Raw genomic sequence first — 111,113 nt, 5'->3', positions numbered from 1 at the left:
GTTAGTCAACACATTCTTCACCGTACCCCACATAATTATCTTTTGTTATTATTGTTTTTATGGTGAGAAGATTAAAGCTTTACTCTCATAGCAACTTTCTAATGTATAATATAGTATTGTTAACTAGTCACCATGCTGTACATAAGATCCCTGATACTCATAACTGAAATTTGTATCATTTGACCAAAATCTTCCCATTTCTTCTACCCTCAGCCTCTGACAACCACCTTTATGCTCTGTTTCTATTAATTTGATGTTTTTTATTCTACCTGTAAGTGCGATTATACATTATTTGTCTTTCTCTGACTTACTTCACTTAGCATAGTGCCCTCAAAGTCCATCCATGTTGTTACAAATGGTAAGGTTTCATTCTTTTTTTATGGCTGAATAATACTTCATTACGCATGTACAAAACACAGTTATCCCAAGACTTCTCTTGGAATATACACACACACCACATATATATTATTCATATATTTATGCCATGTATATGTGTGTGTATACATATATCTCATGTTTTCCCATTTTCTTTATTCATCTATCATTGCTTTCATGCCTTGGCTTTTGTGAACAATGCTGTAATGAACATGGGAAGGCAGATACTTCTTTGACACCGTAATTTTGTCTCCTTCAGATATATATATATTCCTTCAGATATATATAAGTGGGATTGCCTAGCTCAGCTGGTAGTTCTATTTTTAATTTTTTGAGGAGTGTCCATGCCATTTTCCACAGTGATTATACCAGTCTGCATTCTTACCAAGGTTCCCTTTTCTCTACATCTTCACTAGCATTTGTTGTATCTTATCTTGTTATACTAGTCTTTCTAACAGGTGTGAGGTGATATCTCATTGTGGTTTTGATTTGCAGTTCCTTGATGATTACTGATATTGAGCACCTTGTTGGCATTTGTATGTCTTTTTTTGGGAAAATGTCTATTCAGATCCTTTGCCCATTTTTCAATCAAATTGGGTTTTTTTGTTTGTTTTTTTGCTATTGAGTTGTAGGAGTTCTTATATATTCCGGATATTAACCCCTTATAAGATATAAATTTGGTTTGCAAATATTTTCTCTCATTTGGTAGGTTGCCTTTTCATTTTGTTCATTGTTTCTTTTGCTATTCGTAAGCTTTTTAGTTTGATGTAGTCCCGCTTACAGATTTTTGTATTTGTTGCTTGTACTTTGCTCTTTTCAATGCATATGTCTCACAATCAGTTTTTCATGTTATTGGGGGTTTTCATGATAACCACATTTTATGCAAAGGGGGCCTTTTCAGAAGATACTTAAATCCTCAAGTTAACAAGACTAATTTTTCTACTCTGAACACTTTTGATCCAAAATCATTCCAAAGAGATTTGTCTTTGCCTTTTATAAAGATCCACAAAGAGAGTCCACGAGTTTCTCAGTAAGCAATTCTAGAGTCTAAGTTCAGTCTAGGATGCTCATCCCCAACCATATTCAAACTTCATCTCTAGGCAGAAAAAATATGGGTCATGTTTCAATAATTTATGCCACAGAACTCTATGATTTGACATTGTTGGCAAGTCATGATATTTTTTAATGTCACTTATCCTAAAACTAGATAACATTCACTGAAAACTTAGCCACTTACTGGCATTGTGTCCTTGGGCCAGGAGGAGTAATGATAGTACACACCCAAACTGTTGTGACCCTAAATAAGCTATTATTTGTCAAGCATGAAGAACAGTGCCTGGCTTATCAACTGTCTTATGTTTCTTAGGTAGATTAATATATTTTAAAAAGCCATGTTATGTGGGTGCCTTATAAACTCTAAATTTTGAATTTAGAATTAGATGAACATATCTGATATGGCAAATGGCCAGCTGTTTGCCCAGTCACCACAGAAAATAGTCTAAATAAGATTATCTATTGGAGAGTTTCATTAATAGCATGACATAAAATAAAAATGCCTAGAAGGAAGATATGAAGCTCCCTCTTTTTAAAACTAGTTTCTGGAAAGGGGAGTTAGGTTATTGTTGCAGAATTTACAAGAAGCATATATGTCGGAATTGTGGATAGTGTCCTGAACCCGACTGAGAACCCCACAGTCCATGCAAACACAGAGTGAACTCTTAGAAAAACATCCTTTAAAAAAGACTTAAAAGTAATACAGGCAGATTCCTGAGGGTGATGGGCAACTTATTTTGTATTACTAATGGTAGGGCTTTATTTAACACTACCATTCAACAATAGCATTATGAACAAATTTTAACATGGAAAATATTGTCTTGTGTTCTTAATTCTCAATCGTCTATACAAATGGACAAAAATAATTGTACCTGTAATTTGAAACTGCTAACAATCTTAAAAAGTTCTTAATTGGAACATATCAAATTGCACTTCTTATTTTATGCAACTGAGATGATCTTGAAAAGTTAAAATACGAATGACTGTTTAATAATTTGATCAGAGTTTAAAGATATCAGAAAAGTCCACCCTACATAACATAATGGTATTCTTTTCAATATATACCCACCATTTGCTTCAATGTGGATGGAACTGGAGGGTATTATGCTGAGTGAAGTAAGTCAGTCGGAGAAGGACAAACATTATATGTTCTCATTCATTTGGGGAATAAATATAATAAAGTACTTCTTAAAAGTACAGATAGCTACTGTCTAATTATCTGCTTTAAATCCATTTAGACTCTTATAGGTAGGTTTCTAAAAGCATAGCATAAGGGCACCTGGGTGGCTCATTCAGTTAAGTATCTGCCTTAGGCTCAGGTCATGATTTGGCTCAGTGTCCTGGGATGGAGCCCCGCCTCAGGATCCGTGCTGAGAGGGCAGGCTCCTCTGCTTCTCCCTGTTCCTCTGCCTCTCCCTCTACTTGTGCTCTCTCTCTCTCTTTGTGTCAAATAAATAAGTAAAATCTTTAAAATAAATAAAAGCAGAGCATAATCATGAGAAAACTTTAAATATTTCTCCCCAAATAGATAGAGGTTTTAGACAGTACATTTAATTAAAAAGAAAATATATGTTCATTGAAATTATGCAATTAAGAAAAATATAAAGAAGAAACTGAATATTATCTCCAATTACTCTTAGATTTTGTTACATAATGTTTTAGGTAATTTTTAGGCATAAACATATATAGACATGCACACTACGGAGATCCCTGGGTGGCTCAGCAATTTGGCACCTGCCTTCTGCCTAGAGTGAGATCCTGGGGTCTGGGGATTGAGTCCCATGTCGGGTTCCTTGCATGGAGCCTGCTTCTCCCTCTGCCTGTGTCTCTGCCTCTCTCTCTCTGGGTCTCTCATGAATAAATGAATAAAATCTTTAAAAAAAAAGACATGCATAATACATTTTTCCTCACAAAATAGTTGAATATTTTACAGTTTATTTGCAATTTAAATATATGGCAATAAATATAAGTGTGTCATGTTTCCTGGTAGGTTTACAATCTTCAACTATTTTAAAGTATTTGTGGCATATCTTCTATATTTATATTGCTTACATTATGTACTATTTGACTTTTTTTTTTACTTTTTTCTTATTTATACCTCATCTCCCTAAATACATTATAACCTTTTTGAAGAAGAAGCCCTCTTTGCTCTTTCATATTCCCTCAGGATGGTCAACTCAGTGTCTTAATCATAGTAGATGCTCAACAAACATGTGTATGTTGACAGTGATTAATTCATTTTTAAAAAAACATTTTATTTGAGAGAGAGAGCACAAGGAGGGGAGGGGCAGAGGGAGAGGAAGAAGCAGGCTCTGGCTGAGCATGGAACCTAATGCGGACCTCCATCCCAGGACCTTGAACCCAAGGCAGATGCTTAACTGACTGAGCCACCCAGGTGCCCTGTAATTGATTAATTTGCTTGGAAAATGTCATCATTGCCCAGTTCCTGGGCACAAAAGTAAGCACCCTTGAGAGCCAGTGTGGAGTCAGTACCCTCAAGAGTTAACACTCAAAATAACATTCAAAATAACTACCAGATCTGTAACATATAGAAGAGAATTATGTGAAGCCACAGTTATCCTTGGCCACAAAAGATCCAAGAATTTCTCTGGGCAGAAAAACGTGTCTCTTACCATACTAAGAAGAAGTGTTTGACTTAAAGGCTTAATGTCAGGGGGCTAATGTTCTCCTGGGTCTTTTCTGAACATCAGTGATTATAATCATATTATAGGAAACTTACTTAATCTTTCATTACTCATTGCTCTGCAACTTCATAAACTTGTTTTGCCAGATGTTGCCTAAGGGTCTTACCACCTCTAACATACTAGGTTTTCTAAGCTGTACTAACAGGTATCATTCAGTGAATGAAACTTGAACCCAGGGATGTAATATTAGTCTAGATGCAGCCTCCTTACCGAGTGTTGTTAAAGGACATCTCTCAGATGTTTGGCATGTCTGGATTGTGAGCACATGTGACTCTATATATGTGGTGAAGATACAGCTATGCCTGCCTTTCTCACTTGGATATTGTGCCTTACAAATGCTCTTTACAAGAACAATGAGATTACCCAGACCTAAGTTATTTCAGTGAACAATTTGAGAGAATTATTCTGCATCCTGCTTTGAATATGCCTGAACAAAAAAAAAGAGAGAGACAAAACCTACTTAAAGGAAGTATCACAAAGACCACGATTTCTATGCTGGAAATACTAAGTTTATTAGAAAACAGAAGACATGATTGAGTAGTTAGACAGGGGTCCTGAGAGGACAGAGTACTCTCCCATCAGTAGTCGGTCTGAAAAGGGGGCCCCAATGCGTACTCTGAGTTAGCTTGAAGAAACGGGAAATGGACTTCTCAGGAAAAGTCATGCTTTTCTGTCGTGAAGGGCAGGATGGATGGACTCCACCATCTACTAGCGACCCTCAATGATGATATACTTCTCAGCAGCAGGGGGAGGTCCTGCAGGTGGTGCGGCAGGGGGCAGGCTGGCAGCAGGAGGGGCGGCAGCAGGGCGCCTGCACAGAGATGGGCTGGCAGCAGGTGGAGGCCCAGCAGCAGGGGCGGCAGACCACGGCAGTGCAGGACGTGGGGCAGCAGCTGATGGGGCGGCAGCAGCCCTCCTGCAGGGAGCAGGGGTCACAGCACACAGGGCGGCGGCAGGGCTCACAGATGGGGCGCGTGCAGCGGCAGGTGCAGGTCACGGGGCGGCACACAGTGGTCTGGCAGCTCACGGGGCGGCAGCAGCAGGGGTCGCGGCAGCAGCAGGGCTGGCAGCAGGAGGGCTGGCAGCAGGAGGGCTGGCAGCATTCTGTGCCACAGCCCTGGGAGGAGCAGATGGAACCACAGCAGGAGCCGGACATGGTGATATGTGGGGCTGTTTAGGTCTGGACTGGTGAGAGGATTTGGGTGTTGTCAGGTGTGAATGTCTTTGTCCTGCTTTGGGCCCTTTATATACCCTGCCCAGGTGCTGATGACCCCCCAGGACACATGATCACTTCCTTGTTTATTGTTTATTCTTTCTGAAATGGCACTAGATAGGCTACCAATTTCCTCGACATTTTTTTAGGTGCTCACCTACTCATGAAACACCATTTGCTTTCCTTATTTAATAGAGACCCATTATATTTTGCTATTTATGGTTCAAATATGAATTTAATGACCCTAACTTCAAAGTTTCCAATTATCTTCATAATTCAGTGATGTTTTTGCCAATTGATGTTTTGATAGCACAGAGTAGCTGTCATGCTCTTAGGGTTACTTACTAATAGTGGAAGTAAATTCCCCAAGTTGTGAGTATCTGTTTCCACTGCTAAGGTTCCCTCCTAAGCTTAAGTTTAGGAAAAAAAAAAATAAAGGACTACTTTAAAAGTCATGGTCTCTCAGGAAAATAAGTTTTGCTGTGTACTTTTTGGAGCTACAGGAATGCACCTTATCATCTTCTCATTAGTGGGATTTTTTTCCCCAGTTTTTTTTATTATTATTTTGGCAAAATACACATAACATAAAACTTACTATCTGAGCCATTTTTAAGTGTACAGTTTAGTGGTATGAAGTACATTTGTATTATTGTGAACCATCAGCACCATCCATCACTAGAACTCTTTGGGGGAAAAATCAGAGATGGTGACAGTACATGAGAGACTCCTAACTCTGGGAAACAAACAATGGGTAGTGGAAGGGGAGGTGGACGGGGAGACAGGGTGACTGGGTGACGGGCACTGAGGGGAGCATTTGACAGGATGAGCACTGGGTGTTTTATATTGGCAAATCGAACTCCAAATAAAAAATATACAAAAAATTTAAAATGAAAAGGTTTTATTTGTTTGTTTATTTAGAGTGGCAGGGGGAGGGCTGAGGGAGAGAAACCCAAGTGAACTCATACTGAGCATGAGTCTGATGTGGGGCCTGATCTCAGGACCCTGAGATCATGACCAGAGATAAAATCAAGAGTCAGATGCTCAACCAACTTAGCCACCCAGATACCCCTAGAACTCTTCATCTTGCAACATTGAAATTCTGTGCCCATTAAACTCTAACCCCCAATTGAACCCCTCTCCCCAGCCCCTGGCAATGACCACTGCAGTTTTTTTTTCTTATTTGTCTCCTTTCCCCCCATATCCCATAAATATTGCCTCCAACACTACTCGGTATAAGACTTTAGGCAAGTCATATCTGGTTCTTTATGTTCAGAATGTAGAATATAAACCCAGCCTCTGGTAACCACTGTTCTACTCTCTGTTACTGTGAGTTTGGCTGGGTTTTTTTTTTTTTTTTTGGTCTTAAATATGTGCTCATTATTTTCCAAAGTTGTGGTTTTCCAAACCATGGTGAATTTCATTTTTTAATCTTCATGATAGCTAGTATCATTGACTTCTAATAACTGTATTCTAAATATTGTGCTAAAGGAAATAAATGTATTAATTTATTCTTCATAATCATCCTATGAGGTAAGTATTGGATTCCTCATTTTACACATGTATGACTTTGTCTAAGGTCATATGCTTACTAGTGTTGGAGCCAGGACTTATTGCAAAAACATCTGTGGGAACATAATTCATAAGGCCAAGTTGCTGAAGAATGGAATGTGGTTACCATATTCCCTGGCATTAAGGAATGTCTTTTATGTAGGAATTTTAACAGTGAATATATTTTTAAAATAGTTGGTATTCATAAAATGTCTAATTTTTAGATCTATCTGAAAGGACTCTGTCTTCCCAATATTCTCAACAATTCAAATAATTATCTCCCACAAAGCTTTCTAAAATTCCAAACATATCCTAAGGAGATAGCATCAAAGTTGGACATCACTAAATGGTTACAGGGCACTATGAACAAAGCCACTGATGAGAAGGAAGAATTTCCTCTACCTCCAAGGTCCTTCTAGCTGGACTAAGATGCAAATTGATATGAGACAGATCAATAGGAGAAAATAAAATTTAATAGCATACTTATGGGGAATCCACAAAGCCATGGAAATTCCAAAGACAGTGAAAGCAACTTGATATTTATATGAGCTCAGGTAGGTGTCTGAGGATACAGAGGGGAGAGAGACCATCAGCAGAAAGATAAGAAGAGATGTTTGGAAAACAAGTTGCCCTATTATGCAGGTAAGTGTCTTAGATTAAAAGGAATCTTGTTAATAGCTTTCTTCCAAAAAAAAAAAAAAAAAGCTTTCTTCCTGGTAAAAGCAGGTAGTTGAAGGAGAGGTAAAGAGCATTTCCTGAATCTGATGAGTTTTGAATGCTTTTAACTCAAAAAAATGTTCACGTCTAGGTGGCCCATTTGGGGACAGCCTGCCCTTTGCCCCTACACTGCCATCTAGATGAAGGCTGCAGTCTGCCAGCACAACAGAGCTCCCAGGTAGTGATCCCCACCAAAGGTGGTCTCCAGGCCTGCTTTGCCCATACCTCTGTCTTGCTCCAGCGTCTCCCCATGCATTATGCTTGAGCGTATTCCTGCTTATAGAGCCAATTGTGATTCTCAATTGTTTGGGACTGTAGGAAAATCATTTCACACAGCCATTTTGTAGACTCTGAATTTGCTGGTTCTGACCTTTTGCTTTATAACTAAGTCTGTTCTAGATCTGTGGCTGAAGACTGTGGTGTCAGCCTCCTTTCTGATCATTCTGCTTGCATAGCCTCTGGCAGGTTTACTCAGATCCACACCAACCACTGTTGCTCACCATGGCATGGAGTTACTGTGGAAACAAACACAATCCAATAATAACAATGAGCTTGGGAGTACACAAAGAATTCTACATCTGAGAAAATATTGTAAGACAAGGAATTCCCTAGAAGGCTAACAAGGAAAAATCCTGAGAGGAGAAAACTGTAGTTAGAGAACTTTTAAAATGGTGTTCAAAATATGTAGAAAGAAACTGGACTTGTCATCCTGTCTACAGTAAACCATTAAACTCTTACTAAAGAGAAAATTCCATTGTGTATGTAAATGTTTTGATTCTAATGGACTTCCTGTTGAGAAGTTTTTACCATATTTCAAGAAAAATGCTTTCCATCATGAGGTGGCTAATTTATTTTATTGTAAGAATGCACATATCCAGCATGAGGAGAGAATCAGTGAGGGATGGAGATGTTTCTCTCTCCTCCAATGCTGTAGAACTTACTCACTCCCTCATTCACCAAATTCTGATTATATCCTATGGGCCAAATATGGTGCAGGTCAGTAGGAGTCCAGCAGTGAACAAAGTCAATCAAGTTCCAACCCTTCACAAAGCTTTCCTGGCCTGCCTCCTCTCTCTGGGTAGGTAGATGCCCAAGCAGACAAGCAGCACATTCCAAAAAACTCTTTTAGATCATATGCTGGGAACTCAATGCATATTTCTCAGGAAAATAATAGTAGTTAGTTTCCTAGTCAGCTTAAAAATGTTTAACAACCACAAAATCATATCCAGTGTGGATTAGTGTTTTACTATTTCAACATATTGGCATTGTTTTAATGGTAAAATAATCATTTGGGGTTCTAAATTAGAATGGTTCCAGCCAAACTACAAATCTCCTTTTCCCAGCAGCAGTGACTCCATTAGAATCAGCCACAGTGGTGGGGGAGGAAAGTCATGGAAAAGATATGATAGTGGTTCTTCCAGCCTAGGCCTTCAGTGGTTCGGGATTCCCAGGTACCAATTATATTAATTGCAGCACAGTTTTCTAAATCAGGATATAAACGCAGGTCTAACTTAGGCTTCTTCCTCTTCTCACATGTGTGGGGATGGTTCATGGGTCAGGTGCATGCTCAGAGAAACCTGCTGTAGTCTCTCCATTTCCTCAGCTTTACCATAACACCTATGGCTTGAACTATGAGGTGCCTCACATGAGATGTTTTGCATTATTTGACTGCCATTAAAATTATAGACCTTGAACCTGATTTGTTCCTAAAGCTTAAAATGGCCTTTGAAAAATCCTTTTTTCTCTGGTTTTTCTGATTCTGCCTACCATACCATAAGCTAAAAATAAGCTTTTGAAGATTAATAAACAATAAAGAGAAACATTTTTGATAACCAGAAATAAAATTTTTATTATTTTACCATATAAAAACCTAGCATAAATATAATGATATCCTCAAAAAATGTCCCGTCATGTAACAGTAGAGATGTGATGATGAGTCAGCAGGATAGAGCTCCATTCAAGAGGAATTTTGATCTTTGTTCACTCATTTTTTCAAGCCAGGAATTAAAATGATGAAAGTTGGGATGTTTCTAAAGGTTATAGAAGAGGCCGATATTAACTGGGTAATTATGTGGGAAAGTGGATAGACAGATGCTGTTGAGTTAGTTACTGAAGAGCAAGTAAGTTGCAAAGGAGGTATCTCTCATAGGATCCTCTGGGGTGGGAAGAGATTTTGCATGTTTCTGAACACTGGGAATATTTCTCAATAGGCGGTTCAGCAGCAGGGGGAGGTCCTGCAGGTGGTGCGGCAGGGGGCAGGCTGGCAGCAGGAGGGGCGGCAGCAGGGCGCCTGCACAGAGATGGGCTGGCAGCAGGTGGAGGCCCAGCAGCAGGGGCGGCAGACCACGGCAGTGCAGGACGTGGGGCAGCAGCTGATGGGGCGGCAGCAGCCCTCCTGCAGGGAGCAGGGGTCACAGCACACAGGGCGGCGGCAGGGCTCACAGATGGGGCGCGTGCAGCGGCAGGTGCAGGTCACGGGGCGGCACACAGTGGTCTGGCAGCTCACGGGGCGGCAGCAGCAGGGGTCGCGGCAGCAGCAGGGCTGGCAGCAGGAGGGCTGGCAGCAGGAGGGCTGGCAGCTTTCTGTGCCACAGCCCTGGGAGGAGCAGATGGAACCACAGCAGGAGCCGGACATGGTGATATGTGGGGCTGTTTAGGTCTGGACTGGTGAGAGGATTTGGGTGTTGTCAGGTGTGAATGTCTTTGTCCTGCTTTGGGCCCTTTATATACCCTGCCCAGGTGCTGATGACCCCCCCAGAACACATGATCACTTCCTGGAGTTGTGGTTGCCCATTGACCTCTAGATTGGTGGATTCAATTGCTGAAGCAGCAACTCCAACATCATGGAAGGATGCTTTCCTTTCTGCCTGTCTGCTTTCTTCCTCCTTGAAATGAATACTTGATGATTTATATCATCCAAAAAATTACTCGTGGAATAACCAGTCCTTCCAGACCATGTCACATGACAAGTTGAAAGTTTGACGATCCCAGTGTGGCTACCATCATACTTTCCTCTTGTTCGTCTTGTTCACATCCATGACTAAGTGTGAGATTGTAAGTTCATGAGGCCATAGGCCTGGTTTCTGAATGGCATTGAAATGAAGCAAGAATTTCTAAAAAAAAAAAAAAAAGCCAAAATTACTCATAGAAGGAGACGTGTACTGATACTGCTAAGGGAAGAATTGCCCAGTGCTTCTGGAAAACAACATAGTGCTTCACCTTGTTTATAAGGAAATAATTACCAGAGCCGCTGGAGTGATATTTTTTAGTAACCATAGTTGGCCTATAAATCACAGTCACTTCTGAGACTCTTACTGTATAAACAGCACCACATTATTTGGGAGTGAAGAGGGAAAGGAAGAAAATTAAGTTCTAAGAAGTTTCTTATCACACGGTAATTACAAATGTTAGGGTGGCAAGACAAGGGTAAATAAAGTGATTGAAGGAGAAGGCTTTTCATGGAACAATAAAGTCAAACTAAGTGAGAACTTTATTCATATTATGCATTTTGAATGCCCCTCCCTGAGTATGGTCTTAGAAATATAATTGAAATTGAGGTTGCTCTTTATTTACAGGTGTGACCATAAACACTTGTACTGAGTTCTTCAAAACATATTGAAAATATTTATAAAGAAATCAATTATCTTTCTCTAGTAGATGCTTCAGTCTGTTGGCTAAGGGTTTGGTTGCTTATGAAGTGTGAAATTGGCTTCAGAGAAAACAAGGGTAACCAGGTGTACTGATGACTGATAAAATAGCTTTTGTCTGTCTCAAACACAGCTAAGGAAAGTGGAAGTATAGAAAATAAATGTATAGTTAGAAGGTAGATTAAGGATGACATTGTCCAAGCCTTGCTGATTGACTCTCAGACCAAATTTGCCTCCACAAAATGTTTTATTTGATATGACCACACATATATATATATATATATATATATATATATATACATTCATTGGTCTGCCACAGGCCAGGTCCTTGAAGGTCTTTGAGTTTGTGACCCATCATAGTCCTTCACAGGTTCTGAGGGGCTTGATTTGTGAAATGATTTCTCTAAAGTCATGCAGATAAAAGCATGGCAAATAGTTGACAACAGTGTGGTCTTCTCTTGACTATAAACACCGATGAATGACCTCTAGACTTTTCCAACTCTCAGTTACTTCAGACTAGTGATCAGGTAATCATAGTTATCAAATCAAGTTTCTCATCTATTGAAATAAAATGGAAACTTGCTTGATTTACAGTTTAGTGTACTGTTTTTTTATTAGAATATATACAGCAATTCAAATATTAGGAATAGATAGATGTCTATAAACTAACTGCATTTGTTAACTAACAGAAAAGACTGAATACTAAGAAATTCTGGGTTCTGAAATCATAGACTGTCAGAAACTTTGCTCTTTCAAGCCATATCAGTAAGAATGGAAGAGCCCACTATTTCTAGGAAAAGATCTTAGTCGCCTTAACACAGAATGGTAGCCTCAATATTCCAACCCAAAGGCAGAGTTTCAGAAAAGAGATTTTCAGATACAGCATTGCTCATTTATCTTAACTATGTAGTTTTCAAAGAAAGGAGACCTAAGTCCTATCACAGCCCAGTCCTGATGTTAATTCTTTTGCGCAAACCCCTGTTTTGCTTTGAACCCATTAAAACACCATTTTGTGTAATTTTAGATAAATCTACCATTCTTCAAAATCCTATAAAAAAAAACTTTTCCTTTTTTGGGTGGGATGCCCCTGGTCCTTTCCTGTACAGTCTTCTTTGCTGTAGCACATGAATAAGCCTAAGCTTGTTGGACAAGAGATTGTCCCCATTCTTTACCATTTGGCTTTTTTTAGTCCTATTATTTGAATTCCAGATGTTCTGCAAGAGCATAATCACCAGAGTGGGAAGGGGAACGAGTAAATGTTAACCATGATGGCAATATATTGTGGAATTTTTGTGGTTGGATTGAAAAAGTATGCAATGTTGGTGACCTTCTGATGGTGAACCATGCCCCCTTCTTCATAGTTTCATGACTTGTGTTTTGTTAGGAACTAGTTTGAAAACCACTAGATGTTAGGAAGATTTTTAAATTCAGATAACAGAATATGCATTCCCTGTTCTCCAAAATGATCTTTGAAATATTCTCCAATCATAGGAGGCAGAGATGGATATGGGGAAGAATGAGGGAGAAAGGACAGAAGAAAGATTGGGAAGACAAGGAGGGCTTCAGATCCTTCCTCTCTTACCTCGAAGTTGTGTGTGGCTTACAGCTGATCCCTGTCTCCTGCCAGCATGTGTCCTCAGTTGTGTAAAAGGGGAAGAGTCTTCTGTCCCTGATGTTGTTCACAGGGCCAGGTTTATCATGAAATCTGTACAATGCGGAAGACAAAAGAAATGGATATCATTCATTTAAAAGACAATGTTTTAGATAGAAAAATTCTAGATGATTCGGGAGTGGGTGGGATTTTTTTCCCCCTGGAATTTAACAAATCAATATCCATTCTGCTTAGGGTCACCTGGGTGGCTCAGTCAGTCAAGTGTCTGAGTCTTGATCTCAGAGTCATGAATTCAAGCCCCATGTCGGGCTCCACACTGGGTGTGGAGCTTACTTAAAAAAAAAGATCTTTTCTGCCTAATAAGTACCATTTGCCTGAAGCCCAGGGAAGACTAACCCAAGTAATCTTTCAGAGTTTCTTATAGTTTGAGTTGTTTAATTCCTTTGGGTGGTTCAGAGTGGAAAGAAAAGTCCATCAGATGCATGTATTATTTCCCAGATCTCTTTGTTCCCGACACTAAACCCTTATTCATAAATCTTGTAACCTAGGGCTCTTTCCTATGGATTAGCATAGCAACTTTTATTTTATTTATTTTATTTTTTTAAAAGGTTTTATTTATTTATTCATGAGACACACACACACACAGAGAGAGAGAGAGAGAGAGAGAGAGAGAGAGAGAGGCAGAGACACAGGCAGAGGGAGAAGCAGGCTTCATGCAGGGAGCCCGACGTGGGACTTGATCCTGGGACTCCAGGATCACACCCTGGGCCAGAGGCAGGTGCTCAACAGCTGAGCCACCCAGGGATCCCACCTAGCAACATTTAAAGGGCACTTTCAGTCTGAGTTGGCCTCAATATGATGATGAATTTTTTTCCTCCTTTCTTATACTTAGGAAATCTTAGGAATATGCTTTGTTATATTAGGAAATCTGTTTCTGCCAGTGGATGTGGACTATCTTGAAAAAACAAAAAGCCTTCCCCTCAGCCTTCTCCCATTCTCGGTGACATAATATGTAATGAATAGAACATCTTTTAAGCCCCTTTGATACAGTGATGTTCAAATGTGGAGCAAGGAATATCAGTGAATGGTACTGGGTGAATACTGTGTGCCAGGCACTTTACATACATAAGGTCATTTAACTTTCCCAGCAATCTACATTGGTAAGTATTAACTTTCCCATTTGGCAAATGAGGAAACCTGAATGTCAAAGAAGTTAAGTTATGCTGATGATGCTGAAGATTCTGTTTTAAGTAAAATATTTACCTTTTATAATTCTTGTAAAGAAGATAATTACTTTCTTGTTTTGTTTGACATAACAAATAGAAATCAGGTACCAACCATATTCTAAACATTGAGCTCAATACTGAAAGTCAGAATAAATAAATTGTGACCCCTTCATTGGAGACAGAGAAATAGATCATCTCAAGATAATGCCTTATGGGGAGGGAGGTAAACATAGGATGCTATTGGCACATATTAGGGCCACCTAACCTCTGTGTGTGTGCACATGCATGTACACATGCACACACATGTTCATGTGTTTATGTGATACAGGGGTTAGGATAGGACAATTACAGAAGGCTGAGCTGAATCTTTGAAATGACTCAGTGTTAGTGGAGGGAAGTGGTAGGTGAAAAAAATACTCCAGATAAATGAAAGAACATGATAAGAGCAAGGACATATGGGACTGCAGGGCATGTGCCAGTTACTGTGAGCTGTGTTATTTGCAGTGAAACTTAGTGGGGCATGCTGAGATATGAACCTGGACATGTGGATGAAGGGAAGAGACCGAAGAACCCTATATGACAGATTTTCTACCCATGTAAGCAGTCAGAGGACTAGTCTGGCCATCCTGTACCACCTTCCAAGACTCGTACCACGATTCTTAGCACCTCTCCTTTTTCTCTCCTGTTTTCCTCATCTTCTCTGTCATGTCATCCTTCTTCCTATTCCTTGTCTGCTCAGCTATGTACACTAATAAACATGCACTGCTGAATGAATCAGAGAGCAGGGAAGTTTACAGGAAAAATTAATTTATTGAAAACAAGCAAGCAGCACATTGCAAAAGGTGGCAGGGAGGGTTTGAGCCGCCTTCGGAGTTCAGGGTGGGTTTGCAAAGTCCACTCTGAGGACTTCTGAAGAAAGATTTACCATCCATGGTGTTATCTGCTTATGGAGGCACTTGGTAATTTGGCTGAGGATGGCAATGGATATCTGCTTGTGTATCCAAATGGTGGGATGTAAAAATGACTATTGTTGCTTTATGAAAAATATCTATTTTTCTTTCCACTTTCTTAAAATGCAGAATAGGTGCTTAGGCTCCAGTGAGTTGCTCTTTGGAGATGGTGGGGGTTTCAGCAGCAGGGGGAGGTCCTGCAGGTGGTGCGGCAGGGGGCAGGCTGGCAGCAGGAGGGGCGGCAGCAGGGCGCCTGCACAGAGATGGGCTGGCAGCAGGTGGAGGCCCAGCAGCAGGGGCGGCAGACCACGGCAGTGCAGGACGTGGGGCAGCAGCTGATGGGGCGGCAGCAGCCCTCCTGCAGGGAGCAGGGGTCACAGCACACAGGGCGGCGGCAGGGCTCACAGATGGGGCGCGTGCAGCGGCAGGTGCAGGTCACGGGGCGGCACACAGTGGTCTGGCAGCTCACGGGGCGGCAGCAGCAGGGGTCGCGGCAGCAGCAGGGCTGGCAGCAGGAGGGCTGGCAGCATTCTGTGCCACAGCCCTGGGAGGAGCAGATGGAACCACAGCAGGAGCCGGACATGGTGATATGTGGGGCTGTTTAGGTCTGGACTGGTGAGAGGATTTGGGTGTTGTCAGGTGTGAATGTCTTTGTCCTGCTTTGGGCCCTTTATATACCCTGCCCAGGTGCTGATGACCCCTTCTGGACACATGATCATTTCTTAATCTTCTATCCAATTAAGTGAGGAGTTAGCATTGAGCAAATGATATTTTTTAACTCTTTACCTTGTACACATCCATGCATACAACCACAAACATTCCTTTGTCTTCTATATTGTTTATTCTAACCAAATCTACACATTAGATTCAGTTCTGATGAATTTTTATTGAAGTATTCCTAACTCATACAAGAGAGAAGAATGTGTTTCTAAACCAGAATAGTATCTAATCACTCTGACCTTTGGCCTTGAAGTCAGCATTTTACTCCTGGACTTCAAAGACTCACATAATTACCACCCAAACAGTGACTTGCCTTATTTACACCCATGCCCCTAATAGTAATAGGTTAATAGCAACACTCTCATGCAGGCCAGTAGACTTCTGCTTCCCAGATGTCTCCTTCCACGACTCACTAAGAGGCAGATTTGTGGTTTTCAGATGAGGCGGGACCACATGATATCCTAGACTCCTGCCACCTTGGTTTAGTCACTTTTCCCCAGTGGGGCCTGGTTGTTGTCTCCCCATTCATCTGGAATGCCCTCCTCTTCCTTCCAAACCAAACTCATCCTCTACCTTGACTGTAAAGTTTTCATTAAGGATCTGTTGCAATTTTTATCTTTGTAATTTATTCAGGATTAATATCACATGTGTAGATTTTAGGAAAGGACTATAGAGAATATATAGGCTTATCCCCTCATCTTACAAGAGACGTCATGTGGGTTCACCACAGTTACACAAAGGGGTCTAGGTCTCTTCACTTCTTAGTAAGCAGCCTCTACTATGAGCTTTATGTTTATCAGGTTCAGTAGACCATACTCTTCAGGCAGGAAAGAGAAGATCTCAAGTATTCCCCCCATTTTTATCTCAAGTCTTTAAGTAAGCATCATTAAAAGTGATAGTGGGAAAGTCAGAGAAATGTCGTCTACCAATGAGAGATAATCTGAAAGGGCCTCAGGACTTGTCTGCTGGGTCAGATCTATGCACCAGTGCAGAGGTTTCTTTCTGAGGCGTGATCAACAGAGCTTGGTTTATTAGTGGATGGAGGTGTGGGGTTGCCTGTTATGGAATGTTCAAAGTGTAGTCCAGTTCAGGTTGACAACACTTTGTGGCACTGTGAGATAATGTGCTTGTCTAATTCCTTTAATTGTTTTTATTTATACTTCACCCCATACCTTGCCCTTTGTGATGAGTTCCATAAATTTACTTTTTACTTATAAAATAGAGCTATATTTTTCCTTTGGATTTGAAGGGAAAAAGTTTCATCAACCCCACTTACTTTCTGTAATGAAAGAAAGGACCTGGAGCTTACAAACCATCAATCAAATGTCCTAAAATTATTACCTTGAGTTTAAATGGAGACACTTTTTATTGTTTTCATGGAGGAATTAATTTTATTTCTGCTTCAGTGATATCATGGAAGATATTATAGATGTGAATTATATCAAATTCATTCTCTAATCTCTTCATCCCACAATTCTCTCTTTTCTTCTTCTACAAAATTAGTTGATTTTTAGTGTGTAGACTAAGTAATTGTCTGAGATAATATGGCTAGAAATACATGCAGGCTAGTTTCTCTTTGCCGCCATGGTTGACTTAGTCAGCTGTAATGCATAACAAGCAACCACAAACTCTCAGAATATACAATAACAGATATTTTTTCTTGGTCATGTGTCTGCAAGTCATTTGGGTTTTGGCTGATTAAGTGTGGTCTGGCTTCTGGTAGTGGGTTGGTTTGGGACTTACTTCTGAATTAGAGTTACCAGGTTTAGCAAATAAAAATACAGGTGCCCAGTTAAAATTGGATTTCAGATAAACAAATAAATCTTTAGTATAAGTTTGAATATGCAAGGGTCATACTTTTATCACAATTTTATTTGTTATTTATCTGAAATTAGAATTTAGTGAGGTGTCCTGTATTTTAATTGACAGAGCCTTGGTTCTGATGGCATAGCATGAGGCAACAATGCAGTCATGCAGACATATTTCAAGTCTTTGATGGATCATGTCCTCTAACATCCCATTGGCCAAAGCAAATCACATGGTGAAGTCAAAGTCACAGGGTGGGAGAGTGGGTGAGGATACTTCTAGAGGGGTGAGAAGGGGAAGAGAGTAACCATTAATGAAGAATAATCTAATCTACCAGAGCAATGCATCAATTATTTTAGGAATCTTTGTTGTGAAGCTTGGACGAAGACTTCTAAAAAGTCAAATTAGATGTTCACTGCATTTCCATTCATTTGCATAACTTTTATTTCTCTTCTTCCTTCTCTTCCTGGTCAACCAGGGAATGTCATTGATTTAAAAAGGGACTTCCTGATCTACACATTTAAAGCAATCCCTATCAAAATACTGACAGCATTTTTTACAGAACTAGAACAAACAATCCCAAAATTTGTTTGGAACCACAAGAGACCTCAAATAGCCAAAAGCAGTCTTAAAAAAGAAAAGCAAATCTGGAGACAACACAATTCCAGACTTCAAGTTATATCACAAAGCTACAGTAATTAATACACTATGGTACTGGTGTACAATAGACACATCAGTCAATGGAACAGAAAGGAAAATCCAGAAATATATCCACACCTATATGGTCAATTAATCTTCAAAAAAAACAGGAAGGAATAACCAATGGGGAAAAGACAGTCTCTTCAACAAATGCTGTTGTAAAAACTGGACAGCAACATGCAAAACAATGAAACTAGGCCACTTTCTTATACCAAACACAAAAATAAATTCAAAATGGATATAAGACCTAAATGTGAGACTTGAAACCATAAAAATCCTAGAAGACAGCACAGGGAGTAATATCTCTCACATTTGCTATAGCAAATTTTTTTCTAGATAGGTCTCTTGAGGTAGGTGCAATAAAGCAAAAATAATCTATCAGGACTACATCAAAATAAAAAGTGTCTGCATAGCCAAGGAAACAAAAAATTAAAAGGTAACCTACAGGATAGGAGAAGATATTTGCAAGTTACATATCCTCTAAAGGTTAGTATCCAAAATATAGGAAGAACTTATGAAGTTCAACACTCCAAAAACAAATAACCCAATTAATAAATGGGTAGAAGAACCAAACAGGTAGCCAACAGACATATAAAAACATACAGGTAGCCAACAGACATATAAAAAAATGTTCATCAGCACTTATCACCAAGGAAATGCAAATTAAAACTATAATGAGATCACCTCACACCTATCAGAAAGGCTACAATCAACAGTAGAAAAAACAACAGGTGTTGGTGAGGATACGGAGAAAAAGGAACACTTTGCAAACTTGTGCAACCACTATGGAAAACATTATGGAAGTTCCTCAGAAAGTTAAAAATAAAGGTATCTTATGATCCAGGATTTGGACTATTGAGTATTTACCCAAGAAATACAAGAACAATAATTCAAAGGGGTACATACTATAATATTAGATGTAGAAGCAGCCCAAGTGTCCATGGATTGATGATTGGATAAAGATGTGGTATATATCTCCAATGGAAAAGTATTCAGCTACAAAAAAGAATGAAACCTTGCCATTGGCAATGACATGGATGGAGTTACAGAGTATAATGCTAAGTGAAATAAGTCAGTCAGAGAAAGACAAATGCCATATGTGGAATTTAAAAACAAAACAAATGAGCAAAAGGCAAAAATAGTGAGAGAGAGATAAATCAAGAAATAAACCCTTAATTATAGAGAACAAACTGATGGTTATCAGAGGGTGTGGGGATGGAGGGATAGGTGAACTAGGTAATGGAGGTTAAGGAATGAACTTGTCACAATGTGCACTGGGTGATGTATGGAAGTGTTGAATCCCTATATCATACACCTGAAACTAGTATAACACTGTATGTTAACTAACTAGAATTAAAATAAAAAGTTAAAAAATAAAATGAGACTGCCTGATTTCTCTATTATAAATTTATGTTGATATCTTATTAGATATCCAAAAGCAAAAGAAAATATTCAAAAGAATCTAGGAATAGCACTGATTTTATGAAAGTAGCTATTGATTTAATCAAACATTCCATTAGATATTACATTTCATCGCCTACTATAATTATTCCAATGCCTAATAGATGAAATTTTATCTTTGAAAAAATTAAAGTAAGAGGCTTCAGCAACACAGATACTAAGCTAATATGAATTCTTCCTCTTATTACATATATATAGGGATTCTGAATACAATTTTTAAAGTAATAAATTTCTGAGCTTGAAAGAAAGACAGTAAAAACCTGAAGGTATAGAATGAAGAAGAAACTCAAGATCCGATTGTTCGGGGTGCCTGGGTGGCTCAGTGGTTGAGTGCCTGCCTTTGGCTTAGGTGGTGATCCCGGGGTCCTGGGATCAAGTCCCATATCAGGCTTCCCGTGGTGAGCCTGCTTCTCCCTCTACCTATGTCTCTGCCTCTCTCTGTCTCTCATGAATAAATAAATAAAATACTTTAAAAAGAGCAGATTTTTCCATTTGTGAGCTAATGCTGCAGTTTCTTGTGTGCATGCCTATCTCCAAATTTCCCCTTATTATGACACCACTCATATTGGATTAAGGCCCATACTAATGACCTCATTTTAACTTGATTACCTCTGTAAAGACCTTATCTCCGAATACGGTCACGTTTTGAGACCTTGGAATTTAGACTTTCAACAGCAAGAATTTTGAGAGACACAATTCAACCTGTAACAACAGTTATACCAACTTAAACATTCATACAAGCCATAAATGAGATATCTTTTTTCTTTGCATGTTCACCAATATTTGGTTTTATTAATATTACATTTTTATCAGCCTAATAGGTGTGAATTTGTTTCATTATTGTTTTAAATAGAATTTCCCTGTTCATTAATGAGGTTAAGTACATTTCATAAACTTTTTGGCCTTTTGTGTTTCCTTCTTTGTGAATTGTCTTATGCATGCTTTGCCCATATATTATTTTTTTATCTTTTCTTATTGAATTTTAGGATTTTTATGTTTATTATGGGTAATATTAATTTATCTGTTTTATATGCCATATAAGCTCTCCAATTTAGCACAGGGTATTACAGACATTTTTTATTTTATTGAAATCCAATCTATAGATCTTTTCTTTATGGTTTTCTTTTTCATGTGTCTTTTTTTTTCATGTGTCTTAAAGTACCCTTAATACTGAAGTTAATAGATTTTGTTCATATGTATTTTTAATAGCTTTAAGTTCTTATTTAACAACTAAATATTTGACCCATTTGGATTTTTTAAACATGATAAGAGGGGACAGATTTTTTTCCATATTGAATACCATACCCAGTGCTATTTGTTCAATTTTCTATAATCTTTCCACTGATTTTTAATGCCTCCTATCACAAATTCTAAGGTTCCATATAACTTTGGGTCTGTTTCAGATCTCTTTGTCATATTGCACTGATCTATTTGTGCATTACTGCACCAATATAACTGCCTCAAATGTTATAGCTCTGTAAGTTTTAATGTCTGATAGAGAAAAATCCCTTCTACTTATTCAGCATTCCTTTGGCTAATTTTGGACTTTTTCTTTCCTATATGCATTTTAGAAACAGTTAATCATATTCTTAAGAAATCTCAATGGAATTTTGATGAGAATGCATTAAATTTATTGATTCAACTAGGAAGAATTGACATATTTGTGATAGTAAATCTTCCCAGTAATAAACCTGACATTAACTCTTCATTTAAATACAGATTTCCAAATAATATTTGGAGCTTTTCTTAATAAATATTGCAGTTATTTTGAAGCAGTTTATAATATTTGTACCTACTGTGAATGAAACCTTCCTTTCTAGTAAATTAGAATTGCTAATTGACTCTTACAGTTTATAAGGATGGTTACTGGGTTTTTTGTTTGTCAGTACTCTATATAGTGACTTCTCTAAACCCCCTTTTCAGCACAAGTTTGCGGGTTTTCTTGGATTTCCTGTGTTGACAACTATATTGTCTACAAATATCAGCAATTTTGGGGTTTTTTTCTGTAACGCTTTTTTTCTTATCAGATTACATTGGCTAGGATCTCAAATATAACAATGAACAACAGGGAGTGATATCAGTTATTCTTGTCTTAGTCTAAAGTTTAGTAAGCATACTTCTAAAGTTTGTTAAGTATTATGTTTGCTATGAAGTTTTGATAAATAGCATTCATTAGGATAAAAATGTCCTCTTTTAGCCCTATTTTGCTTAGAATGTTTTATTTTTTATTTTTTTAATTTTTTTAATAATACATTTATTTTTTACTGGTGTTCAATTTGCCAACATACAGAATAACATCCAGTGCTCATCCCGTCAAGTGCCCCCCTCAGTGCCCATCACCCATTCACCCCCACCCCCGCCCTCCTCCCCTTCCACCACCCCTAGTTCGTTTCCCAGAGTTAGGAGTCTTTATGTTCTGTCTCCCTTTCTGATATTTCCTACCCATTTCTTCTCCCTTCCCTTCTATTCCCTTTCACTATTATTTATATTTCCCAAATGAATGAGAACATATAATGTTTGTCCTTCTCCAATTGACTTATTTCACTCAGCATAATACCCTCCAGGTCCATCCACGTCGAAGCAAATAGCGGGTATTTTTCATTTCTAATGGCTGAGTAATATTCCATTGTATACATAAACCACATCTTCTTTATCCATTCATCTTTCGATGGACACCGAGGCTCCTTCCACAGTTTGGCTATTGTGGACATTGCTGCTATAAACATTGGGATGCAGATGTTCCGGCGTTTCATTGCATCTGAATCTTTGGGGTAAATCCCCAGCAGTGCAATTGCTGAGTCGTAGGGCAGGTCTATTTTTAACTCTTTGAGGAACCTCAGTTTTCCAGAGTGGCTGTACCAGTTCACATTCCCACCGACAGTGTAAGAGGTTTCCCTTTTCTCTGCATCCTCTCCAACATTTGTGGTTTCCTGCCTTGTTAATTTTTCCCATTCTCACTGGTGTCAGGTGGTATCTCATTGTGGTTTTGATTGGTATTTCCCTGATGGCAAGTGATGCAGAGCATTTTCTCATGTGCATGTTGGCCATGTCTATGTCTTCCTCTGTGAGATTTCTGTTCATGTCTTTTGCCCATTTCATGATTGGATTGTTTCTTTGGTGTTGAGTTTAATAAGTTCTTTATAAATATTGGATACTAGCCCTTTATCTGATATGTTATTTGCAAATATCTTCTCCCATTCTGTAGGTTGTCTTTTAGTTTTGTTGACTGTATCCTTTGCTGTGCAAAAGCTTCTTATCTTGATGGAGTCCCAATAGTTCATTTTTGCTTTTGTTTCTTTGCTTTTGTGGATGTATCTTGCAAGAAGTTACTGTGGCCGAGTTCAAAAAGTGTGTTGCCTGTGTTCTCCTCTAGGATTTTGATGGAATCTTGTCTCACATTTAGGTCTTTCATCCATTTTGAGTTTATCTTTGTGTATGGTGAAAGAGAGTGGTCTAGGTTCATTCTTCTGCATGTGGATGTCCAATTTTCCCAGCACCATTTATTGAAGAGGCTGTCTTTCTTCCAGTGGATAGTCTTTCCTCCTTTATTGAATATTAGTTGACCATAAAGTTGGGGGTCCACTTCTGGATTCTCTATTCTGTTCCATTGATGTATGTGTCTGTTTTTGTGCCAGTACCACACTGTCTTATGACCACAGCTTTGTAGTACAACCTGAAATCTGGCATTGTGATGCCCCCAGCTATGGTTTTCTTTTTTAAAATTCCCCTGGCTATTCGGGGTCTTTTCTGATTCCACACAAATCTTAATAGTAAATGGCTGTTATGATAGGCAATTTTATGTGTCAATTAGACTGGTCCATAGAATGCCCAGGTATTTGGACAAACGTTATTCTGGGCATGCCTGTGAAAGTGTTTCTGGGTAAGATTAACATTCAAATCGGTAGGCTGAATAAAGCAGATTGCTGTCTCCAATGTGGGTAGGCCTCATCTAATCAATCAAAAGTCTGAACAGAACAAAAAAGGCTGGTGTCCCTCACCTTGCTTAAAAAGGAACTCCTGTCTGACTCTCTTAACATCAGTCTTCTCCTGAAACATTGGGTCTTCTTGGGTCCTGAGCCTGCTGGCTTTTGAACTGGAATTTAGACTGTCAACTCTTCCGGATCTTTAGCTTATTGAGTGCAGATCTTGGGACTTCTCAAATTCTGTAATCACATAAACCAATTCCTTAAAATAAATGTGTCTCCCTCTCTCTCTCTTTATGTATATGAATGTGTGTTTATATCTATATCTATTTCCTGTTCTGTTTCTCTGGAGAACCCTGACTAATATATATTATTGAATTATGTTCCCACAGCTATTGATATAATCCTGTAGTTATTCACCTTTAATGTGCTAGTACCAACAAGCTTATTTAAATATTTTCTAATTTTGAAGCATTCCTGAATATCTGGGACAAACTCTAGTTGGTTGTGATGTGTTATTCCTTTTATATATTGCTGAATTTCACTTACTAGTATTTATGGGAATTTTGTATCTATGACCTTCAATAATATAGGCTTATAGTTTTCTTTTATCACACTGTTCTTCTATATTTTTAATATTATTGTTTTACTAAAAATGAACTGGAAAGATTTTCCTTTCTTCTGTTCTTTTCCCAGTTGGAATGGGAGAGAGCTTTAAAGTTTAGTAAACTTACTTATAAATCAACATGGGTCTGGCTTTTTTGGGGGGGGTCTGGCTTTTTAATATCAGTATATATAAAGGATGGATTTTGTGTCATAGGTATAGTTTCTTTAATGGTTATTGGCTTATTTATGTTTTGTATATCCTCTGGAATTCATTTATTAATTTATATCTTACAGTCAATTCAATCATAATTTTCATACATATTGGAATAAACTTATACATAATGTTCTAATATGTTCTTTAAAAGTTTCTACTCTTTTAGGAGCTGATTATTTCCCTTTCAAATATAATGTTATTTGTCATTCTTTAAGTTCATTCTTCTTTTTCTCTCTCTCTCTTTGATTAGTTTTATGAGACTTTCTATTTCATTAGTTTTTAAATCTTTGTTTATATAATTGCTTTTATTAAACTTCTTGTTTTTATTGTATTTATGTAATTTTGTTAAGATTTTCACTTAAAAATATGTTATTAATGTTTAAATTTGTCATTATAACTTTTCTACATAGGGTTTATGGGAATGTAATAGAAGGAGGGATTTCCCAAAAGTGTGATTCCAAAGCATAGCTTCAAGAAGAACCCTGTGCATTGTTGATGGGGATGTAAATTGGTGCAGTCATTCAGGAAGAGAATATGGAGATTCTTCAAAAAATTAAAAATAGTACTGCTATATTATATTATCCAGCAATTCTACTTCTGGGTATTCATCCAAATAAAATGAAAACATTAATTTAAAAAGATATATGCATATGCATCCCTATGTTCATTGCAGGATTATTTACAATAGTCAAGATGCAGAAACAACCTAAATATCCATCACTGGATGAATAGATAAAAAAGATGTGATATATATATAATATATTTATATATTTATTTATATATAAATATAAATATATATAATAAAATTTTACTCGGCCATAAAAAAGAATGAAATCTTGCCATTTGCAACAACATGGATGGATCTTGAGGACATTATGCTAAGTGAAATAAGTCAGAGAAAAATACTATATCATTTCACATGTGGAATCTAAGCAAACAAACAAATGAACAAAACAAAACTTATAGATACAGAGAACAGATTGGCAGTTGCCAGAGGGGAGTGGGGTTAGAGGGTGGGATGGGTGAAGATGGCCAAGAGATGTATACTTCCAGTTATAAAATAAATAAGTAATGGGTTGCAATGTTAGCATGATGACTATAGTCAATACTATTGTATCACATGCTTGAAAGTTGCTAAAAGAGTAAATCTTAAAAGTTTTCATTACAAGAAAAAGAATTTTTGTAACTTTCTATGGTGACAGTAACTAGACTTAGTGTGGTCATTCATTCAAATGTAAAAATATCAAATTATTATGGTGTACACTTGAAACTAATATAATGTTATATGTCAATTATATCTCAGTAAAAATTAAAATTGAATAATAAATAGAGCTAAAGACATGAATTAAGTCTGTCCCAGTTTAGAATATTAAGACATATTCATGTACACATACACATATACATGTGCTGCTTTGTTCCAATATCCTAAATTATCTATATTTGATAAAGCACTTAGTCTCGAAGTGATTTCTTTTTTTGTTTTTTAAAAATATGTTATTATTTATTTATTCATGAGAGACACACAGAGAGAGGCAGAGACATAGGCAGAGGGAGAGCAGGCTCCCTGCAGGGAGCCTAATGTGGGACTCAATCCCAGGATCCTGGGATCACGACTTGAGCCAAAGGTAGATGCTCAATCACTGAGCCACCCAGGTGCCCCTTGAAGTGGTTTCAGCATGAGTTGTATCATCATGTAAATATAGTTGTCTAGTTACTGAGAAAAATGATCATGAAAACAATAGAGAATAAGGCCAATGAATTTTTATCTGTAGAAAAGTTTATTAAAAGCAGAGAAGCAACAAGACATAAGAAATTCACTCCTTCAGAAAATACATAATTGGACCCCCAGGTCTTAGGGTATAACTGAACCTCAGATCAGAGAGTGTCAAATCAGTATGGCACAGGAGTTGCAGATAATCATTTTGTTAGGAAGGATAATCTAGAGCCCCAAAGTGATAAGGAAGAATGACAAATTTAGAGGAATGGGATAATTTTTTAGCTGATAGGTTACAAATTAATATCCATATTTGGTGCCAATACTGAAAGGAAAAGATAATAATGGAAGGAGCTTAACATAAACCAGAATGTACTGAGTCAATGGGATGGTGGTGGGATCCCTGGAATTATGAGGCTCAACTGTTGAATGATGTTAACCAGACTCCATGTGTCCTAACACTCAGCACAAAAGAAGGGTCTTTATCTGTGAGGCAGAGGTAAATGGAAATAGTGGTCACAGGACAGGGGGCTCAGCAGCAAGAGGAGGCACAGCACATGGGGCGGGGGCAGGTGGAGATGACACAGGTGGGGCGATAGCAGGTAGTGTGGCAGGAGACCTGGCCACAGACTGGGCGCAGGCAGCAGGACGGGCAGCAGCAGGAGGGGCGGCAGCAGCTGGAGCCACAGGAGCTGGAGCCACAGCAGGAGGGGCGGCAGCAGCTAGAGATGCAGCAGCTGGGCCTGCAGCAGCTGGAGCCACAGCAGCTGGAACTGGAGCAGGAGGGGCAGCAGCAGCTGGACACACAGCAGCTGGGGCGGCAGCAGGTGGTCCTGCAGCAGGTGGTCTGGCAGCAGGTGGGGCGGCAGCAGCTAGAGATGCAGCAGCTGGGCCTGCAGCAGCTGGAGCCACAGCAGCTGGAACTAGAGCAGGAGGGGCGGCAGCAGCTGGACACACAGCAGCTGGGGCGGCAGCAGGTGGTCCTGCAGCAGGTGGTCTGGCAGCAGGAGGGGCGGCAGCAGCTAGACACACAGCAGCTGGGGCGGCAGCAGGTGGTCTGGCAGCAGGTGGGGTGGCAGCAGGTCTCCTGGCCACAGCCCTGGTCAGAGCAGACCGATCCACAACAGGAGTTGACCATGGTGTCAGAGGGTGGAGGCTCTGGGTGGGTTTCCAGAAGAATGAAGTTCTCAAGTGTGATCTCCCCTGCCATCTGTCACTTTTATACCCTGCTGAGGGCCACTAGGACCATGTGCAGGACAACTCTTCTTGTTGTTTATCCTAATAGAAAATCATGTAGTTTTAGTAAATTAGATAATTATGTTTATCTGGTAAATATACCTATATATAGAAAAGGCTCCATTTCCTTCTCCTGTTGTATTGTAAGCTATATGATTTGGTTAAAACCAAGTGAATCAGCTTCCATATTTCTTTCCTTGTCTGATGTGTCTTCCAAAGTATACTCATCCTATGACATTATTTCTTTGGATTTTACAAGTGCTAAATCTTCATTTATGTATTTAACTCCAGGATAATATGTTGAGAATGGATTTTATGTCAACTAAATCTTCTATCCAAGAGGTTAACAAGTCATATGAAATGCTGGTAGGAAAATAGGGTGAAAGAGCCATCTTGGGGGGCGGGGGTGGACAATCACTTGTGTTCAGTAGGGAATACTGTGATTCCTTTGGATTTTATGATGGTCAGTGAGGTACAAAAGATCCTAGCAAAGTACCTATCTCTTTTGTCTTATTGGATCTATTCGATTTGAAAGTTATAATGCAATGATTCACTAATTTTACACAGTAAAAAAACTCATTGGCATGGATAGGTTCTTTTAAAAATTATTAAATTATTATGAACATGTTCTTCAGAGAGGGTATAATAAAGGAGTGTTTTTTCTCTTATTTTGGTAGATGAATATACCCAGTTGAATATGTGTGTTGAATATTTATATTCTGAGCTTTTGTCTCTCAAAAAGTTATGTTTGAGGTATTTTGTTTGATATAAATGAGATCTAAGGAGTTAAGCTTTAATTTGTGTCCTATAGGCACTTCAATAAGACAAAGGACACATATGTAGCGGTTTGGAAAGCATGTAGAACATTGTGTGATAAATAACAATTATCTATTTAAGTGTATACACTTATGAAATATGAGATAATGCTAAAAATTACTATTCTTGAGTGCCTGTTGTGTGTCAGGAATTTTCTGAGTCTTCTGTAATTGTTACCTTATTTATACTTCACAGGGGCTTCTAAGAGGTGGTCAGGATTGTTCCTAATTCTTCAGACATTGGGTAATTGAGGCTTAGATAAATTGAAATAATATAGTCAATAAGGAAGATGGTTCTTTCCTAGAATATTCAAAGAGTTATGAGGAGTAATAATCCCATGTCCTCCCTCATACCTATATATAGAGGTTTCATTTGTGTTAATGTGCTTTCTCCCTTGTCAATTTAACAAACTCTTGCTCATATATAAATATCCAGTCTGGATATCAACTCATTTCTAATGTCTTTCTTGACATCTACCCCATTCCAAATGAAAAATAAGATGCACATCTTTCTTCATCATATAAAGATGTCCAGTCTCCCACATAGGAATAGAAATGAAGTTATACAGGATACCACTTCTCAAAAGCTGTTCTGATCCTCACACAGCTTATAAGCAAGTTTTGAAAGGCTCAAACTGTTAAATCAACTTAATTGCATCCCAGAACAATCAATTAATTGGATTCCATCAAAATAAAAAAAATTCTTTTCAGAAGATAATGTTTAGGCAGTAACCTCTCTGATATTGGTTATAACAGCTTTTTTCCCCATAGATTTGTCTCCTGAGGCAAGGGAAACAAAAGCAAATATGGAACTATTGAGATTACATCAAAATAAAAAGCTTGTGCACAGTGAAGGAAATAATCAACAAAACTAAAAAGCAATTTCCAAGATAGGAGAAGATATTTGCAAATGATAATGTCTGATATAGAATTGGTATCCAAAATATATGAAGAGCTTATAAAACTCAACACCCAAAAAGCAAATAAACTAATTAAAATGGGCAGAGGACATGAGCAGACATTTCTCCAAAGAAGACAGCCAACAGACACATGAAAAGGTGTTCATTATTACTTACCATCAGGGAAATGCAAGTCAAAATTATAATGAGAGAGCACCTCACTCACATCTGTCAGAATGGCTACCATCAACAACAGAAGAAACAACAGGTGTTGGTGAGGAAGGGGAGAAAGGGGAAGGCTCCCATGTTATTGATGGGAATGCAAACTGGTGTATCCATTGTAGAAAACTCTATGGAGTTTCCTTAAAAAGTTAAAAATAGAATTACTCTACCATCAAATAATCGCATTAATCCCCAAAAATACTAAAACATTAATTCAAAGTGATACATGCACCCCTATGTTTATAGCAGTGCTATTGACAGTAGCCAAAATATGGTAGCAGCCCAAGTGTACATTGATAGATGAATGGATAAAGCAGATGTGGTATATATCTCCAATGGAAAAGTATTCAGCCACAAAAAAGAATGAAACCTTGCCACTGGCAATGACACATGGATGGAGCTCAAGAGTTTAATGCTAAGTGAAATAAGTCATCAGAGAAAAACAAATACCATGTGATTTCACTCATAACTGGAATTTAAGAAGCAAAACAAATAAGCAAAGGGAAGAAAAAGAGGGAGAGAGAAACCAATAAAAAAAGTAGACTCTTAATTATAGAGAACAAACTGATGGTTACCAGAGGGTAGAGGATGGATGAAACCGGTGAAGAGGATTAAGGAATGCACTTGTTGTGATGAGCACAGGATGGTGTATGGAATTTTAAATCACTATTGTATACCTGAAGCTAATATAACACTATGTTAACCACCTGGAATTAAAATAATAACTTTAAAAAAGATACAGTTTAGGAAATTAAAGGTAAGCCACGCACTGGAGAAAATGCTTAACAGAACATATATCCCACAAGGGATTTGTATACAGAACATATAAAGAACTGTTACCACTCAGAAATAAGAAGTAAAACAACTCGACAAAAAATGAGCAAAAGGTTTGAATAGACCCTTACCAGAGAAAATATGTAGATGGAAAGTCAACCAATGAAAAGATGTTTAACATCATTAATCTGTAGGAAAATTCCCCTTAAAACCATAAAAAGATTAACACCATATATACTCTAGAGTGGTTAACATTAACAAGACTGACCTTATGGAGTATTGGTGATGATATGAAGCCATTGGAACTTTCATACAATGAAGGAACATAAAATGTCACACTTTGTAAAAACAGTTTGATGTTTTTTAAAAGAGTTAAAGATATATCTACTATATGACTTAGCCATTCCACCCCAAAGTATTTAGCTGAGATAAAAAAAAATCATAAGAACAAAGAGGGAGGCAGAGAAACAAACAAACAAACAAACAAACAAACAAACAAAAAAGACTTAACTATAGAGAACAGATAGTTACCAGAGAAGAGGTGGTAGGTGGATGTGTGAAATAAGTGAAGGGGATTAAGAGTACACTTATCTTGATGAGCACTGAGTAATATATGGAATTGCTGAGTTACATATTATATACCTGATGCTGATACAATACTGTATGTTAACTACACTGGAATTAAAATTTTAAAAATAAAGATAAAACGTTACGTCACTATAAAGATTTGTTCACAAATGTTCGTGGAGACCTTATTTGAATCCAAAAAGTCTGAGAACAACCCACATGTTCACCAAAAGGTCAGTAGATAAACAAATGGCATGTCTCTATACTATGAAAAACTTCTCAGTCATAAAAAGAAATGAACTAGTGCTCACTTGGGTAGCACATATACTAAAATTGGAACAGCACAGAGAAGATTAGTGTGGTTCTTGTGCAAGGATGACATGCAAATTCATGAAGCGTTTCATATTTTTGAAAGAGCACACACTCACGTTCATGGGAGAGAGATGGACACAGAGGAATGGACTAAAGTAAAATATGAACTTGGAAAATACAAAAAAAAAAGAAACTGAAAAAAAAATACATGAACTAGTGATACACACAACATGAATTTCAATATTATTATACTGAATGAAAAACCAGGCAAGATAGAGTACACAATGGTAGTATTCCATAAAATTCTAGAAAATGAAAACAAATTTATGGTGACAGTGGATTGGTGGTTGCCTGGGAACAGGGGATGGGAAGGAATTACAATGTGGGTGATAGATGTTCATTACTTTGATGGTGGTATTGATTTAATCAGTAGAAACTCATGACATGGTTTACCATATAAATATATATTTTCTAGTTGTGAATGTTAAAAAAGCTAACAGAAAGTGATTTAGTAGTAATGAACATCCACATATTTCAATTCATGGTCTCACATACTGTATCCTCCGGAAAGGAACTGGAGCTCCTTGGAGAAATGGTTGATTAGAAGTCTGGGGAAGGAAATGTACAGACAAGTCTGCAATATCTGGTTATATGAAAAACCAAGGAATTTTCAAAGATTACTAGATTCATGTTGAAAGGACTTGGAGGCCAACTTGAAATTCCTTATTTGAGCATCAATGGAGGGATATGAGCTTCAATGGATTGTTTCACAATCAAGTGTATTGAAATCCATGAGTTCATATTAATGCAAATTAAAAAAAACTCATCACCCTTGGAGGATGCAAACTGGTAAATAAAAGGAAAGAATCAAACATTATTTTGCTTTTTCTGTATATACTATTCCTCTGGATTACTAAATGTTGATGAGGAGAAGTTTTGACTTATGGAATTATCCCAGCTAATAAGTGGCAGGCAGAGGAATAATAGAATTGCAATATCATGATTTTGCTATGCCTAAATGAAATAATGGTTCTAGGCAATGATCATCAATAGCTGATAACATCAAAAAAGGGGAAACAACTGGACAGTATGAGCCTCTTGATGGAAAAGCACACCACAATCTATGAAGCAGTCTTTGGGTCCTACAGATCTTTTGGGATATAGTCTCCCATTGAGCTCAGTTCAGGGCCAGATGGATTCCCAGGGGGAATTCTATCAAACGTTTATAAAAGAAACCATACCTATTCTACTAAAGCATGTTCCAAACTCATTCTATGAGTCCAGCATCACCTGAATTCCAAAACCAGACAAAGTCCCCACCAAAATGGAGAATTATAGACCAATATCCCTGATGAACACAGAGGCAAACATTCTCAACAAGATACTAGCCAATAGGATCCAACAATACATTAAGAAGATTATTCAAAAAAAAAAAAAAAGAAGATTATTCACCATGACCAAGTGGGATTTATCCCCGGGATGCAAGGCTATGTCAACACTTATAAAACAATCAATGTGATTCATCATATCAGCAAGAGAAAAAACAAGATTCATATGATCCTCTCAACAGATGCAGAGAAAGCATTGGACAAAATACAGCATCCATTCCTGATTAAAACTCTTCAGAGTGTCGGGATAGAAAGAACATTCCTCAGCATCTTAAAAGCCATCTACGAAAAGCCCACAGCAGATATCATTCTCAATGGGGAAACACTAGGAGCCTTTTACCTAAGATCAGGAACACGAAAGGGATGTCCACTCTCACCACTGCTAATCAATATAGTACTAGAAGTCTTAGCTCAGCAATCAGGCAACAAAAAGAAATAAAAGGCATTCAAATTGGCAAAGAAGAAGTCAAACTCTTCCTCTTTGCAGATGACATGATACTCTATATAGAAAACCCAAAAGACTCCACCCCAAGATTGCTAGAACTCATACAGCGATTTGGCAGTGTGGCAGGATACAAAATCAATGCCCAGATTTCAGTGGCATTCCTATACACTAACAATGAAACTGAGAAGAAAGAGAAATTAAGGAGTCAATCCCATTTACAATTGCACCCAAAAGCATAAGATACCTAGGAATAAACCTAACCAAAGAGGTAAAGGATCTCTACCCTAAAAACTACAGAACACTTCTGAAAGAAATTGAGGAAGACACAAAGAGATGGAAAAATATTCCATGCTCATGGATTGGAAGAACTAATATTGTGAAAATGTCAATGCTACCCAGGGCAATTTACACATTTAATGCAGTCCCTATCAAAATACCATGGACTTTCTTCAGAGAGTTGGAACAAATTATTTTAAGATTTGTGTGGAATCAGAAAAGACCCCGAATAGCCAGGGGAATCTTAAAAAAGAAAACCATAGCTTGGAGCATCACAATGCCGGATTTCAGGTTGTACTACAAAGCTGTGGTCATAAGACAGTGTGGTACTGGCGCAAAAACAGACACATACATCAATGGAACAGAATAGAGAATCCAGAAGTGTCAACTTTATGGTCAACTAATATTTGACAAAGCAGGAAAGACTATCCACTGGAAGAAAGACAGTCTCTTCAGTAAATGGTGCTGGGAAAATTGGACATCCACATGCAGAAGAATGAAACTAGCCCACTCTCTTTCACCGTACACAAAGATAAACTCAAAATGGATGAAAGATCTATATGTGAGACAAGATTCCATCAAAATCCTAAAGGAGAACACAGACAACACCCTTTTTGAACTTGGCCACAGTAACTTCTTGCAAGATACATCCATGAAGGCAAGAGAAACAAAAGCAAAAATGAATTATTGGGACTTCATCAAGATAAGAAGATTCTGCACAGCAAAAGAAACAGCAAAACTAAAAGACAACTTACAGAATGGGAGAAGATATTTGCAAATGACATATCAGATAAAGGGCTAGTTTCCAAGATCTATAAAGAACTTATTAAACTCAACACCAAAGAGGGGGATCCCTGGGTGGCGCAGTGGTTTGGCGCCTGCCTTTGGCCCAGGGCGCGATCCTGGAGACCCGGGATCGAATCCCACGTCGGGCTCCCAGTTAATGGAGCCTGCTTCTCCCTCTGCCTGTGTCTCTGCCTCTCTCTCTCTCTCATTCTATGTGACTATCATAAATAAATAAAAATTAAAAAAAAATTTAAACTCAACACCAAAGAAACAAACAATCCAATCCTGAAATGGGCAAAAGACATGAACAGAAATCTCACAGAGGAAGACATAGACATGGCCAACAAGCACATGAGAAAATGCTCCGCATCACTTGCCATCAGGGAAATACCAATCAAAACCACAATGAGATACCACCTGACACCAGTGAGAATGGGAAAAATTAACAAAGCAGGAAACCACAAATGTTGGAGAGGATGTGGAGAAAGGGGAACCCTCTTGCACTGTTGATGGGAATGTGAACTGGTGCAGCCACTCTGGAAAACTGAGGAACTGAGGTTCCTCAAAGTGTTAAAAATAGACCTGCCCTACGACCCAGCAATTGCACTGCTGGGGATTTACCCCAAAGATTCAGATGCAATGAAACGCCGGGACACCTGCACCCCTGATGTTTATAACAGCAATGTCCACAATAGCCAAACTTTGGAAGGAGCCTCGGTGTCCATTGAAAGATGAATGGATAAAGAAAATGTGGTTTATGTATAAAATGGAATATTACTCAGCCATTAGAAACGAGGAATACCCACCATTTGCTTCGACATGAGTGGAACTGGGGGGTATTATGCTGAGTGAAATAAGTCAATCGGAGAAGGACAAACATTATATGTTCTCATTCATTTGGGGAATATAAAAAATAGTGAAAGAGAATAAAGGGGAAAGGAGAGAAAATGAGTGGGAAATATCAGAGAGGGAGACAGAACATGAGAGACTCCTAACTCTGGGAAACGAACAAGGAGTGGTGGAAAGGGAGGTGGGTGGGGGGTGGGGGTGACTGGGTGACGGGCACTGAGGGGGCACTTGATGGGATGAGCACTGGGTGTTATGCTATATGTTGGCAAATTGAACTCCAATAAAAAATAAAATAAAATAAAATATTTAAAAAAACAAGCTCAGCCATTCTCTGGGTGAGTTGTGTAACTTAATTGTAGTTATTGGTCTATGACAAAGAGAGGTGGGAGAAGGTAGTGAGGGGAGCTTGTGTTATTTGTCTTTCAAGACTGAAGCTTCTGCATCATCTTCAAGAATGGAGGTGGCGCTATATGACATGAAAGAAATTGGATCACTTCTGCAAGCACAGAGTGTTCAAGGGAATTTAGGGGACTCAAGATCTACAAATGCACCACTTCAGATGTCGCCATCTCATATCTCAGGGTCCCTGTCTCTCCAGTTAGGGCCCAGACCTTGGCATGGCAAAACTACCTAGGTTGAATGATCAATCACCTCTGGAGCTCTGCTCCTCCCCTGATGAAGTCCTAGCCTTGGTCCTCAGCTCTATTTGCCCTCTATGAGAGTCAATTTATATGTTGCCAGTGAAACCTTTGGCTTTTAGAGCTGTCCTTTAAACTCTGATTTATGACCCTTAGCTTTTCATTATGTTTTCCCAAATCATCAGTTGTTCCCAGCTACATTCAATTTTATTTTCCTTATAACTACTATTAGCTGCTTTCACAGATACATAATATGGAAAAAATGCCCAGGGAGCGTTAATTGCTTGCGGGTTTTCCAAAAGAGATTTTTTTTCTGATTTTTATATGTGGATTCCCAAGAATATCTATTTTATCTAAGAACTCAAGAGACTGCCAGTGAAACTGAAGCTATGACTAAGGTGGGCTCTCCCTCTATTGTAAAATTGACAAAACCATTTTGTCTGTCCATGTGTAGGTAAAATATAGTTGTCCAGACTGTATTGAAAATCTTAAAGAAGAGTACTGTCACACTGAATTTTCATACAGGAAAGTGGTAGTTTATTTTGACATAGAGTTATAACATAGGACAATTTGGAGAATAAGAATTATAAAAAAGAATCCATTGGACAATTAAGAGAGAGGCTATAAATATCTGTAATGTAGAAATACTGAAATTAAACTTTAGCTCCTTGAACTTGATGAGTTGGTGCCCCACAGTTAAGGAGAGTTTAGGAAGAATTAGTCAATACAACAGTTGGTATATTGTAAGGAAATTCATACTTGAATGAAAGGGAAAGATCCAGAAGTAGAATTTGGACTGAGGCCAGAATATGCTTACAGAGTCAGTGGGACAGTGATGGGCTCATTGGAATCGTGGGACCCAACTCAGTGGAGCATTACTAACCCCACTTCATGTGTCCTAATGGTGAGCACCAAAAAGAGTCTACGTCTGTGGGGCAGAGGTAAACAGAGGTGGTGGTCACAGGGCAGGGGGCTCAGCAGCAAGAGGAGGCACAGCACATGGGGCGGGGGCAGGTGGAGATGACACAGGTGGGGCGATAGCAGGTAGTGTGGCAGGAGACCCGGCCACAGACTGGGCGCAGGCAGCAGGAGGGGCAGCAGGAAGGGCGGCAGCAGCTAGAGCCACAGGAGCTGGAGCCACAGCAGGAGGGGTGGCAGCAGCTAGAGATGCAGCAGCTGGGCCTGCAGCAGCTGGAGCCACAGCAGCTGGAACTGGAGCAGGAGGGGCGGCAGCAGCTAGAGATGCAGCAGCTGGGCCTGCAGCAGCTGGAGCCACAGCAGCTGGAACTAGAGCAGGAGGGGCGGCAGCAGCTGGACACACAGCAGCTGGGGCGGCAGCAGGTGGTCCTGCAGCAGGTGGTCTGGCAGCAGGTGGGGCGGCAGCAGCTAGAGATGCAGCAGCTGGGCCTGCAGCAGCTGGAACTAGAGCAGGAGGGGCGGCAGCAGCTGGACACACAGCAGCTGGGGCGGCAGCAGGTGGTCCTGCAGCAGGTGGTCTGGCAGCAGGAGGGGCGGCAGCAGCTAGAGATGCAGCAGCTGGGCCTGCAGCAGCTGGAGCCACAGCAGCTGGAACTGGAGCAGGAGGGGCGGCAGCAGCTGGACACACAGCAGCTGGGGCGGCAGCAGGTGGTCCTGCAGCAGCTGGTCTGGCAGCAGGAGGGGCGGCAGCAGCTAGAGATGCAGCAGCTGGGCCTGCAGCAGCTGGAGCCACAGCCGCTGGAACCACAGCATGTGGGACGGCAGCAGGTCTCTTGGCCACAGCTCTGGTCAGAGCAGACAGAGCCACAACAGGAGTTGACCATGGTGTCAGTGAAAGGAGTTGGGTTCCACAGGTGGATTTGAGTGGGTTTCCAGTAGGGTGGTTTCTTGACTTTGAATGTTTCCTTACCTCTGTCCCCTTTTATACTCTGCTGAGTAGCTGATGTTACCATGAGCAACATTCTTGTTGTTTTTCCTACCAGGAAACAATTAGTGTTACTAATAATCATGTTTATCAGGTTAAATATGCCAATATCTAAGTAAAGCATAATTTACCCTTTTCTGCAGTGTTATGATTCATTGAACCATTTTCGAATTTTTCTCTAATGTATCTTCTAAGTTGGAGCTGTCACATGATATTCAGTTACTGGGTTTTTCCATGTGTCCCACTTTTGTATACTACTCCATGATCATATTTTATTTTATTTTAATTCCATTATAGTTAATATACAGTGTCATATTAGTTTCAGATGTACAATGTAGCAATTCAACAATTCCATACATCACCCAGTACTCATCAAGGCAGTGTACTCCTTAATCCCCATCACCTATTTCACCCAGTGATGAGTCTTTCCTCCTATTTCCTTTTTTGTAAAAAAAAAAAAAAAGTATTATATTTATTTATTTGACAGGGAGAGAGAGAGAGAGAGAAAGCAGGGGGAGTGGCAGAGGGAGAGGGAGAAGCAGGCTCCCTGCTGAGCAAGGAGCCCGATGTGGGACTCAATCCCAAGACCCTGGGATCATGACCTAAGCCAAAGGCAGATGCATAACTGACTGAGCCACCAAGGCACCCCTCCTATTTCCTTATCAGCACTCCACCTGACAGTAGCATGCATTTTTCTACTTTGACAAAAAAAGAGAAAGAGTTTGACATTGTGATAACCATCCTTGAAATATGATCATGGATTTCATTCTTTTTTTTCCATAATCGTATTTTTAGGATGGCTATCTCAGTGCCAACTCTCTCTCTTTTTTTGTCAAAGTAGGAAAATGAATGCTACTGTCAGGTGAAGTGCTGATAAGGAAATAGAAGGATTCATCACTGGGGTTACTTGTGTACAATGGATGAGGAGGACTGGACTGTGTTTCCTGGATGATTGCAGAGTTAGGGGGCACTAACTCATTGTAATGACTGTACCTCAAGATATAGCTTTGACTCATTCCTTTTCAATGAAAGAACCATTTTCAGAAATGATTTTTTTCCTTCAGGAACCTTCTCCACATATAGTATGCTAAAGATGAATGGGTTTGACCTTTGTTTTGGTTGGCCAACATATGTAATAGATTCTGCATTACAATGGAAGGTTTTATTTAAAGCATCTGTTTCTTGTGCTCTTTCAATAATTCAAATTCAAGTCATTCTGCTTAAGAAGATGTAAACAGATAAGTCTTGCTGTTTGTATAGGCACTTAAATATAGTATATTGAAAGGCAAGATTCTGGAAAATATTCAAAGCATCAAAGAATTGGTGTCCAGGGATCCCTGGGTGGCGCAGCGGTTTGGCGCCTGCCTTTGGCCCAGGGCGCGATCCTGGAGACCCGGGATCGAGTCCCACGTCGGGCTCCCGGTGCATGGAGCCTGCTTCTCCCTCTGCCTGTGTCTCTGCCTCTCTCTCTTTCTCTATGTGTCTCTCATGAATAAATAAATAAAATATTTAAAAAAAAAAGAATTGGTGTCCAAAATAGGCATTATGTATTTAAGATACATGTACTTACAATGAAAAACTAGGTATTGCAGAGGTTCTCTGTTTTGAGTTTGTGAGTGCTTGCCATGTGCCAAATAGTCTGCTGAATGCTTTGTAATTACTGTAATTACTGTGTTGATTTTTTCCCTCAAAAAGCACATGAGGTACTTACTATTCTTGAACAGTTCACATGGAGGTGTATTCGGTTGCTAAATCCCATGAAGTGCATACCTTTGATTGTACTGTTACATCTTAGAAAGTTCATCCTCCCACATCAACTCAGCAATTCTTTATTCTCTCTTTAAGTTCCAGCCCAGATGGCTCCCTCCTCCCTTATGTTTTCCTTGACATTTCTTCTTCTTTTTTTAAAGCCTCATCTCTACTCCTTTAGGTTTGATATCACATTGTGAAACACTCAAACTCTGCACATCTACTGTGACCTGAATGTGATTGTCTCCAGCTGGATGGAGACACCGGAAGTAAACATTTGAAACTTACAGTATTTTCATCATGCATGGGATAGAGCACATCACCAGGGGCTTTTTAAAAAAATAATTTCTGGGAATCACCTTTAAATTTAAATGTAATTTCACAATTATGCAAATTATTTATGGTTCCAAAGTAAATTCTACAAAGTGAGGCATATTTAAGGAAGTCTTGCTATTTCTATTCCTTCTGTCCCCCACAGAGAATCATTTTTATATCTAAGGTTTTCCCTTTCATTGCTTTTTAAAATATATGTGTGTTTGCATTTGCATAGTGTGTCTCCTTTGTTTCTTAGATAATGATTTTACACTAGATATAATTTGCTCCAACTTGCTTTGCTTCACTTAACAATTTATCCCAGAGTTATGTTATTTCACAGTAGTATAGTTCAGATATTCTTCATTTCATTTTCAACCACAAAATGTCCTATTCTGTTGGCATAATATGCTTTATTTAGTCATCCCCCTATTGATTGACATTTGGGTTGTTTTCAGACTTTCACTATTAAAATAATATCGTGCACTTGAAAACAAGAAGTATATTTTTTATCTTGGGGATTGTGAATTTGATGCATATCTATAAGATCTACCTTATGTGTAGTTATTTCATATTTTATTAATTTTTTTCACAGGTTCTGTAAGTACAATGTGTTAGTCTTTGATTTTGGCTTGTGTATTTTTATTCTTGCATCACCTTCTGTTTCTGAAGTTTAGCTTTGTAGCTGTATTTTCACTGTAGCCTTTACCATAATAAAGTGTACCACTTTGTGTCCTGTAATGCTTTTCAGCATAAATCTAATCTGTTTGGTGTAAAAATTGTGACTTCTGCTTTCTTTTACTTACATTTTCTATGATATGTCTTTATTCTTTTTTTATAAATTTATTTTTTATTGGTGTTCAATTTGCCAACATATAGAATAACACCCAGTGCTCATCCCGTCAAGTGCCCACCTCAGTGCCCATCACCCAGTCACCCCCACCCCCCGCCCACCTCCCCTTCCACCACCCCTAGTTCGTTTCCCAGAGTTAGGAGTCTTTCATGTTCTGTCTTCCTTTCTGTCTTTATTCTTTTAATTTTAACCTTCTGGAACATGTTGTTTTATAGTATCTATTGTATACAGCAGTGTTGGGGTTTTTATATTTTAGCCAATCAGAAAATACTTTTCTTTTTATAGGTGGGTTGAGCCTATTACATGTACTGATATGATCAATTGATCAATATGTTTGGCTTTAGGTATGTAGTTTTTATTATATATGTAGTTTGGTTTTTTTAAGATTTATTTATTTATTCATTAGAGACACACACACACAGAGGCAGAGACATAGGCAGAGAGAGAAACAGGCTCCTTGCAGGGAGCCCAATGTAGGACTCAATCCCAGATCCCAGGATCACGCCCTGAGCCAAAGGCAGACACTCAACCGCTAAGCCACCCAGGCATCCCTATATATGTAGTTTGGTGTATGTATGTATATATATATATATATATATATAATATATATATATATATATATATATTTATACATATATATGAGATATATACATATATATATCTCATAGTGAATAGTGATGAATAATATATAATGAAGACTGACATACAACATATAGTGAGTTAGGCATATGTAATATATATGTTACATACCTACATCTTTACCTCTATTTTTCTGTCTTTATGTATAATCCTTCATTGCTTTTATTCTCTCTTTCTCAGTACATCTTTGATATTTAGGAAGGTTTATATTTTGTACTAACAGCTACAAATAAACATAAATGTTTATTGAATGAATGTTAAATAAACATTCATATATGATACTTCACGAGACTGATTTTCTGGCAACTGTCACTTGACTCCCTATTTTATGGAATATTGAAATTCCTTAGTTACTTCTTCATTCCCCACTGCTTCAACATCAGATCTTTTAATACTTGTAGGCAATTAGCAAAATTTTTCTACTTTATTCTCTTTCCTTTTCCTCTGTTTCTTGGAAATTGTACTATATCTACATGGTCAATGTGTAGTCATCACACATTCATTCTTAGTTCTACAGATAATAATAATGTATTTCTTATGTATATTCAGCCCATAATATATTTATATATCTCCTTCTGCTAGTCCTTATGTAGATGTCCCTCCAATATCTTTAGTCATCTTGGTTGTTTGAAGCTCATTCACTAACAAATCCTTTAGGATAGCCCACAAGGAGAATATTCCCTGAGGTCTCTCATGTTCACAGTAATTTATTTGTGGCATGGAGTTTGGTTTGGCTGGATATAAAATTCTGGAATCACATTTTCTTTCCTTGAATGTCTTAAGAATGTTACTTTATTTTTTTCTGACATGAAGTGTCACCATCAAAAAGTGTGAACAGTGTCCTGTTTCCTTTCCTTTTAACTGACATGAATATTTTGCCTAGATATTCAAATGATTTTTTCTTTTTCTTTAAAATTCGGTTGTTTTATATTATCATGATATAATGTAATATAATATTATATATTATACATGTTATTATTTCTCAGTTTTTATTTGTTTTTTTAATAAATTTATATTTTATTGGTGTTCAATTTGTCAACATACAGAATAACACCCAGTGCTCATCCCGTCAAGTGCCCACCTCAGTACCCCCAACACAGTCATCCCCACCCCCCGCCCACCTCCCCTTCCACCACCCCTAGTTCGTTTCCCAGCGTTAGGAGTCTCTCATGTTCTGTCTCCCTTTCTGATATTTCCCACTTATTTTTTCACCTTTCCCCTTTATTCCCTTTCACTATTTTTTATATTCCCCAAATGAATGAGACCATATAATGTTTGTCCTTCTCCGATTGACTTATTTCACTCAGCATAATACCCTCCAGTTCCACCCACATCGAAGCAAATGGTGGGTATTTGTCGTTTCTAATGGCTGAGTAATATTCCATTGTATACATAAACCACATCTTCTTTATCCATTCATCTTTTGATGGACCACCATGGGCTGATTTTTCCAGGTGTTTATAACTGTCCCTTTATTTGAATTATGGTTCTTAGTATGTTTCATTGATTAGTTTTTCCCTTTGGGATATATATTACATATACTCTCTACCTATTTTCTATGTCACTTTTTCCTGCAGAACCCTTTTATATCTTTCTTTGTTTAATTTTTTAAGATTGTTCTAGCAGAGAGGAGGGGCAAGATGGCGGAGGAGTAGGGTCCCCAAATCACCTGTCCCCAACAAATTACCTAGATAACCTTCAAACCATCCTGAAAATCTACGAATTCGGCCTGAGATTTAAAGAGAGACCAGCTGGAATGCTACAGTGAGAAGAGTTCACGCTTCTATCAAGGTAGGAAGACGGGGAAAAAGAAATAAAGGAACAAAAGGCCTCCGAGGGGGAGGGGCCCCGGAGGAGCCGGGCTGAGGCCGGGGCGAGTGTCCCCAGGACAGGAGAGCCCCGTCCCGGAGGAGCAGGAGCTGCACCAACCTTCCCGGGCGGGCGGAAAGGGGCTCGCAGGGAGTTGGAGCAGGACCCAGGAGGGCGGGGATGCCCTCGGGCTCCCGGGGACACTAACAGACACCTGCGAGCGCAGGAGAGTGCGCCGAGCTCCCTAAGGGCTGCAGCACGCACCGGAGCAGTTCGGAGGGGCTCGGGAGCGGCTCCAGGGAGGGAGCTGCGGGGCGGGAGCGCGAATCCAACAACACAGGCCCCGGAGCACAGGGCGCCGGGACACAGCCCAGGATCCGGCCTCCCCCCGGGACAGGCAGAGGCCGGGAGGGCCCAGGACAGCAAGGACGCTCCTGCCCCGAGCTGAGCAGATCAGCGGCCCCGCCCCGGAGCCTCCAGGCCCTGCGGACGGAGAGCCGAGAGCCCCGAGCCCCGTAGTTCCTGCGGAGGCTGAATCCAGGCTTCCAGAGTTGCCATAGCAACTGCGGCTGTTCCTCCTGAGGCCTCACGGGGTAAACAACCCCCGCTGAGCCCTGCAGCAGGCAGGGGCAGAGCAGCTCCCCCAAGTGCTAACACCTGAAAATCAGCGCAACAGGCCCCTCCCCCAGAAGACCAGCTGGACGGACCAGTTCCAGGGGAAGTCAAGGGACTTAAAGTCTACAGAAATACTCCCCCGTGTTTTTTTTTTTCTTTTCTTTTTTCTTTTCTTTTTGATTTCTGATTGCTTCCCCCACCCCCTTTTTTTTTTCACCTTTCTTTCTTTTTCTTTCCCTTTTTCTTCTCTTCTTTCCTTTTTCTTTTCTTTTTCTTTTTTCTTTTTCTCTTTTCTTTCCTTCTCTCTCTTTCTCTCCTTTTCCCAATACAACTTGTTTTTGGCCACTCCGCACTGAGCAAAATGACTAGAAGGAAAACCTCACCTCAAAAGAAAGAATCAGAAACAGCCCTCTCTCCCACAGAGCTACAAAATCTGGATTACAATTCAATGTCAGAAAGCCAATTCAGAAGCACTATTATACAGCTACTGGTGGCTCTAGAAAAAAGCATTAAGGACTCACGAGACTTCATGACTGCAGAATTTAGATCCAATCAGGCAGAAATTAAAAATCAACTGAATGAGATGCAATCCAAACTAGAAGTCCTAACGACGAGGGTTAACGAGGTGGAAGAACGAGTGAGTGACATAGAAGACAAGTTAATGGCAAAGAGGGAAACTGAGGAAAAAAGAGATAAACAATTAAAGAACCATGAAGACAGATTAAGGGAAATAAATGACACTCTAAGGAAGAAAAACCTACGTTTAATTGGGGTTCCCGAGGGCGCCGAAAGGGACAGAGGGCCAGAATATGTATTTGAACAAATCCTAGCTGAAAACTTTCCCAATCTGGGAAGGGAAACAGGCATTCAGATCCAGGAAATAGAGAGATCCCCCCCTAAAATCAATAAAAACCGTTCAACACCTCGACATCTAATAGTGAAGCTTGCAAATTCCAAAGATAAAGAGAAGATCCTTAAAGCAGCAAGAGACAAGAAGTCCCTGACTTTCATGGGGAGGAATATTAGGGTAACAGCAGACCTCTCCACAGAGACCTGGCAGGCCAGAAAGGGCTGGCAGGATATATTCAGGGTCCTAAATGAGAAGAACATGCAACCAAGAATACTTTATCCAGCAAGGCTCTCATTCAAAATGGAAGGAGAGATAAAGAGCTTCCAAGACAGGCAGGAACTGAAAGAATATGTGACCTCCAAACCAGCTCTGCAAGAAATTTTAAGGGGGACTCTTAAAATTCCCCTTTAAGAAGAAGTTCAGTGGAACAATCCACAAAAACAAGGACTAAATAGATATCATGATGACACTAAACTCATATCTGTCAATAGTAACTCTGAACGTGAACGGGCTTAATGACCCCATCAAAAGGCGCAGGGTTTCAGACTGGATAAAAAAGCAGGACCCATCTATTTGCTGTCTACAAGAGACTCATTTTAGACAGAAGGACACCTACAACCTGAAAATAAAAGGTTGGAGAACCATTTACCATTCAAATGGTTCTCAAAAGAAAGCAGGGGTAGCCATCCTTATATCAGATAAACTAAAATTCACTCCGAAGACAGTAGTGAGAGACGAAGAGGGACACTATATCATACTTAAAGGATCTATCCAACAAGAGGACTTAACAATCCTCAATATATATGCCCCGAATGTGGGAGCTGCCAAATACTTAAACGAATTATTAACCAAAGTAAAGAAATACTTAGATAATAATACACTTATACTTGGTGACTTCAATCTAGCTCTCTCTACCCTTGATAGGTCTTCTAAACACAACATCTCCAAAGAAACGAGAGCTTTAAATGATACACTGGACCAGATAGATTTCACAGATATCTACAGAACTTTACATCCAAACTCAACTGAATACACATTCTTCTCAAGTGCACATGGAACTTTCTCCAGAATAGACCACATACTGGGTCACAAATCGGGTCTGAACCGATACCAAAAGATTGGGATCGTCCCCTGCATATTCTCAGACCATAACACCTTGAAATTAGAACTCAATCACAAGAAGAAGTTTGGAAGGACCTCAAACACGTGGAGGTTAAGGACCATCCTGCTAAAAGATAAAAGGGTCAACCAGGAAATTAAGGAAGAATTAAAAAGATTCATGGAAACTAATGAGAATGAAGATACAACTGTTCAAAATCTTTGGGATGCAGCAAAAGCAGTCCTGAGGGGGAAATACATCGCAATACAAGCATCCATTCAAAAACTGGAAAGAACTCAAATACAAAAGCTAACCTTACACATAAAGGAGCTAGAGAAGAAGCAGCAAATCGACCCGACGCCCAGCAGAAGAAGAGAGTTAATTAAAATTCGAGCAGAACTCAACGAAATTGAGACCAGAAGAACTGTGGAACAGATCAATAGAACCAGGAGTTGGTTCTTTGAAAGAATTAATAAGATAGATAAACCATTAGCCAACCTTATTAAAAAGAAGAGAGAGAAGACTCAAATTAATAAAATCATGAATGAGAAAGGAGAGATCACTACCAACACCAAGGAAATACAAACGATTTTAAAAACATATTATGAACAGCTCTACGCCAATAAATTAGGCAATCTAGAAGAAATGGACGCATTCCTGGAAAGCCACAAACTACCAAAACTGGAGCAGGAAGAAATAGAAAACCTGAACAGGCCAATAACCAGGGAGGAAATTGAAGCAGTCATCAAAAACCTCCCAAGACACAAGAGTCCAGGGCCAGATGGCTTCCCAGGGGAATTCTATCAAACGTTTAAAGAAGAAATCATACCTATTCTACTAAAGCTGTTTGGAAAGATAGAAAGAGATGGAGTACTTCCAAACTCATTCTATGAGGCCAGCATCACCTTAATTCCAAAACCAGACAAAGACCCCACCAAAAAGGAGAATTACAGACCAATATCCCTGATGAACATGGATGCAAAAATTCTCAACAAGATACTAGCCAATAGGATCCAACAACACATTAAGAAAATTATTCACCATGACCAAGTAGGATTTATCCCCGGGATGCAAGGCTGGTTCAACACTCGTAAAACAATCAATGTGATTCATCATATCAGCAAGAGAAAAACCAAGAACCATATGATCCTCTCATTAGATGCAGAGAAAGCATTTGACAAAATACAGCATCCATTCCTGATCAAAACTCTTCAGAGTGTAGGGATAGAGGGAACTTTCCTCGATATCTTAAAAGCCATCTACGAAAAGCCCACAGCAAATATCATTCTCAATGGGGAAGCACTGGGAGCCTTTCCCCTAAGATCAGGAACCAGACAGGGATGTCCACTCTCACCACTGCTATTCAACATAGTATTGGAAGTCCTAGCCTCAGCAATCAGACAACAAAAAGACATTAAAGGCATTCAAATTGGCAAAGAAGAAGTCAAACTCTCCCTCTTCGCCGATGACATGATACTCTACATAGAAAACCCAAAAGCCTCCACCCCAAGATTGCTAGAACTCATACAGCAATTTGGTAGCGTGGCAGGATACAAAATCAATGCCCAGAAATCAATGGCATTCCTATACACTAACAATGAGACTGAAGAAAGAGAAATTAAGGAGTCAATCCCATTTACAATTGCACCCAAAAGCATAAGATACCTAGGAATAAACCTAACCAAAGAGGTAAAGGATCTATACCCTAAAAACTATAGAACACTTCTGAAAGAAATTGAGGAAGACACAAAGAGATGGAAAAATATTCCATGCTCATGGATTGGCAGAATTAATATTGTGAAAATGTCAATGCTACCCAGGGCAATTTACACGTTCAATGCAATCCCTATCAAAATACCATGGACTTTTTTCAGAGACTTAGAACAAATTATTTTAAGATTTGTGTGGAATCAGAAAAGACCCCGAATAGCCAGGGGAATTTTAAAAAAGAAAACCATAGCTGGGGGCATCACAATGCCAGATTTCAGGTTGTACTACAAAGCTGTGGTCATCAAGACAGTGTGGTACTGGCACAAAAACAGACACATAGACCAATGGAACAGAATAGAGAATCCAGAAATGGACCCTGAACTTTATGGTCAACTAATATTCGACAAAGGAGGAAAGACGATCCACTGGAAGAAAGACAGTCTCTTCAATAAATGGTGCTGGGAAAATTGGTCATCCACATGCAGAAGAATGAAACTAGACCACTCTCTTGCACCATACACAAAGATAAACTCAAAATGGATGAAAGATTTAAATGTGAGACAAGACTCCATCAAAATCCTAGAGGAGAACACAGGCAACACCCTTTTTGAACTTGGCCACAGTAACTTCTTGCAAGATACATCCACGAAAACAAAAGAAACAAAAGCAAAAATGAACTATTGGGACTTCATCAAGATAAGAAGCTTTTGCACAGCAAAGGATACAGTCAACAAAACTCAAAGACAACCTACAGAATGGGAGAAGATATTTGCAAATAACATATCAGATAAAGGGCTAGTTTCCAAAATCTATAAAGAACTTATTAAACTCAACACCAAAGAAACAAACAATCCAATCATGAAATGGGCAAAAGACATGAAGAGAAATCTCACAGAGGAAGACATAGACATGGCCAACATGCACATGAGAAAATGCTCTGCATCACTTGCCATCAGGGAAATACAAATCAAAACCACAATGAGATACCACCTCACACCAGTGAGAATGGGGAAAATTAATAAGGCAGGAAACAACAAATGTTGGAGAGGATGCGGAGAAAAGGGAACCCTCTTACACTGTTGGTGGGAATGTGAACTGGTGCAGCCACTCTGGAAAACTGTGTGGAGGTTCCTCAAAGAATTAAAAATAGACCTGCCCTACGACCCAGCAATTGCACTGTTAGGGATTTACCCCGAAGATTCAGATGCAATGAAACGCCGGGGCACCTGCACCCCGATGTTTCTAGCAGCCATGTCCACAATAGCCAAACTGTGGAAGGAGCCTCGGTGCCCATCGAAAGATGAATGGATAAAGAAGATGTGGTTTATGTATACAATGGAATATTACTCAGCCATTAGAAACAACAAATACCCACCATTTGCTTCAACGTGGATGGAACTGGAGGGTATTATGCTGAGTGAAGTAAGTCAATCGGAGAAGGACAAACAGTGTATGTTCTCACTCATTTGGGGAATATGAATAATAGTGAAGGGGAATATAAGGGAAGGGAGAAGAAATGTGTGGGAGATATCAGAAAGGGACACAGAACATAAAGACTTCTAACTCTGGGAAATGAACTAGGGGTGGTGGAAGGGGAGGAGGGCGGGGGGTGGGGGTGAATGGGTGACGGGCACGGAGGGGGACACTTGACGGGATGAGCACTGGGTGTTATTCTGTATGTTGGTAAATTGAACACCAATAAAAATTAATTTATAAAAAAAAAAGATTGTTCTAGCAATTCTGGGTTCTTTGCTGCTAAGCATCTACTAAAAAAGTATTCTGAGATTTTTGATTGGGGGGCATTGAATTTTTAGATAGACTGCAGGAGAACTGACATTTTAACCACATTAAACCTCCTTCCAATCCAGAGACATAGCATATATCTCCATTTATCTAGACCTTCTCTAATTTCTCTGTAAAGTTTTGCAGCTGTAGGGGCAGAACTCTTTCACGTTTTTGTTACTTTTTTCTTCAGCATCTTCTGTTTTTGGTGCTTTTGAAAACTGCACTGCTTTTATTTAATTACATAATTTTTGATAGTATAGAAAATACAATTAATAAATAAAATTAATTTATACTGATATAAATCTCAAGTCCTTGTCAAATTCGCTTACTAGTTTTAGGAGTTGTAGTGTAGGAGCCCAGGTTTCTGTTAGTTTTTACCCCAAGTGAGTAACTGATAACTTAGCTCCATTCTGTTCCTCATCAGTGAACATGTCCCTCTACCTCCCTTTCCTAACTCAGCAACTTTAATGTGGCTCTAGGGTTGAAGGGTGGGGTACATCATTAGTAAAACTGAACTTCTGGGAACCATGTCCCTATTTATATCATAGATACTTTAATCTAAAGAAGGGCTTCAAAGCTCAGTCTTACATAAGTTAAAGCACAGAGAAAAAAGTACTGTGTAGAAACCTGAGTGGACAAATGTATAGAAAAATACTTAAAAGTAAATACTTCAACTCTACTAGAATATCTGCTCCATTACTGTAGAGAACTTTCTCTGTGTTGGTCTCTGCCATTTCTTCAGTACCTTTAACAGTGCCTCCCATTTAGTATATGTTCAGTAAATACTATTTGGATGAATGTTTGAAGAAATTGACATTTGGAAGAGTCAATGAAAGAAGACCCACTTTACAGTTAAAACACTGGCTCCCCATTTCCCCATGGAAGCAATTGATAGAAACTTAGGAATACTCTCTTATCTGGTCATGCAGTCTGCAGTTTGCACCAGTTTCCACCAAATGCATCATCTTATCAAGGGCATGCTTTACTTATCCAGGCTACTTGCCTGTCCCTTGAATGCATGAGGATCAGAAACTTCTCTATCAAAAGAAAAAAAAATGAGACATGACTGAGGTCCTATTGCAAATAGAGTCAGAATCAGTGCACATTTGATTTGCTACAAGGATAACACCAGTGTCATTGAGTACAAGTCTGAATACAAACTTGCAGACTGTGCTGAACAATACATTGCATAGATACAGTGGCTGGTGTGATGCATGAAACATATATTGTGTTCTTTATATACCTACAGTCTTCCAAACTTCTAGTTTTCACTTTTTTGTTTCTTTTCCAAGAACAGGTTCATAGTGTTAGGTGATTTGCCCATGAAATAAGAAGGCATGTAGGAAAGAATCAGGCAGTGAATAATAGAACCTGACTTTTATTGAGAAGTGACATGTGTATATCCTGCAGGTGTAAGTTAAATATACTTGCCTACAAGCTGAAGACAAAATCTTAAGGGAGCAACAATCACACTGAATTGTTAATGCAAGGAAGTGTAACTTTATTTTGGTACAAAAATATATCAGGTTACAGAAAAGGCCTAGGAAAGGGAAGTTGGGAGAATGAGTTCACCAATTGTCAGGTTGAAGGGTAAAATCTGTTACTGGATAAGTGCTCTGGACCATATCCATCTTGTTTGACAGCATGACTGGTTCCTTAATGGAATCAGGGCTCAATTCAGTTGAGGAACATCTTTTCTGCTCCATGTGTCCTAATAGCACAAAAGAATGGTCTACATCTGTGGGGCAGAGGTAAACAGAGGTGGTGGTCACAGGGCAGGGGGCTCAGCAGCAAGAGGAGGCACAGCACATGGGGCGGGGGCAGGTGGAGATGACACAGGTGGGGCGATAGCAGGTAGTGTGGCAGGAGACCCGGCCACAGACTGGGCGCAGGCAGCAGGAGGGGCAGCAGGAAGGGCGGCAGCAGCTAGAGCCACAGGAGCTGGAGCCACAGCAGGAGGGGTGGCAGCAGCTAGAGATGCAGCAGCTGGGCCTGCAGCAGCTGGAGCCACAGCAGCTGGAACTGGAGCAGGAGGGGCGGCAGCAGCTAGAGATGCAGCAGCTGGGCCTGCAGCAGCTGGAGCCACAGCAGCTGGAACTGGAGCAGGAGGGGCGGCAGCAGCTGGACACACAGCAGCTGGGGCGGCAGCAGGTGGTCCTGCAGCAGGTGGTCTGGCAGCAGGTGGGGCGGCAGCAGCTAGAGATGCAGCAGCTGGGCCTGCAGCAGCTGGAACTAGAGCAGGAGGGGCGGCAGCAGCTGGACACACAGCAGCTGGGGCGGCAGCAAGTGGTCCTGCAGCAGGTGGTCTGGCAGCAGGTGGGGCGGCAGCAGGTCTCCTGGCCACAGCCCTGGTCAGAGCAGACCGATCCACAACAGGAGTTGACCATGGTGTTAGAGGGTGGAGGTTCTGATACTAGTAAGAGAGTGAGCTTAGTGAATTTGAAAATCCCTCTATGGCTTGTCCTCTTTTATACTCTGTTGAGGCTATTATGTCCTTATCCTGGGCCATTTCCTACTTGTTGTTTTTTCTTTTTCCTAAAGAAATATTAGTCATTAAATTAGATCACTGTGTTTTTCTAGTTAATTATTTTTAAATAAAGAAAAATGAGATTTCCTTTTCCTAGTGTGTTAAGATTTCCAATTTGGCCTTTCTCAGAATTGTCTTTTCTATTTTCTTTATCAAAAGGGCCCATCACATGGGTTCAATCATTGATGTTTTCCTATGATCTGTATATCCCACCATGATGTTGTTTGGACAAATTATTCACATGATATCAAAGTCTCTTTTGATGTCAAAAGAGAGGTATAATTATAGTAGGGAATAGAGAAAAGTTCATTTTTACGAGTTACCTGTGGGCTATGAGGAAGACAGACCCTATGTGTGAGTCACAAATACTCATTAGGGACTAGAATCTGGCTGTCTCAAAGTATGTGCTAAGTATCACTTCCTGTGTTCAGTTTGGAACCGTTACCAATGACTCATTGTTTGTAAATATTAAAAGGGATCTGGTGCCTCTTTGAAGGGATTCTCACTGGCCCCACATGGGACAACTTGAATAGCAAAACAAATAATGGTAGTGATGGATTTTAACCCGTTAAAAAAAAAGAATCCATGAGTCCATATTGAGACTAATTAAAGAAATGAAAAAGAAAGATGAGAAAGTTATCTATGGTAGTAGAATGTCAACCAATTAATGTAGAAGGAAAACTGAGTTTCAAAATCACCATTTACAACCCTCATAATAAAACTTACATTCAAGTAAATATCATCAATGGATGCTACAACTAATAGGTGAAAGTTTGTTGGGGGGCAGGATATTTGCACACTTTTAAAATATTTGTTCATCAGTTATTTATTTCAAAGGGAAAAATGCTAACTTTACTCTGAAGAAACTTGAGAACAAAACCTTAACCATGAGATCAAAGTTAGCATCATTAATAATGGGACCAATGGACATGTATCTCCCTAAGTGACACACTGAAAGGACACATCACTTATGTAGTATTCCTGTCAACATGCATCACCCAAATCAAATTATGAGGGAATTTAGACAAACAAAAACTAAGGAATATACTACGTTATGACTTCTCTTTAAAAATGTCAAAATCAACAAATATAAAGACAAACCAAGGAAGTGTTTCAGATTTAAGGAGACTAAAGAGACATAATATCTAAATACAATTCATGAATATGGATAAAAATTTCTCTATCAGACTGTCTTGATAAGAATGGAAACATGCAGATATTAATTGTATGTTAGAGGATAGTAATGCATCAACTTTTAATTTAATTGGTATGTGTACTTACTCTAGTTATGCAAGAAAATGTCCTTAGTCTAAGTTTATGTATCTATATTTAAATTTTTGTGTCTCTATCTGTATTTATGTCATATCTACCGACCTACCTACCTATACCTGTCTATTGGAGAGAAACAAAATGTGGCAAAATATTGAATCTAGATGAAGGCTATATGGTATAAGTAAGTTATTCATATTACTATTTTGTAAGTTTGACATTTTTTTCAAAAATAAAAGTTAATTCTTTGAGGACGGGCACGGAGGGGGACACTTGACGGGATGAGCACTGGGTGTTATTCTGTATGTTGGTAAATTGAACACCAATAAAAATTAATTTATAAAAAAAAATAAATAAAAGTTAAAAAATACCAGAAAGGATTAGGATTGAAAGAATCTATCAGCAGTAATAGTATATTAAAAGGGAGTCATTCATGTATATTTCTAACTATTGTAGTAAATCTTTCATTTTCTCCGGGACCTGAAAATATGTAACTTTTGGCAACATGGCTGATTGAGTGGTACAAACAAATAGAAATAATTGAAAAATATTTTAATGACCTGGCTGAGCTTGAAAAAAGAAAAGAAAAACTCTCATTTTCTAGAAATGAAGAGAGAACTCAAACTGTAAACAGTAGCTGATGTTCTAGGGCCTTTGGAGTTTGTTGGTGTCTAGTTATAGGCTCTCGGAATTGGACACTGGTAGTTAAAACCCAGACAGGTGCAAGAAATGGGACCTCAAGCTGTCACAATGCAGGATCCAAGAAGGGAGAAGTTTTTAAAAGAGTTTGCATGTCTAAAGTGGCACCCAATAAGGTGGGGACAGGAAAACCTCAGTCTGCCCCCAAGGGATTGTACATGATAATCAAGGCTCCTGGGAGCATATAAGCCACAGCAACACTGGTAAGCTTTCTAAAATTTCTTTCTAAAATTTATGCTATATGCATACTGAAGGAATTTCAAGATGTGAAAGCATTAGAAAATAGCGAATGTCTTTGGAATCATCAGAGACAAAAGCAAAAATCAGAGTATACAGAAATAACTCCTATAAAAGAAAAACTCAAAGAAGCACTAGCAACAAGGAAAATAAACCACACATAGGCTACGGGGGATATCCACAGGGAAAAATGCTATAAAATAAATAGGAGAATAATCTACCATGAGTGGCAGAAAAGAAAATGTAACCTCAAGAACTGAGGTAATAGAAAATTCTGAAGATTATAAATAAGTTGGAGTTCAAAGAGGCTCTTGAATCTGTGGCTTGAAGTTTCCATCACTTTTGTTTAAATTGCCCATCAGCTATCTCTCTCTTTTTTTTTTAAGATTTTATTTATTTAATCATGAGAGGCAGAGAGAGAGGCAAAGACATAGGCAGAAGGAGAAACAGGCTCCTCACAGGGAGCCCAATGCAGGACTCAATCCTGGAACCCCAGGATCATGCCCTGAGCCAAAGGCAGATGCTCAACCCCTGAGCCACCCAGGCATCCCAGGTATCTCTTTGTTTATAGCTCCTGCTCTGCTCTCTTTTCCTGGGACTTAAATTTGTATGTACATTTCATCTTTTTTTTTTAAGATTTATTTATTTGACAGAGAGAGACAGTGTGTGAGCACAAGCAGGGAGAGTGTCAGGCAGTGGGTGAAGCAGGCTCCCTGGATGTGGGGCTTGATCCCAGGACCCTGGGATCATTACCTGAGCTGAAGGCAGAGGCTTATCTGACTGAGCCACCCAAGCGCCCCAACATTTGATCTTTCAGTTTGTTCCATGCGTGTGTCACGCTCTTGTCTATATATATATAGACAAGATATAAAAATATCTTTATATTTTTATATAAATAAAATATATTTTATTTTAAAATATATTTTTAAAATATATTTAAAAATTTATTTTTAAATAAATTAAAATATATTTTAATATTTTAAAAAATATTAAAAAATATTTTTTAATAAATAAAAATTTATTTATTTAATTAATAAATAATTATTATTTATTTTAACTTTGTGGCTATTTTTTTTAACTTTGTGGCTATTTTCTACTTCCAATGTGCTCTTCTATCTTCTGTCCAATCCGCTAAACTCATTTATTGAGTTCTGAATTTCAGGTTTTGAGTTTTTCAGTTCTAGGATCTTCACTAGACTTCTGTTTTCATTTTTGTTTTTACATAATCTGGTTCTCTGATGAAATTTGCCATTTTTCATAGATTACTTTAAACATAATTAATAGTAGTTATTTTAAAGTTAGTTTGGGGGATCCCTGGATGGCTCAGCGGTTTAGCACCTGCCTTCGGCCCAGGGCGTGGTCCTGGAGTCCGGGGATTGAGTCCCACATCGGGCTCCCTGCATGGAGCCTGCCTCTCTCTCTGCCTGTGTCTCTGCCTCTCTCTTCTTTGTATGTCTCATGAATAAATAAATAAAATCTTTAAAAAAATAAAGTTAGTTTCAATACTTTTATATGGAACATCTTGAATCAATTTCTACTGTCTTTTCCTTGTTTTTAGTGATTTGGTCCTTCTTTTTCTTCCGGTGTATCCTGTAATTTTGTAAATTGAATATCATACATTATATATTAAAAAAAAACGAGGGAGGCTCGAGGTGATTTTATCTTCCACCTTAAATGTTTTAATTTTCTTCTTAGACTATGGGACTCTCAATCCTGATTCATAGATCAATTCCCAGTGCTTAAAATAAATTGTTCTCTTAATTTTATCAAGTCCTTACCGTTATCCCCCTTGAGAGGTTGGTCTGATACCAGCTACTTTGTCATAGCTGGATGTGGAATTCTGCCCTTTGATTTTTTTCAAGTTTGTTTCAAGTTGCCACTCTCTTTTGGACACTGCACTCTGTTCCTTGCCTCTTCTCTGACTATTCCTTGCTAGTGCCTGCGCTAGTGCCTGCGCTTGCTCTTGCTCTTCCTTGAAATTTCCCATAGCTCAGGTCATAGATGTCTTCTATGTAGATACTTAACTTTCTATGACTCAGGAAAACACCTACAGGTCCACAGCATTGAAACCCATTTTGGATTTGTAAGCACCTGTTTTACATACTGTAGTTGGGGATCCCTGGGTGGCTCAGTGGTTTAGCATCTGCCTTCAGCTCAGGGCGTGATCCCGGAGTCCCAGGATCAAATCCCATATCAGGCTCCCTGCATGGAGCCTGCTTATCCCTCTGCCTATCTCTCTCTCTCTCTCTCTCTCTCTCTCTCTCTCTCTCTCTCTCTCCCTCTCTCTCTCTCTCATGAACAAATAAATAAAATCTTTAAAAAAAAAAGAATACATACTGGAGTTGGCAGCCTCTATGATGACTGCTGGTGATCTCTGCCTCCTGGCACTCATGTCCTTATGTAATTCCTGTCCCTTGAGTATGAGCCATACATGGTGATTCATTTGGAAAATAATAAAATACAGTAGTACTGAGAATACGTCACTTTCAAGATTAGGTTATTATAAGATATGGCTTCCATCATGTGTTTTCTTTCTACTTCTCTCACCTTCTTAGATTACTTGGTCTGAGGGGAGCCAGATGGTGTGTTGCATGAATAGCCCATATGGTGAGAAACTGAAGCTTCCTGCCAGCAGCCACGTGAGTGAACTTGGAAGTGGCTTTTTCTACCCTCACATGAATGTAGTCTTGTCAACAGACTTACAGGCAATCTCAGGAGAGACCCTGACTTGCCACTTTTGGATTGCTAACCCTCAGAAGGTGTGTGAGATAATAAATGGTTGTTGTTTTAAGCTGCCAAATTTTGGGATAACTTGTTACACAACAAGTGTAGATAACTAATATGCATACCAATTCCATGTGTATGAAATTCTCCTAGATTTTCCTTAAAGACAATCATTTGCAAATAATGACAGGATTGTTTTTTTGTTGTTATTGTTTTCTTTCCAATTCTTCCACTTATATTCTTTTTCTTTAAATTTTTATTATGAAAGAAAAGGTACTGATAGAGCTTCTCCCCCTCAAAAAAAAAAACCCAAAAGTTTTTATACTCAAGCCAACTGAGGGTGCAACTAATTCTTATCTACCATCTTAGATCTATTAGGAGTTGTGTGCTTTAACTGGGGTTGAGAAATAATGTCCCTAGGCAAGTTAAATTAATTGATGGAGTTAAACACAATCATGAGTCAGTCCCACTGTATTACCTATTAGCTCTGCAACTCTCAGAATATGCATTTAGTAAAAAGCTTGCTAAATGTTTCTCCTACTTTCACTAGCATGAATTCATCAGAAATTTATTTGTACTTTTTTACTGGGAGAGAATCCATAGGGACTTGGGAGTATTCTGGGCTTACTACGAACCAAACTAGTGCATTAATTGGTTTCTTGTCAGTCCCACACTCCTCATAGAATTTGTTGACAAAGTGCTCCTAAACATGGCTGTAAGTATACATCGCAGAAAAAATCATTAAGATAGAGAAATATTAAAATTTGAGTACTTTCCATTTTCTTTTTTTAATAATAAATTTATTTTTATTGGTGTCCAATTTGCCAACATACAGAATAACACCCAGTGCTCATCCCGTCAAGTGCCCCCTCAGTGCCCGTCACCCATTCACCCCCACCCCCACCCCGCCCTCCTCACCTTCCACCACCCCTAGTTCGTTTCCCAGAGTTAGGAGTTATCCCCCAGTTACTCAGGGAGATTGATTTTCCCAAAAGATCATTATTTTGTTATTAATGGATGAAGATGAAGTTAGAGAAGCTGAGAAGGCAATAACTTGGATTACATGGCAGATGGATAGACCATAAGGAGGACCCCCTGGTTTTCTATGAAAACCAGACAAGGGAAGAACACTGGAGATGGGGCAAGGAAGGGAGGAAGAGAGAAGAAAGGAACAGAAGGATGAGACATCTCAGAGGAGTGGAATTGTAGGGCAAAGTAGGTTCTCAGAAATATTGAAGAAAGGCTTGCTGTGGCATATAACCCTTCTCCTCCATGGCCCTAAATTTTTTGCATAAAAATCTTTATGATTCTTCAGTCTTTTGGACATCCTAAATATTGTTATTTCTGGGTTGGTTGGTTTGTTTTTAATGTCACACTCCATATTGGGATTTTTCTGAAGGTAAGAACAGGGACTCGAAAGCCTGATTCAGTGGCATTTTGGCTATACTTTCTCAGGAAATGAGGACAATCACTGCAAAGCAGCAGACACAAGAGCATGGTATTTCTAGGCCAGGAAAGTGGAACTTTATTCAGAAGCAGCAACAAGATTCAGAAACATTCCTGTAACAGGAAATACAGACTTTTGGATCTGAGGCTGTAACAGCAGTGTCCCTGTGGGCCCTGCAGGAATTTCTGTGTTTGGGACAGAGTGACTTGGCACCCAGAAATCAAAAGGTCAGATGTAGAATTTGGGCAATTCTAGTAATTTCTTCTATGAATATCATCTAATTTCATACTCTGAGTCCACCTGAGGAAATGGTCAACAAAGGTGAGAGTTTGGCCTGAGGCTGGGGTGTGGACATACAGTTGTTGGGAATGGCCACCCCTAAGGCATCCATATGGTATATAGAGTCTGCTGCTATGATGAACCCAATGAAGGGGAGAGGGTGGGTTCAGGGAAAGGTCTCAGCAGCAGGAAGAAGCACAGCACATGGGGCGGGGGCAGGTGGAGATAACACAGGTGGGGCGATAGCAAGTGGTGTGGCAGGAGACCTGGCCACAGACTGGGCGCAGGCAGCAGGAGGGGCAGCAGCAGGAGGGGCGGCAGCAGCTAGAACCACAGGAACTGGAGCCACAGCAGGAGGGGCGGCAGCAGCTAGAGATGCAGCAGCTGGGCCTGCAGCAGCTGGAGCCACAGCCCCTGGAACCACAGCAGGAGGGGCGGCAGCAGCTGGACACACAGCAACTGGGGCGACAGCAGGTGGTCCTGCAGCAGGTGGTCTGGCAGCAGGTGGGGCGGCAGCAGCTGGACACACAGCAGCTGGGCCTGCAGCAGCTAGAGCCACAGCAGCTGGAACTAGAGCAGGAGGGGCGGCAGCAACTGGAGATGCAGCAGCTGGGACGGCAGCAGGTGGTCTGGCAGCAGCTGGGGCCGCAACAGCTGGAGCCAGAGCAGGAGGGGCAGCAGCAGGTCTCCTGGCAGAGGCCATGGCCGCAGCCCTGGTCAGAGCAGACAGAGTCACAAGAACTAACCATGGTGTCAGAGAGTGGAAGTCGTGGATGGGTTTCCAAGAGAGTGAGGGTCTTGAGTTTGGAAGTCTCCTTGCCACAATGGCCCCTTTATACCCTGCTGAAGGATTTCTGTGATTATGAAAAGACTGTTTCCTTCTTTTTGTTTATATGACTACAAATGCAATTAGTAAATCATTATGTTTTTCTAATAAAAACTCCCAATGTATAGAAAATAGTTATTTCCTCTTTCTCAAGTTCCCCAGGGTTCTCATGTGAATCACTTCTTATTTCTTCCTTTGTTTGCAGTGTCACAAGACTTTAATCTCAGCGTATCATGTGACACAAGTGAATCCCTGTTTCTTCTTTTTCTCACCCTGACATGATTCTGGAAGAGCTTCTGATGGAGTAGGATCTCTCATGGAAAATTCATGTTTCAATAGATGGAATGCTGGTAGGAAAAAAAGGAAGTAAGCTCCTTCTTTTTTGAGTTTAAGAAGTGAGGAGACTTATGATTCATTGTGTGTATTGTGATGGTCATTGGGTTAATGAAATTCCTACAGCATTTCAAGCTGTGCTATTTCTCATCACTCTGCTGTACTTTGAAACAGTTAGTAGCAACTCAGAGTTTTTAAATAGCAAAGAGTCATCTGGGACTGATCGCTATTGATCTTTAGAAATGTCCTCTGGGTTGGGCTAATTGGGCTGATAGTTTTTGATCTGTCTTTTGAAATATCATAATATGCCATGGTTATACTTTATGGCCATTTTATTAAAATTTTTTCAAATATTCTAAGCTAAAATATTTGCCAGGTTTTTTTGTGGTTATGATTTATGTTTAAGATTTTCTTGGAAGCAAAAAAAAAGATTTTCGTGGAAGCATTATGGGGAATATAAATGATATTTATGACCTTATATGTACTTACATATTAATTATATCCACAAGGAGTTTTATAAACAAGGCCACATCTGGTTATGATCCTAAGTAAGGGGTATTCTTCAGAGCCACAGGTGTTCAGAGAAAAAGAATATTCAAGGCAAAAACAAGTTACATTCATGATAGTCTCTCTTCCTGCAAAGTCTCTGGTGAGCTCAAGGTTCTCCTTTTTTTCCCATTGAGTTATCTTGTCCATAGATATTTGGACAAGATATCTTTTCACATTGAGTTCAAATGCTACCTTCCTCCTATATCTTCCTTGGCACAACACCAAGTAAAGTCTTTTCTCCATTACACTTCCATTTATGCTTTGTACATGCATTGGTTCCATCATATCATTTTCTACCAGAAATGCATTTATGTATCTGGTTCCCTCTAGAATATAAACCCCATTAGGGCAAGGACTATGCTTTACTCATCCTTGCATCCCTAGGACCTGCAATTGAATGATTTTTGATAAAGGGGATCTATGTTTAATGAGTGCAGATGTTGCCTCAGCCATCAAAGAAGACACATTGACCTTTTGTTGTTCAAGAGAAAGGACAACGGTTGAGATTGGGCATGACTATGGCTTGTGATGATGAATGGGAAATGTCTGGAAGGTTTACTTTAAGAAGTAGTGAAAGATAGGGATGCCTGGGTGGCTCAGCGGTTGAATGTCTGTCTGCCTTTGGCTCAGGTTGTGATCCTGGGGTCCTGGGATCGAGTTCCACATCAGGCTACCAGCAGGGAGCCTGCTTCTCCCTCTGCCCATGTCTCTCTCTGTGTGTCTCTCACGAATAAATAAGTAAAGTCTTAAAAAAAAAAGGAAGTGAGAGATAAATTGAAATTGCTAGAATGAGAGAGAGGTTGTGTATATCCTTAAACTTCAGAAGAAATGGTGGGATCTATTAAAAGCTATTAGGCAGGAATGTAATATATATGCCATATATAATTTATTTTAATTTGATTTGCCTTTAGAAATGCCAAAATACACTTGGCTTTCTCGAGAGAGACACTGTTTCAATGTTGAAGTGGAGCAAGGTGATAGATGTCTTCATAGCATCACGTGATGGTAATGAGTATAACAGAGTTACTTCAAAGAAAGAATCCGACAAATGCTTGAACCAAATTGAAAAAAGAGGTATAAGGGAGATTTTTCATAAAATCTATAAAACATACTCCTTCCATTTTTATGTATTTTATAATTCTCCTTGTATATAATTTATGCCCTTTCCTCCTAAAAGCCAGTAATTTAAAGTTTTAAGAGATAAGTAAATCAGAAAGGATTTATGTGCTAGATAAAAGAAGAACTGAAGCCATTTAGAAATAAAGAAGAGATATTTGGCATAATTATGCACTAAATATACCTGTTCTTTTCAGCACCCTACACAAAATGAAAACACCATAGATTATGGAATTCCTGTGCTTCCTTACTTCCTCCTCCAAGCTCTGAGTATAGCCTGCTGAGCACTTTGCTGGATACTCCAATAACAACAAGCATGTCATGCAGTTTTTCCGGTGCTTTACATAGATAAGCACATTTGCCAGTCCCAACAACCCAGTGCAATAAGTTTCACTATAATCTCCCCTTTATAGATGAGGAGACTAAGATACAGGGAGAATTAAAACCAATAAATAGGAAGCAGTGATTTGTTTCCAGCCAACCCAGCACTGGAGTCTACATTATACATACTGACTGTCTCTCTGATAAGTCAGATGGGAAAGAAATTGTCTTACCCTCATGTTGCTCTAGGTTATTAATGCACTCTGCATTATAACATATAAATAAGCATGAAACATAGAGTCATTCGAAACCCCATTGTCAGCAGATATCTATGGACATGTATTTTGGGGAATTCCAAATTTCTTTTCATGGTCCTAAGAGCTCTCTGATGTTCACTATTCATATAATATTTTTCTGTTTGTTTTTGGAGTTAGCTATGACCATTGTATATTTTTCTTAAATAATTCAACCTAAAATTTGTAGTTCCTTCCAAGTGATGTTATTTATATTGCAATAAAGGTGAACATATAATACTTAAACAATTCTCTTAGAATTTACCTTTATGCCCCAAACATGCTTGATTATTATTTAATTATTCTTTTAGACAGTAGAAAAGTTCATACCCAGGAAAGCTGCCTCAAACAAGATAGCTGAACTATGATTTGATGCCACTGTGGTACTTACCATTTTCCCCAAGGGGCTGGAAAACTTCCCTATCCCCAGGTCTTCCCACTGTTTGAATCAGTCCTCTAGTCATACCCACTCTCCTGGGCTCTGGGTTGCAGCTCTGCATCCACCCCTCTATCCATATGATCTTTGACAAGACCAGCATTACTAAGACATGAAAAAAAAACCCACATTTCTCCTTTGGAAAGAGTGTAGGAAAAGTTAAATGTTGCCTAGCATTGCCTTGGATATGGAAGAAGTCGAGGGTGAAAACAAAATAAAAGTCTCTGGTGAACATTTTTATATTTTAAAATTTAATTTAAACATTTTGGATATCATTTTTCTTTACATGTATTCCTCCCAACTTTCTTCATAGTCATTAGATTCCCCACTTGAAGGAAGCCAGAGCTTCCAGTTTTTTGTTACTCATTCTGAAAATATTTAACACATAAGAAACAAATAAGAATATTTATTCATTTCTTTCATTTATATAAATGGTAGTGCACCAGTCTTGGTTCTCCTACTTTGCTTTTTCATATGAAGCATTCAGATAGTATATACAGCACGTTGCCATTCTTTTTCTTTTACAGTAGCATTGTATTCCAATTATGAAGGTATCATAATTTATTGAACCAGTCTTCTGCCATTGGATATTTAGTTTGCTTTTTAGTCTTTTGAGATTATGTACAATGCTGCAGTGAATAAGCCTGTTCTTACATAATTTCACATGTGTGGGTGTTTTATGTAGAATAAATTCCTAGGGAAATAGAATAGGCGGATCAAAGAGTATACACTTGTTTATAATATTTGTTAGATAATGCCAACTACACTTTTCAGAGAGATTTACCAATGCACACACCTACCAGCAATGTGTGAATGTTTTGTCTTTACCCATTTTTATTAATACAATGATACATAAGATACACAAATACATAGATACATATATAGAGAGATCTATATTTATGTATGTGGACATCTGACTATCTCTCATCAACTTGGTCAGTATGATAGGTGAAAAAGTTTCTCTAGGTCAATTTTTTTCTTTTTCAAATTTTTATTAAAATTCCAGTTAGCTAATATATAGTGTAATATTGGTTTCAGGAATAGACTTTAGTGATTCATCACTTACATATAAAACTCAGTGCTCATCACAGTAAGTGCCCTCCTAAATACCCATCACCTATTTTAGCCCACCCTGCATCCATCACCTCACTCTTTGTGATTTTAATTTGCACTTCCCTTATTGTAAGTGAGATTGAGCAGCTCTTCAGATGTTTAAGGCTACTGGTATTTCCTTTTCTATAAGTAAAAATTATAGGAATTATATAGAAAAAAATTATAGAAAATTTTCTATATTGTCTATAATTTATGTTTCTCTACTATGTTCAGCCTTTATATGTTGTTTTTTGCAGGAACTCTTTATATAAACATAATAGACTAAAAGTTAGCCTTTTTATGTAATATAAATTTCAGATATTTTTCCTAGTTTCTCTTTCTTCTTTGACTTCACTTATGTGATTTTTTTCTCATACAAATGTTTAATATAGCCAAATTTATTAATCTTTTCTTTTATGACTTCTGGGTTGGTATCATACTTTGAAAGACCTTTCCAGTCCTTTCCAGTTGTGATTTTGCATAAACATTGTTTCAGAATTTCTTCTTCTTTTTTTTTATTTATAAATTAATTTTTATTGGTGTTCAATTTACCAACATACAGAATAACACCCAGTGCTCATCCCGTCAAGTGTCCCCCTCCGTGCCCGTCACCCATTCACCCCCACCCCCCGCCCTCCTCCCCTTCCACTACCCCTAGTTCATTTCCCAGAGTTAGAAGTCTTTATGTTCTGTGTCCCTTTCTGATATCTCCCACACATTTCTTCTCCCTTCCCTTATATTCCCCTTCACTATTATTCATATTCCCAAAATGAATGAGAACATACACTGTTTGTCCTTCTCCGATTGACTTACTTCACTCAGCATAATACCCTCCAGGTCCATCCACGTTGAAGCAAATGGTGGGTATTTGTCGTTTCTAATGGCTGAGGAATATTCCATTGTATACATAAACCACATCTTCTTTATCCATTCATCTTTCGATGGGCACTGAGGCTGTTCAGAGTTTCAAGTTTTATATTTTCAAATTTATATTTTCAATATTTCAAATATTTAATCAATCAGGATTACAAGATGTGAGGTTTAAATGCTTTTGAATCTGATGTGACCCTAACAATACATTCCTCCCTACTGATTTAAGATGCCGCCTTTTCATATATTAAATTTTCTTATGTATTCGAGTCTATTTCTGGACTTGCTTTTTCAAATTCATTGATGATTCACTCTTGAATGCCACGATATCAATGTATAGTATTAACTTGTTTTTAATGGTTATCAAGTCCGAGCCAACCTCACTAGATAATGGCAATATGATAATGAACTCAAATATCCATGTAGCCAAACAGTAAATATATACTTGTTTCCCTGCCATGAGGATATAAATTGCGCCTGAGAGAACCCTGAAGCTGGCATAGAAAAGAACGCGTTAGACAAGTCTGGGATGGCATACCAGTCCTGCTAGGCTTGTTGTGCCTCTTATAAAGTTCTTATATATTAGTTATAACTGAAGCAACCAGAGGAAAAAGCTGTTTAATCATCAGGAGTCTGCTGTTAACCTCCAGGAACTGTCTCCCCACATACCAGCCAGACAGGACTGTTAAAAGTATTTGTGGGGATTACAAGTCTCCCTTCAGCTATCTCCTTCATCAGAACAGTCATTTCTTATTGCTCTTCTGGAATTCTATATTGCTTAGAGTTTACTACCTAGGAAGGCTTGAGCAATTTCAGTGGTACCTATTTAGTAAGGCTAAATAAAACTGGATGAAGGGTAGACTTAATCCATTCTCTATTCACTGAAAATCATCCAAATTCTGTGTTTAGGTATACTCAGTGGGATCACAGAATAATCACTCAGCCATATTTTCCCATTCATAATTGTTTATACCTTGGTTTTCTCTGCCACAATATCTCTGGTATCACTTTTGAATCTTTTGGAGCACTGTAACTTTCCCTGATGGAAATTACTGTACACTGAGTGCTTGTATGTAGTAATCCTAAGAAGTTTGGCATGCTGCCCTTTGACTACTTCACCCAAATCTTTGCATAGATCTTCAGGTTTTGGGTAACTGCTCCTTGCTATTATGAGCCATGGATATGGAGCTATTCCTTGTTGCTTTCCCTAAGCTCTGTCCACACTTTTATAAATAGTCCTTTTAATTCACAGATTCAGAGTTCTATCTTATTCCTACTGTGATTCAGTTCTTGTTATAAACATAGGAAATTACAAGCCTCATATACTTCAATACTGAAAAAAAGCAGTATAAAACCTACATTCTTTGATTCAGCTCCAGCTAATAAAGCATAACGTTGAAACGAGAACCTGCATCCTATAATTAGTAGTTATTAAAGAGGAACATATGAGAGGATAAAAGATATGTTAATTCTAGTGTGTGAATAGGCAGGGTTATATGCAGAACATTTCAGGGTAAGTTGAAAAGGTGAAGCTGGAAATGTCTACCAGACATTTCTCTGATATGCTAAGAATATGGTATCCAACCTGTGTTGAAATGAACCCCCTTTTATATCAAATCCTATCTGGTTTGTCTCTTATACCTTATAACTTTTTTAAAAAATCTTAGAAATAACCCTTAATTACATTTGTTACATTTTTGGGAAATATAACACAGCTAATTGATAAAACTGATGTATGCACAATTTGAATTTAAAATGTTTTTACTATACAGATTATGAATCAAAACATACAGACCTTTATATTTGTATAAGCATGATAATATTATGTATATTGTGACACATTTTCTTAGCTGAGGAAGATTATTCTTACCTCAGTCTGGCTGCTGAGAAAACTGAGTCTCAAAGAAATATCCTGTGCATATTCTCTTAGGTAAAACCAGGCAAGGTGACAAAAGCCCAAAGTGAAAAAAAATCATCAAGAAGATGAAAAACTTCAGTAACATGAGGGTTTTCATGAGATGAAAAAATAAGAAGTTTCAGTCTAGAAATACTAAAATTCTGAGCATCTATTAATGAAAAGTTTTAAATTTTGTATTGAAAAGTTGCCATGGAGTTCATAGATTTCCAGAAATCTGGGTTAGAAGGTATACTTAGTATTCTAAAAGAGAGTTTTTATCCTTAGTAAAGGAAGAAGAAAGAGGGAGGAAGGAAGGAGGAGAAAGTACTTGAGCTACAAAGAATACCTGATATTTGCACAACCAATAATGGAACATACTTGAAGTAGAAATATATCAAGTGAAATTTAGATGACTTTATGGTGTTCAACTCACTAGTGTTTTTAAAAGGGACTTTTGAGACATATACTAAAACTTAATTTTGAGTTATAGAGGACAGTGAAACAATAACGTAAACTTTCTTTGCTGTTCTAGCAAAGACAAAACTATGCTAAGATACTAACTATTCTAGTCCACAGTAGTGTTCCAAGACAAATAACCAAAAAATTAAAAAAAGAAAAGAAAAGAAAGAACGAAAGAAAAAAAGAAAAGATATTTCTTGAGAGCATACATTATGTACCCCATCCTGTGCTAACTATATTACATTATATTACACAGATTATGTCTTTGAACCTTTGAAGAACATGGGGTATTGTCCCCATTTCTCAGAGAAAGCAGACTAAGGCTTGGAGAGGTTAAGCCATCTTGTCCATGTCATACAATGAATGCCTAGTGGAGTCTTGATTCCAATATAAGTGGAACATACTCTTGAACATGTTCACTTGCATTTGAAGCAAGATGGCCTTTGGTGTGAGGTGATAGACACGCGTAAAGACACAGTAAAGACACATGTGCGTACACACACACACATGTTCATGCAAATCATTAACAAATCAGATTTTAATATCAGGGGGAATGGCTCTTTATTGAGAACATATGAAAACAATGTCACGTAAGATCATCACAGTCAGTGTTTACATAGTATGAAGATATTGCTGGCCTGAAAATAGATACATTTGGGCCTGGGTTAAAAATCATTTGACAGTTGTTTTATTTAATCTGTCATTTCCTAGAACTCAACACCAACTCTGAATGCCAAATCAGAAGATGAGGAGTTGGCAGCTAAGAGTCCATTCCACAGTCACTGGCTGGCTTTAACGCATTTTATGTGACTTGTGAAGACATCCATATGTCAAAAAGATTATAGTCAGAGATACTCAGCAGCAGGAGGAGGCACAACACATGGGGCGGGGGCAGGTGGAGATGACACAGGTGGGGCGATAGCAAGTGGTGTGGCAGGAGACCCGGCCACAGACTGGGCGCAGGCAGCAGGAGGGGCAGCAGGAGGGGCGGCAGCAGCTAGAGCCACAGGAGTTGGAGCCACAGCAGGAGGGGCGGCAGCAGCTAGAGATGCAGCAGCTGGGCCTGCAGCAGCTGGAGCCACAGCAGCTGGAACCACAGCAGGAGGGGCGGCAGCAGCTGGACACACAGCAACTGGGGCGGCAGCAGGTGGTCCTGCAGCAGGTGGTCTGGCAGCAGGTGGGTTGGCAGCAGGTGGGGCGGCAGCAGCTGGACACACAGCAGCTGGGCCTGCAGCAGCTGGAGCCACAGCAGCTGGAACTAGAGCAGGAGGGGCGGCAGCAGCTAGAGATGCAGCAGGAGGGGCGGCAGCAGCTGGAGCCACAGCAGCTGGAACTAGAGCAGGAGGGGCGGCAGCAGCTAGAGATGCAGCAGCTGGGCCTGCAGCAGCTGGAGCCACAGCAGCTGGAACTGGAGCAGGAAGGGCGGCAGCAGCTGGACACACAGCAGCTGGGCCGGCAGCAGGTAGTCCTGCAGCAGGTGGTCTGGCAGCAGGTGGGGCGGCAGCAGGTCTCCTGGCCACAGCCCTGCTCAGAGCAGATGGAGCCACAACAGGAGTTGACCATGGTGTCAGAGGGTGGAGGTTCTGGTGCGTTTCCAGGAGATTGAAGGTCTTGAGTTTGGAAGTCTCATCATGCCATGGCTTCTTATATACCGCCCGAACATGGTAACTTGCCAACACGTCTTCCTTATTTTTGTTTTACTAATGGTTAAGTAATTGCCAGATTATACAATAATATTTGTTTATGTAATGGTTTAAACTCATGGAACTAATTTTCTTTTCTAGATGTAATTTTATCTGGTCTGCTTTTCCTCCTGACTCACACCCCCTGGCATCTTCTGGACCAGTCTCTCCTCATCTTCCTCCACAGAGTGCTGTCATGTGATAGGTGGCATTTGCAATTGCATTTTTTTTCCTGTCCCCTCCTACATCTCCTAGCAGGATGGGATGGGATAAGGGCAGTTATATTTCTGGTCATGCATTTCTTCCAATGATCAGTGGAGAAGAAATTCCATCTGCATAGTGTGGCATGTGGCATGAGACAAGAAGAAAAGGCCCTCTTTGTGGGTCATTATTGAGCAATGAGGAAGGAGACAGCTCTATATGATATGACATTGCTGATTTCTATGGCACTGGAATGGGTTTTCTTGGATGTTTCAAACTTTGGATCATGTTCTCTACTCTAAAAGCAAGTCAGGCAATTATCTGTATAGTTCCTGTCACTACCATGTTCAATTGTTCATTAAGTTGTTGCTTTAATATCATATATATTTATGTTGTTTTCTCCAGCTTGTCATTACATCCTGGAAGGCATAGCTTCATTTTTATCCCTCATCTGATTCTTAATTTAAAATATTCTTCAACAGAGCAAAAAAAAATGTTGAATAATCAGAATATACCTCTCCTCAGAACTTACCGCCATAGCTGGGAAATCTGTAGCACATGTTTTTTGGATCCATTTGAAATGTGAATGGATTTTAGTCAATTTAACTTCATTTAGTTACTATTTTTACTTATCCTTTATTTAGTGATAATCTAATGTGAGCAGGCATTAAATCATCCAAAGGGCTTATTAAATATGATTGGGACAATCCTCAGAGGTTTTGACTGCAGAGTGGAGTCTGAGATTTGGCTTTAAAAAAATAATTTTGTTTATCTTCTCCAATTAACTTACTTCACTCAGCACAATACCCTCCAGTTCTATCGACGTCGAAGCAAATGGTGGGTATTTGTCCTTTCTAATGGCTGAGTAATATTCCATTGTATATATAGACCACCTCTTCTTTATCATCATATGGTTTCATTCATATGGAGAATATAAGAAATAGTGGAAAGAATTATAAGGGAAAGGAGGGAAAATGAGTTGAAAAAATTAGAGAGGGTGACAAAACATGAGAGACTCCTAACTCTGGGAAACAAACAAGGAGTAGTGGAAGGGGAGGTGGGCGGGAGGGACACTGGGTGACGGGCACTGAGGAGGGCACTTGATGGGATGAGCACTGGGTGTTATACTATATGTTGGTAAATCGAACTTCAATTAAAAATATGTATATAAAAAATAAAGATTCTATTTATTTATTCAGGAGAGACAGAAAGAAAGAGGCAGAGACATAGGCAGAGGGAGAAGCAGGCTCCCTGTGTGGAGCCTGATGTGGGACTTGATCCCAGGACCCCTGGGATAACAACCTGAACCAAAGGCAAAGAATTTCAACCACTGAGCTACCTTGGGATGCCCCAAGGTTTGGCATTTCTGACACGTATCCAGATGATGTTGATGCTGAAGGCCCAAGGACCACACTTACAGACCTGCTCCTTAAATTTCTGTTCATTCAAGCTTTGAAGAAGTACCTCTATCAGGTTCCTGCCTGTTTATAAAGCAGATTGTTGAGTGGATAATCTGAGATACACATGTTGCCAGTTATTGAGCAGTTATAGAGTTTCCTCCCCAGGAATTTACAGATTACTGTGAGGATCACATACACGCATGTGTGTGTGCATATGCTAACACACACTCACACGCACAATTGTGCAACGTCAAAGGAGCTCATAGTAGTACAATTTAACTAAAAGAATGGTGTCTAAGACAAATTAGCCAAGATTACAATTTGGTAAAGACATAGATTTATTTTTAAATAAATAATTCTAGTTACTGTTTCTTATTTACTTTTTACGATTTGTTTTACGTTTTAGGTAAATTTTACATACTGTGAAATGTACATATCTTAAGCATACTATTTGATGAATTTTGATTAACAGATGCACATCAATATAACCACCATACCTATCCAGATAGGGAATATTTTTCATTATACCAGAAAATTCCCACATGGAACTTCAGTAAAACTCCCCACCATTATAGGGGCAGCCATTGTTTTAATATTTTTTTCACTGTAGATTTGTTTTGATCTAGAGCTTCAAAAAGATGATATATAGTATAATTTCTTTTCTGTCTTTGGGACCATTAGCTTGGCATATGCCTGTGAGAATTGCTAATGTTGATCCATGTATCACTAGTTCTGAATGAAGAAGCTATAGTAACAAAGTACAAAGGCTTATTGTAACTACTGTCAGCCATTCCTGTTTGCCTGGGATTGAGGGGGTCCCAGAACTCAAGACTGGGTGTTAAACAGGAAAACAGAGAGGCATTGATTACCATTGGATGAGATTCTTAAATACCTTAATTAGGACCATTTGAAGACCAAGCCCCTTGCCATATTTTTGTCACAATAACTTTCTTAGCAAACACTTGATTTTCAGAGCTAGAGAACCCGAGGCATTAAACAATTTTATTGTGAGGCAACATGTCCCAAGGGGAGAGATTTTCACTTGATTTGCTGTATAGGAGATGCTGAGGGAAGAAAAATCATTAAAAAAATGTTCTTATTACCAGGGGAGAGTTTTCCATGTAAATAGAGGGAGACTAAGAAAGCCTGTTTTGCAATAGTTGCAAAGGCAGAGTACATTCTCATTATAGAGAAATATGCAGAGAATCCGTCCCTAGGCCAGTGGTTCACAAAGTTGCCTGCGAGGAGAGACGAAAAGTCTTGATGCCTGACTTCTGCCCTGAAAAATTCTGATTTTTAACTGATCTGGTGTATGGCCTGGGCATGTGAATTTTTTTTTTCACTCCTGAGGTAATCTTAATGCATGGCCAAGTTTTAGATCCAGCTCCTTAAACCGTCTATATGACATTAATTTGTGTAATATTACATTGGGAACAGAAGTAGATGCAATATTAAAATTGGTAACATCTAATTAATAGAAAAAATAATACTGATTTTGAACCACTAAACTTTGAGCAATTTCAGACTGAAACCTTGATAATTCTCTTTACTCTTTTAGATCTCTCATTCCAAACAAAAGTTTTACATGGATAAGAATAGGACAATGGGGCGCGGGAAATTGCTAGTGATAGCACACTGGATTTTTAAAAAATGAAAAACAAAACCAAGAGAGACAACACCCTATGTACTCCTTGCTAAAATTTTTACCCATTGTCTGGAGAAGTAGAATTGATAATAATTAATTACAGGACCATACCCATAAATTATGTATGGTCTACCTAAACTGTAACTCTTTTATTACAATAGATTAGATGGAGTGCAATTTTTTTCTTTTGTGTACTTTAAAAAATGTTAATATATGATATATAATATATTATATATGTTAAATGTTATATAATATATGTGGCCATACAGAATATAAAAAAATACTTAAAAATTTTTTTGTTTTCTTTTTAGAATTTGACAATAATATACATTAGTTAGGTAAACATCAAGGAAAGTTGAACAAAGTGGACCCAACTGATGTTTGCAACGCCATTGAGGAACCTGTGTTGTGTCTCTCGGGGAAACTGAACATACCATGTTAATATAACCTTTATAGAATGGCATGCAAAAAAATTTTTTCCCTTATCAGATAAGACATATGTTATGTTAGTACTCATTATTTTAAAAAATATCTGGGATATATTTAGTCTGTAGCTAAAATGTACTACTATTAGGTAACTATAGAGACTAAATTTGTAGAATTATTATCTAAATAGAGACCCCCTACAATAGGCATTGCTAAATGATACGGAAATTAATGTATTTCAAGTCAATTAAGTTATTTTATAATAAAAATTGAGCTCTATTAAAATGTTTATTTATTTATTTTTGGTATTTTTTTAATTGGAGTTCCATTTGCAAACATATACTGAACAACCAATGCTCATCCCGTCAAGTGCCCTCCTCAGTGCCCTTCACCAAGTCACCCCATCCCCCCGCCCACCTCCTCTTCCACTACCCCTTGTTCGTTTCCCAGAGTTAGGAGTCTCTCATGTTCTGTCACCCTCACTGATACCTCCCACTCATTTTCTCTCCTTTCTCCTTTAATCCCTTTCACTATTTTTAATATTCCCCGAATGAATGAAACCATATAATGTTTGTCTTCTCTGATTGACTTACTTCACTCAGCATAATACCCTCCAGTTCTATCTATGCAGAAGCAAATGGTGGGTATTCCTCGTTTCTAATGGCTGAGTAATATTCCTTTACATATATAGACCACATCTTCTTTATCCATTCATCTTTCGATAGACACTGAAGCTCCTTCCACAGTTTGGCTATTGTGGACATTGCTGCTACTATAAACATTGGGGTGCAGGTGCCTCGGCTTTTCACTGCATCTGTACTTTTGGGGTAAATCCCCAGTAGTGCAATTGCTGGGTCATAGGGTAGCTCTATTTTTAACTGTTTGAGGAACCTCCACACAGATTTCCAGAGTGGCTTTACCAGTTCATATTCCCACCAACAGTGCAGGAGGGTTCCCCTTTCTTTACATCCTCTCCAACATTTGTTGTTTCCTGTCTTGTTAATTTTCACCATTCTCACTGGTGTGAGATAGTATCTCATTATGGTTTTGATTGGTATTTCCCTGAGGGCAAGTGATGAGGAGCATTTTCTCATGTGCTTGTTGGCCATGTGTATGTCTCCTTTGGTGAAATTTCTGTTCATATCTTTTGCCCATTTCATGATTGGATTGTTTGTTTCTTGGGTGTTGAGTTTAATAAGTTCTTTACAGATCTTGGATACTGGCCCTTTATCTGATATGTCATTTGCAAATATCTTCTCCCATTCTGTAGGTTGTCTTTCAGTTTTGTTGACTGTTTCTTTAGCTGTGCAGAAGCTTTTTAACCTGATTAAGCCCAATAGTTCATTTTTGTTTTTGTTTCCCTTGCCTTCATAGGTGATATCTTGCAAGAAGTTGGTGTGGCCAAGTTCAAAAAAGGATGTTGCCCGTGTTCTCCTCTAGGATTTTGATGGAATCTTGTCTCACATTTAGATCATTCATCCATTTTGAGTTTATCTTTGTGTATGGTGTAAGAGAATGGTCTAGTTTCATTCCTCTGCACATTGTTGTTCAATTTTCCCAGCACCATTTATTGAAAAGACTATCCTTTTTCCAGTGGATAGTCTTTCCTCCTTTGTCAAATATTAGTTGACCATAGAGTTGAGAGTGCATTTCTGGGTTCTTTATTCTGTTCTATTGACCTATGTGTCTGTTTTTGTGTCAGTACTACACTGTCTTGATGATCACAGCTTTGTAGTACAACTTGAAATTCAAAATTGTGATGCCCGTGGTACTGGTTTTCTTTTCAGTATTCCTCTGACTATTTGGGATCTTTTCTGATTCCACACAAATCAAGATTATTTGTTCCAACTCTCTGAAGAAAGTCCATGGTATTTTGATAGAGATTGCATTCAACGTGTTAATTGCCCTGAGTACCATGGACATTTTCACAATATTGATTCTTCCAATCCATGAGCATGGAATATTTTTCCATCTCTTTGTGTCTTCCTCAATTTCTTTCAGAAATGTTCTATAGTTTTTAGCGTAGAGATCCTTTACCTCTTTGGTTAGGTTTATTCCTAGCTATCTTATGCTTTTGGGTGCAATTGTAAATTGGATTGACTCCTTAATTTCTCTTTCTTCAGTTTCTTTTTTTTGTAATAAATTTATTTTTTATTGGTGTTCAATTTGCCAACATACAGAATAACACCCAGTGCTCATCCCGTCAAGTGCCCCCCTCAGTGCCCGTCACCCATTCACCCCCACCCCCCGCCCTCTTCCCCTTCCACCACCCCTAGTTCATTTCCTAGAGTTAGGAGTCTTCATGTTCTATCTCCCTTTCTGATATTTCCTACCCATTTCTTCTCCCTTCCCTTCTATTCCCTTTCACTATTATTTATATTCCCCAAATGAATGAGACCATATAATGTTTGTCCTTCTCCGATTGACTTATTTCACTCAGCATAATACCCTCCAGGTCCATCCACGTCGAAGCAAATGGGGGGTATTTGTCGTTTCTGATGGCTGAGTAATATTCCATTGTATACATAAACCACATCTTCTTTATACATTCATCTTTCGATGGACACCGAGGCTCCTTCCACAGTTTGGCTATTGTGGACATCGCTGCTATAAACATCGGGGTGCAGGTGTCCCAGCATTTCATTGCATCTGCATCTTTGAGGTAAATCCCCAGCAGTGCAATTGCTGGGTCGTAGGGCAGATCTCTTTTTAACTCTTTGAGGAACCTCCACACAGTTTTCCAGAGTGACTGGACCAGTTCATATTCCCACCAACAGTGTAAGAGGGTTCCCCTTTCTCTCCATCCTCTCCAAAATTTGTGGTTTCCTGCTTTGTTAATTTTCCCCATTCTCGCAGGTGTGAGGTGGGATCTCATTGTGGTTTTGATTTGTATTTCCCTGATGGCAAGTGATGCGGAGCATTTTCTCATGTGCATGTTGGCCATGTCTATGTCTTCCTCTGTGAGATTTCTCTTCATGTCTTTTGCCCATTTCAGGATTGGATTGTTTGTTTCTTTGGTGTTGAGTTTAATAAGTTCTTTACAGATCTTGGAAACTAACCCTTTATCTGATACGTCATTTGCAAATATCTTCTCCCATTCTGTAGGTTGTCTTTTAGTTTTGCTGACTGTATCCTTTGCTGTGCAAAAGCTTCTTATCTTGATGAAGTCCCAATAGTTCATTTTTGCTTTTGTTTCTTTTGCCTTCATCGATGTATCTTGCAAGAAGTTACTGTGGCCGAGTTCAAAAAGTGTGTTGCCTGTGTTCTCCTCTAGGATTTTGATGGAATCTTGTCTCACATTTAGATCATTCATCCATTTTGAGTTTATCTTTGTGTATGGTGCAAGAGAGTGGTCTAGCTTCATTCTTCTGGATGTGTCTTTCTAGATTTCTATTACTCCTGCTATACTTGCTTTTCAATCACAAAGAGAGAATTTGATAGACCTATATTTACATTGTAAAGTTGATTTCTGAAAATTATTTCTACATTTCAAAAAAAGTGATTTTATATTTATTCTACTATTTTGATTACCACAAATAACATAAAGAGAAAAAAGTCAAATTGGAAAAACCCCAAATCTTCATTGTGGTCTTAGGTTTGACTTCAATATCTCGCCAGTTTAATGAGGATTAAAAGTACCTGCTTCATAGAATGGGAGCTAAATGAAATACTGGATGTAAAGTGCTTAGTACCCAGACAATATTTGAAAAATGCCAATTTCTCCTTGGACTAGAAATTATCATTTATTTATTTATTTGGACTAGAAATTATCTTGAAGAGATTTTTTTTTTGATCAATTCAGTTTTCCATCAAACATTCCTTTTCAGTGTATACCAAGCAGAGTAATGGGGATAAGGAGAAGGAAATCACTCTGCCTACTAGAGACAAGTCTGTGACCCCTGGATCATTGGTACCCACCTTCATGGTCACAGGGTCTCAGTACCTCCTTCTTAACTCCTTCATGAGAATTTTCCCAGTGTATAGGATTCTCACAATTTCCCTGAGATCAATCTGTCAGATACTGTCAATGCCCAGTGTTAACAGCAAGTCTTCAGAGAGATCCCCCAATGATGCCTACCTCTCTATATCTTCACCCTGTATAAATCCCCTCCAAAATTTATGTAGATGTGGCATTATGACTCACTTTGACCAATAGAATATGGTCTTTCTTCAGTTTCATTGTTAGTGTATAGAAATGCCACTGACTTCTGGGCATTGATTTTGTATCCTGCCATGCTGCCAAATTGCTATATAAGTTCTAACAATCTTGGGGTGGAGTCTTTTGGATTTTCTAGGTACAGTATCATGCCATCTGTGAAGAGGGAGAGTTTGACTTCTTCTTTGCCAATTTGAATGCCTTTTATTTCTTTTTGTTGCCTGATTGCTGAGGCTAGGACTTCTAGTACTATGTTGAATAGCAGTGGTGAGAGTGGACATCCTTGTCATGTTCCTGATCTTAGGGGAAAGGCTCCCAGTGTTTCCTCATTGAGAATGATATCTGCAGTGGGCATTTTGTAGATGGCTTTTAAGAAACTGAGTTATGTTCCCTCTATCCCTACACTCTGAAGAGTTTTGATCAGGAATGGATGCTGTATTTTGTCAAATGCTTTCTCTGCATCTATTGAGAGAATCATATGGTTCTTGTGTTTTATCTTGTTGATATGATCTAACATGTTGATTGCTTTATGAGTGTTGAACCAGCCTGGTGTCCCAGGGATAAATCCCACTTGGTCATGGTGAATAATTTTCTTAGTGTACTGTTGGACACTATTCTATTGGCTAGTATCTTATTGAGAATTTTTGCATCTGTGTTCATCAGGGATATTGGTCTATAATTCTTTTTTGGTGGGGTCTTTGGTTTTGGAATTAAGGTGATCTTGGCCTTATAAAACAACTTTGGAAGTATTCCATCCTTTTCTATCCTTCAGAACAGCTTTAGTAGAATAGGTATTGCCTCTTCTTTAAACCTTTGATAGAATTCCCCTGGAAAACCATCTGGCCCTGGACTTTTGTGTCTTGGGAGGTTTTGGATGACTGCTCCAATTTCCTTCCTGGGTATCGGCCTGTTCAGGTTTTCTATTTCTTCCTGTTCCAGTTTTGGTAATTTGTGGTTATCCAGAAATGCATCCATTTCTCCTAGATTGCATAATTTATTGGCATAAAGCTGCTTATAATACGTTTCAAAAATCATTTGTATTTCCTTGGTATTGGTTGTGATCTCTCCTCTTTCATTCATGATTTTATTAATTTGAGTCTTCTCTCTTTTGTTTTTAATAAGGCTGGCTAATGGCTTATCTATCTTATGAATTCTTTCAAGAGCCAACTCCTGGTTTTGTTGATCTGTTCTATAGTTCTTCTGGTCCCTATTGCATTGAGTTCTGCTCTAATCTTTATTAACTCTCTTCTTATGACTGGTGTAGGATTTACCTGCTGTTCTTTCTCCCGTTTCTTTAGGTGCTAGGTTAGCTTGTGTTTGAGTTTTTTCCAATTTTTGAGGGATGCTTGTGTTGTGATGTATTTCCCTCTTAGGCCTGCATTTGCTGTATCCCAAATATTTTGAATTGTTGTGTCTTCATTTTCATTAGTTTCCATGAATCTTTTTGATTCTTCTCTAATTTCCTGGTTGACCCTTTCATCTTTTAGCAGGATGCTCTTTAACCTCCACGTGTTTGAGTTTCCTCCAAATTTAGTCTTGTGATTTAGTTCTAGTTTCAAAGCATTGTGGTCTGAAAATATGCAGGGGACAAGCTGAATCTTTTGGTATTGATTGAGACCTGATTTGTGACCCAGTATGTGGTCTATTCTGGAGAAAGTTCCATGTCCATTTGAGAAGAATGTGTATTCAGTTGCGTTTGGATGCAAAGTTCTGTATATATCTGTGAAATCCATCTGGTCCAGTGAATCATTTAAAGCTCTGGTTTCTTTGGTGATGTTGTGCTTAGAATATTTGTCATTTGCAGAAAGTGCCGTGTTGAAGTCTCCTACTATTAGAGTGTTATTATCTAAGTATGTCTTTACTTTGGTTATTAATTTATTGATATGCTTGGCAGCTCCCACATTAGGGGCATAAATATTCATGATTGTTAGGTCTTCTTGATGGATAGACCCTTTAAGTATGATAGAGTGTCTCTTTTTATCTCTTACTCTGGTTTGGGGGATAAACTTTAGTTTATCTGATATGAGGATTGCTACCCCAGCTCTCTTTTGAGGACCATTTAAATGGTAAATGGTTCTCCAACCTTTCATTTTCAGGCTGCAGTGTCCTTAGGTCTAAAATGAGCCTCTTGTAGACAGAAAATGGATGAGTCTTACTTTTTTATCCAGTCTGAAACCCTGTGTCTTTCGGTGGGATCATTTAGCCCATTCACATTCAGAGTCACTATTGAAAGATATGAATTTAGTGTCCTTGTAATACCTATTCAGTCTCTGTTTTTTGTGAATTATTTCTTTGGGCTTTCCCTTTCTTTTACAGGGTCCCCCTTAATATTTCTTGCAGAGCTGGTATGGTGGTCACATATTCTTTCAGTTTCTGCCTATCTTGGAAGCTTTTTATCTCTCCTTCTATTCTAAATGAGATCCTTGCTGGATAAAGCATTCTTGGTTGCATGTTCTCATTTAGGACCCTGAATACATCCTGCTATCCCTTCCTGGCCGGGCAGGCCTCTGTGGAGAGGTCTTCTGTTAATCTAATATTTCTCCAATATAAGTTAGGGATCTCTTATCTCTTGCTATTTTAAGGATTTTCTCTTTATCTTTGGAATTTGCAAGTTTCTCTATTAAATGTCAAGGTGTTGAATGGTTTTTATCAAATTTTTTTAGGGGGGTCTATCTCCTGGATCTGAATGCCTGTTTCCCTCCCCAAATTAGGGAAGTCCTTAGCTATGATTTGTTCAAATATGCTTTCTGGCCTTCTGGCCCCCTGGGTGCTCTCTGGAACCCCAATTATACATAGATTTTCCCTTCTGAGGCTATCATTTATTTCCCTTAGCCTTTTCTCATTGTCTTTTGTTTTTCTCTTTTTTTCCTCAGCTTCCTTCCTTACCATCAACTTGTCTTCCATGTCATTCACTCTTTCTTCTACCTAATTAATCCTTGTCATAAGGACCTCCAGTTTGGATTGCATCTCATTTAATTGATTTTTAATTTTGGGCTGATTAGATCTAAATTCTGCAGTCATGAAATCTGTTGAATCCTTTATCTTTTATTCCAGAGCACCAGTAACTTTATAATTGTGCTTCTGAGTTGGCCTTCTGACATAGAAATGTAATCCAAATTCTGTAACTCTGTGGCAGAGAGTACTGTTTCTGATTCTTTCTTTTGTGAGGAGTTCTTCCTTCTAGTCATTTTGCTCAGTGCAGAGTGGCTATATGAGTGGGCTGAGTCAAGCATATCAACCATGACCTAAGTAAATATCACCTTTGATGATTCTGATGGGGTCAGAGACCATAGATTGAAAACAAAGATCAGAACAAAATAAAACAAAAGGACCACTAAAGTGAAAAACAAATTTTAAATAAAGTAGTAAAAAATAAAAGGACAAGATTCCCAAAGAAGAAGGAAAAAAGGGGAAGAAAGAAGAGAAAAAAGCAAAAGCAAAGAGGAAAAAATAGGAAGAAGGAAAAAAAAGGAGCGAAATAAAAAAAAAGGAAAAAAGAAAGGGCGGGGACTGGGAGATGGTGGTGTTGCTGATGTGGTAGTGGAGGGAGAATGTAGTCTACCTGAGGGGTCCTAGAGGGTCCTCTTGGTTCTTAGTGTATTAAGTTCTGTATGTTAGAAGATGCTCAGTCCCAAATTTATATAAACCAGAAATACTTACAGAAAGCCCCTCCATTGACCACCAAAACATAAATGATATAAAAGAAGGGGGCAGAATGAGAATGAAGAGAGAATATAATCTCACACAATGAACCAGCACAGTATACCATTTGGTTCTGGGTGCATGCTGGTCATGTTTTAGAAGGTACTAAGTTCTGCCATTGTAGAACAAAATGAGGCAGAGAAAACAAAAAACGGAAACCAAAAAAAATATCTTATCTATCTCTCAAAATTAAGTTGAGTATGTTGAAAGGATTCTAGAAATGGAAAATATATCTAAGACCTGTAATTGTAGAAATATGAAAGTCAAAATGAAAGAAACTTAAAAATTAAGAGGTGGCAAAATGTTGTAGTTAAGGTGGGCAAAGAGAAAAAAATGGAAATTTATATTCTGATATAAAAATGAGTTGTACTGGGAAAAGAAAAAAAAGAGGGGTACTCTCTAAATCTCTATACCATAAATCCCTCGACTTCCCTGGAACCTCCAGCGCTGTTTGGTCCAGAACTTGCTCTTCCCCTGTCCTTCCAGTTGGTCTTCTGGGGGAGGGACTGCAGTGCTAATTCTCAGGTGTGTGTGCCTGAGGGGAGATGCCCCATCCTGCCGGCTCAGTGGGAGCTGTTTACCCCATGAGTCCTCTGTTCCATGGTGGCCCCGCCTCTCCAGGCACAAGATGACACAAGGAGGAACAACAACACTGGTGGCGGCCAGATTTCCAGCTCTGGAGTCAGCTCCCCACCAGTAACTAATGCAGTCTCCCAGTTCGCACTGGCCTAAATGCTCCCAGGTTGGCATGTGTGTGCTAACCTGCACATCTTGGGACCACCCAGTGGCAAGAGAATCCTCGCTGTCCTGTGCCATCCCCGATTCTGTCCCAGGGGGAGCTCAGAATCATGGGCTTTGTCTGCTTGGCACCCTGGGATCTGGGGCTTTGTGCTGCTGGAATTGCATGCCTGGGGGGCACGGCCGTCTGACCCACCAGCTTCTCCCAGATGCCCCGAAGGTGTGCGCTCCAGTCCTTTACCAAGATCGACCCACAGTTTGTGGTGGGCTTTCCCCAGGACGTACCTCCTCTATTAGTGACTCCGGGAAATTGGAGGCCTCACTGCCCCTCCTATGATTCTGCCCAATTTCCCTGCTAAGTGCTTTTCCATCTGGGAAGAATGTGGTGCCAATTTTTTAAAGTTCTTGCTTCTCTGGGGCTGAGGCTTTTGCACTGGCCTTAGCCCAGCTCTTGCGGAGCCCCTCCCCACTTGATTCTTTTATTTTATTTTTTTTCCACCTTTCTACCTTGTTAGAAGCGAAAACCCTTCTCTCTGTAGCGTTCTGGAAGTTCTCTCTTTAAATCTCAGGTCAAATTTGTAGGTGTTCAGTTTGAAAGTTATCTAGGTAAGTTGGTGGGGCCAGGTGAGTTGAGGACCCCTACTCCTCCACCATCTTGCCCCGCCTCTTGAGCTCTTTTAAAATATTTAAAGATACACATTAACAATATTATCAGTTTTGATAGTAGTAGTATATATAATTAAAGCAATATTTTAAGCCATATAAATGCCCATATACCACTGGTTGACTTTCCTTCAGTTCTTTAATGACAGTTGACCCTTGACCAACACAGGGGTTAGAGGTGCCATCCCTTGTGCAGTTGAAAATCCCCACTTAACTTTTGACTCCCTAAAATCAGAACTACTAATGGCCTACTCTTGACCATAAGTTTACCAATAACATTGTCAAATAACACACATTTTGTGTGTTATGTATCTTGTATACTGAACTCTTATAATAAAGTAAGCTAGTGAGAAGAAAATGCTATTAAGAAAGTCATAAGGAAGAGAAAATATATTAGACTACTGGACTGTATTTATTTTAAAAATCCACCTATAAATGGGTTCAGGCAGTTCAAACCTGTATCATTCAATGGTCAACTGTAGGTTCAATCAGTGTGTAATTGAATATTCATTTTTAATTGTAAATAGAGCAACTATTTCAGTCTACACTGAATTTATAAAAACTCTTATGAAAAACACATATACTGCATAATGTATGAAATATACATGTGTAATATAATAATTTTGGCACAAATACTATATACCCAATTCCCAAGTCATGAAATAAAATGTTGCCTTCACCAAAATAGCCCTTGATATGACTTCTGGACCACATCCCTCTCTTTCCACTCTATAGATTATCACTAACTAGATTTTTAATGATCTTTACATTAATTTTCTTCATGATTTTACCACCTGGTTATACATCCCTAAACAATATAGTTTAGTTTTACATGTTTTCAAATTTTGTATAAAGGAATCTTATATGTCTTTTGATTCTTTCAATATTATGTGCCAGTTCTGAGGTAGACTCCAAGAAAGCTCAAAGCTTTCCACCTCTTGGTGTTCATGGTCTTATGTATTTCCTTCCCCTTAAATAATTTGCTTATAAACAACATATGGCAACATTAAAGGACTGAGTTATGAAAGACTGTGACTTTCATCTGAAAGACAACTCTTTCTCTCTCTCACTGGCTTAGTTGAAGCCAAGTGCCATGTGGGAGAGATCCTTGTAGCCAAGAACTGAACACAGTCTCCATTCACCAACCAGCAAGGAATAGAGGTCCTCACTCCAGTGGCCCTCAAGGAACTGAATCCCACCAAGGATCATATGAGTGAAACTGAAAGTGGATTCTTCCCCAATCGAGACCTCAGTTGAGACTTAATGCCAGGTAACCAGTTGAGGAACCCTTGTGAGAACCTAAATGAACAACATTGGAATTCCTGATCCACAGAAACTGTGAGGTAATAAGTTTGTGTCATTTTAAGCGGCTAAAAAGTGAGGTAATGTTACATAACAATGCATATCCAGTACAGATTTATCTAGCACACACCACACACAGATGAGGAAAAGGGATCAAAAGGTGCAGAGAGGTGGATATGTTAGAATACAGTAGTCACAAGCTCAGAAAGGGCAACTGGCTGAATATGATCCCTAGTAAGTCTCAAAGGCACTCTCTTTACTGAGGTAATAAGGAATCATCAGGCATGGGAGTCAGAGGCATCACTGAGAAAATAGTGTCTATTATTCTGAATTCAGAGGTTGTAGTAGGGAATACTATCAGAGAACTGATCTCCCTAGGAAGAATGGGCATGATGTATCTCTGAACAGTGGAGATCAGGTGGCAGCATTTAACTCTAGGAAGTAACAGGAGTATAATGATGTAACGGCCAACAAGGTTGGAATGAAAAAGGGGACAGAATGATACGTGAACCTCAAGGATCTACCTATCAATATGGATAATAGAACATGGTGTCCCCAGAATAGGATACAGGCAACCAAATAGGTTATAGGTATACTGTACCTTAAGCTCTATACCTTAAGTTTTTTAGCTTAACCTCTATAGAACTAGGGAATACATGAACAAAAAGCTGATGTCAGTGGTCCCCCAAAACATATGATCCCTCATGCAGTTTTCAGACCTGAGCCAGTTCTCACACCTAGAATGCATTGACCCATCAATAGAGGCCAGTCACCCAGGCTAAAGAACAACAAGTATTTATAGTAGAAATTTCTTTAAAACTTTCCAAATAATTATATAACCATATACAGGGGAAGCTGCAGTATTCATATATCTGGATGCTGTGGGATATGGGATATGAGATGACCATGAGTGCTAAATATACAAAATGCCAATATACCCCCATTAGAATACAATAATCCATACCGGGATATAGGAGTTACCTACTCATCTTCACTCCCAGTACTCATTTGTGGATTTGTACCTCATTACTCCATAATTGTAGGCTTTGTGCACCAACGGGTCTCAGCTATAAGAGAAGAGTGCTATCTTCAGGGGACATGGTAAAGTTCTTATTGGAATAAAAGTTCTGGCTGTCACCTTATCCCTTTGGGTTTCTAGTGCCAGGAGATCAGCAAGCAGAGAAAGGAGCTATGGAGACCAGGAGGTGATCTAAAAGTAAATCCTTGGTATACATATTTCCAGGATTAACTGTAGATGTGCAAGTAATGTAGCCTGAAGAGGACATAGGAACAATGGACTCAGGGTTCTCAGGGATGGAGATCTAGGTCAATTCCCTGGGCAAGTCAGCTAAAGGAGCAGAGGAACCATACACTTCACTCTCCTCTTCCAAGTTTTTCTCAAAATTGACACAAACCACAAGGAGTGAGATTCATGAAAGAAATTCATAGACATGAACGGACCTAGAGGTAGATACATAATATCCCATAAGATTCCTTCCAAAAATGCCCTGAACCACAAGATACTGCCAGTATGGAATACTAGAGGCACACACTATTTACCCACACTCTTCTGTAGGTATAAGTGTTAAACTAGGTCAAACGGCCACTGAAAGTCAGCCTCCTCTCTCCTTCCTACACTTCAAAAGTTGATCAAAGGTAGTGATAAGTGATGGAGGACTACAAGGGCCCAACTCCCTTGCTCCTAAGAGAAGCAGGTTTGTAAACAGTCCACACCCCTCCTCTCTGGGGTGACAATATGAGGGTAGAATTGAACTGGAACCACATTTTGCATTAGATTCCTTTAGACTCCTATTTTGTTTCCCTCAGTTTCTTACTGATTCCTCCTGGAGCTCTTCCTTATACACCAGTCGTGCAAGATTCTCTTTTTCAGCCTCTGTTTATTGTAATGCCATGTCATAATCAAGCTTGGGACAGTTCCCCCTAAAGAAGCCTCCTTTAGGGAGAAGGTTGTGAAGATGGTGAGCTGTATCACTCATGGGAGTGTGTCCTATCCCTCAGCATATATGATAACATTTAAAACATTGGAGACTGGGATCCCTGGGTGGCGCAGCGGTTTTGGCGCCTGCCTTTGGCCCAGGGCGCGATCCTGGAGACCCGGGATTGAATCCCACGTCAGGCTCCCAGTGCATGGAGCCTGCTTCTCTCTCTGCCTGTGTCTCTGCCTCTCTCTCTGTGTGTGACTATCATAAAAAAAAATAAAATAAAATAAAACGTTGGAGACTAATAGTCTAAAAAAAAGTGTACAAAAAACTGTCAGAAGAAACAGCCCACCATGAAAAGCTTTCATGCTTCAGTGAAAAATAAGTTCAGGAGTTGACTTGTCCCCATTGGTACCACTCATATGGTATGGAAATGTTTTGAAGGCACTGCTACTGAGATTGGGACCACTGGAGTTAGGGTGACCTCAGGAGCAGACTCCGACACAGAGGTTTGAGGACAAGTAGTTTGTTTGGGAGAGCATCTCAAGAAGTGTCACAGGGAATCTGAGAAGTGACCAGGAAAGAGATGGATGTCAATCCAGAATGGTTTCAAGAGCAGGTGACACCCAGAGGTGGCTGGGGTTCAGTCCCACCGAGGACGTGTGGTCTTCTATGCTCCACTTAGAGGAAAGAGACTAGAGCACTTAGCCACCAACTGCTGCCCATTGGCTGAGGACTTCTCCTAGACACTTGCTTTGCCTACCTCTGCCCTGCTGAGAGCTTGCTCCTTCATCTAGACAAAGCCCTCAGCAGAGAGTTCCAGGTACTTGCTGTAAACAACCTCCTTCCAATGTCCTCATGGAGAGTCCTGAGGGGATAGAGGTAGAAATCCTAAAGTCATCTGCCATGGACCCCTCTTTCTGCAGGGAACACCAGAACAGTTGACTGCTAAGGATAACAATTCAGGAAGGAAAAATAATGAGACGCGAAGGCTTTTGATATGTATGCCTGGAAAATTAAGATTTATTCAAGATATAGGAACATCTCCATATGAAACAATCTGGCCAGAAACAAAAATGTGATTGGGATGACATGTTGGTTGACAGATTTCAGAGAAAACTCAAGCTTTGTATTCCTTTGGGAGGGAGCTAGTAAGAAGGGAGGTGAGGAGGAGGGCATTGGTGATGGGGGAGTGAGTATATATGGAGGCCAACTCAGTTGAAAAGTCCCTTGGAACGGAGGATTGAGGGTTGGCCTCTCATGCTTCAGCTCTTAGTTGGACTATATCAAGAAGACTGGTTGATGAAAGACAGTGGGATGCTGGCCAAGATACTCAGCAGCAAGGACCCCCCAGAGCAGGTTGGGCAGCAGCAGGTGGTCTAGCAACAGCTTGGGCGGCAGAAGCTGGACACACAGCAGCTGGGGCGGCAGCAGGTGGTCCTGCAGCAGGTAGTCTGGCAGCAGGTGGGGCGGCAGCAGCTAGAGATGCAGCAGCTGGGCCTGCAACAGCTGGAGCCACAGCCACTGGAACCACAGCAGGAGGGGCGGCAGCAGCTGGGCACACAGCAGCTGGGGCGGCAGCAGGTGGTCCTGCAGCAGGTGGTCTGGCAGCAGGTGGGGCGGCAGCAGCTAGAGATGCAGCAGCTGGGCCTGCAGCAGCTGGAGCCACAGCCGCTGGAACCACAGCAGGAGGGGCGGCAGCAGCTGGACACACAGCAGCTGGGGCGGCAGCAGGTCTCCTGGCCACAGCCCTGCTCAGAGCAGACGGAGCCACAACAGGAGTTGACCATGGTGTCAGAAGGTGGAGGTTCTGGGTGTGTTTTTCAGGGGAGTGAAGGTCTTAAGTTTGGGAGTCTCATTGTGCCATGGCCTCTTATATACTACCTGAAGACAGTGACTTGCCAACACGTCTTCCTTATTTTTGTTTTCCTACTATTTAAGTAATTGTCAGATTATACAATAATGTTTGTCTGTAATTGTTGTATTCATGGAAACTAATTTTCTTTTCTAGATGTGATACATTTAACTGGTCTACTTTTCCCCCTGACTCACACCCCTGGCATCTTCTGAACCACTCTCATCTTCCTCCACAGAGGGCTGTCAAGTGATAGGCGGCATTTGCAATTTTATTTCTTTCTGTCCCCTCCTGTATCCTATAGCAGGATGGGATTAGGGCCAACAGATTTCTGGTCATGCATTTCTTCCAACGACCAGTGGGGAGGACATCCCATGTGCATAGTGTGGCATGTGGGAAGTGGCAGGAGACAAGAGGAAAAGACTCTATTGTGGGTCATTGTTGAGCAATGGGGAAGGAGATAGTTGTGTTTGTGTGTGTGTGTGTGTGTGTGTGTGTGTGTGATGCTGCTCATCTCTGCCACTGGAATGGGTTTTCCTCAACGTTTCTAACCCCCGGTGATGTTCTCTCCCTAGAACTGTGGCAGGCATATTACCTATATGGTTCCTGTCACTGCCCTGATTCAGGGTTTAGTGGCTGTTAGTTTTGCTGTCATATATTTTTGTATTGCATCTCTCTGGATGGTCTTTTGATCCTGAAAATTTTAGTCTCTTTCTTTTTTTCTTGCCTCATTCTTAATTAAAAATACTCTTCAATGGAGCAAAAAGAAAATGTTGAATAATCAGAATGTGCCTCTCCTTAGAACTTACCTCCAGAGCTGGGAAATTAGTAGCACATGTTTTTTTATATATATTTATTTTTTATCGATGTTCAATTTGCCAACATATAGAAAACACCCAGTGCTCATCCTGTCAAGTGCCCACCTCAGTGCCCATCACACAGTCACCCCCATACCCCGCCCACCTCCCCTTCCACCACCCCTAGTTCGTTTCTCAGAGTTAGGAGTCTCTCATGTTCTGTCATCCTCACTGATATTTCCCACTCATTCTTTTCTCCTTTCCCCTTTATTCCCTTTCACTATTTTTTTTATTCCCCAAATGAATGAGAACATACAATGTTTGTCCTTCTCCGATTGACTTATTTCACTCAGCATAATACCCTCCAGGTCCATCCACGTCGAAGCAAATGGGGGGTATTTGTCGTTTCTGATGGCTGAGTAATATTCCATTGTATACATAGACCACATCTTCTTTATCCATTTATCTTTCGATGGACACCAAGGCTCCTTCCACAGTTTGGCTATTGTGGACATTACTGCTAGAAACATCGGGGTGCAGGTGTCCCAGCATTTCATTGCATCTGCATCTTTGGGGTAAATCTCCAGCAGTGCAATTGCTGGGTCATAGGGCAGATCTATTTTTAACTCTTTGAGGAACCTCCACACAGTTTTCCAGAGTGGCTGCACCATTTCACATTCACACCAACAGCGCAGGAGGGTTCCCCTTTCTCCACATCCTCTCCAACATTTGTTGTTTCCTGCCTTGTTAATTTTCCCCATTCTCTCTAGTGTGAGGTGGTATCCCATTGTGGTTTTGATTTGTATTTCCCTGATGGCAAGTGATGCGGAGCATTTTCTCATGTGCTTATTGGCTATGTCTATGTCTTCTCTGTGAGATTTCTGTTCATGTCTTTTGCCCATTTCATGATTGGATTGTTTGTTTCTTTGGTGTTGAGTTTACTAAGTTCTTTATAGATCTTGGAAACTAGCCTTTTATCTGATACGCCATTTGCAAATATCTTCTCCCATTCTGTAGGTTGTCTTTGAGTTTTGTTGACTGTATCCTTTGCTGTGCAAAAGCTTCTTATCTTGATGAAGTCCCAATAGTTCATTTTTGTTTTTGTTTCTCTTGCCTTCATGGATGTATCTTGCAAGAAGTTACTGTGGCCAAGTTCAAAAACGGTGTTGGCTGTGTTCTCCTCTAGGATTTTGATGGAATCTTGTCTCACATTTAGATCTTTCATCCATTTTGAGTTTATCTTTGTGTATGGTGCAAGAGAGTGGTCTAGTTTCATTCTTCTGCACGTGGCTGTCCAATTTTCCCAGCACCATTTATTGAAGAGAATTTCTTCTAGTGGATAGTCTTTCCTCGTTTGTCGAATATTAGTTGACCATAAAGTTGAGCGTCCACTTCTGGATTCTCTATTCTGTTCCATTGATGTATGTGTCTGTTTCTGTGCCAGTACCACACTGTCTTGATGACCACAGCTTTGTAGTACAACCTGAAGTCTGGCATTGTGATGTCCCCGCTATGGTTTTGTGTTTTAAAATTCCACTGGCTATTTGGGGTCTTTTCTGATTCCATACAAATCTTAAAATAATTTGTTCCAACTCTCTGAAGAAAATCCATGGTATTTTGATAGGGATTGCATTAAACGTGTAAATTGCCCTGGGTAGCATTGACATTTTCACTATATTAATTCTTCCAATCCATGAGCATGGAATATTTTTCCATCTCTTTGTGTCTTCCTCAAATTCTTTCAGAAGTGTTCTATAGTTTTTAGGGTATAGATCCTTTACCTCTTTGGTTAGGTTTATTCCTAGGTATCTTATGCTTTTGGGTGCAATTATAAATGGGATTGACTCCTTAATTTCTCTTTCTTCAGTCTCATTGTTAGTGTATAGACTGCCACTGACTTCGGGGCATTGATTTTGTGTTCTGCCACACTGCCAAATTGCTGTATGAGTTCTAGCAATCTTGGGGTGGAGTCTTTATGGTTTTCTATGTAGAGTATCATGTCATCGGTGAAGAGGGAATTTGACTCTTCTTTGCCAGTTTGAATGCCTTTTATTTCTTTTTGTTTTTTGATCCCTTTGAAATGTGAATGGCTCTTAGTCAATGTAACTTCTTTTAGTTGCTATTTCTCCACATTCTCCACTCATGATAGTGCAAGTTGAGCATGCGGCAAATCATCCAAAGGGCTTATTAAATATGTTTGGGACAAATCCTAGAGGTTCTGATTACACGAGGAGCCTGAGGCTTGGCATTTCTAGCAAGTACCCTGATGATGTTGATACCGAAGGCCCAAGGACTACCCTTAGATACCTGTTCCTTCATTCTGTTTATTCAAGCTTTGAGGAACTGCCTCTGTCAAGTTCCTCCATGTTCTTTCAGGTTACTGGAAGCACCTGTGCCACACACACAGATATACAAACAATGGCAACATGCTATGGAAAGAATCATCAAAGGAGCTCATGGTAGTGTAATTTATTTTTTATTTTTATTTTTTTATGAATTTAATTTTTATTGGTGTTCAACTTGCTACCATATAGAATAACCCCCAGTGCTTATCCCATCAAGTGCCCCCCTCAGTGCCCGTCACCAAGTCACCCCCACCCCTTGCCCACCTCCCCTTCCACCACCCCTAGTTCGTTTCCCAGAGTTAGGAGTCTCTCATGTTCTGTCTCCCTCTCTGACATTTCCCACTCATTTTTTCCTTTCCCCTTATTCCCTTCCACTATTTTTTATATTCCCCAAATGAATGAGACCATATAATGTTTGTCCTTCTCCGATTGACTTATTTCACTCAGCATAATACCCTCTAGTTCCATCAACGCTGAAGCAAATGGTGGGTATTTGTCATTTCTAATGGCTGAGTAATATTCCATTGTATACATAGACCACATCTTTATTCATTCATCTTTCAATGGACACTGAGGCTCCTTCCACAGTTTGGCTATTGTGGACATTGCTGCTATAAACATTGGAGTGCAGGTGTCCCGGCGTTTCCCGGGTCGTAGCGCAGGTCTATTTTTAACTCTAGCTAGTAAGAAGGGAGGTGAGGAGGAGGGCATTGGTGATGGGGAAGTGAGTATATTTGCAGGCCAACTCAGTTGAAAAATCCCTCAGAACGGAGGTTTGAGGGTTGGCCTCTCATGCTTCAGCTTTTAGTTGGACTATATCAAGAAGACTGGTTGATGAAAGACAGTGGGATGCTGGCCAAGATATTCAGCAGCAAGACCCCCCAGAGCAGGTTGGGCAGCAGCAGGTAGTCTAGCAACAGCTGGGGCAGCAGCAGCTGGAGCCACAGCCACTGGAACCACCCCAGGAGGGGCAGCAGCAGCTGGACACACAGCAGCTGGGGTGGCAGCAGGTGGTCCTGCAGCAGGTGGTCTGGCAGCAGGTGGGTTGGCAGCAGGTCTCTTGGCCACAGCCCTCGTCAGGGCAGACAGATCCACAACTGGAGCTGTCATGGTGTCAGAGAGTGGAGGTTCTGGGGTGCTTACCCAAAGGTGGGTTTGGAAGTTTGGAAATCTCTTTGCCCAAGTCCCTTTTTAAACCTTGCTTCTTGTCCGGTGTTAACACATGCAGTACTCTTTCATTTTCTTTGTCTAATAAATTGGCAATATCGAATTACCGAAGTTTGTTTCCAGGCTAAACTTTTCATTATGAATGGAAGCATCAGTTTCTTTTCTTAGTATATGATTCATCTTGTTAGTTCATTCTGAATCATCCCTAAGTGTCTGTCTTTCTTTCCTACTCTGAGAAAGTTGTCACCTGATTTCTGCCTGTGTTAGTATAACACACACACACACACACACACACACACACACACACCATATATGTATCTCTCAATGGATGAAAGATCTAAATGTGAGACAAGATTCCATCAAAATCCTAGAGGAGAACACAGCCAACACCGTTTTTGAACTTGGCCACAGTAACTTCTTGCAAGATACATCGACGAAGGCAAAAGAAACAAAAGCAAAAATGAACTATTGGGACTTCATCAAGATAAGAAGCTTTTGCACAGCAAAGGATACAGTCAACAAAACTCAAAGACAACCTACAGAATGGGAGAAGATATTTGCAAATGACGTATCAGATAAAAGGCTAGTTTCCAAGATCTATAAAGAACTTAGTAAACTCAACACCAAAGAAACAAACAATCCAATTATGAAATGGGTAAAAGACATGAACAGAAATCTCACAGAGGAAGACATAGACATGGCCAACATGCACATGAGAAAATGCTCCACATCACTTGCCATCAGGGAAATACCAATCAAAACCACAATGAGATACCACCTCACACCAGTGAGAATGGGGAAAATTAACAAGGCAGGAAACCACAAATGTTGGAGAGGATGAGGAGAAAAGGGAACCCTCTTACACTGTTGGTATGAATGTGAAATGGTGCAGCCACTCTGGAAAACTGAGGAACTGAGGTTCCTCAAAGAGTTAAAAATAGACCTGCCCTACGACTCAGCAATTGCACTGCTGGGGATTTACCCCAAAGATTCAGATGCAAAGAAACGCCGGGACACCTGCACCCCGATGTTTCTAGCAGCAATGTCCACAATAACCAAACTGTGGAAGGAGCCTCGGTGTCCATCGAAAGATAAATGGATAAAGAAGATGTGGTTTATGTATACAATGAAATATTACTCAGCCATCAGAAATGACAAATACCCGCCATTTGCTTCGATGTGGATGGAACTGGAGGGTATTATGCTGAGTGAAGTAAGTCAATCAGAGAAGGACAAACATTGTATGTTCTCATTCATTTGGGGAATATAAATAATAGTGAAAGGGAATATAAGGGAAGGGAGAAGAAATGTGTGGGAGATATCAGAAAGGGAGACAGAACATAAAGACTCCTAACTCTGGGAAACGAGCTAGGGGAGGTGGAAGGGGAGGAGGGCGGAGGGTGGTGGTGACTGGGTGACGGGCACTGAGGGGGGCACTTGACAGGATGAGCATTGGGTGTTATTCTGTATGTTGGTAAATTGAACACCAATAAAAAATAAATTTATTATAAAAAAACGTATACCATATATGTAGGCATATGTGTTAGTCTGATTTTGCTTAGCGCACCATGTGTAGCCTTGGTTGATACTGGTTCTTATGGGTCCAGATTCTTTTTGGTGACCTGGGAATGTAAGAGTGCATTTCATTCTGGCAGCTCATTTATTTGGGTCATTTGGGCAGGGACGTTTTGAATGTGAAATAAGGGATCATTTGTGTGAGAATAATACTCTTAGGACACACGCCCTCCCCAATGTGATTTATAACCCCCTATCTAGACCTTCTGGTGGGAAACAAATAACAGTTCTAAGGAGTAAAACTAGGTCACAAATTTTTATGTGTCATGTTTTCCTTCATGTTTACTGAAAATACAAAAAAAAGCACATAGGTTTAATATATACATTTTGTGGAGTTTGGATATATGCATACACCCATTATAGCAACACCACAATTGGGGTAATAAATATTACCGTCATCTCCAAAATATTTTTTTGTCATCTTGTTCTGTGTGTTGTATGTGGTAAGAACACTTAGCATGAGATGTATCCTGTTAAGTTTTTTAATGCACCATATTGTGTTCTTAACTATAGGTGCTTTGTTGTTCTGTAGATCTCTAAAATTTACTGATCCTGTATAACTCTTTATTTATAGAGCAACTACCCATTTTCTCCTTCCCCCTGGAAGCCACAATTTTATTCTCTGCTCCTATGAACTTGACTATTTTAGATATCTCACAGAAGTGCAATTATGTAGTATTTATTGTCCTTCTGTGATTTACTTCACTTAGCCTAGTGCTTCTAAGTACATCCATATTGTTGCCAATCATAGGACTTCCTTCACTTTTAAAGCTCTGCAATATTTCATTGTGTGGATATATCACATTTTTAAAATCTACTTGTCAGTCGACATGTAGGCTGCAATATTGCAGCTATTGTGAATAATGTTGTAATAAACATGAGAGTGCAGTTATCTACTTAAGAGCCTGATTTCATTTCTTTTAGCTATATACCCAAAATAGGATTGCTGGCTTGTACAGTAGGTCTATTTTTCATTTTTTAGGGACTTTCCTACTGTTTTCCATTGTAGCTGCATCATTTTACATCTCTGCCAACAGTGTACAAGGATTGTAATTTCTCCACATCCTTGCCAGTACTTGCTGTTTTGTGGGATTTTATTGATGTGAGGTGGTATTTCATTTTTCTCCAGAAACAAACCCCCAGAACTCAGTTTTAGGGCTTTTGGGAGGAGTTGGCTGCAGAGATAGTTAGAAACTCTCTATCCAGCTGTATCATAAGGTTTAGGTCCCTCAATGTCTGCTCTGTTGGGCTGATTTTCCTTCTCACTTTGAGTTCTTGTCTTTCTGGCTTTATCAGGGCATATTGACTGATTTTTATTTCCAATGTTTACCTGTAAACCGAAGTTAAATTGCATAGTGTCTTTGCATTTTACTCTAGTTTACACCTTACCATCTTGCTATCTCTTTAAATTGTTGGGCTCTGAAGATGCCAGGTGTTCTTCTGCTTCATTATTCAAGTTGTTGATCAGATTTCACTCTCTAGGTCTTTATTTCCAAGAAAGGAGATAGAAGATGAATATACAGGTTAAACAACATCAGCCTTTATATAGTGGAGTTGGAGTAAAACTTGAAAGAGTAAAAATTTCTCAACCAAAAGATTAGCCAACTAGTGTTTCAAAAAAAAAATGAGCTGGTACTGCCAATTCACCAATTGACTCTTTAAATACATTTTCCCCTTGGGGATCATGGGAGCCCAGGGAAGGATGAGAACCCTGGAAAATCCTATTTTTGAATTACGTTCTTCCAAATATGTGTCATTTTCAACTTTAGGATGGTTTTTGAGTAGTCATTACTTTCCTTGGACTAGTCTTTCTGAAAACAGAACCATGGACATCTCAACTTTTTTGAGAGTCTTTACATACAGTATGTTCATCAAAACATTGGGAGCCTATTTGGGGGAGATTGTATATATTTAATGCTAGAATCATGGTTCCAAATGATTTACGCATCCTTTCACAAGAAACTACTCTAACAAGATGAAATCTCAGAACTTTTCTTAGATCTCAAAGAGTAGGTACCAATGCAACATGGCACATGAGATTGGGGAGGAGTAGGTATAGCTAAACTTCTTGAGAGATTTATATGAACTATCTACACATCCTAAGGTTGTATTTACCCTCAGTACCTCTTCCCTGGGTATAATATTATTACCAAAATGAGCTATGTTACTCTTGGTGTTTGGTGGCAAAAGAGATTAAGAACTGCTAGTTTCCAAATAGCCACCAGACAGCTATAAGAATAGATTGAAGCAGTTTGTAATGACAAAGACATAGGAGTTTACATAATAGTAACCTCAGTACAAGTCCACACTTAGTGCCATTAATTTCTGAATGCAAACATTGATACATTAACACAAGTGTGGTATTTAAAAAGGAAGAAGACAGCACTGGGTGTTATTCTATATGTTGGCAAATTGAACACCAATAAAAAATAAATTTATAAAAAAATAAATATAAATTAAACAAATAAAAAGGAAGAAGACACCATTTCACTCTTCTCTGAGCATTCAGAACACATCTCAAAATGTGTTCAATTCTGGACTACATTAGAAGAATATAGACAAGTTGCAGTATATTAAAAGCAAAACTTCTAGGATGGTGACATCCTGATCAATGAAGAACAGATGAAAAGACTTGAGAAAATTAACCTAAAGAAAAATTGAGCAAAGCCATGGCTATGCAACATAGAGGAGCTGTATGTCAGAGATTGGATTTGCCCCAAATGGATGTCATGGCCTGATACAGGATAAGTGGATGGCTCATAGGGAAAATTTTTTTTTTACTCACCATAAAGTTTTATGGAATGGCTTCCTCCATACATAGTGGAGAGACTTAAGTGTAAGCTGGTATTGTAGAGGAAGACTCATGAACCAAATGGAAGAAGTTGGATGAAATGACTTCAAGGATTCCTTTCTACCATAAAGGACTTATAAATCTGATCAATCAGATTCCTTATAATGCTTCTTTGTTCCTAGCCATTATGTTCTGGCCCTAATTTCCAGGTTGACACAGCCAAGATAAGAGCCTAGGCTCCTGATTCAACCTCTACTTAAAGGTTTGAGTGGTGTTCTGAGTCAACATCATATATAACTCAGATGATCCCAGACACAATCTTCTATTGGAAAGATCCTTAGTCTTTTCTTTTTTCACAGGAAGGTGAGGGAACACAAGCAGTTTCCAAGTTGTTGTGGAGGCAAAGGCCCTAGAGGTTTTCGTTATGGAGTATGAGAAGAACCCTAGGATTTCCATAAGACCTTGTATTTTTGGAAAAGAATGTCCCTGAGAAACTCTGATGACTGGGGCCTACTGATAACTCAGTAGAGATCATTTTTATTTATATAAATTGGTTTATTTTTTCCCTTTATTGTGTGTGTGCTTAGCATAAGCTTAAACTTATGTTTGAAAAATCCCTCATTGAAAATCCCTCTAGTACTTTAACAGTTTCCTTATACTGAGTTTTTCATTCAAATGGAATTTTAGTTTAATAAATGAAGTTGTGGGCAGCCTGAGTGGCTCAGCGGTTTAGCACCACCTTCGGCCCAGGGCATGATCCTGGAGACCCGAGATAGAGTCCCACATCGGGCTCTCTGCATGGAACCTGCTTCTTCCTCTGCCTGTGTCTCTGCCTCTCTCTGTCTCTCTCTGTGTCTCTCATGAATAAATAAATAAAACCTTTTTTAAAAAATGAAGTTGTATCTCTTTCTCTTATTCTTTCTTTATTCAGAAATTGACTAGCTGTCCTATACCAAAAGATCTTTTCCTTTCAACTGATACATAAACTGTCCAAAAAAGATGATGTTGAAATTCTCAGAAGAGTGATTCTCTTGCAAAAACACTAGAATATCAGAACACTTTAGTCCTAGAAAATGGGTATATGATGCAAGTTTTAAAACATATAAGGAATGAGAGATAAAGAAAATAAATAAAGACAAATTTACTAAATCCAAGAGTATTAGAATTATTATGTCTTACAACTGAAAGGTGGCAGTGTTTGCCTGCAAGCAGGAAACCTCAATAAATTTCTCCAAATACATGGATACATACATCTGAACTTGAAACATCGCAATGTCCTTCAACAGGTGAATAACTAACTGAACCAATCAACCTGTGATACATCCATACTGTGGAATACTACTCAGTAATAAAAAGAATCAGTTATTGATACACTCAACAACTCGCATGATTTCAAGAGAATGATGATGAGTGTAAAAAGCCAATCACCAAAGGTTATACACTGTAAGATTCCATTTGTTGAAATACTTGAAATAAAATTATAGAGCTGGAGAACAGAATAGTGGTTGCCATGGGTTACAGAGGCTAGAGGGAGTGAGTGTGGCTATAAAGGCATAATATGTAAAAAAGGGGATACTATGAAGAACGTTTATGAAGCAGAACAGTTTTGCTTCTTGACAGCAATGCTGGTAACACAAATCTATACTCATGATAAAAATGCATAGAACTACACACATACACAAGTACACAGAAAATTGATAAAATCTGAACAAGTTCCATAGGTTGTACTACTGTCCATTTCTGAGTTTTGATATGTACTGTAATTTTTTAAAGATTATTTATTTATTTATTTATTTATTTATTTATTTATTTATTTATTCATGAGAGACATAGAAGGAGAGAGAGACAGAGACACAGGCAGAGGGAGAAGCAGGTTCCAAGCAGGGAGCCCGACGTGGGACTCAACCCCGGGTCTCCAGGATCACGCCCCAGGCTGACGGCGGCGCTAAACTGCGGAGCCACCGGGGCTGCCCAATATGTACTGTAATTATATTAGAAGTGACCATTGGAGGAAATTGGGTGGAAGGTATCCAGGACTTTGCTGTACTCTTTTTTCAACTTCCCATGAATCTATAGTTATTTCAAAATAAAATATAAAATAAGGCCAACTGGAGGTAAAGGGAAACATGCTTTTATTGTTTACCATGCACCTTTATCTCAATGAATCATTATCACAACTTTATTTTCCACTTCAATCAAATTTGTATTTGAGAAATGAAGAGATCATTGTAGATATGAGGTAAAATTGGAAGATTCTAGTCTGTTGCCTTGAAGTTAGACACATACAAGTTTTAAAAATGTATTTTTATTTTTTTGTAAAGTGTAAGAACATTTAACATAAGATATACTTTCTTAGGAAATTTAAAGTATATAAAACAGTATTGTTAGCTCCAAGTACTACACTATATATTAGATCTCCAGAACTTATTTATCTTGCATGACTGAAACTGTACTCTTTGACCAATATCTTCCTGTTTCCTCCTTCCCTTAACTCCTGGCATCACCATTCCACCCCCTGCTTCTATGAGTTTGATTATTTTAGATTCTACATGTAAGTAAGATCATGCAGTATTCGTTTTTCTGTGTCTAGCTTATTTCACTTAAGGTCCTCTAAGTCCATCCATAATGCAAATGGCAGAATCTTTCTTTCTATCATATTCCATTGTATATATACACCACATTTTCTTTATACATTCATCTGGCAATAAACACTTTGTTTCTGTATCTGGGCTATTAGTAATGTTGCCATAAATGTGGGAGTGCAGGTATCCTTTGAGATCCTGATTTCAATTACTTTGGATAAATACCCAGAAACGGATGCTATGGTAGTTCTATCTTTAATGTTTGAGGAACCTTCATACTGTTTTCCATTATAGCTGTACCAATTTAACATTCCCGGCAACAATATACCAGAGTTCCCTTTTCTCAACATGCCCATCAACATTAGTCTTTTTTTAAATAACAGCCATACTAATTAAGTATCAGGTGATATCTCATTATGATTTTGATTTGCATTTCCCTGATGATTAATAGTGTATGTTAATTTTAATAGGTGTATATTGTGATCCTTTCTTTAGAGAAAAACAATCCTAGGTTGTGAGTTTAAGTAACATGTCCAAGATCACAGCTGGTATGTGGGTGGTACAGTCAGAATTCAGACCTAAGTCTAATTCTTAAGTTTATGGGCTACCCTCTACACTGTACTCCCTTTATTTAAATTGGTTTAAGGACAGCCCCGGTGGCTCAGCAGTTTAGTGCCACCTTCAGCCCAGGGTGTGATCCTGGAGACCCAGGATCGAGTCCCACGTCCAGCTCCCTGCATGGAGCCTGCTTCTCCCTCTGCCTGTGTCTCTGTCTCTCTCTCTCTGTGTGTGTCTCTCATGAATAAATAAATAAAATCTTTTTAATTTTTTTTTAAAATAAAATAAATTGGTTTAAGTCAATTCAATTGAATTATAGTTTACTAAGGGCTCTCTTTTTTGGTAGCAGTTGTAATCTATAACTCTCATATTATACATTTTAGGGTCAGAAATACCTCCCTTTAAGCCTTTTCTTGTTTCTGCTGAGACTGAATTATGGTCTAGATAAAAATCTCATTGGTAAGTGCCAATTTAATTTTTCTCTTGTAGGGTTCCCTGAGAACATGTACTAATGTGTTGCATGAAAAAGACAGCAATATGCATTGAACATTTCATTAATAAGAAATAATGAGAGATGAGCAATATTAGCACCTTCCAATGCTAAAAAGTTTTATTTGGGAATCTCAAGAAATTCCACACAATGGGTGCTTGGGTAGTTCACATACACAAAAATCTCAGAAGAATGTAATCTTAACCTGGGAATTATGATCAGTTGTTGGCAAAAATGATTGTGGGCACAGACAGAATCCTCAAGACACTCAGACTGTGTTCTCATCCCATTACCTGGACTTGAAAATATTGGTAGATTTCCTGTTTTTAAAGAACAAACATATATCTGGAATGGATATAGACCTTCAGGAATCACCACTGGAATTGATAACAGAGCTCTTACATGTAAAAAATTTATACTTATATACAAAAAGAATATACAGTGTAGCCCCAATATGTAAAAAAAAAATAAAATGAAATAGGGCAGCCCGGCAGTTTAGCGCTGCCTTCAGCCCAGGACCTGATCCTGGAGACCCAGAATCGAGTCTCACATCAGGTTCCCTACATGAAGCCTGCTTCTCCCTCTGCCCTGTCTCTGCCTCTCTCTCTGTGTCCCTCATGAATAAATAAATAAAATCTTTTAAAAATGAAATAATTACAAATATTATATTGACATTTAATTATAAAAATTAAAAATATTGACATATTAATAGTAATTATTTCTGTTTGATGGACTTATATAAACTGTTATTTTTCTTTTTAACACTTTTATCTTCTCTTTCTTGATGACTTGTTTTTCTTTTGTAAACAAAAAAAAAGAATTAAGAAAACTTTGTCATATAACTATACCACTATTTAGAAATCTCTAATGTGACCCTCTGGGGCTGGGGGCTGGAAGGTAGCAGACAAGGATGGTACTGTCAGTGAGAAAGAATTTCCTTTTCCCTTTAAGGTCCTTCTAGCTGGAATTAGAAACAAACTGATGTGAAACAGATTAACAGAAGAAAATAAATTTTAGTAGCATACATTGGGGGAATCCACACACACATTGAAATTCCAAGGACCATAAAATAACGTGATGTTTATGTGAGCTAAGGAGAAGGATGGGGGTCTGAGGACCATAAGGAGAGACAGACCACTAGCCGGAAGGTGAGAGGAGATGTTTAGAAAACAAAGGTTGCCCTATTATGTAGATAAATTTCTTAGGTGAAGAGGAATCACCATTAATAGCTTTCTTTCTGGTACAAAGAGACAATTGAAAGGAAGATAAAGAACTTTTCCCAAATTTGCTGGGTTTTGATTGCCTTTAACTGAAACTAATGTTCATGCCAAAATGGCCCATTTTGGGGCAGCCGGCTCTTGGCATCTGTACTTCTCAGCATTGTTCAAGTCTCAGCTCAAATCATCTCCTCCACAGAAGCCACCCCCAACCTCACAGTCTCAAGAATGTCCCAATCTCTTCTCTCTTATCATACTGTACTCTTTGTTTTTTAATTGTCTTCCTAGCACTTATTTTTATTTGAAATCACCATGTTCATTCTTGTGCATATTGTGTTGTCCTTTTAGAATGTCAGCTCCTGGTGTTACATGCTCATTTGTTTGAACAGTACATGGTATATAGTAAGCCTTCAGTAAGTACTTATTGAGTGAATGAATAAGTTTAGCACATGATTACATGGGAATGGGGCCATGGTATGTTTGTATACATATTCAGACATAGAAATATTCGTGTAAACATGGGAAAAGGTCAGGAAAAATATCTATTAACTTAATTTAGGGATAGGAGGAAAGTCATTAGGGAGACTTTTACTTAGTACTTTATAATATTTTTGAATGTTGGGATTATTGTAGATACTTTTGTCTTCTTCCCAATATGTTTCAAATAAAATCAAGTTTTAAAACAAACAGGAGATTTGGCTTAGCCAAGAAACATAGCTTATGAACTATGGTTTCTTGTTATGACCTCTGCCAGATTTTGTCTGACACTGCCAGGCTTGGGGCAAGGCCTCACAATAAAAGGCTGTTGACTCCCTGGTACCCTTAGGATGTATGGCAAACTTCTTAACATGGCCTCAACACCCTTCACATACCTACTTTTCCAACCCCATCTCTAGTCACTCTCTCATTGTCCTCATTGCCCTAAGCTCTAGTCCACAGTTTTCAGATTCCACCCTTTGCAGTTCTATCCCACGCCCTGGAAAACCTACTCCTTATTTTCTACCTAGCAAGAACCTAGCTCAGATGCCACTCTCTGATACCTTCTCTTATTCCTTCAAACAGTTATTTGATGTTAGTCCCCTGCATTCCCATAGAGCACCATACATCTCGGCTATGGAGCTACAACCATGTTGTTCTTCTTTGAATCCTCCACATCCGGCAAAGTCCATGGCACATAGTAGATACTCAATAAAAGTGTCTGGAGCTTAAGAAAATGTTTAAATAATGTTAGAAATCTTTAAAAGATTTAAAAGTATATTTAAATCTAAGTTATAAAATGTCTCCATAGAAAAAATATAATGAAATTTCACTAATTCAAAAACAAGAAGGTGAACTGGCCTAATTTGTTTGGCTAGGCCTCTTAAAAATATTGCCTTTTAGCTTCCTTCCAACACATTTAAAGCATAATTAAGAATCATAACTAAAGAATGCTTCTAAGTGATAAGTTCAAGGCATAGGTACAGAATAATACCTGATTCACTTGCAATTAGTGTTAAGTAGGTCCACTTTGAGTTAAATATAACTTCTGTAATTATATTCACCATCTCAATTTGCCTTACAAACAATAATTTTATGGAAGATGCCAAATTTCATGTGGGTGCAGGCCAGGAAAAATTACCCTACACATGTCCCTGATGGAATGTGTCCAAATTAATGATATTTTATTGTGCAAATGTCATAGCAAGAGATTTAAAGGATGTAGGAGACATTCAGGACATTGTCCTAATACTTTTCTGAGGGATGGTTCAGGTAATATGTCAGCCAACTGATGGATTATTGCCCCAATACATGACACTCCCAGGAATGTATAATGTCCTTAGAATTGAATTACTGTCCTGAGAGTGAAAGTGAGTCACTGATTTCACAGTCTTTAATGTTTAGAATATGCACAATATCATGTAGGGATTGTGTTGCAGCCTGAAAAGCCCCCAAGTGATTCACAGTTGGGATCACAATTAATAGGCCCATGTTTGCAGATAAGCTACATGTTAGTTAGAAATATTCTTCTTGAAAGGTCTTTATTGGGTTTGATAGAATCATAAAACTAGAGTCCTATAGAGTTGTAGATTGTCATTCACTGATATATTTTCAAACAGCAGTTGAAAGCTTCCCTATTCTCTTGCAGGCTCTATGCATGAACCTCCATAGTACTTATTCTTTAAGACTCTGGTGTTAATACCTCCTCCAACAAACCCTTCCTGATAGTCTCCACCCAAACTACCTCTCTCTCTTCTAATATTCTGGAGTATATTCCTTGTGTGTTTTACATTGTTTTATCAGCACTTTTCTTAAGCTTCTTAAGATACTAATGGGTCCTTTTTTATAACTCCCATGCCTAGCTCACAGCATGGCCAAGAGCTAGCTCCACATACATGTTTGTTAAATAAATCATATAGTCCCCACCTTTGATAAACCAGTGTTGTTAGAGAAAGAGATGCATAAACAGATAGTTATTGTACAAAGAAAATTTCCTTATGGAGAACCAAGTGCTATAGACTCTCTAATAGTAGAAGGAGTAATAATTGTTTAAGTGTGATCCAGAAAAGGGACATTAGACATGGACCTTAAGGTGAAAAGAAGGATACATGGAGAATGAATCTGAGCCAGAAATGCTGACATGTACAAAGGCATAGAGGCATGGGAGAACATGGTGTGTTTATGGAGAGGGAAGTGATTTTGGAGGGCTGGAGTTTACAGAGGTTCTCTAGCATTCCTGTATTTCAAAATCACCTTAGAAACTTGATAATCATGCTAAATTTCTACCCTGCCCCCCCAAAGATGTAGAAAATATTAGGCCACAGGATTTGCATCTTAAGTGAACAATCCCAGATCATTCTGATAATAGGTGGTCCCTGGACATTCATCATTTAGGATCTAGATAATAAAGTGGTATCAGAAAAATCAGATTACAATGAGTTTTAATGCTCACTTCAGTAGAATTAAATGAAAATCCATAAATTAAGGAAGAATTTGAGAATTTCCCAGTTCAGTGTTCTAGTACTTAATTTTTTCTGAGATTTAATTTATTTATTCATGAGAGACACACAGATAGAGAGGCAGAGACACAGGCAGAGGGAGAAAAGAAGCAGGCTTCATGCAGGGAGGCCCTTGTGGGACTCCATCCTAGTACTCCGGGATCACACCTTGAGCCAAAGGCAGACGCTCAACCACTGAGCTATCTAGGCATCCCTAGTACTTTAAATATAACATTTCTGATCTACTTTTTCCCACTTATGCTGATTTCTTACTATTTTATTCATGTTATTCATACTGGTATGAATTTCTTGTTTTAATCTAATGATTTTCAAACCTTTTTTAAAAAAAGATTGATTTATTTTTTAAAAATATTTTATTTATTTACACATGAGAGACACACAGAGAGAGGCAGAGACATAGGCAGAGAGTGAAACAGGCTCCTTGTGGGGAGCCCAATGCAGGACTCGATCCCTGGATCCCAGGATCACACCCTGAGCCGAAGGCAGATGCTCAACCACTGAGGCACCCAGGCATCCCAAAAGATTGATTTATTTATGAGAGAGTATGTATGATCATGTGCTTGTGCAATGGGAGGAAAGAGGGAGAGAGAGAACCTCAAGTAGGCTCCCTGCTGACCTAAGAGTCCCCAACACAGGGCTTGATCCCAGGACCTTGAGATCATGACCTGAGCTGAAATCAAGTCAGACACTTAACCTGCTGAGCCACCCAGGCACCCCAATTATTTTCAAACCTTTAAAGTTTTTTTTTTCCTTTAAAGTTGTTTAAAAGATGCTTTCTTACCTGGAAGTTCACTAACTATAAATCCGATAAAATGGAGCCACTTCAGTTTGACGGAGACAGTCCATCTCTCAGCCCACAGTCTGTCACTATATGAGACACTTCTGACAAAGTCCAGGTAGCTCATTTGGAAAGCTACTGTTCTAGCCAAAAGAGCTAGGCATAGTAAATTACTGGGTACAGTAATTTATGTGAGCCTTTATTCCATGTTTCTGTGAAAAAATAAGTGCCAGTAAACTAGTTTGATGCATATCAGTTCCCCACATATACTGCTCTGAGGAAGGATTGCCTTTGTGAAGTGCAATATCTTGGGTTGGATGACCTCTATGAGAGAAAACGCCTGTGGTGGGAATGGGCAAGGTGGAAAGAGTTGAGCCCAGCAGAAACTTCATTATCAAGAGTAATGGAAGACAAGTGAGTTTTCTTTTTGCCCCAAGTGATCTATGCTTTGGGAGATGTCACAGAGCAACACTGATGGGGCAGGAGATGCTTTACTTGAATCATGAAATGTGAATTAAATCTGCATTTGGTAAATGAATGGAGAATAACTCTTGCCAAAAATTTTCTACAGCTCTTGTCCTTCTGGTTGCCATTCTCTTGAAGCTAGGATGAGTAAAAAAATGGAGCATTCCTGGTTCACTAGAGAATCAAAGAGATGAGTTTGGTTTGTGTGATCTGGTGCCTTTTTGTTATCAAAATAAGTTGTAAATTCTGTTATGTAGTGGCACAGGTCTAAATTCCTGTCTGTATCTGTATATAAAATCATTTATTCAGGAGAATTCAGGAGAAGGAATGAATAAGTACATCTACTTTATTTCTATAGTGAAAAAAGTGAACATAAAATTTGAAAAATGGGATAATCAGTAGAAGGGAACAATCTGAGAAAATGTTATCAATAAAAACAGAATTCAGATGAGATACTCATAGTCATATAAGCCTGGCCAATGACTTCTTTCTTATTGAGTAATGGGAGACGAGTAATGGGAGATGATGTCAAATGCCTGGGAGGAAGGCAACAATCTGGGACTCTTATTTGTCACTTACAGAGTGACTCAGACAGAGTCTTAGGGCCAATGTGGGAGAGAAATCAGGGACTAGACACACAACCATTGGGACTGATTTGAATAAACATCACCGAGGACTCTGTCACGGTGCCTTAAAGAAAATAAACTCTTGATTCTGTAAGAACGTTGATGGGGAAGATGTAAGTGTGGGATGAGGCACTCAACAACAAGAAGATTCATCACAGTTGAGGCTTGATCCCAGCAGATAGCAGCAGGTAGTACAGAAACAAGTGATCTGGTGGCAGGTGGGGCCACAACAGCTGGGTACTCAGCAGCTAGTGTGGCAGCAACTGGACATACCACATCTGGGCTGGTAGCAGCTGGGGCACCAACACATCTCCCAGCAGAGGCTGTGCCACAGCTCTGTTCAGAGCAGATGGAACAAAGACAGGAGCTGACCATGGGGTCAGATGGTGGAAGTTCTGGGTAGGTTTCCAGATGAATGAGTTCCTGAGTTTGGCTATCTCCTTCCATATTGTCCGTTTTGCACTCAGCCGAGATGGTGCTCTGCAAAAATGAAACGCAACCATAATCTCCAACTAACTTTCCTTCCCATAAACATGTTTCACCCACCGTACTAACTTATCTCCTACTGCAACTTTCTGCCAAACACATCCTGCTCCCCAGCTGGAATGTAATTTGGCATTATGATCAACATGTCCCCAAGAAAAGGAAGGAAGGGGAAGATCTCAGGGACCAAGCACCTGTGCAGTGGGCATGTATGATGACTTGGAGTAATGCAGGACCTCTGAATCATAGAAGGGAACAAAACAATCTCTGGCATTTGGTGCAGGAACTGTGAAGCATTGGAGGGAAAGAAAGCTGCCTGTTCTAGGGGGGTGGGACAAATATGAGGAAGAAGAAAGAGAAAAGAATGTGGGCATTCATAGGAGTCATGATAGACAAAAGGCTGGCACTTCTGCTCCTGAACTAATGGTGCTACCTTGATACTAAGGGATCTGAGGTTTGATTCAGGCTTTGAGAGGAAGAGGAGACCTAGGCCCTGGGTCACCTCCTGGGAGCCCTAGAGAGACCTTTGTAGAGCTAGGAAGGCTCCTGCCCCAGGCATACTCCAACATTGGAGACTTGCTCTCCAGGAGGCTCTGGACAGACTGCCGAGACCAGACAGACTGCCAAGCATGTTTGGATGACCAGATGAAAAACTACATGACCTATGTTTTCTACCATTTGCTGGATGTTGACTTAATGCTTCATATACATTTTCTTTCATTCTTGAAGCAATTTCTTTTTCTCTCAAGATTTTATTTAAATTCAAGTGTAGTGGAAGGGGAGATGGGTGGGGGGATGGGGTAACTGGGTGATGGGCACTTAGGAGGGCACTTGATGGGATGAACACTGGGTATGATACTATATGTTGGCAAATTGAACTTCAGTAAAATAAAGAAATAAATAAAATAAAATTAATTCAAGTTAGTTCACAGTGTAGTATTAGTTTCAGGGGTAGAATTTAGTGATTTATCAGTTGCATATAATACCCAGTGCTCATTCCATCATGTGCCCTCCTTAATGCCCATCACCCAGTTACCCCATCTACCCATCCACCTCCCCTCCAGCAACCTTCAGTTTATTACCTATGCTTGAGTCTCTTATGGCTTGCCTCTCTCTCTGTCTTCATCTTATTTTATTTTCCTCTCTCTTCCCCTATGTTCATATGTTTTGTTTCTTAAATTCCACATATGAGTGAAATCATATGGTATTTGTCTTTCCCTAACTGACTTACCTCACTTAGCATAATATACTCTAGTTCCATCCGTGTCATTGCAAATGGCAAGATTTAATTCTTTTTGAATTAAATATATATATATATGAAACTCAGCCACCAAATATTATATATATATATATATAATATATATACATATATCCATTCATCAGTTGCTAGACATTTGGGCTCTTTCCAGGTTTTGGCTATTGTGGATCATGCTGCTATTAACATTTGGGTGTATTTGCTCTTCAAATCACTATTTTTGTATCCTTTGGATAAATATCTAATAGTGCAATTGATGGGTCCCAAGGTAGTTCTATTTTTAACTTATTGAAGAACCCCCTTTTCTAGAGTGGCCACAACAGTTTATGTTCCCACCAACAATGTAAGAGGGTTCCTTTTTTCTGCATCCTCTCCAACATCTGTTGTTTCCTAAGTTGTTAATTTTAGCCGTTCTGGCAAGTGTGAGATGGTATCTCATTGTGTTTTTTATTTGTATTTCCCTGATTTCTGAGTAATGTTGAACATTTCTTCTTATTTCTGTTGGCCATTTGTATGTCTTCTTTGGAGAAATGTCTGTTCATGTCTTCTGCACATTTCTTGATGAGCTTCTTTGTTTTTCGGGTGTTGAATTTGATAAGTTCTTTACAGATTTTGGATACTAACCCTTTATCCATATGTCATTTGCAAATAACTTCTTCCATTTCATCCCAATAGTTATTTTTTGCTTTTGTTTCTTTTTTCTCCAGAGACATCAAGTAAGAAGTTGCTATGTCCAAGGTCAAAGAGCTTGCTGCTCTAGTATTTTGATGGATTCCTGTGGCACATTTAGGTCCTTCATCCATTTTGAGTTTATTTATATGTATGGTGTAAGAAACTGGTCCTGTTTCATTATTCTGCATGCTGCTGTTCAGTTTCCCAACACTATTTCTTTAAGAGATTGTCTTTTTTCCATTGTATATTTTTTCCTGCTTTTTGAAGATTAGTTGACCATAGAGTTGATGGTCCACTTCTGCGTTTTCTGTTCTGTTCCATTGATCTTCGTGTCTGTTTTGTGCCAGTATCATACTGTCTTGATGATTATGGCTTTGTAATATAGCTTGAAGTCTGGAATTGTGATGGCTCCTGCTTCACTTTTCTTTTTCAACATTACTCTGACTATTTGGAATTTTATTGGCTCCATAGAAAATTTAGAATTGTTTGTTCTAGTTCTGTGTTATTTTGATAGGGATTGAATTGAATATGTAGATTGCTCTGGGAAATGTAGACATTTTAACAATATTTGTTCTTCCAATACATGAGCATGGAGTATTTTCCATTTCTTTGTGTCTTCCTCAATTTCATTCCTTTGTTAAAAATATATTTTTTATTGGAGTTAAATTTGACAACATATAGCATAGCACCCAGTGCTAATCCCGCGAAGTGCCCCCCGCAGTGCGCGTGAAACAGTCACCCAAACCCACCGCCCACCTCCCTTTCCATTACCCCATGTAATGTTGCTGTTAGGTGTCTTCCCAGAGTTAGGTGTCTCTCATGTTATATCACCCTCGCTGATACTTTCACTCATTTTCTCTCCTTTCCCTTTATTCCCTTTCACTATTTTTTATATTCCCCAAATGAATGAGACCATATAATCTTTGTCCTTCTCCAAAGTGATGTATTTCACTCAGCATAATATACTCCAGTTCCAACCATGTCGAAGCAAATGGTGGGTATTTGTCACTTCTAATGGCTGAGTAATATTCCATTGTATACATATACCACATCTTCTTTATCCATTCATCTTTGGATGGACACCAAGGCTCCTTCCACAGTTTGGCTATTGTGGACATTGCTGCTATGAACATTGGGGTGCAGGTGTTCCGGTGTCTCACTGCATCTGTATCTTTGGGGTAAATCCCGAGCGGTGCAATTGCTGGGTCTTAGGGCAGATCTATTTTTAGCTCTTTGAGGAACCTCCACACAGTTTTCCAGAGTAGCTGTACCAGTTCACATTCCTAACAACAGTGCAAGAGGGTTCCCCTTTCTCTACAACCTCTCCAACAGTTGTTGTTTCCTGTCTTGTTAATTTTCACTGGTGTGAGGTGGTATCTCATTGTGGTTTTGATTTGTATTTCCCTGATGGCCAGTGATGCAGAGAATTTCCTCATGTGCTTGCTGGCCGTGTCTATGTCTTCCTCTCTGAGATTTCTGTCCATGTCTTTTGCCCATTTCATGATTGGATTGTTTGTTTGCTGTTGAGTTTAATAAGTTCTTTATAGATCTTGGATACTAGCCCTTTATCTGATACGTCATTGGCAATTATCTTTTCCCATTACGTAGGTTGTCTTTTAGTTTTGTGCACTGTTTCTTTAGCTGTGCAGAAGCTTTTTATCTTAAGTCCCAATAATTTATTTTTGCTTTTGTTTCCCTTGCCTTCATGGATGTATCTTGCAAGAAGTTTTGTGGTCAAGTTCAAAAAGGGTGTTGCCTGTGTTCTCCTCTAGGATTTTGATGGATTCTTGTCTCACATTTAGATCTTTCATCCATCTTGAGTTTATCTTTGTGTATGGTGTAAAGAATGGTCCAATTTCATTCTTCTGCATGTGGATGTCCAATTTTCCCAGCACCATTTACTGAAGAGACTTTTTTCCAGTATGTAGTCTTTCCTGCTTTGTCGAATATTAGTTGACCATAAAGTTGAGGGTCCACTTCTGGATTCTCTATTCTGTTCCATTGATCTATGTGTCTGTTTTTGTGCCAGTACCACACCGTCTTGATGACCACAGCTTTGTAGTACAACCTGAAGTCTGGCATTGTGATGCCCCCAGCTATGGTTTTCTTTTTTAAAATTCCCTGGCTATTCGGGGTCTTTTCTGATTCCACACAAATCTTAAGATGATTTGTTCCAACTCTTTGAAGAAAGTCCATGGTATTTTGATAGGGATTGCATTAAATGTGTAAATTGCCCTGGGTAGCATTGACATTTTCACAATATTAATTCTTCCAATCCATGAGCATGGAATATTTTTCCATCTCTTTGTGTCTTCCTCAATTTCTTTCAGAAGTGTTCTGTAGTTTTTAGGGTAGAGATCCTTTACCTCTTTGGTTAGGTATATTCCTAGCTATCTTTTGCTTTTGGGTGCAATTGTAAATGGGATTGACTCCTTAGTTTCTCTTTCTTCAGTTTCATTGTTAGTGTATAGAAATGCCACTGAAATCTGGGCATTGATTTTGTATCCTGCCACACTGCCAAATTGCTGTATGAGTTCTAGCAATCTTGGGGTGGAGGCTTTTGGGTTTTCTATGTACAGTATCATGTCATCTCCGAAGAGGGGGAGTTTGACTTTTTCTTTGCTAATTTGAATGCCTTTTATTTCTTTTTGTTGCCTGATTGCTGACTAGGCTAGGACTTCTAGTACTATGTTGAATAGCAGTAGTGAGAGTGGACATCCCTGCCGTGTTGCTGATCTTAGGGAAAAGGATCCCAGTATTTCCCCATTGAGAATGATATTTGTGGTGGGCTTTTCGTACATGGCTATTAAGATGCTGAGGAATATTCCCTCTATCCCTATACTCTGAAGAGTTTTGATCAGGAATGGATGCTGTATTTTGTCAAATGTTTTCTCTGCATCTATTGAGAGGATCTATAGTTCTTGTTTTTTCTCTTGTTGATATGATATATCACGTTGATTGTTTTACAAGTGTTGAACCAGCCTTGCATCCGGGGATAAATCCCACTTGATTATGGTGAATAATCTTCTTAATATACTGTTGGATCCTATTGGCTAGTATCTTGTTGAGAATGTTTGCATCTGGGCAGCCCCGGGTGGCTCAGCAGTTTAGCGCCACCTTTAGCCCAGTTTGTGATCCTGGAGACCCGGGATCGAATCCCACATCGGGCTCCCTGTATGGAGCCTGCTTCTCCCTCTCCCTGTGTCTCTGCCAATCTCTCTCTCTCTCTCTCTCTCTCTCTCTCTCTCTCTCTCCATGTAAGTGTGTGTGTGTGTGTCATTAATAAATAAATAAAATCTTTAAAAAAAAGAGAGAGAGAATGTTTGCTTCTGTATTCATCAGGGATATTGGTCTATAATTCTCCTTTTTGGTGGGGTCTTTGTCTGGTTTGGAATTAAGGTAATGCTGACCTCATAGAAGTTTGGAAGTATTCCATCTCTTTCTATCTTTCGGAATAGCTTTGGTAGAATAGGTATTGTTTCTTCTTTAAATGTTTTTTAGAATTCCCCTGGGAAACCATCTGGCCCTGGACTTTTGTGACTTGGGAGTTTTCTGATGCCTGCTTCAGTTTCCTCCCTGGTTATCAGCCCGTTCAGGTTTTCTATTTATTCCTGTTCCAGTTTTGGTAGTTTGTAGTCTTGCAGAAATATGTCCATTTCTTCTAGATTGCCTAGTTTATTGGCATATAGCTGCTCATAATAAGTTTTTAAAATCGTTTGTATTTTCTTGGTATTGGTGGTGATCTCTCCTTTTTCATTCATGATTTTATTAATTTGAGTCTTTTTTTGTTTTTAATAAGGCTGCCTAATGGTTTATCTATCTTATGAATTCTTTCAAAGAACCAACTCCTGGTTTTGTTGATCTGTTCCACAGTTCTTTAGGACTCTATTTCATTGAGTTCTGCTGGAATCTTTATTAACTGTCTTCTTCTGCTGGGTGTAGGATCTATTTGCTGTTTTTTCTCCAGCTCCTTAGGTGCAAGGTTAGCTTTTGTATTTTCGTTATTTCCAGTTTTTTGAGGGATGCTTGTATTGTGATGTATTTCCCCCCTCAGAACTGCTTTTGCTATATCCCAAAGATTTTGAATGGTTGTATCTTCATTCTCATTAGTTTCCACGATCCTTATAATTCTTCTCTGAGTTCATGGTTGACACTTTCATCTTTTAGCAGGATGGTATTTAATCTCCACGTGTTTGAATTCCTTCCAAACTTCTTCTTGTAGTTTAGTTCTGGTTTCAAAGCATATGTTCTGAAAAAATGCAGGGAACAATCCCAATCTTTTGGTATCGGTTAAGACCTGATTTGTGACCCAGTATGTGGTCTATTCTGGAGACAGCTCCATGTGCACTTGAGAAGAATGTGTATTCAGTTGCGTTTGGATGTAAGCTTCTGTAAATATCTGTGAAATCCATCTGGTCCAGCGTATCATTTAAAGCTCTTGTTTCTTTGGAGATGTTGTGCTTAGAAGATCTATCTATTGAAGAAAGCACTGTGTTCAAGTCACCAAGTATA

General features: G+C 39.2%; 9 protein-coding genes and 1 non-coding gene across 10 annotated transcripts; 1 reads left to right on the top strand and 9 right to left on the bottom strand.

The window, feature by feature from the left end:
• Positions 1-4,620: 4,620 nt before the first annotated feature.
• Positions 4,621-5,361, bottom strand: LOC129504509 (keratin-associated protein 2-3-like). The gene has a single exon (XM_055317233.1). It carries the CDS (start codon positions 5,287-5,289, stop codon positions 4,870-4,872), a length of 420 nt encoding a protein of 139 aa, XP_055173208.1. The 5' UTR covers positions 5,290-5,361; the 3' UTR covers positions 4,621-4,869.
• A 4,072-nt stretch (positions 5,362-9,433) lies between these two features.
• On the bottom strand, positions 9,434-10,312 carry LOC129504518 (keratin-associated protein 2-3-like). Its single transcript, XM_055317238.1, has one exon. It carries the CDS (start codon positions 10,244-10,246, stop codon positions 9,827-9,829), a length of 420 nt encoding a protein of 139 aa, XP_055173213.1. The 5' UTR covers positions 10,247-10,312; the 3' UTR covers positions 9,434-9,826.
• A 4,574-nt stretch (positions 10,313-14,886) lies between these two features.
• Positions 14,887-15,697, bottom strand: LOC129504534 (keratin-associated protein 2-3-like). Its single transcript, XM_055317260.1, has one exon. The coding sequence runs from the start codon at positions 15,627-15,629 to the stop codon at positions 15,225-15,227; it is 405 nt and encodes a 134-aa protein (XP_055173235.1). The 5' UTR covers positions 15,630-15,697; the 3' UTR covers positions 14,887-15,224.
• A 10,533-nt stretch (positions 15,698-26,230) lies between these two features.
• LOC129504461 (keratin-associated protein 4-7-like) lies at positions 26,231-27,396 on the bottom strand. The gene has a single exon (XM_055317155.1). The coding sequence runs from the start codon at positions 27,325-27,327 to the stop codon at positions 26,722-26,724; it is 606 nt and encodes a 201-aa protein (XP_055173130.1). The 5' UTR covers positions 27,328-27,396; the 3' UTR covers positions 26,231-26,721.
• Positions 27,397-31,005: 3,609 nt separating this feature from the next.
• Positions 31,006-31,112, top strand: LOC129518146 (U6 spliceosomal RNA). The gene has a single exon (XR_008666128.1). It is a non-coding gene; the product is annotated as a U6 spliceosomal RNA (small nuclear RNA).
• Positions 31,113-35,910: 4,798 nt separating this feature from the next.
• On the bottom strand, positions 35,911-37,198 carry LOC129504421 (keratin-associated protein 4-4-like). Its single transcript, XM_055317127.1, has one exon. The coding sequence runs from the start codon at positions 37,196-37,198 to the stop codon at positions 36,371-36,373; it is 828 nt and encodes a 275-aa protein (XP_055173102.1). The 3' UTR covers positions 35,911-36,370.
• A 12,999-nt stretch (positions 37,199-50,197) lies between these two features.
• On the bottom strand, positions 50,198-51,168 carry LOC129504474 (keratin-associated protein 4-6-like). The gene has a single exon (XM_055317197.1). The coding sequence runs from the start codon at positions 51,105-51,107 to the stop codon at positions 50,505-50,507; it is 603 nt and encodes a 200-aa protein (XP_055173172.1). The 5' UTR covers positions 51,108-51,168; the 3' UTR covers positions 50,198-50,504.
• A 6,509-nt stretch (positions 51,169-57,677) lies between these two features.
• Positions 57,678-58,719, bottom strand: LOC129504479 (keratin-associated protein 4-7-like). The gene has a single exon (XM_055317206.1). The coding sequence runs from the start codon at positions 58,649-58,651 to the stop codon at positions 58,082-58,084; it is 570 nt and encodes a 189-aa protein (XP_055173181.1). The 5' UTR covers positions 58,652-58,719; the 3' UTR covers positions 57,678-58,081.
• Positions 58,720-66,638: 7,919 nt separating this feature from the next.
• On the bottom strand, positions 66,639-67,725 carry LOC129504453 (keratin-associated protein 4-12-like). The gene has a single exon (XM_055317142.1). It carries the CDS (start codon positions 67,655-67,657, stop codon positions 66,950-66,952), a length of 708 nt encoding a protein of 235 aa, XP_055173117.1. The 5' UTR covers positions 67,658-67,725; the 3' UTR covers positions 66,639-66,949.
• A 17,225-nt stretch (positions 67,726-84,950) lies between these two features.
• On the bottom strand, positions 84,951-85,812 carry LOC129504526 (keratin-associated protein 4-4-like). The gene has a single exon (XM_055317249.1). The coding sequence runs from the start codon at positions 85,737-85,739 to the stop codon at positions 85,329-85,331; it is 411 nt and encodes a 136-aa protein (XP_055173224.1). The 5' UTR covers positions 85,740-85,812; the 3' UTR covers positions 84,951-85,328.
• Between the last annotated feature and the right edge of the window lie 25,301 nt (positions 85,813-111,113).

Source organism: Nyctereutes procyonoides, unplaced genomic scaffold (assembly GCF_905146905.1).
Source record: "Nyctereutes procyonoides isolate TBG_1078 unplaced genomic scaffold, NYPRO_anot_genome, whole genome shotgun sequence".
In the NCBI taxonomy this organism is placed as follows: Eukaryota; Metazoa; Chordata; class Mammalia; order Carnivora; family Canidae; genus Nyctereutes; species Nyctereutes procyonoides.
The sequence above is the reverse complement of the archived record's forward strand: the minus strand, read 5'-3'. Positions and strand labels throughout refer to the sequence as shown.

What these genes read in the sequence shown, in the direction of transcription:
- LOC129504461 (XM_055317155.1), bottom strand. Translation starts at nt 27,327, where the DNA reads ATGGTCAACTCCTGTTGTGGATCGGTCTGCTCTGACCAGGGCTGTGGC.
- LOC129504421 (XM_055317127.1), bottom strand. Translation starts at nt 37,198, where the DNA reads ATGGTCAACTCCTGTTGTGGCTCTGTCTGCTCTGACCAGAGCTGTGGC.
- LOC129504453 (XM_055317142.1), bottom strand. Translation starts at nt 67,657, where the DNA reads ATGGTCAACTCCTGTTGTGGCTCCATCTGCTCTGAGCAGGGCTGTGGC.
- LOC129504509 (XM_055317233.1), bottom strand. Translation starts at nt 5,289, where the DNA reads ATGTCCGGCTCCTGCTGTGGTTCCATCTGCTCCTCCCAGGGCTGTGGC.
- LOC129504518 (XM_055317238.1), bottom strand. Translation starts at nt 10,246, where the DNA reads ATGTCCGGCTCCTGCTGTGGTTCCATCTGCTCCTCCCAGGGCTGTGGC.
- LOC129504526 (XM_055317249.1), bottom strand. Translation starts at nt 85,739, where the DNA reads ATGGTCAACTCCTGTTGTGGCTCCGTCTGCTCTGAGCAGGGCTGTGGC.
- LOC129504474 (XM_055317197.1), bottom strand. Translation starts at nt 51,107, where the DNA reads ATGGTCAACTCCTGTTGTGGATCGGTCTGCTCTGACCAGGGCTGTGGC.
- LOC129504479 (XM_055317206.1), bottom strand. Translation starts at nt 58,651, where the DNA reads ATGGTTAGTTCTTGTGACTCTGTCTGCTCTGACCAGGGCTGCGGCCAT.
- LOC129504534 (XM_055317260.1), bottom strand. Translation starts at nt 15,629, where the DNA reads ATGTCCGGCTCCTGCTGTGGTTCCATCTGCTCCTCCCAGGGCTGTGGC.